Source organism: Mya arenaria, chromosome 1 (genome assembly GCF_026914265.1).
Source record: "Mya arenaria isolate MELC-2E11 chromosome 1, ASM2691426v1".
Classification (NCBI taxonomy): domain Eukaryota; kingdom Metazoa; phylum Mollusca; class Bivalvia; order Myida; family Myidae; genus Mya; species Mya arenaria.
Window position 1 is genome coordinate 29,457,563 of NC_069122.1, and position 144,179 is coordinate 29,601,741.

At 33.7% G+C, this 144,179-nt stretch overlaps 1 protein-coding gene and 1 pseudogene across 1 annotated transcript; both read left to right on the forward strand.

Moving 5' to 3' along the window:
• The first annotated feature begins 13,827 nt into the window (after nt 1-13,827).
• On the forward strand, nt 13,828-41,172 carry LOC128238096 (PDF receptor-like). The gene is made up of 12 exons (XM_052953673.1): nt 13,828-13,983; nt 27,982-28,092; nt 28,770-28,933; nt 31,336-31,439; nt 32,267-32,432; nt 33,094-33,250; nt 34,670-34,730; nt 35,648-35,717; nt 36,161-36,252; nt 36,743-36,920; nt 38,469-38,603; nt 39,078-41,172. Exons 1-12 carry the CDS (start codon nt 13,923-13,925, stop codon nt 39,174-39,176), a joined length of 1,398 nt encoding a protein of 465 aa, XP_052809633.1. The 5' UTR covers nt 13,828-13,922; the 3' UTR covers nt 39,177-41,172.
• Nucleotides 41,173-59,208: 18,036 nt separating this feature from the next.
• On the forward strand, nt 59,209-70,661 carry LOC128226211 (uncharacterized; annotated as a pseudogene).
• The last annotated feature ends 73,518 nt before the right edge of the window (nt 70,662-144,179 follow it).

Genomic DNA, 144,179 nt, shown 5'->3' on the forward strand with positions numbered 1-144,179 from the left:
ATAAGATATACCAAATTCGGCATTGCGTATCTGCTATTACCTTATGAAAGGAATCTAACTAGTTTTGTTCTTTGTTGTGTGAAATATTTATAATCCGATGATTTATCACCTAATGTTCATAACACAATTTCAAATATATATTAATCCCATTTTAGCAATAAGTTACATGGGAAATAACACATGAAAGTAGTCTTCGGAGACTGATAAATTCCAAATAGTATACTGTTAAAAAGATCGCAATGTCTGAAATGTTCAAATTTACTGCCAATGAGAGATTATAATCAAAATGTTGACGCAAACATGCTAGTATAACCTTCCCTACGGTAAAAACTGATGCAATGTCTAGGGAGTTGCTAAGTTGAAACATGTTATTAATTCCCCGCTGGAGAAATTGCAAGGGTAGCAAATTTGTCCTTATTATGTTTTCAAACTTACCCCATACATCAATCTTATTGCTTAAATTTCCCTGTTGATTTCCTTTCTGCTGATGGCGACGTAGACAGTGGTTATCGTTTAAAGATATATTTTACCGATTCGGTAGAGATGCACACAACCAATGTAAAAACAATGGTTTCTATCAGACCGAATAAGAAGATGTCTCTTTCTAACTAATTGTTGAGCAGGCGGGTTTTCATAAAGTTTCTTTGGGAAAATGTTCATCTTAGTTAAAAAATGTTGTTCTCTTTTTAAAAGTTGAATTTAAAGAACATTAACAATGTTTTCAATGTAAACAAAAATTTAAAAAAAAGCAACGAAATAGTCCAAATGATAAATGCATATGAATATATTTCATGGAGAATAAACGGTATGTAAAGTATGTCTTGTTAAAATTCCAAAAAACCACAACTTTTAAGTTAAACAAATACAAAAAGTATTTTGGATCCATTTTTGATTGAAGTAAGTTTAAAAGGCATATCTTGACAACAGCAAGTCTGGGATGATTTGGTATATTTCGAAATCCAAAAACCGTAAACCAAAGATTCTTGTCATAAGGTATAACGCCGTAATAAAGGATACATCTCATGTAAGATTGTAGCTATGATATCTTTATATACGTTTAAATTCTTATTGTAATTCAGTTGAAGTAGCAAAATAAGACATTTCATGGATACAAATCAGGTTAGGCCTGATATTAAGTAATTGCATTTTTTAAGATTATATTTACAACGATCGTCTGGAAACATCATTTGTTTAAGAACAATATCAAACACTTCATTGAAATTGTGCGTAGAATCAAAATTATTTTTGTTTGTCGATTGATCACCGGGAAATATGTGGTTTTTCAGAAAAGAAATAAGCTGAGCTGTCATTTCGTTCACGTTTTATTGGTTCAGCTATCGAAAAAATATTTCGTCTTATATGTGAAGGATATGCTTGTCTCAATAATGAAACATCATGAAAGTTGTAATTACTGCTATGTGACATAGTATGCTCTATTTTGCCGAGAAGCATTAGTAACGCAATTAAAAATGATTTAGTTTAGGCTTCAGTTTACAAATTGTGTTTAATTGGGTATCTGTCAGTTGATTTGGTGTATGTTCATTAAAATGAAGAAAATAACTTTATTTCAATCAAATTTCAAAAATATCTTCGCCTGAAGAGAACCTGTCAACAGGTCTTTTTATAGAATCATGAAATATATATCTTAAACGTATAGAGTATGTAAGTTATTTAATTCCTTCTAAATAATGAATTTGAATATCAAGTCTTAAGAGTGTTAAATAGATCCAATCTGTTGCATTTTTCCTCCATATCCTGCGGTTTTAAACAAATACAAGTAGATTTGTTTTGGAAAACTTAACATTTGATTAACATGATGATAGCATCAACCTGTTTGAATGTTAAGGAAAAACAAACACGTACTACCAGTGCTTCTTAATACCTTCATCGACAACACCAATATAACCTACAAGTATTACTGTTACTCCAATTCTTAAACCAACAAAATGGAGGACAGGGACTTGAGTGATTCTGAGGTATACCATTCTGAAGCGGGGTTTAATCCTAAATCTACCATTTTGGCTTATACCATACTCATTCCTGGTGTAGTTATCAATATGCAACTTTAGTCAATCTTATTGTCATACACAATTGAGTCCCTTCACTGTCAGTTATTTATATCACGCATCTCAATCGTAGAACCAATTAAGACCAATATTGAATAACAACCCCGTCTAAATACTTTGGACGATATTAGGACTCTCAGTCCTTTGATTGTTCGGTCGATAGCTATTTAACTTCACTTTTGACCTATATGTTAAGACAAATGAATAAGATTGAGGTTTTGATTGGTTTAAAGTGAAGTCGATGAGCCTACTGGAAGCACTTATTAAATGAAGTTTTGAAAGGATTGTTTTCTGGATACTGACTTTATTGCTTTCGTTAAAAATAACTGTCTGAGAAAACACATGAAATGTTATATATAAGTGCAAACTATTTAACTGTTTTTAAAACATGATATGTTTTTAGTTAATTATCGTCAATAGAGACTTATAACTCCCTTGTGAGCCTCTCGTCATCTGCAGTTATATGACGTTTGCTTCTAACGGAAGTCTTGTTTACATGTTTAACAAAACATATAACAATGTCATCAATATTATTCAGTGAATCAATGTGTAAACATTAAACCTTTTTGGATCTCAGCAATACAATTGTGATATTTAAATGACACAATCTACACAGTTAAGTTCATACTGCATTCTTACACACTTTTCATCACCCTGTATGAAAGTGTTCGCCGTTTGTTTCTTATTAAAGATATCTCTTGTTTTCTGGTCTGCCACTTCCTATTTTTACAACAACTTCAAGTACATGTGCACTTTGAGGTTTAATCATGGGCTGTATTATCTTGTTTTCTCCTTTTATATTTTTGCGTTCAAGAAAACTGTCAAGTTTGAGGGGAATATTGCCTCTGTCTGACAGTATAAGGCACGCTTACTGGATATCAGGGTGACCTTTTCACCATATAGATTAAGTGGCATGAGAGATGTGTACTGTACGCGAAACAGAAAAAGGCTGCTTGGTGAAGGCGGTGATTGAAAGGCTCCGTCCAATGCAGACATGATCGTCGTTAAAGCGAAATTAAGTAAGGTGTACTAAACTGATTAATAACTTTTAATGCAAATTGCAGCTATTAATAAGGAAAGTTATCAAATTCACCAGTTTTTCAACATGTGTTTCTTTCTTTTTTAATAACAAAGACAAATGCTTCAGAATAATTGTGAATCAAGTAAAGTTTCATGTTTGATTTGATATCGATAAATTATATTAAAACGTAATTAGGTCCGGCGCAGCCGGATTACCGCTTTTATTTAATAATGTGATAAATATTAATAAACATAAATAGGCTAAGTGTTCGAAATTTTACTTTATCAAAATACCCAGTCTCAATCGCTGATTGATCAAAATAAGTGTAAGGCTCATTTAAAAAGAACTGCCATCCCAAGGGACAAACTATTGTTTCGAGCACTAATCATGATTTTTTATCGAAAGCTCTGTCGCGCATCGTTCTTTAAGTTCATATCTTATGAATAATACAACGGAAATTACAAGGACAAACCCAGGAATATTACTTGATTTTTTTGCGGTTATAAACGTTCGACTACTGTACTTGTGTCTGTAGTTTTTCATAAAAATATTGCTATAATTTTCGGGTTTATCAATAAGAATGTCGAGATTGATTCCATTCGTGTTTTACATATGCATGACCTAGTTCTTCCTTCATAGGTCACGAAAGGACGACTGATTCACGCAAAATAATGCAAAATTTATCGAAAACAAATCAAGTGCATATGTTAATATTTTTATATTTAGCAACCGAAAGACAGTGTTCTAACGTCCCTTGACTATTTAGCGAATACCGTCATCTTTTGTATTACATTAACAGAATCGATCATTATTTTAGATTTTGTACATATTTCATTATCTAAAGGTAAAACAAGACAAACAATTTTCGTTTATTATAAGCCGTTTCTAAGCCGAAAGTTTTAAATATAAGAAGGTAAATGCTTAACATTTTCACTCAAAAAATGCAAGGAAAAAATAGGGTCGAATGGGTTACTGGACACAAACATAATTTGTTAACATCTTATTGACCTACTAAAAGCAGAGTAGGTAAATCCCTATGAAATGAACGTCTTAACTGGAGGAACAAATGGAAAATTATTCACCATTGCGCGAAATTCGGCGATCCATTTTTAAATTTATTTAACAAAAATACCATTAGATTTTAGTCGCATTTCTGAAATGTTGGTGACATGAAGCCTATTTTAACCATTTCCGAGGCATTTGCAATGTGCATAATGTCATTTCACATTCAAAAAATCATTATATCATTTGTTTTCTTCTCTTTATTTTATAAGGGAAAATGGTTTTAACCATAAAGATTCTTTACCTCTTAGCCTTCCTTAAAAGCTGAGCCTTATATACACTCAAAAATGAAGGCACTAGTTTAAAAGTCATCGGAAAAAAACACAAAAACGCCATGAACTATTTCACGCAGCCGTCGCCTGATTAACAGTTTGCACCAAGACAGACCCAAGTTCATTTATTTGCAATGAAACCACTCGTCTGTCATATACCGAGAGGAATCCGGTTTTATGGGGATTTAATTTAGCATTAAATAGTAAATCGAACATTTTTGAAGTTGACATTGATATTTTTAAGAAACAAGTGTAGGCAGTGTACTTAATTTGACAGTTCATTTTATTTTATTTTTGTCATTTCACTTGATTATGCATAGTTAGGACTCACGTGATTTTAATGATGCCATTATTGGCAAAAAAATCAGCACTGCATCGTTAGTCAAAGTTCCGTCAAGTTAAATTAAGGCCAATGATTGGATCATTAAAGGGACTGTACACCAGATTGGCACCAAAAAAGTGTTTTTCTGTAACAAATCTCAGGACAATTATCTAATAGAATGTGTTACGCTTTGATATCATAATTGTAAAAAAGTACCAAAATGTAAAAATGTAAAATGTGTCGGAGACCGGGTCCGAACACGTGTCGCCAAATTTGCAGTCCAGCGTCGTATCCACTGAGCTATGACGGATTACTCTGAAAAGGTGACATAATTAAACTATACACCTACCTCGGTAATATCACGTGATAACACCGACTAGCCAATCACGCAAAAGGAATAAATCCTACCTGGTAGACATACCCAGTAATATTTTTTTTAGTGGAAAAATACGAAATAACTGCTAAATCAAAAAAAAAGTAAATTATGTGGTACTTCAGTTAGTAAGTTTCAATGCATTGTACACATCGATGCCAAAGTTATGTCAGTTTTCGACAATTTTCTTTTTTCCCGCTATTTTATCATACGGAGTACAGCCCTTTTAAGTACAAGCACATCTTAAACATTTCACGCGTGAGGAAGTAGAAGAAAAAGCATAATCTTGTATTGGCTCAGAACTATTTTTATATATTTTCCGACAAAAAATATTTAGAGATTAACGCCACTAACTTGTTTGTTTTCATTGGTTTTGACTCGTGCCGACTCATGTGAACCCCTTCAAAGTCAAGTGATTCCTCACCCTGTATGCTAAACAATATGAATATGTGGATGCTATCCCCTTTTGAACGTGGACGTTTGAGGAACTAAATAAGTCCTGGGTTTTTTATTTCAGTAAATGTCTGATACAAATTAATACCATGAATTATTTAGACCAAATGTTTCTAGTGGCGATTTGGGTATCAAAAATATCGCCCAAAGGTCATTCTCCTTCGTTGAAAGCAGTAAAACACAGGTTATATTTCCCCTGAGTTGCACGAAATGTTTGTAAAGAAATGAACCAATTATTTCCGGATCTTAAGGGCCTCATTTACGAATTATACCGACGTCTGGAAACGAGAGCAGCAGACAACTGTATAAAACTTGGATTTGTGGGTCCACGTGCTATCTTTTGGCTAGTTTTTATATTGCAATTATTTTATTTATTAAAAGTAATCCCTGGATGAATATTGACCAGTCAATGAACATTTCTGGATACCTTTGACCAAACCAAAAACTACTCCAGTTTTAAACAATATGCCCTGGTTATTGCTAGGCTAGTTAGCAAATTAAGATAATTTGATTGGTTAGTAGTAATATTAAAATAGAAATCGGTTGTCCGGTTAGCGCAGTGGTTAGCGCACTCGCTTCTCACCAAGGCGACAAGGGTCCGATTCCCGGCCTGGCGCATGTGAGTTTGGTTAGTGGTCACCAAGCCGGACAAGTGGGTTTTCTCCGGGTACTCCGGTTTCCCCCACATCACAAGACCACACTCTCGCGCAACATCGTGCCAACGAGAGTGACTTAGTATAAGCTATCATAGCTTCCTTCACAATCGTTGTAAAATATATAATGGTTAAAGTAAATAGAAATCGACCGATCCATAAACGTTTTGGCTACCTTTAATCAAACCAAAACTTTGTATTTTTTGGCAGGGTTTGTTTATGAATATTCGACTACTGGGTTATTCCCTGTACTTTTCTTTGTATATTTTACGTAAAGATGGTCAATAAGTTTATTTCTGTAGTTTGTAATGATTGTCCTGTCTTTGAAAACCGTAGGAACACAATGTTCAAAATTTGGAGTGAAAAAATTGTAACTTACCTTTTTTTTCTTTTTTTCTTCATTTATCATGCTTGAACCAACGTATGTTTACTATATGTAACCTCATGCTACTGTTGCCACTCCAAAGGGAATATATCTGTAAAAATCCTTAATCTCTATTGACGTAAGTTCCTGTAATCTTAATGATTGAAATTAATAGGAATGTTAATTAGTTATTCAATTGGAATCAGTATAAACCTAGTAATAAAGTTACACATTAAATCACTTTAATCAATATATACTGTTATTACAGTTTTACAAACTACTTTAACTAATTCACTGGCATACATCCCAGGTAGTTTTCGATGGAATTTGGCCGAGGTGTTACCATTGATATGAGGTGGGTAAGAAAATTACAAATATCACAGTCACAAACTTGTGTTGTACTTGAAAGGTTTTTGTATTATCGAATGAAATGAATAGCCTTAAAGTACGTAGTGAACCTTACACATAAAAACGTAGTGAACCTTACACATAAAAACGAGGCAATTGTTGCTGTAAGATTTTTATTTATATTTTCAAACATTCTACAGTCAAAACTCGCTATGTTGAACTCTGTTACTTCGTAGAATTTTTCAAATGTGTTGGGCTCAGTGTGACGAGTTTTGCATTCGGTCCCGAGGTTCCAACAACTTCGACAAAATATTGAATGCCATTCAATCAGTCAGTAAATGTAAATAAATTCATTGAAGATTTGGGGTTTGTCAATGACAATCGAGCTTTTTCCCAAATGTCTGTTCATCAATTGTAACGTTATGAGAACATAATGGTTATTTTTATGAAATAATTAGCTTTAATTAAATGTATATTTGTCGTACATGGTTTCATACTCAACACTTGTTAATTATTGTACGGCATATTTGATTGATATGTTATTGTCCACTTATGCGTATGTCGTTGACAGCTGATCGTGTACAAATGCAGTTATAGTCAAGGCTACTGAGCCTCAAAACAGGCTGAACCCGGACAAAATTGATACAGAAATTAATGTTATGTTTTCTGAAAGTTCAATGTCTGTAGTTTCCATAAAAACAAAGTTCCCGACTGGGAAGCTCTATAATTCAAGATGGCCACCAAGATGGCCGCCATAACTTTTGAAAATACCAGGTATCATGTTATGCATAAGTTGTCATGTTAATTACAAACGCGTGTGGGCGTTTGGTTGTTAAGCTGTCATATTTGCCCTATATGCTTGGTATTTTTTTGGAACATTTCTCTGTGTAAAGGGAGTCCGGTTATGACAAGAAGCTTAGATGGATTCACATGTAATGTATTAAGATTGTTTCTGGGGAGCAGACGAAGTTGCATTGTTCTTTCAAGTTGATCACTGATTATATTATGAAATATACGTTATTTATAGGTTTAAAGAAGCATTTGCAATAGACTTCCTTTAAAGAGACTAGACACTAGATTGCCCGAAAAACAGCAAGTACTATGCCTCGTCAAAACAGGCCTATAATTGTCAATGCAAGCTTGTAGATGGCCGAAAATACATAATTTTATATGATTAATAGAATACACTCAACAAACGTGTTGCTCTCTCATCTGTGTTTCCCCGTTTAAAATAACGCATAATGGTTTCCCATTTAAAAATATATTTGTTTATGAGTACAGATAAATATACCGAAGCTATTTTTAAACTTACTGAGAGTTCGTGATAGATAATTTAAGTCAACTTCGAATTGGAAAAATGCGCAAAAACTGCAAAAGATGGATGTGTCGTAAGCGATGTGATCAGTGGTTAGTGCAAAACGGACGTAATTCTATATAGAAATTGTAGTATTAAAGACTGTTTCGCAGTCAGCCTCCAGTTGTCTTACCACGAATAATATTAAACAAATATTTAATTTCTGAAGTGTTTAATTGAAAAGTAGCAATTTATGTCCGTTAGTATATATTGAAACCATTGTGAAACGTATTAATTTCAAAATTATTAAGATGCGAAACACGAAGATAAAATTTGATAAAGAAATGTCCAATTAACTTGTAACTGAGAAGCCGTTTGCTTCTAGCATTTCGTGAATATGATATTGCGTTATTAAATTGTCAGGCATTTTGTCTTTTACGATGTTCAAAATTGATTCACTAATGGAAACAGATAATTAAAACAAGCAATGAGATTGTTTCGAGAATTAGAAATATGGACGAAGAAGATAAATGTGCATACACATTCAGGATTAATAATACAGGTTTGGTTAACATTATAATTACACCATTAATTGAGATTTGGTTTGTCATGACTCGTTGGGACTACGGCTTGTGTTCTGTCGATATAGAACTTAGATACAAATATTTTAAATAGATACAAGTTTTAAAATTGAAATATTCGTAATTCTTTAACGATTAACCATACATACACTTATGTTAACAATCGGGTGATTTTATTTTAGTTTCATAGAAAATAATACATGCATACATGTTCATACGATTAGGGTTCAATTGCCACTAGACAAGGTGACAAAATTTATTTTATTGAATTCTAATTAATTAGTTTTTGCCTTATCTGCCATACGTATCACAAAAAAGAAGGTTATCACAATCCCTTGCCAATATTCGAGATTTAAATTGCTCACAATGGACAGTCCTTGTTGTTTTAGAGCAGGTTCATTATTGGTAAGTAGTTCAGCGCCGCGGACAACAACCCTGCCGTTAATAACATAAAAAGTGCTGGAGAACTGTGGTGATTGCTATAATTAGAACGCAAGGGAAGATCAAGCCCTCGCTAAGTATTGCAATCCCGTAACGAAGGTATATTTAGATTCAGCATAAATAGGGCTGTCGTTTTCATGTTGATTGTACTGTTGCCTAAATGACAATTCAAATTCAACCTGTTTTATTATTCTGTAGGGATATTGAACGTAATTGTTCGTTTCATTGGGTTTAATGTTGAAGATCATTAGTGAACGAAACACGAATACATGAGTCTTAAATTTCAGCAGAAATACTCGTTTATCCCTTGGCCTTTTACTTTCTATTTTATTTTATTATAGTGGAAATTCGCTATGTCGTACTCTGTTATCTCGATTCTCCGGTAATTTCGAACCTTTCTTTCGAATATTTTGGGTTAAATAATTTAAATACATGTTTTGTATTTCGATTGTATCGACTTTGTCATCTCGAAGTATTTCCAGAGGTCCCAACGAGTTAGACATAGCGATTTTTGATTGTACGTATTTCAAAGCACACCATGTCTTATCCGTCTCTTGTTTATCTAGGTTCCCGTGTCAATTGGTAAGATTCAACGAACAGAAGTTGTATCTAACTGGAATGTCTCTTGGCATGTTTTTCTTATCAAGAAGCATGTCCTCTGTTATCAGAGCAGGGGCTATATTCAATATGTTTTTGTTATTTCTGAGTTTATGAAGGTCTGGCCGCGCCCTTTAATGGTCACGTTTTAACCGCGTCAAATACCCAAATTGTTCAGCTAAAGGGGAAATTTAACTCCAACTGTTGAGGGAATAGTTTCCAAAGGAGTAATTGTTTACCCAAACTGCCGCAAGACCTGCGATGAATGACATCTAGAGAGCTGTCTATATTTAACATAATGTTTTATCGTTATCCGAAAACATGACTCTTAGATGGCATTCAGTCTATTGGTCAGTCCTTTTTACTGTTCAATCAATATATTTTAAGTCTCAGCACTTTAACCTGTTGGCCAATGAACATGATCCTGACAGAAAGAAATTCTTATTTAAAGAAACAAATCGATCGTTATATTTAAGCTGAAAAATTGCTCCATTTTGCGAAGCCATACACTCTATATTCATGCCTTCGCTACATTAAATTAATGATACATTGCTATATCAGAAACCTCATAAGCTTTACATTAAGGAAAAGAGAGCATGGCCCTCGTATGCTTTGTGGATTTGTCGCCTTACACTTTTGAAATAGAAGAAAGGCTTGAGGAATGATAAACACTTCCGCGACCAAACAAAGATACATTATGTACAAATATACATATCCGGTAGTTATCATCGTTCTATTTATAGATTCATAGTCAGAAACAATGGATCAAAATCCACGCAGTGTTACTTCCCTTACAGTACAGTGACCACTGCCAACATGCAAATCACGTGACCATAGATACTTAAAATATTATATCGATGAAGATTTTAAATCATCTTCTGGTAATCGGCGAAAAGCATTGTCCGGAAATAAAGTTTTGAACATGCACAAACGTTCGCATGGACACCAGCGTTCCTCAACGTTACAATTTAAACGTTGGAGACCAATGGAGAACGTTGTACTAAAGTTTGCAAAACGTTTCATTGTTCGGCGGACGTTAGTCAGTCGTTACCCTAGTGTATCTCGGTTGTTGTTTTGTTAATAATCTTTGCTTCGTAGTGAACGAATCACTAGCGACGTGCAAACGACCACCGAACGCAGCGGGTAAATAACGTCAAATGGTGTTAGTCACATGCTCAACACGCTCGTCTAACGTTGATAAATCGTTGCACGCGCCAGTGACACGTCAGCACACGCTAATAGCTTTCAGGTGTGTCTTACTTGCTCGCTGGTACACACTCCTTATTCGTTAGTAACAAGTTAGTCACACGCCAGATGTGTCCTCCTCACCATAGAACGCTCGAAGTTGAACGAGTAAACATTCTAGAACGTTCATAAAACGCTGACCAGAACGTTATGGTGTGACGGGGCCTTTATTCTGAATTACAGATAACACCACACAAGCTTTGTATGCAAACAATTTCCAGACATTTGCACAATTGTCTCATTCAAAGACAAAAAAAGTAAAAGCGGTCAATCTGTGAGAGTGCAGCTTGAACATCTATTCTGTATGACATTCAGAATAACTCTACAATATTGAAAAAAGAAACCCGCTAAATGGCCGTTGATAGTGATGCACTGATTACTGCTTTTGATAAACCAAGACTGCTAGTGTATGGGTTTTAGTGGGCAACATTATTGTTTGTCAAATGAGAAGGCAGAAATTCAATACTTTTATTTGAGAAATCAGCATCAGCCGTTCTTGTTTTTAATCTGGTGAATCGGTATATGTAAACACTGGCTGCCCCAATAAGTGTTGTTCGTTTTTTTAAATAATTTTTAAAATTTAAAAAGGTTTTATTATATTAGTATGTACTTACACAAAATAAATGGTTATGCGACTGTTTGACATTAAACCATTTTTTGTTAGACCATTACAAAAAAAAGAATCAGACTTTAAGAGTATGTAAGAATACAGGTCTTCTTCCTGTAGTTAATTATTTAGGGCTACATGATGGGTTGCTGCTCGCCATTTTGTCATCATCTCCCGACGGTGTCCAAAATGACAAAGTTTCCATGTATTCATGTTTGGTGGCAAACAAAATAAATTTGGACCATTAGATAGTACATCATTCGATGATTAAGTTATATTTGGCACTTAACTAAAGGCTAGAAAACGATTCGAAACCAAATGTGACGTGTCTTACTTATGATCGAGAGTAAAATCATCCATGCTTGCTCATTATATTTGCAATTTTCATGATGTTTAAAACCAGCCAAGTTTGCTGTACACTTACGCAATCAGAAGTTTACTTCATTTGTGTGCTGCGGTAAATAAAATGTTGATATTGGTAAGTAATACAGAAATAATATCCTTCGAAAATTATGGTGCTTTGCTAACTCAACATGTTTACAATTCATACTTTCACCAATGGTTGTTCCCCTTGCATTTTTTTTTACTCTTAGTGTCATTTTCACTTAAACATCAACTTATGCACCAGTCAATTGTAACGCCCCTCCCCCCCAGGTACGGGGAATAGCCGGGACTTTGACTTTCGGTCAAGCCAACCCCGGGTAAAATCCCCACCCTGCGGCGACGAACTGATGTTTAAACCCCGGCCAAATGCCCCCGCACCCCAGAGACTCTATATAAAGCCCAATCTCCGCTAAATTTGGCGTTATGACAAAACCACCGCGGTCACCCGGCCCTGCGGGGGCACCTGGAAAGTAAAAACACGGCCCTTTTCCCCGGCTATCCCCCCGGACCTGGGGGGCGGGGGCGTGGTTACAATTGACTGGTGCATAACCTTTGAACGTTAAAAGATATTCGAAAATGGCGGCGAATAATATTTCTACATGTGCTGTGTTATGCGCGTGTGTTTGTTAACTCGCCTATTATCAACTTTGATACATACGCGCAGTCGGAAATAACTTTATACGACAAAAAGTTGCTTTGAGGTCATTGTTGCATTTTTTCCAATGGGATAGCAGTTTGTTTTTTTTAAATCTGCGGTACACTTAATTGGTAAATCAGTTATTGGTGAATATTTCTTTTTGCCGTGAAAAAAACCCCATAAAGAATGAGGTGTACACAAATTGTAAAGGTGACAAATTCAAACACAACAACTGTTGACAAGTACATTATACAAATCATAATACGTATTATCAAGGGAACTGTTTCATATATACATCAATGCTGACATAACGTTTAAAAATTGCATTATAGTAATATTTAGACAAACACCTTGTTGTATTATAAACGTACCCCACAAATGGGGATTATAATGTAATCATATTGGATATAAATATTTGTCACATTATCATTGATTATGCGACTTTAAAGCTGCACTCTCACAGATTAACCATTGTTTACATTTTTTTCTTGGAAAGAGCAAATTTTTGCGTTAATATCTGTAAACCAATGATATAAGATTGCTGACAAAAACATCGGATCGTAGATTTTCATATTTTCGTTCGAAAAAAAAAATATGGCTTAAACCGTTACTAACGGTTTAAGAAAAATGCATAAAACATCATTTTTCTACTTAAATATAAAAATCTGCGATCATTTTTTTGTCAGCAGTCATATTTAACTGGTTACCATGGAATTTCGCAAAAATTGGCTCGTTCCAAGACAAAAAAATAAAAAAAAGTTGTCAAAACGTTAAATATGTGACAGTTTAAAATGATCGCTGACGTTCGCCTATGAGAAACTAGTTTTAAATGATTAATTTAAAATCATCGTATCATCTGTCACAGCTTAGGCAATTTTGAAAACATTTGTGTGTCAAACCGCACAGTAGGAATATTTCATTTCACAACGCATTCATTATCTGTATTCAATCAGATTTGGTGTAAAATTACTGTATATAAATTAACTTCGTGTCAATGGAAGACAGGAACGAATTCAGTGCTATTTCTTTTGAAGATAAAATTGCATAATTTTCAAGAGCCATTTTAACTTGGTTATAAATATCTGAGAGTAAAACGTTTTTCGCAAAATGAAGGCTGTTAAAATATGGGAATCTTTAAGACTTCGATCTTAACATAAAAGTGTTCAATGTTTTCTTGAAATGGATGCTGTAAATTATAAATAATGGAAAAGGAACAGGAACACAACGAATATTGTCCTTTGGAATATACGTATAACACAACAGGTAGGCGGTAATTGCATCGAAATTAGATATTGCACGAATTTTTAAGACTTAGATCTTAACATAAGGGGGTTCAATGTTTTCTTGAAATGGATGCTGTAAATTATAAATGTTCAATACAATTAATTGTATATTTATATAGACGGTCAAGTCAACAATTCTTCACACCTGTGGCGGATCCGTGGTCTAGTGGTAACACACTTGACTATCAATCCAGGAGTCGCAGGTTCGATTCCCCGTCGCATCACTAAAAATACTAATCATCTTCCGGGAGGGACGTTAAATGGAGGTCCCGGGTGACAGTGCTATGCACTGGTGCACGTTAAAGAACAGGGTAGCTCTAACCAGGGTTACATTCTGTCTGTGCACTATGCTCCAAAAACCTAAAATGACTAACAATCTTAACGGAGCACTCGCCGAATGGGCAAGGCCCGAGCGCGAGTATAAATAAGTTTACACACCCATGCTTCACACCAGAATAAGCCGCTTCAAAGATGACAGGATCGAGACATATAAATATTAGCTTAACAGCTTCCTTCGCAATTCTGTCTATTTGTTTAGGTTAAATGCATATTGTTCACTTTTATGCTTTACTACTATAACTGCCAAAGCTATATTTATTATGCTTAAAATGTGTGTATTTAAACATAAAAGGTGACCATTCAATTGTTTTTATTTACTTACAAAAGGGAAACGCCCAAACGTTTAGACATTAATCTTTTCAAAAATAATGCGTTTATGCTTTGCATAATAGTTTTTTTTTATTATTTTTTGAAAATTGTTTATTGTTTGATCAAAATCAATAAGAATCCGATTCTGTACCAAACCGACCTTTATCAGGGTTTATAATTTGCTGTCATTTATCGAAATGCAATACAAATCGCAAAAACGATAGTTTGTATTCATTTTAGTGATATAAACCAGTAATGTATACAATACAAATGTAATTACTACTGCGTTTTGATCCGAGTATCATATTCGACTCTCCTGGATGTTTTCAGATGTTAATTTCCCTCGGCTAGCGCCTCATAAAATCAAACTGAATACGAAAAGTCCACTCGAGTCGTATACAACCTCCTGGATCAAAACGCAGTACTATTCGCCATTTTATATCACTATTGTAGAACATTTTAAAATATAAGTGGTCAAATGTCGACTTAAAAAAGGCACTTTACTTTGCGGAAGTTACGGAAACTTTCCACACTACGGGAAAATTATATGTAGGGTCGGAGAAGTAAATAGGGTCGGTTGGGTTAGTGTAAACAACATAAATATGCTGAAATGACTTGTAAATGATTTATTTAGTCAAATTTCGAAAATATTGCTTTCGTTTAAATTGGGAACAAAATGGATGTCACAATGACAAAACATCCACAAATGTTCAAACGAGCGCTTTGGTTAATAATTATTGAAAAATCTAAAACTAGTTGCTCTAGTTTGCCTTATAGCGGTATTTAGACGCGATTTAAAATGGAATAATTTTAAGCTTTGGATCCTCTCAATTCTATTTAAATGAGCTGCTGCCAGATACATTTTGGTCTTTGTTCATAAAAGCAGATTCAATAATTCAATTTCAACTTTTTTTGTTAATCTGTTTCCAACATAAAATCGGTGAGCGAGTCCCTTTATTTCCTCATTAGCAAAGTTAAGAGCAATGCAATGTTGAAAACACAGAGTTTAACTGTTGCAGTTGGTAAAAAACGGTTAACGAGGCAAATGTATTAACTAAACCAAATTACTTGAGCTAAAATTAAAATAAAATCTTATAAAATTCTCAAATTTCAAAGTACATTAATTTTTATGTAGGCGATTAATGAATGAGAAATGTCGATGTTTTCCTGGATTAGACACATTCGTTCCATTAGCCCTTCTCAAGGACGTCAATAACTAACACTAACTGTTCTTGAATCCAATTATTCCTTGGGGTGATACGATGTGACAGAGCCGGTTGCTTTGTTTTGTCAACCAAATGTTTCGTCTTTTTTCAGTATTGCCCTGCGTCTGGGATGACACACATCCTCGCTGATTTTTACATTCTCATGAAAGCTATTTCGACCGATCTTTAATTCACTTCCTGACGGTGATAGTTTTCTGAGTCGAGATTGAAGCAATTTTGATAAGTGTCATTCCTCTGACAATGATGTGAAATATGGCGTTAAATGGTTAAAACGACTTACAGTTTAGAGCTTAAAAGTTGTGTAGCAAAACTAAGGTTGGACGTACAATAGGAACAATGACGGAGGAATACGATAAGGAAAGCGACTGTAAGACGATGGTATTTTCTTCGGTCGAGGTTGTGAATTATTCTTTATTCAATGATAGTTATGCAGGTATGTCTGTTTTTGGTATTGATTTGTTAGTTTCATATACAGTCCAAACTCGCTGAGTCCAAATGGTTGGTACCTCGGGAAATACTTATAGATAACGAACATCTGATATAACTGAAATACAAAACATATCTGACTAAATCCAAAATATTCGAAAAAAAATTGATATCACCGAAACATTGAGTAAACAGAGTTCGAATGAGGGATTTTTGACTGTATAGAATAATGCTTTAAAACGGATAGTAACGGAACAGCCTATCAATCAGACTTATACAATCTATGAGCTTGTATGGAGGTAAAATGGTCGCGGTGTAACAGACAATAAACGAGATGTCTACCAATTTAAACGTGTTGGTTGAATGAATAATATTATTAGAAAATATTTAGTAAGGAAATTTGAATCATATTCGTTTTAAATTTCTCACAAATCTTGGTTAATCATGTTTTTGTAACTACTTTACATTTGAAAGGTCACCTTCCAAGCTTTGCTTAAGTTTTCTTATATGTAATCATATAGTTTTACAAATATTCCTTGCTCCATATTTTGTAGATGAAAAATACTGATTAAACTCTTTTATCACACCAAACCGGAACATCTTGGAAAGTAACCTTGTTTGTTTTTTAGTAAATCCTCCAAAATACTATTTCAATGATTGAGATTATCTCTGCGGTTCAAATTAATTTAAGATAGTGAAGAACTGTTAATCTAATGTATACATACGCTCTCGAACTCACGCAAACATATTGAAAAATGACTTTAACTTGGGTAAATCTGGGTTACTGGTCAGGTGCTGTGCCAATGATACGCCCATTTAGAGAATTGTTATTATTCAAAAAATCTAAAAAAATGCTCAAGATTGACAACATAATATATTTTTTTCTATTTTCTATTAAACTGATCAAAGCATATTGCTCTGTACAAATGAGTATTTTACGAGAAATATTTTGCATCTTGTCGAGTGGTAAAAATCGATAATCCCCCTCTGGAAGTAATGTGGCGCATCCTGGTGCAATTTCAATATTGCTAATAAATTGCTCAATTTTCCTATGTTGAAGCTTCATATAAAAAAACGATCAAAATGGAACTGTTAAATAAGGGTTTTACAGGGTGTTCTAAAAATTATAATTGGCGAAAAATACCCCTAACTAATCAAGTCTATAAAATGGAAAATGACTATGTAATTACTAGTAATTAGTGTAATATAGAAACCGTGGTTCTCTTCAGGTCGATGTAAACCAAAGAAAAACATTATAAATTTTTGAACAGCTGATATGGTGATGTACATAAGCTTCGAGCCACTTCATTCCCAGAAAGGGGCATTATGTATATGGGAGAATCATTATAAAGTACCCTATAATATTTTTGTTTGATACAGATATGTTTGAACACATCAAAGTCTCTATTACAATATAAAAACGACACAATCCGATTTATTGATATGTTAGTCAGCGCGGCAAAAAAGGAAAGGGTAAATTAAATACCGTCTTGGTTTTATTTTTATTTTTAGTGCTACTTAAAAATCAAGTTCATTTTCCTTCATTGCATCCTCGGTACCAAGTCTACTCAATTAATGGACAAATTGACCTGCAAAGCCTAGTACTCATAAATGATTTAAAATATAAAATCCAAGCGTAAGGTTGGACCCCTGACACACACCTCAGTCAATACGATCATGGCTAGAAGAAACGGTTGAATAGGAATATGCATCCATAATGAAGTCTCGCTACCCTTTTTTTCCCATAAAGTATCTTCTGTAGAGTATAGGACTACTGGGTTCCCAAAAACATTGTACATAATAAAAAGTCAGGACAACTCCCTGTCATTATATCACAAATTCTTTATTAAGGTAACCAGAAAGTTATCATATGTATCTTCAGAGTTTGATTGGGTTGTGGAAAATATACATCGAATACAGAAAATGGTAATGAACATTCGAAGAGATTCACTGCACAAAGCTTGTAACTTAACACATTCTAATTGATATTGACATTAATTAATGATGGGCTTTATAATTTTTTTGTTATATATCAGATTCATTTTAATGTTATTTGTTTTATAACTTTGATCTGAAAATGCATTTTACTTACATTAGCACTTAGACGGCTTGGATTTGAATGAATACTTATATATATTTGCGCGTAGCTGTCTAGAGGCGAGTACGCGGCTGAATCCACATGACTCTGACAAAAGAAATCAATCAAAGTTGCAGTATGCGTACTTGACTACATGATACTAAAACTGTCCATTTTCCAGGACTAAATAAAGCATCTCAGAATGCACAGAAAGCACCATTGTTTTCAAAAAAATCCGAGGGGGTATGCCCCGAACCCCCTAGCACTGTTGTGAATCCACATGTATAGAGGGCTAGCTACGCCCCTGATATATCATACAGTCGGAAACCGTTGGCTCGATACCCCAGGGACCGGCCAAAGTACTTCCAGTCTTTGTGAATATCGAGCCAAGCGGGAATTCTTACATAAAAGAAGTAAAAAGAATCAGTCCTCAACATCGAACCAAGATCGAACCAACGCGGAAATCGAGCCAAGCGATATCGAGCCAACGGTTTTCGACTGTATATACTTATATAACAGGTATTTCCATATTTGTTCACCTACGCTGACTGATTTATGTTGTGTAAGATAAATAATTTTGAAGAGTAAACACTAAATCTTACAAAGTATTTGAAAGAAAATTTAACAGAACGAGAAATCGTAAATGAATTAAATCTTAATACAGGGGCTATTTTAGGATGTATTTTTTGTGCTTCGGAAAAACACAATTAACCGAATTAAAAAAACGTGATATATCAATTTTCAGAATTCATAGAAGTGAACATCTAGTTCCTACTAATTACGGTTGAACGGAAGCTGAATTTATTTTAGAATACCCTTTTTGCCCTAAATTGTTTCTCAAATCTTACTTTAAAATACAACAAGCGATTTCTATGCTTGCAAGTAAATATAATTCGTGATGAAATTTTTATTATATGCAAGAAAATATAATTTATTAATGATATCAAGGCCCCAGTTTCTGGAAGATTCTCAATTTCCTACACAACTGAGTACACTGTTAAAGGGTTACAATCACAGTAACACTTGTTTGATGCATTTTTAAACGTTTAAATGTTTAATTATTTACTCATTTGACTTTAATAACCAAAACAAACTAAGTTTTATCATTTTTGTACAGTTTAAAAATATTACCGATAATAAATGAGGTTTTCAGTTAATAGCTACATGACCACAAAAATTCCCCCGTTCCATAAAAAGTCAATATATCGCTACTATATTTTTTTTTTCTGTTAAAATATAATAAAAAAAAACATGTTTTGCATCAAGTGTAAACCTATTTACACTTTAATTCAGTGTATTATGTTAATAGTAATGAAATACTGTCTGGTTCTTTCATTATATTATTTCATCTCTTAGTATTTGATGTAAATTGTGAGCCATAACTCCCTTTATACGATCATAAAACATGATAAAAAACGAGACACTTGGGCGAGGATTATTTATAAGTGTGTGCCAAAGTTGAAAACATTATAATAAATCACGAAATTATTTGATTATTTAACCTGTTGTATGATGCATACAAAAAGCGTCCCTGACAAACTCCTCTCCTCGACATACGTCTTCTGGTAACACACTTAACTCTGGGGACTACTATGAGTCTGTTACAGAGATAATGATGTGAAATTAAAACAGGGGAGCCTTAAACTTGCATTTATTGGTAAGTTGTCTTAAGAAATTGAATACATGTTAGGAAAGGTAATAAATTGTGAAACATTGTAAGCTTTATGTACGAGTCCTCGTCATTATTGGAGTTTATGAGATTCATTTCGTTTGCAAAGTGGCGTAACTGCTCTCAGAAGACCATGCCATCAGATAAACCAAGATACTAGCTAAATCTCTTTTCTATGATCAACGCCGGCGGAATAAGTATTGTATGCTCGTTTTATCCATAAGTTAAATGCGGTCGAATTTAGAATCAGAACTATTGTGATGGTTTTTGTATTAACAAAATATGGAATAATTGAAATGTTATTGCATAACATTTCATACATAACATTACATAATATTTATTGTAGTACAAGGCCTCCGACCCAAAATACAAATATCAAACAGTTATATATAATAACAGTGACAAATTTATGTATGTAGTATAAGGCAAAATACTTTTCAATATTGTTTGCAACTGATATAACATTATGCTTATTGTAAGCTGATAGTAATAATTATGTAAATCAATTAACCCTGTGTCAAATAGGTCATTATCCTAATGATATGAGTCTTTATTATGATTGGGAGGGGAAGATTTAGCCCTACTGCTCGTTGAAACTCAATGGTGATGCATATCAGTGTTTGTATTTTCCTTCTTTTTGCATCATAAACTCAGGCAGATGTTTTTGCTTCATGGTTTGCCCCTCTTGCGTTGGGTTCGATTCCGGTAATCTTCACTTTCACGAGACAAAAAATACATTAGCATTTTAAAATCGTCATCATTAATGGAGTTGTTTAAGGAATGGAGTGCTACAATTTTATAGGCTATAATAATGCTTTACAAAGAGCAATATATGCTAGTTAACATCAATATATCTTACAACGGATAATTCAACAACAGGAATTAAAAAAAAAATGGTCATTTTGCCAAGTATTACAAATTACACATTAAAACACTACAATCAATTTATAGTGTTGTTATTATCTTTATTAAACGCACAACTTTTACTAATGTACCAGCATACATCTGAGGTTGTTTTTTATGGAAAATTGCCGAGTTTGATTTCGTTGATTTTAAAACGGTGTATACATACCAAATGCACGTAATGACATCGTGTGTATGCTTTGTTTGTTTCAGCAAAACCACTGTAGGGCTGAGCTATATACCATTTGCATTTACATTCCATTAGCATTATAAATAACAGTTTCTATAGTTTCCCGCACAGTTCATTACTAAAGTAAGAGATGCAGTTAATGATAATGGTCAGTGATATTCTTACTGCGTTTTTAGTAAAAAGAAACTTGACGCTTTGCATTCATATCTCCAACAAAAACATGTTTTGGAGGGTATATAGAGGTGAGTGAGCTCGTCGCTTGGTTGGTCGTTTTTTCAGACGATAACTCATGAAAAAGTCGACGGATATAAATAGTGTTTGGTTCACAAGTTTGATAGCATAAACGTTCAAATTTGTTGCTGATTACCAATGTTGATGCAGTTATGGCCCCTTTTCAACTTAGAATTGCCAAAAAATGGTACCGGGACAATAACACGTGCACGGGTTGACGAATATAAATAATTTTGGTGCATATCTTTAAAACCATAATATACAATTCAAGTTCGACTTTATTTACAAACTACACATTTGTTACGGAGTAAGCGCCCCGGAAATATAGAGTCCGGACAATAACTCATGAACGGATTTAAATAATTTTGGTATACATGTTTTATACATTATTTTTTTTATTGAGTCAATGCCGATAAAAGTTTCGCTTGTACTGACGAGTTTCTGTTTAAATTATACTAAATATTGAAATATATATATAAATAACACTTTCGCCTGGCACTGAAAAATTTCTGTGAACGTGACACTTAAATACGAAGCAGATGGAAAAATGATTGCTTGCGTGACCAAAAATCTGTGTAAGTGACACTAAATATAGAAACAGATAGAATGCCTCGCTTGCATTCACGTTTTTATGAACCAACATTATGCATTTAATTGAAATATCTGGTATATGTTAAGAAGATGTATGCAATTTAAGATTTTATGGTCAAATACAAACTATGAGACGCTATTACATACTTTGAATACGAAGGGAACAGGCAATTCGCATAAAGATTAGTGCAACTAGTGCCAGTTGAAATAACATACTAGATAATTGACGACAGGGGAAAATGAATAAAATTTATTTCAAAATAAAATTTAATTATCTTATACAGTTAAGACTGATGTATTCAACCAATCGAACGGTTTAAGAATAGCTTTCTTAGTATTTAAATGAATATATATATATGATACCACTCCTTACCGTTAGGCCTACATTTGTTGTTGTTTGTAAATGTTTACAAAAAGACATTTTTACGACAAGGATTATGCTCTTAAGGTAACATTTATGGGTTTCTTATAAAATCAGATTCCTAAGCAACTAAAACTAGAATATGATACGATTAAATCAACACAATATTTTCAATGATCCCTGATAGGTGACTTTTTGAAATGATAATTTTTAGAACGGTTCACTTTCAATGAAAACCAAATGGACACTACTAATACTTGGCAAGATATTTGGGTATACATTTTGTAAAGTAGTTTCCACTTCATCATTTGCATATATAATCACATTCTGATATATTGATACATTTAATGACCGCGGACGGTAAGAATGAGATGGTAAGTTTAAATACCTTCTTGAGTTTTCTTTTTATTGATACCTAAAGGGGCACGGAAAAGGGTGATGCATAACACACATTTAGTAGTCGAAAATGCAAAACTAAACCCTGTTTAGAAGCAATTCAAGAGCCAAAACGAGAATGAACTAGAGACAAAAACATATAAACAAGACATACACACACAAATATAAACACCACAAAAAGACAGCACACGCATAAAAAATAGCTTTACCGATAAATAAAGGGATTACCGCATAAGAACGGTCAGTGAAATATGGGTCGAAATCAGAAAGTCTCGCTCCCATTATAGCAGACAAGTACGAGGTCGATGTTAAAGTAATCCTCTTTCTAGAAGGATTGAACTATGGGAACTTTACGTCGAGACATACATAAATACTTCAAAAATAAGAATTCAGCGACATCTGCTTATTTCAGTAGACGAAAATGGTAACTTAACATTTCTTATGTCATTTACAAATGCTGAGTTGTCTGGTCATTGATATTTTTGAGTGATTCCTTTTATAACTATGATCTAAAACGACACTTGCACCAAGAATACTAAAAGGGTTTGAAAAATAAGTATAGCTTCACTAAACCACTCTGTCTGTCTACGATCGCCTACGCCGACATGCCGTAAGCCAAATGATTTCGTATAAACAAAAACAGCATTAAAGCTTAGGAAACGCATTCAGAGTGAGAACAACCTTCAACGGATAACTACCTTAAAGATGCTACATTTAAGGAAAGTAGTTTTAATGCCATTTAGAAATATAAAAATCAGAATACAAAAAAATGGTAAACTAATTTTCAGAATTCAGCAAAGTAGAAGTCTATTCCTAATAAGGTTAAACAAGGAAGTTCATTGATGTTTCTAAAACTGTCGATTTATTTCAGGATAATTGAACATATCCCAACTTAAAACCACACAAGGCAAACTATAAATGCTTAAGTTAAGACAGTATTTAACTTTATAGGTTTTTAACTTTATTCAGGATTTGAAACGGTATTATATGCCCGTTTTTTTAAGAAAATAGTATTGGAGACATATAACATTAGAATATAATATTCTAGGCAGTATCAAAAACTGATTCATTTATTGGAAATACTCTGTTTACCAAAATGTAATAACATTTAAATTTCGAAACTGTTTATGTAGAAATCAGTTCTATAACAAATAAACGTTAGCAAGGAACAACTTTTAAGGTTTTTTTTTTAAGTTCAAGTTTTAAAAGTTTACCTTTGGTATTCCTAATGTAGTTAACCTTCGTTCTTATGTTTTGTTCTGAGCATACCTGAGCAAACGTCTTTGAAGCAATGCCTTCAAACCTCATACACAAAATAAATCTTATTGAGGAGAAGGCATATGCATGAGACTTCCTCTGCCTTTGAACCGAACAAAACTTAAGATTATTTTGCACTTATTTAAACAGGGTATATGGTGGTCTCTGTCCGGTTTTTGTGTAATTTGAGCTTCAAACTTGTCTTCCAATTTTTTGTGTCTGCTGTTTGATATCGCAAATGATACGAATGATTTTTTAAAAATCACTTTTAAATTATACAAATTTTACCAAAATGATCATGCGTCAAATCTGTCTTGTCAAAATACTATGATTCGTGCCCGATCTGAACTTCGGCCTTGAAGCTACTGGCGATTCATGAGTTAACATCTATAACCAGTCATTTATTGTACGAACTATGTTTTTAATATGTTGCGTATACTCATTTCTTATGATATTTCAAAGAAGCGCTTTTGTTTATCCAACCCGCTGAATGTTATACCGTTCTCTTCGCCCCCGGTAAACAATCTAGTCATAACGATTTCTCTGGAGGCTAATTTGCCCCTGTTACATAGTAATGTTACGTCAGAACAATTATCATGTGACATAGACACCAAGGGAGCCTTAAACGAGTATTTATTTCTGAGATTGCCTTAAGTAACTTAGTAAACGTAAGGAAAAAAATCATTGTCTAACCTAGTTAGCTGTAAGGCAATTTCACATCGTTATTAGTATTTATTGGATAGTTATTTCGCAAAGTGGCTGAACTGTTCCTAGAAGACCACGCCATCAGATATACCACGTCTGTAGCTCAATCTGTTTTCCTGTATGTAAAGTTATAATTGTTGTTGTAAAGAAGCTTTGTGCTGTGAGAAATAATTATGGTGTGTGCCGACATGTGTTCAAAAGGATTTTTTTTTCTGCCGATTCTATTGACGGAATGAAGCTGTCAATAAAGTTTTGGATTGCTTGTCTATGGAAATGCTTGTCAAATAATGGAAGTACCTGTCAATGGAAATATCTGTCGATGGAAAAGCCTGTTCACGGAAATGGGCATTGCTTGTTAATAACTTAAAAAGCTGTCATTGGCAATGCATTTCAATAAAAATGCCTACGCGGTGTGCAGAAATACAAAATTATACTGATGGTTTGGCCTTTGTCTTAGCAACACCACTACAAAATACTAGGCTATACATTGCTTTCATGCATATTCCATTAGCATTTTGCCTTCAGACACTACTGTGACATTTCACTAAAAGAAGCTCTAAAATCGAATTACTACGGTAAGAGAAATAGTTCGTGAACAATGATCTAGCATATTCTCCCTTCCTCCGTAGTCAAAAGAAAATCGATGTGCCGATTTACAATTTTTGTTTGTCAACAAAGGACTCCATTAACTATCCAATTCCGCAATAAGAAATTTTCTGCCTTGAATTCGACGGATGAAGTCAAAAGAGGTGTAAATGACACTAAATAAAGAACAAAAAGGAAAGCTTCTCGCTTTCACTCACGAAATACTGTTCCAACAGTGTTCAGTGTCTTGACATACCTCCTCCTGGCAGAAGTATGTTCGGTCTCGTTACGTAGACGTTTGAGCTTTAAAATGTTATTGCATGAGTAACAATAATGCAAAGAAAACTAAATGGAAATTAAGCATAAAAGCCAAATTAAAAATAATGTGATCTTGTTTAATGTCTTAACAATGCGATTTAGTTGGATTTAGAATGGGACTTCGCGAGCAACATGCATAAAGGTTACTGTTTCCAAAAGATATGCGTTACCAATATCAGTTGAAATAAACGCAGGGAAAAGATGTCGGGGGAATACGAAAAGGAAAGTGATTGTGAAAATAAGTTATTTTCTATGGTTGAGACTGTTAAAATTAGCCAAACGAACGATTCAGGAACAGGTTTGTTAAGTTATTATTAAGCTTAGTGAGAATATATTTTGATACGATTCATTTATAATAGTTTTCTGTTTTTAGTGGTTAATATTAACAATAAGCTAAAAAAACATATATATTGTGACACTGATTTTGCTCACAAAATAACTTTCCTTAGCAACTGTAACTAGAAAACGATTCGGTCATATCTACTAAACTGATAAATATATATTTGAATGATCTTTTTGTTGAGATTTTTAAATGTATTTGTTTTTGTTCAGCGTGTAGATGAAGCCGATTCATATCCATATTATTGTCATGGCGCACCCGCGAAAACCTTGACACATTTTCACAAGCTATATGTGGATAAAAGAATCATCATATCAACAGTTTGAATGACGTAGTTAATATTTCTCAGTTGTGAAAATCTATTTTAAAGCTATTAAATAGCTTTTTGGTCAGTTTACGCAAATACTTAGTTATTTAGTCGTTCACTCGTTGAGATGGCGTCTTTTAAATTCATTATAGAACTTCACATATACTTCATCTATGTAGAACAAGTTATGATTGGTAGTCACCCAGGACTTCTCTGGGTAAGATAAACGAAGTAAATGGTTCATGCTTGTTCATTGCTGAAAGTATTTTTTTATATTTAATTTTATCGTCGAAAGCATAATTACAAACATAACATATTCGGTACAAACAATTGTCAGTAAATTAAATTGACGAGTTTATTCATTTATCAATGAATAATGGAATAGAGCTCTACCCGACTGTAGTCCATGCTCAAATACTGGCTATTTCCAATCCTATATAATGCAAACAGTCAAGAACAGATCTGAAGTACTTATTTGTGATAGTTGATATTTATCTAAGGATGTTATCGAACAGGTTCACTCGAATTGTGACATTTGATTGAGATGAAAAATGATAGACCATTTTTCTCTATTAGATGATGTTAGATCATTTCCAATATGGCTTCGGTCTTGTGTTGTGTATCAGGACGCAGGAGAGCGGAAAGAGATATTCGCATCCGTACTAGGCTACTGTATGATACGGATTAATAAAACACTGTGTTAAACGCAAATAATTGTTTCTGTCCTCATCTTTTTAGTGAAAAATTATGTTGTGAAATGTTACTAAATATAGCAGCATAATTACGTTTAATCAAATTTATAGCAGTTCGTTTATCTGCGATGGTTCACAATTACCACATTTTTTCTTCTTGGTAAATTAAATCACGAATATTTTTTGACATTTTTTAATATCGAGATAAGACATAACCATTCGTATTTGTTTGAATGAATTTGTATGGATATAGATACATTGAACGAAAACAAATAGGAAAAAGAGGTTGTTAATTATAATTTGGGTTATCAAACAATACTAAACCCGTCCTGTAAGGGACACTTAAAGAATAATTTCATCAAAAAAGTAGCCAATATATTGTCAATGCTTTTGTTTATAAACTTTTACATTTTGTATCTGAGTGTCGGTGGAAACGTGTGCTTTAAAATCCGGTGAAGTTAAAGGTTATGCTTTTAAGTGATACGACATAATAGCTGATAAAGGAAAACCCATCCTAATGGGCGGTAATTTGTTTCCCTTTAAAACAGGAGTTTCTATTGGAATATATTGTTTCGTTTGCAGCCAGACGATCACATAAATGATACATTTATATGTCAAGTACATCGAATACATCATGATACTTATGTTCAAAGACGGTGTTAAAAAACCCGAATACACTTAGAAAGACACAGTTGACACGTGTAACTGTTGATACGTATAACACCTGTCACATGTTACTGTTGACATGTGTTAATTGCGACATGAGGTATATTATTGCACTGAATGTTTGTCCACGCAAGAAGATGAAACTTTTGGATGCAATCCTTGTTCTAATGTTTACTAGAGTCTTATTCCATTGCAACAATACTATGTCGAAGGGTGCAAAGCCTAAAATGATTTTTACATGTAAAGTTAAAAAAAACAAGATGGAACTGCGACATCGTATTCGATATTGATTTGGTCTATACAGCCCTGCAGCGGGTTACTATCAGCATGATTGGCTTTCTGGCACCGTCGTTCACATACGTCTCTATTATATTATCTATATCTTTTCAGATGGCCTCTACTGCAATGCGACATGGGACACGATATTGTGTTGGCCTGCGGCCCGGGCGGGAGTCACAATTCGCCTTCCATGTCCACCACTCCCGGGCCTCGATCCGGATAGTAAGTCGCGTGCTGTGTTAGATGTGATTTACAATTTGTTCGAAAGTGCTTACAGACACACAGCAATAAATCTTTGAATTAAAAAGAATATCTGTTATAACTATCCATTAATACGTTGGCATCACCTATACATCTATTTTACTATTAAACTTTAAATACGAAGTCCAATCGTGTACGTCAAAATATATATATTTGGCAAGTATAAAGTTATCATCATCTTAAAAAAAATCTTCAACGTACTGCTGTAAAATATTAAAAGAACATATATGGTAACACCAGCCTTTTCAGCTGAAAACAAAACAGTGTGGCGGTGCCCAAAGTGTATTGGAGGTATTATTTTCGTTCAATGATTGAATATAAATCGCTATACATGTGTCTTGCTACAAACCAAATTTCACACAAAGTTGCAACAGCTTATGGAGCCCCACAGAATTATGGCAACTACATCTATCCACGTCTCTTGGCATGCGCAATACTTCCAAATGATGAAACAGTTATACTAATTTAAATCATAATAAACATTTCATTCTGATTTAACGTATTAAATAAACGGCGATTTTGGAATAAAATGCCATTCCATTGGCAAAAACTAATTTTGAACACTAATACAGGTGAACGTAGATGTAACTGATTCGAAAGGATCCTTTGAAATGATAATAATAGTACCACTTTTCCAGAGTTTGGTTATCGGACATGCGGGCCGGAGGGACGATGGGAGGGCAAGTTCCCGGGTGACTACAGCTTGCCCCGGGGATACACGAACTACACAAACTGTTACACGCCTGAAACACTCGACCTCTACAAAAAGTTTTTTCTCAACAAATCACCCGCTCAAAAACAGGTATGTGTGCCCGTTGAATCTTACCTCCTAAATATGAGGGCTCATGATATTAACTAAAGTTTGGAGTCTATATTTGAGACATTAGTGTGCACTACAAACATCTGTTGAGTTTGGTGTTTGTTAAATTTTTAAAGGTTACGAACAATAATTGTTTCAGCTTTTTTAAAATTCCGGGTTTATGTTTAAACTTTTTGCTACTGAGCATGTTTCTGTAGCTTTTTGCATATATATTGCATACAGCATTTCGCACCAGCTGTATAAAAAAACGACATATTATCATTTTCAAATTGATGAAAGTATTCTCCGTAACCAAAATGTGTTTTTAATGAACAATAAGTATCTAATTTAGTCATATTGATCCGCGACAATCTTAGATAGACTGGTCTTGGAGTAAAACTTTTAACATCGAAAAGTTTTCGGCATTTACATCAAAGTTATCAATAAGAAAATTTAATCCTAAATTATTAATTGTAGATTTTATCTTAGTCGCGCGGCAAAGGCCATTTATTTTATTACAATGATCGAGATTATCATTGGAAAGCAATTTTTTTCATAATCTTTAACCTGCATGTGATTGCCTTTGCCTTCCAAATGATGGATAATGGAATTTCTCCGAATTCACCATTACAGCATTGTTAGGGTTTGTTTTTGACAAGAAGTAAATGCTTTAAAAATCGATTTTGCAGTTTATCACCTGCTTTAAAATTATAAACTCCTCAAACGTCTGACCCGTAGACATGAATAGGCACAATCATAATATTGAACAACGATAATTTGGTTTTAATAACTAATTTTACTCGATCGAACAAAGACAGGAGACTATTATAAACCCTAGGCGCTTGATCATGGAACATCTTTACAGCACCACACATAATGCCTGAGTACATGAATACCGTAGTACGAAACAATATCTACAGGTTCCGATAATCGCATTATTTATATGGATATGGAACAAATCGCTTCTAGTCTGTTTCTTTTTCTTTTCAAATATACAAACTTGTTAACATATATTTTCACACCCCATTGGATAGAATAATGATACATGGAGTTAATCTGTGCTTGCAGACTGCATCAGTGTTTAAAAGCGAAATACCATCAGCAAATTCAATCACATATATGGAAGTTCATGGTCTTTATTACAGAGTGAGTTGAAATCAATATTTAAAAAATAATATTAAAAAGGTAAGATTATGGCAACTCCTGTTTCAGACCGACTCTAACAGCAAACCTTTGAAAATATATATTATATCTAGCTTTCTTTATACAGGATAAGATGTTGCAATATATACACTGAATCATAATGATCATTTTACAGCTGATACCTGATTTAATGAATTTAACCCATAATGCATCTCTATTCACTGTGTCAAAAGCTCTTTGTAATCCTCGAATGCGCACAACAAATTGAAACATTCGTCAAGAACTGTTTGACTAAAGTAATGCCCAGTAATTTGCTGGGTTAGACATTACCTAAAGACATTTATTCTAAGTATTATATAAATTTCAGGGAGACGGTATATGAGGATTATTATTCAATTTTAAATTATATTCTGAATACTCATTCAACTCAGTTGAAAGCTTCCTCTATAGTAGATACTGTAGGAATTATGTTACATGGATCTTGAGAACTGTTTCCATTTCAAATTTAAGACAATTTAGGGCCTTCATTACTCTTCCTGTGAACGGAAATCTTTTAATAAGCTCATCTTTCTGTTAGAATTTCTCGTTATTTAAGACTCCTCTTATGACCGTGTCTGAAAGGTAAATCATAAAGCAGACTTATTAACCGAGATTCGTATTAAATTCCTGGAAATGTGTGTAATATGGATTTGAATAAGTCCCTTACACACCATATATTATTGACGTTTGCGGTCCGTTGTTTTTTATCAGCGGCCAAAGCAACACAACTCTTAAATATGCCGTAGAGTTTAATCCTGTGATGCAATCCATAAGTCTAAAACAAAATCATTAATGTATGGGCTCATTCTTTTGATTCTAATCCCATCATTCATCGGTTTATTTATCTTAATGATTCTGGTCTGTCTGTGGTGTTTGTATTTGTGTATGTGGTGTTTATGCATCTGGTTCTTTGTCGTTTGACCTCTTGTCTTTGCCTTAAAACAGGGTTTGCTTTTGAACGTTCGACTTCTCGGCTTGTCCCTATGGTTTTCATTGTATTATTTCAAATATATAGCAATCCGTCTTATACAGACGCTGAAGGGCGTTCTTGATGCTACAAGGACTATGTATATATATATCTATAAATTCAATAGGACCTTTTATCTTTTTTCAGATGATTAAGGATGTTCTATAAGGACTTTTATGCTGTGGTATAATCCACACATATAAAACATTACCATAACGAATTGTTTTTTTAACAAAAGACTCTTCTTCATTTTCAGATGATGAAAGACGTTTTAAATGCTACAAGGACGATGGAAGTCGTCGGATTATGGCTGTCTCTTGTTTCATCCCTTATTTCATTATTCATATTTTGCTACTTTAGGTAAGTGTGCAAACATGCAGATCGTTATGACAGTTTTTACTTTCACCTATATTCATGATGCTACTACATTCAACTATGTATTAAACATACATCATAACAGACTAGTAATTTATTTTATTTAACCTCACGTGACCATACCTCTATAAAATACCTATAGTGATAATTAGTTGTCCCGTTATGTCTACCCTCGCGTGAAGTCCAAAAAAAGATTTCTTGCTTTCCTAAGCGCGTGAGGGCAATTGACTTTTTTAAAGTGTTAGTAGACGCTAAGCGTTTCGCAGTCTTAACGAGTGATAACAATATTTGTGCGATGTACAAATATATATAAGATGCCATGATGGGTCATTGTACATAATGTTAACGCCTCGGTTGACATTATCTTTCTCGGGTTAAACTTACATTCCATCAACCTCCATGGGATCTGATATTTATATAATAGCGATACATGAAATAATTCAGATTTCTATCGCGAATGATGAATATCATTTCTATTAGAATTGTCTATTACAAAATGAGGTTTTTTGATGAATGATTATCATAATGATACACTGTATGTGTTAATGATTGATGATTTATTAGATATTGTTAAATTTAAGTACATCACATAAACCATTAAGTTCTTAAGGTTTTGAGTACAAACATGTACCCAATTAATAAAAGTAACCAGCAGACACGTTCTTGAATATTTTCGATGCTCACCTGTTCTTCAATATTAAAATTTGAATGTTACCATTCCAAATTATTACTTTTGATCCAGAACTTTAGTTAAAAGGCATTTGCCGTTAGAATCATCGCACATTATTGAGACACCTACATCTCTATTTCAGGAGCCTAAGATGTCATCGAACTCGGATACATCGAAATCTTTTTCTGTCCATCATTGTTCAGGTCTTCATACGTCTCATCGTGTACGTGGACCAGTTCGTAGCTCGCATGCAGGGAGGCGAGATTGGCGGCACATCTAGTGGCTCGAGTGGAGCGATTTATGACACGGTATGGTCGTTAACTAATTATTGTGCAAACCTTCAGGAAAATAATATATACATTATACATTCTATTGTTTAGTCGGGTGTTGAAAGGGTTTTAATTTTGATACTGCATTTATTGATGACTGTTGGAATGTTCACTCGTTTAGTATCGTTTGGTAATCAGGGTTACTATTTGAATGGGATTTCTGACCTTTTCTCTGTAGTTTTCATTACATCATTGACTTTACAAGTCCTATCGATGAACTGCAGTTATATGGAAGAATTTGGTCATTCCGAAACATCTCGCACCCAGGATGTTATTACTCGCCACAAACTCTTTTCTACGTGTAACTAGTAGCTTTGTCGATAGGTAAAGACTAAGGCAGACGCCTTTTCGTACCTTTATATAAAATGGCGGGCATTGGTTGTGTTCGACTGTTTTGTACGACTATAAAATACATATATAAAGCTTTAATGAAGCTGTTAGAAAAATGTATTGTTCCAAATCAAGTCGGTAATAAGGCAAGATTCTGTTATATTTTGTAGACCACATCGTGCCTGTCTTCATTGTTACCATTTTGAAACTGCAATACTGAAGCTGATACTCTACTCCCCGAGTGAATACAATACCGACTCCACTACGTGTATGTCGATGGAGAGCATGTAAAGTTTTATCACTATTTCAGCCGGTGCTCTGTGAGATCCTATACTCACTAGTAGAATACACGAAGACTGTCTCTTTCATGTGGATGTTGATTGAAGGCATGTATCTCCACAACCAGATAGCTGTCTCAGTCTTCTCCAAGAAACCAAACTACGTCGTCTTTTATGCAATGGGTTGGGGTATGTGTCACGTTTCGTTTCACTTCTTTCTGTCATGTATTCATTGTTGACCTATATTAGCTATACAGCAACATATGTTTAAATTTAAGTTGATAGCTATAAATTTTGCGTTTGCCCATTGCCACTAAACCGGGTTTATGTTTAAACTTTTTGCTACTGAGCATGTTTCTGTAGCTTTTAGCATAAATATAGTTATTCGAAGATACAGTGGAATTTAATGCAATTTGCTGTGTTTAGTGATGCAGTTTCTTTAACTTCGTTTGTCGTACCTTAAGTTCGTACATTCAGTACGCAGGTATACATTGTTCATTTCCATAAACTACTAAACATATAAAACGTGTATTAAAAGAGTATTAAAGCCAGGTTACATTGCATTATATATAAAAGTATTCATGCAAATGTAAAGACGTAATTTGTGGTTTCATAACTATTACAATCATACATATAAACTACTAAACATATAAAACGTGTATTAAAAGAGTATTAAAGCCAGGTTACATTGCATTATATATAAAAGTATTCAACATTCAAAGCAAAACTTCATTTAGGAATAATGTTAATACATTGTTGTTATAAACAATCAGTTTTTTATATATGCATATACCATTCAAGACGTGGTTTCTTTTTGGGATATTCATTGCTCTGGTTGTTACAAATGATCTATAAAAGTTCAACTCATTACAAAAATGATATTTGATGAAAGAAATTTGTTGTGGTATTGCAATATATCTGCCTTGCTATGTAAACTGATTGTTATTATCAGTTGTCAGTACCTAAAGACTGATTGTAATAGTTATGAAACCACAAATTACGTCTTTACAATATGTGGACTGTCGACGTATATTTTGCCCGCCAATCCAAAATAAGAAGCTTATTAGCCAGACGTTAATAGTTAATAGACATTTTTTTCCATATCATATCTCGCTAAGATGCTCAGTTTGTTTTACAAATCGACATATACGCCGTAGATCCCCGAGAGTATATGTAATTTACTTGCATCTAATGATGTAAGCATCTAATGATGCAATTAGACAGCAAACTCCATACGCCTCTAATTGCGCACGCAACATTGCGTGCTCTGGTAAAGGGGTTTGTAAGTATCGTAGATGGCAGGTCCTAATATACGTATTAGTAATGATTTTTCATGCCACGAGATAATATGTTACTTGTTAATATATTAGATAATTATATTTCATGTAAGTATTTGGATATTTGCATCGTATTTTGGTTATTTTTTTCCAAAAAACGAAGAACACTGAACTTACATTCTTCACGCATCATATCAACACACGTTTTTTTTAACACCCACTGTTTATTGTAAAATTAAATATATACACATTCCTCAACAACAATTTGTTAGGAAAAATAAAACAAAAGTATGTTAATTATTTTAGACGACATTTTGATTATATTTTTCAGGCCTTCCAATCCCAGTAACGGTGGCATGGTGTATAACGCTGGCGTTCACTTATAAAAGAAAGTAAGTGTACGACTTGTTTCATTTTCGACTATTTTTGCTGTTTTGATGTTGTGTTTTCTGTCTTTAGCCATTTAGGAATCCTTTTCACAAATAAGCAATTTCTCTGATCATGATCTGACTCTATGTTAAATTCTAAAACCTGGTGACCCCACATGATGTTGGTATCATTGGAAAGAGTAATGCCTGCTGATCATTTATATGTAAAATAGATAACCCTAACCCTTCGATACGTCAAGAGCATTTTGGTCTTGATGTCAACTGAAATAAGACATGTCTTTACCTGTTTTAAAGTTATTCAAAGTCAGAAAAACTTTTTTATATTATTTTGTTTCATTTTTACATTATATTTCCCAGCAAGTAAGACTTTTACCAAATCATGCGGCCACCAGGTATTCGAAGTTCTCATATTATAATATTTAGGTTTTTGACAGCTTTGATTGTAGTACTTTCTGCATTAGCAGTATCAGGTGGAACGCTGTTTGGAATCAGTTATTGGCATGCTTGGTTGCTAAAATGTACATATACATGTTTATATGCAAAAAATAATATAATTATCAGATTATTGAATAATAAAATGATGTTTTATACGTCATATAAAACTAATGACCCTTTAAGCTTAATACGAGGAAAGTGTTAAGCAGTGTGGTCTTAATATAGGGTATTTTCATTTAACTGATCCAGCCATTATTAAGTGGGTTGAAACAGAACACGCATGGTCATTACTAGTATTTAGACAAAATAACATCAATCTGTTGGACCACATAATTTCAGTCAGTCATAACACTTATAGTAAGAGGATAACAATATATTTGCATGACAGTCCGAATTACGTAGTCGGTTACAATCGACAGAAATCTTTCGTTACATATATTTTTGCCAGATATATAATAAATGTTTTTTCTCTTTCTTGTTTACAGATGCTGGTATGCGTATTATTTTCTCCCTACAATTTGGATTATAGAAGTTCCGAGGATACTAATTATAGCGGTGGGTGTAAAAGGCGCCAAGCAATTTTACTTCCTTATCCTGTCTTAATATATTTCTTAAAAACTCTTCTCCTAGAGGAAGGTTGACACCCTCCTGTCGGCGTATACATTAAGAATGCCATCATCTATTTTTGTAGCGTGTAATTTTATAACATTTATTCTAGTTATCAAACATGCATTGCTGTTATGTATATTCAGTATTTACCAAATATCATATTTGTGTTGAGCAACGATGATATGATGATATCATCAGAAACCTATCTTTATCACGAGGAACCCCAATGTTCAGTATCAATGTGAGCTTTAGATTATGAATTGATGATCGATGGACACACGATTAATCAATCTTGGCAACACTAATCATATCATCTTTGGCATTTAAAGTTTTAATTAAATTGCCTTGTCTATCAGTGTATGAATAATTATGTAATTTCCTATTTGCAGATCAACCTACTGTTTCTATTGAACATCATACGAGTCCTGGTTTTAAAACTGCAAAACAGCCACACAAACGAGGCTCAATATATAAAAGTCAGGTAATGCATCTGCTTTCTTTATTCTCAACGATGATGATTCTACTGACTTGCCCATTTATAAACTAATACCTTTTTATATGCAAGTATGCACTGTTATAGTTCAAAAATACCAAATATGCAATTTCATCAAGGCTACTTCGGTGTGAATCAGTTAGTATTCATAAAGAAACGTATTTTAAGTGGAGTATTACTATTTTTTGCGTTGATCTGAAAGAACATTATCAATAGGTATACACCTATAACATGAAAATCAGCAAGATAGTTGTATATTTGATATATCGATTTAAATTTTATTAAAAAGTAAATGGAATATTATCTTTGTCGAAAGTGTGGATATTAATACTAAGTTGTAGTTTGAAAAATGATGCGTTGTGAATAAGGCACTGCAGTCCTGTCTGTTTAAATGCATTCAAATTGTCTCTTTTCGTCAGGAAAGTGATATAAGCCAAATTGTTCCATCTACCAATACATGGGATCATTTTTTCTTCAGGAAAGCGATCAAAGCCGCCTTGTTCCTTCTACCATTACTGGGTATTACAAATTTCCTCGTAATGATCGAGCCTGACAAGGAACCGGTGAAGTTCGCTATCTGGTCATTCACATCACATTTCCTCACTACTTTCCAAGGGTTCATCATCTCACTTCTTTACTGCTTCTTGAACGGCGAGGTGAGATAGAAGGTCTACCTTAACTTAAATTTTCACTTGAAATTTCGCAGTGTATTTTTTGATTGATTGTTTGGTCCTTCGGGATTATTGAATATGTTTTATTGACTATTAAAATAGCATACGGCGAAATCTTGTGCTATGGTACAATTTAAATTATTACATGATTCGATATATAAATACAGATCTGATATGTTTTGCTCCTTTACATGGATATCAATTTGTCTTCGATTGAACCATTCTCCGGTCAACAGTTCACCTCTCTCGCTCTATAGCGTTATGGGAATATTTTCTTTTGTAAACAGCATAAAAACATTTTATATTGTTTTTCATATTTTGTTCAAATAAATTGAACAACGTATAAAACAGGTTATTCCTTTTTGTTGAGATTAACTCTTAATCAAGTATTATAAAACAGTGGTTTCATGATATTTTGGTAATGGGCAAAACTCTTGTCCCTTTGTGTTTGGGTTGACATTCTGAAATGTTCGGATTACATACCCTTGACCTCGGAACATGAACATTTTTAATCATGTAACTGCTATTCTCAGTTTTGGATTGTGTTTGAGCTTCATTACGCTCGAAAGTGAAGACCGGTGAGAGCTGATATGAATCAAGCTCGAATCTGTTCATGTGTAAATATTGGTCTTGGTGTCAAGACACTATATCCCTAGTGGGACTCGAACACATGCTATTATATGAGAAGCACACCTATACCACTTTACCTCAATACTCTTATTTGAGCATCCCCTTTTTGTAACAGTGTAAAGCTTGTACTTCATAAAAATGGTTGCAATCCTTTTAATTGCTAAATAGGCCTTCTGAAGTCACCTACTCTGGACATGAACAACTGTTTGGAAGCTTGGTCTGATGTAAAATATGCATGCCGCAGCCAGTTAACTTAACTGATGTTCGTGCCTGTACTCCTACAATTTATTTATTATGTCTTACTACAAGGTTCAAGAAACATTCAGACGTCACTTTTGCATGACGGCACCCAGCTCAAATTTGGAAAACTCACGAACGTCCGTCCGTGTGTATCCCCCGCCGAGAATTAACACTGCATTGTTAGCACAGGCGACAGACTCTGTAAGGGATCAGTGTTGAGTCATATGTGCCGCTGTAGATTTGTGTTCGTATGTGGTATTCTGTGAGGTATGTGGTTGCGTGTGCTTTATGTTGCTTACATTGAGGGATTCTATTGTCTGACGTCCTAAACGTCCGCGGTTGTATACTTTCACGTTTGGTTATCCAATCAGAAGACATAAACTATTCAATTCATATATTTTTAGTTCAAATACGAAATTACTTGGACATGACCATTTCCCGAATACGATCTATTTCGTAACTATGTCACAAAAATAAAAATCTAAAGTTATAAAGGACACATAAGAACACGAATCGTCATTACAATATCATCCCTGCGAAGTACACTGATCACAAACCTGTCAGAATTACATAACGTATGTTCATTCGCTTCAGTGATTATCCGTTTGTGTGCTACTATGGCATGCCATGTTTAACTTGTTTCCATTTGTCTGTGTTTCGTAGGTTCAAATCACGCTGAAAAAGCGCTGGGATCGATTTAGGCAGCGTCGAATGGTGCATAATTCTAGCTTTAGGCGCCTGAGCAGATCATTTTCTGTATTTACCTCCCTTACCGAGGTACCTCATTCAGCCAATCAGGTACTGTTTTGTTAGCAGAATAGCCAATCAAATATTGTTTTGTTAACCTTTTAAACACTTGGGTTTTGTTAATTTGTTTTTAATTCAATTAACCACAGTTTTGATTAGTATTAAACTTGTCGGTGTTGCTTTTTTATATTAACTTAAGTTGTGCATTGTTTTATGTTTTGATTTTCACTGAGGTACCTCTGAATACAGCTTATATTTGCATGTGTGGTGCATTTTTGATGTTGTAAAATAAGTGTCTTTCATATTTGTAGACCTAGGCTTTCGTTGGTAAATCATATCAGTGGCATTGTTAAAATTTAAATTAATATTAAAGCAAAAGTTAACATTTTGACCCACAATGATTTGGTATGCTATTTTGATAGCACATTTTACCATATCATTAGCATTGATATTACTAATAAATATTCTAAATACTCTCGTGATGTAAGAAATAGTGCATTCATATCAAATAATGTTATATTTCAGAATCGTGCACAAAGCACAACGTCTAATGCTTCTTCGTTAAATGGTCATGGTGTACCATTGTTAAGAGACATCATGGCGAGGCAAGAATCCGGAGTGTAACCTCAATGGTGAAAGACAATAGTATAACGCTGTCAGACAAATAGAACATTTCGTTTCGAAGAAATGGAAAGGCCAAAATTGATATGATTACTTTCATGTTAGTTGTTGTCAAATGGAACAAAATTGAGAAGGCGCTTTCAAAACATATGTGGATTGTCTTCATACGAGTATTCAATGCCACTATGTTATGGATCTAAATGTTCAACATTTTAGGAGATGGTATCGTGTTAAAGCATAATAGTTTTTACTAGAAAGCCAAGAACTCTTTAAAATAGTAGATATGTATGTGTATTTGAAACTTGTCTCAAAATGCAATGTACAAGCAATGTAAAATTGCATTTTGCTTCTTGATGAACATTGGTAAACAGATTCAATTTAGATTTGAAACGTTTTAAAGGTGTTTTAAATGGCTAGACCGACAATTCTGCTCCGTATTGGCCGAAAATTGGATTTTTTAAAAGGCACAATTCGGAAGACAAATACAGTTATGGGATATGTGTAAGCACAGACGTGAGACATGAGAATCGTATCTTATGGATCATATTGGGTTGATTGAAGTGAATAAATAGTTGTGAAGGAACATAGGGCATTTATTGGAGTAGTGGATTAAGTTTCCATGGAACATGGAAGATATCACATGAGCGGTCGGTCATTCAATACTGAACTGATTAAATTGATCAAAACTAGCCTTGGCGACTGCTTTAATTTATTAGATAAGTTCTTATTGAGTGCCCGCGAATGTAGTATTCTATTTACATGATGAAAACTTAATTTATCATTTACATGTTATACATAAATTTAAATTACGTGTTTATATTTGTTCAAACTTCAGACACATATGTAGTTAACTGAACAATATATATAGGTGACTAAGGGTACCGGTAAGGGATAATTACCTTTGCGCAATTAATTCAGTTACGGCACAATACTAACTCAGAGCCCACGGTCATCTGTTCATTATTATCGAAATAAATTATATAACGTAAAGATTATAGTGGTGTTTTGCTGTGGCTGCAATTAATATTCTATGAGGACTATCAATACACTCTTGGTTGCTCATATCCATATGAACATCCACGTCGTACTACTAGCATGTCATATTCACACCTTACCCTTCATTACGTTTGTTCTAAATTATTATAAAAGGCCGATTCGTTGGGTGGTATTTAATTGTTGTCTATATCTGAGAACGATGAAGCTAATCGGATTGGATGACATATATTGCGGACGTATGCAGTAAATGACGTTAATAGTGTATGTACATAAGATTGGCTTAAGTTGCTTATTGAATACAACCCATGATATCAAGAAAAAAGCAATTTTGCTACAAATTAAGAATGTGCTGTATTGATGAAATGTATATGTTGTGTTTTAATTATCAATTAACTCGATTCAAAATATATATCCCGTCAACATGACGGAACACCTTTATATTGTATACGTTTATTCTTGGTTGTGTTAAGTTTTGTATGCACAGGGCGAGTGTTTGTATAACATTTGTTTTAGTCAAATAAATAGGGCATTATAAAGTTTACATTATATAGACATCTGGAATTTAAACAGCTTACTGTGTTTACTGTGTGCGATTGTTCAATGTGACCAGTGACAAGTTATTTTTGATGAACATGTATAAACAATTATATTTTGTTAAGGAAACTGACCACCCATAAATAGATAGTTTTTTGATAGCTCCATGAACCTTATAAATTGAATATGACCAAATACAGTTTTGTTGACGTTTGAAACGTATTTACCTACTTTTAACTGGTAAGTAAATAAACAAAAGAAAGAGCATCATACATAAAGTTATAATCTAAACATCAACTCAGTTCGAACGTAAATGAAACATTGTGAATTCTTTGAATGCCAAAAACCAACAAGAATTTATTTGTTATATTATTTTTATCAAATTAGTTACAATTCGTGTTCTGCACGCAACCTTTTTATTAAAACCAATATAATATTGGGTAAATGGGCGTCTAAAAATTGATATATTCGTGGCTGGGATACTTTGAAAGTGAAAACGGCTATTGTGTCGTTTTTTTTAGTTTATCAATCTTTTTTTATTCTTTAAATGTCTTTCATTTGCTAATGATTCATTTGTTGATGAATAAATTCACACAAAAAGTGTTGCTTAATTGCTTATATATTAGTTACTATACATATACATATATATGGGGGTTGTTCAAGAAGTTCGTAGACTTCCTTCATGATTTTTAAATTATATGACCTTTTTGTACATGTAGTACAGCCATGACCCCATGATATTCAATACTGTTATCGAACTATACTAAGAGATTTAAGCTTAAACGGTTTAAAGAATCTTGAGCCGTGAACCTCGTGCCTTAACAAGAATGTTTATCTTCTTAGCTTTTCTCTGTTCATGCTATCATATACATCAGGGGCCATATTCATAAAGCAACCAAGTAAAGGGAGTAATTTAGTCAAAAGTGCCTTAGTAATATGCCATACAATCCTTATTATCAAATACTGATGTAAAGTTTTGGTGTTTGTGAGTGGCTTTGAAAACTGATTGTATGTGTTTTGGTTTACAATGGGAAGCCCAAAAGCTAAATTCAAACTTTTTGTTTAATGCTATTTAGATAAATTTAGAATGGGAATTCGCGAGCAATTTAAATAAAAATAAATATTACCACAAGATAATTTTTAACAGTATCAGTTAAAATACACACAGGGCAAGGATGTCGGAGAAATACGAAATGTTTTGTGTAACTATAAGATACGTGTTACCAGTGTCAGTTATAAAATAAAAAACAAGGAAAAATAGTCGGAGGAATACGGAAAGGAAAGTGATTTTGAAAATAAATTATTTTCTAGGGTTGAAACTGTTAATTTTAGCCAAACGAACGATTAAGGAACAGGCTTATGAATAATCAACTTGTTGACATGTTTTATAATGCATATTTAGGTTCAGTGTGTATATATAGCCGTTTCGTATCCATATTATCGTTATGGCGCACACGTGATAATATTCACATGTTTTTCCAAAGCGATTAGTTGATACAGTCTATTTACGCTAGTATCGTTGAATCGAATGTTGTAAAATATTTCCAGGTAGATAAATAACTATTACTCGAAGCTAAAAGGTTTTTGCAAAGTTTACGGAATACATTACGGATTTTGCTATTAAAACTCTCAAACTAGCTTGTGACAGTCTCATCGCATCAAACAAGAGTTCCTGTGCTTCGTTGTTTTTGTCGTTCTCATGTTGAGATCTCATAAACATTGAACTGTCATCTTGTCCTTGAGAAACAGTTGCAATCGGAACTCACCTGGGCCTCGTTTCAAGAAAGACAATAAGGCTGAAGATCCTAAATCTCCATGCGTAATCGCGTTTTGGGCGTAAATTTCATTTCAATGAAATTTTTGTCCGATTATTTATCGTATATAGTATGCCCAAAGCTTTACGTGTGCCCCAGAAAACTCTTAAAAAGCGTCTAAATAAGGTTTACTACTAAGATATTCTGTTTTCAGCATGGCTCTGTGTTCATGTTTGTTATGTTAAGTACATTTCTATACGTATTGCCATTTCATTGTAATTCAATATAGACCTAACGTTCAGTAAGTTATGATACAATATACTTGTGAAACTTTTATCGTGGCGGGGCGCGTTCATGAGGACTCAATCCATTTGTATAACGTAGGGCTGGGGCCGACGAAAGCACAATTTAAAACATGAATATTCGGTACAAACCTCTCTCAGTAAATTCGATTGACGGACTCATTTGTGTAATAATAAATAATGAAAGAGGGCTCTACACAGCTGTGGTAAAACTTTAAAACACCGTATTAGGCCTTGTTTCAAAAACTCGACTAGACAACCACCCATGTGGCAATTCCTAAGATATATACAAATAGCTCGCGAGTGAAGAAATAACTACCCAACAACTGAAACTATTGCCTGTCCTATACAATGCATACATTTAAGATTCCAAAGCAAGTCCTCCACTTATCATATTTGTGATCGTTCGCGTTAATCTTAGGAAGGATATCGAACTATTAAATACCATTTGATTAAAAAGTATAATGAGAAACCTTTGTCTCAGTTAGAGGATTTACAACGCGGGCTTCGTTCTCGTTCTAAGTACCTTAACGCATGCAATGAGAATGGATGCACTCGTACGTATCAATCGACTATTATAGTATTTATCATAGCCCATACCAGTAAAATATTTGTGATTAAATTTAACGTCAGATTAAAACACACACACACACGCAGGCACGCACGCACGGACGCACACACACACACACATACACACACTTAAATTTGAGAGAGAGACGAATTACTTCTTTTGCGTAATACTGCGGGAAGAGATATGCGCATGTGTACTGACTTCTTTGTGATAGTCTCAATTTGATTGTTCATTGGCATTAACTATACTTTTATTAAAAGCAACATTGTCAACGTCCCCTCCAACCGATTTGACAGATATTCTATATTAAAGATCATTAATTGACGTATTCAATTATTCCGCATGACCATGGCATGAATATCCATAGTGTGACCTTCGAACGCACGTCTTTTGAAGACGTTAAATTTGTTTTGATGAAACCTCAGCAAATGTTAAAACATTTAAGCAACAAGAGGCACAAGATAAAAAGACAAAAGACATTGAACGGGAGACACAATATTTATGCGAAAAACTACAGAAACAAGCTCAGTAGCAAGTTTAAACATAAACCCGCTTTAATGGCACTGGCAAACCCTATAAACAACACAAACAGGCTAACGATGCATCAAAATAGCTTCCTTCTAATGAAATATTAAGATAAATAATTATAAATCAAATGAGTTTTACACGTTTAGTGCGATATTCATCGCACGTTTAGCAACCAAGGCATTCTTTTATATTGTAGCGGATATCAAACGTGTGCATGTATTAATACTAATTAAATTGAGCTCTTTCGTTAAAAAACAAACAAACATTTAATACTAATTATTTGAGATCAGGTCTGGACCGGCATTTTTTTTCAATGGACGCTGATGTCATACAACTGCTTTTTTTATTAAAATACAAGATAATCCGAACCGATCGAACTACGCACAGGCAAAGAGAAAAATCAGTACCTGTATATGGAGTATTCCGTATTGTAAAAAAAGGTCAACATAATCATCCACCTGGAAATGTAAGAATGGCTTAAATAGAATTATACTCTTGCTTTAACTAAAACTCCGCGTGTCGGATGTGTCGCCTGACTTATTATTTACTGTCGACATTATAGCTGTTAGATTGGCATATTATTCATTTATAGACAATGATGTTGCCATTTAACTTTTAAGTGTAGGTGGCATTTGAACTAAAGGTAACAATGTTAAGCCTAACAAAAAATAACAACGAACATTAGTAAAGGGCAATCACTCTAAAAATATGGAAGCAAGAGTTACGGTTTTTATGCACTACACTTGCCCTTAATGAGATATATCTACCTATTAAGTTTCAGGTTGATACCTCTTATAGTTTACGATATATGCCCCTGACAAAATTTAAGCTTGAAAAGTAACAAAGGGCAATAACTCTAAACATATAGATGCAAGAGTTACGGTTCTTGTGTACTGCACTTGCCCTACATGAGATCTATGCAGCTATTAAGTTTCAAGTTGATACTTCTTATATTCTTCAAGATTTGCCACGGACAAAACTTTAAGCATGAAAGTTAAAAAGTGCAATTACTCTCAAACTAAGAAAGGAAAAGTTACTATTCTTGTGCATTGCACATGCCCTCAATGAGATCTATCTACATATGAAATTTCAAGTTGATACCACTAATAGTTTACGAGATATGCCCCGGACAAGTGAAAACGGGACCCGACCGCCGCTGACAAAAGTAACCCCTATATGTCGCCTAGTCAGGCGACACAAAAAGTAGAGTGGGGTTACACAGGAATTACGCACATCGTCACGTCCACCGTCGGTTGGTTGGTCCGTTTGTCCCGTTTTTGTCCAGTCCATATCTTTCTCAGTTATGGTCGGATTATAAAACTATTCGGCAGAAAGGCCTGCCATAGCATGAGGATGTGTCATGCACAAAGCCGCAGTCCCTACCTTAAAACTCAAGGTCTCAACAACCTTCTGAACTAGTATGTTTTGCTATATAATTCTAACTGACAATAGGTTATGTCTGATCCATATCTTCGTCATATAATGTTTGGATTTTAAAATTATTTGGCCCAACTGACCACCATAGCATGAGGATGTGTCGAGCACAAGACCCATGTCCATACCTTCAAGGTCAAGGTCACAGCATGCTTATGAACTAGGTATGTTTGATACACAAGTTTTATTGAATAACAGATAATAGTTCGTGTCCGATCCGTATCTTTCTCATTCATGGTCGGATTTTACTTTATTTGGCAAAAGTTACAACCATAGCATGAGAACATGTTTCGCACAAGACTCGTGTCTCTAACTTCGAGGTTCAAGGTCACAGCAATCTTATGAACATAGTATGTTTTGCCATATAAACCTTATTTATGAAAGTTTGTGTCACATTACAGTACCAATATTTTACATTTAGTGAAACATGTTCCACTTGATTTCTTTAGTTGTACTACCCGGGTAGTATTACCGACACTTAGGCGTGCGAGGTATTAATCTCATTCTGTCATAGCTCTAGTTGGAAGTGTTTTAATGCATAACTGAAAAATCTCTAAAATAACCTCCTTTCATTCTTTTTATTCATTGATAGTTGCTATTGATTTTAAGGTAAGTAGGGCCAAAGTCATGGTTGCAGTAACCTTGAACACAAAAACCGTGTCCGTTTTATACCAAGAGTATGCTTGGGTATATGGACCTCCAGCTGTTGAATGTTGGTCATGACATGTAGAGTCTTATCGAATTTCAGAGTAGTAGATCAAAGGTCAAGGTCACCAGAATGACCAAAGTCAGTGTAATCTTTATTAATAGGTATTTAATTGACTAAACGTTTTGCTTGACAGATACAAGAAATTGACATTGTCATACTACACTAAACATATTGGTTGCCGCTTCAATTGGCCTTTAAGCAGATATGTGCATCCTAACCTTATAGGATGCATACACCTTTTACAGAAAAAAAACCTCATCAACATTTAGAACTGGGGAATAACTAAACCTATTATTCTCTAATTTGTAAGAAAGATGGTAATAACCTTAAATTTCCCCTCAAATAGTTGGCCCTTTAATATTTTTACATATAGTGAAAACCACGACTAGGGACAAGGGCACGACCAGCATCGCATCCTTCTCTGTGTCTCAGACCAACGGGCTCCAATTGCCTAAATTTAAGGGAGTTGTGGCCTCTATAGGTGCTAGAAAAGACTCCGAGACTAGAATACAGCAGGAGTCTAGCGTGCGTCCCTCGGCTGTAGTAAAATCCTGGTCCTATCGTTTGATATTAACAATCCCAAGGCACAATTTAATTGTTCACAGAGGCAGAAATATGAACACATTCCTGGTCATAGATACTCAAGAGGTTTTCTTGATCAAACAGGTAATAAGTTTTGTATTATCTACAGATAACGCTTGCCTGAAGAACTCGTTTAATCTCGCCAGTACAGACGCAATGGTGTGGAGGTCAGGGCCGACCTATAAGGACATTCAGAGTGACGCTTACTGCCACAATATTATCAAAAATTGCAAAGTTTCAGCCTGTAGACACAGTGTTCAGTTCGTTCCGGCCTTTCTAAAGATAATAAGAATAATTTTAACAATGGTGTACACAGGGATTAGGAGTGTAGCTCTCCAGTGACAAAAGGCATATTGGTGAATGTCTCAGAGCGGTTGAAGGCGTGCTTGAAAAGAAAAATATAAAAATACAATGAGAAGAGTCTTTATATCCGAGTTTGAACTGTTATATAGCGTGTTGTCAGGAACAGTAAATATATATATATGTTTTTGTTTTCGGAAATAAATAGCAATAGCATTTCGAGTAAACTCTATAGAATAATGACATATTACCATTGTTTAAGTTTATTCTAGCTGACTTATAAGAGGTCGTGGCTTGCATGGGTCAGTTGAATATCAATTAAATAACATTCAACCATTGAGCATCTAGGGGTCATTATATAGCACTAATTGACGTGGGATGTTTTACATACACATTGACAGTTTGAATTTAATAGTTGTGCTAAAAGAGGAAGTTTGTATATCATTTTGTATAAAGTGCCTGTAAAATACATGAAGTTTAAATAAGTCAAACATTTTTTATCGCCGGATAAAATATAAAATATTCATTCTGGCTTTCTTCTATTCGTTACAAAATATTAAGTAAGTATTATTATATATTTTTAAGAATCGATTTCTGAAAAATCAGCTCTATTTTAGGTAAGCCAATTCATTATTTTAATTCTAGTCAGCTTTTTGTTTTTATAGTCCATTATGATGTTGAGTCAAGATGATTTCAATATACTCAATATGTGTTGATTTTAACATAAACAAAATTAATCAATTCCCTATACCATTTGTTAAATTGTTACCTACTTATATTATTATTATTATTATTACTGGATAAATTACCCGTTTACAGGGATTCATTCATGTTTTGTAGGATATTATTCACCAAACACATCTTTTTTGAGAAATGTCATAAATTGCTCATAACGGAAATGATAAAACGTCATTACACGTTCATATAAGAGCTCTATTCTTAACAGATATTGAAATCCTCTTTGATCCGCTGGCGCGTGCACGTCGCGAAAAGGGCACGGGACTACCTAGGATGACAACTTTCATTTATAGTCTGAAAAATGATAGATAAATTTCCTCTTTCGGCTTCAAAATGTCTTTTAGACACACCGAGGATGTGACGGGGTCAATCAATAATGTAACAATAATAAGGTGCGGGCAGACCATTACAAACTCAAAGGAAGGAAGGAGATATTGACAAAGAGTGCGTGTACATGTAATTATGTCTTTTTTCCATGGACATTTCATTTATTCAAACAGTAAGTACAAAGTATATACATATCAAGCAAAGTAGCATTTATACGTAAACATTTGCTATTTATTGTAGTTCTACTTTCTGAGTAATAAGGAAACCTAATTGGGTATATTTTATAGTCATTTAAAACCTAATTCTAAGGTAATAATGGAATGGTCCGATTTATAACAAATATCAGTTTCACATTTCCTTAAAAGATTTATCAAATTATTTGAAATAAAAAACAGGTCAAGTCTTCCCTGCTGAAAAGGGTTTAATCTTCTCCAAGTGTAAGTTTTTGTATCTCCATGCAGTTCTGTATAAGTTTTTATCAGAAATCATTTTAAGCAACCTTTTTATAGCTTGAACATTATGATTAATTGTTTTATAATTATTATAGCCTAATTACATACTTATCTATATTAATAAGTGTGTCTTTTTTGTCGAAAATCATACTGAAAAAATCTGGACACTCCATGTTTGGTGATTAGATATTTGCTAACAAAAAATATATATCATTATACAGTAATTGCAAGCATAAGAAAATTCCATTAATGTCTTATGATACATTTTTAATTTTAACATTCAAATTGTTTCTGAGTAGAATGTATTTATGTTTTTGTATTTGCTGTTAAGATTAGAAGGAATATACTCATAGTAATGGACGTGTCGTCATTGTTTTGAAAAATCAATTGAAAACTAATTAACACCAGAATATAAAACCAAACCAAACCAGACTGATTATATAGACAAGCAGCATTTATGTTATGCCATACATTTATATCATTTACGACACAGCTTTGCAAATAATGACTGTAAAATACTACCTTGGAGTTCTAGTGGCTCTCTTCCCGTTCCGTTACAACCAAATTCCTGGCATGGCTTAATGAATGGACATTCCATACAGACTTGCTCATAGAATTCTTGTCACAGAAAGGCATATATAAACTGGCTACCTTCGTGTCAATGTTTGGGTTGCATTATTGTTTAAATATTGAAAATAATTCAAGACCAGAGAGTGCGTTGACATTTTTTGTTATTTATTCCTTCCTTCCCCTTAATCTTTTTTTAGTAATAGAACAGAATAGAATATGTTTATTTACTAGAAGATCATAGACCCATATGGCCGAATATCATACAAAAAATGGCGAATAGTACAAAACATGTGTAAATATTCATACATATATATGCACTTCCGTGCACTACAAACAACATATAATATACCAACACTTACAATAATCAAAATTTCAAGAGTACAATGAACGGAAATCCACAGACTTCCCCAGCATAATTTAAAATAGGCGCAACAAGTTTGTCAAGTAAATCAAGTCTATGTTTAACTGATACGCTAGTAAATTTATCAAGATATTTATTCATTTGAAATATAGCTTTAAGTGTTTGACTAGCTAATGTTGTTTGAGCATCAGAAAACGATGCCAGTGTACGGAAACTTGTTTGTAATTTATATTTCAACATTGTTGTAATAAAACTTCATATCCCTCCAAAATCGTCAACATTTATTAAATAACAATGTTTAGTTTTGTTAGTATTTACTACGACCTATTACAATATTCAAACAAATCATCTAAGCTTAATTGTAGTTCATTTTCAGAATTTGCCAATATTACTAAATCATTAGCATATAAAATAAGAAATATTTTAAACATATCAACTTCTATGCCATCAAAGCCTTTGTTTATAAAACATCTTCTTAATCATTTAAAAACATGGAAAAAAGGAAGGGCGACAAATTCACCCTGTCGTACACCTACCATACAGTCAAACACGTCGCAAACATTCTCTCTAACAATAAAATAAAAAGCTTTTGTGCAAGTTATAAAAGCACAATATAAACGTTTACCTTGGTTTAACATATCATTGATAATACCATGTAAGACAAACATGTTAGTTGCTTTAGTCTTGCAAGTCTTGATGCATGAGCAAAGTGATCCGTAATAAAAAAAAATGGGGTCGGGTGACCATCCTCGGCGTATTAGGGGTGTAATTCAGTAGTCGGGGTCATTGCTGTGCGTAATCTTTTCACGGCACTGTCTGCGTTGCTTTAGAGTGCAAATCTGGCTGCCTGAGCAATATAATCCGGAATAAAACATTGGGGGTCGGGTGACCATCCTCAGCGTATTAGGGGTGTAATTCAATATTCGTGGTCATTGCTTCGATTTACCTGTTCATGGAACTGTCCGCGTTGTTTTAGATTGTACGTTTTGTACAAAAATGAAATAATTACGTTACAAGTCTAAGATGTTTTTTTTGTTTCTTTTTGCAACAATACCAGAGATATTAATATATGTTCATTACATATACATACATACACACAAAGAAGAATCGTCGTATATATGGTACAATATTGGAAATTACAAGAACAAGCAAAGAAGCTCAACTTTTTAGGCTGAAATAGTCTCACGACATTAAATAGACATTGTGAAACCATAGGAACCGAACGCTTAATAGAAATGGTGAGTCAATTATACAGAACTGAAACACACATAAATGAACACAATGAAACTACGCATTAAGTTCTTCGTTGAAACAGCGTATTGCAATGAATATTGAATTTAATTGTGGTACGTTTATTAACCGCAAGATAGCAATGTACAGGTATAAAGCATTTAACACGAGCGGAATTGACGTCTAAGGCACCACGAACAGCATCCGAAGGCGTTTAGTCATTTAGTTTAAACACTATACATTTTACAACGATTGTGAAGAGTTATGATAACATATACAAAGTCACTCTCGTTGGCACGATATTGCGCGAGAGTATGGTCTTATCGTTTGGGGCAAACCGGAGTACCCGGAGAAAACCAACTTGTCCGGCCTGGTAACCACTAACCAACCTTAAGTCATTTGAAGGTTGCACTACTAGACATCAAATCTCTTAACACCACGAAACAGGAATCTAGTTTTGATTGAAACTGTTAATTGACAGTAACCATTTGTGCAAGTTCTGTCAACAGCCACACAGCATCGTCTTATTAAAGCCGCTATCTATTTATTCAAGACCAGATAGACAGATTTAATGACCCAGAAGGACCAGTCAATAATTAACTACGGTGTAGACTTGGCTTTTTACACTTTTACACCATCCATCATTTTGATACAAAGATGTGTTTGTGCATTTTAGTTATTAATATCGAAAATGTTTCTATGTTTATTTTGTATTAATTTACCATTATTTTTATTTATTTATTTTTTTTGGAAAAACATCATAAGGACGCTACCATTATCATATGGCATATTACAGGGAGGTAATGAAACATAATTGTGCTATGATTATATGGTAATTTCATAAATGTGTCGCTTAAAGAACTTACTGTCTATATAAAATATATGTGAAAACTTATGGAACAGTAAAGGTCTGTACTGATAACTAAATTGATTTACTAAATATAACATCTATTTTAGCCACACCAATTTTATTATTTGTTCACCGGATTTGACTCATATATACTGTGGAAAGTGACGAAACAAATATTCCCCAAAAAAACATGTTACATCAAATTAAGCAAAAACTGGCTTTGATATGTCTCTAACTACTTTCGGAAAAAAATGACTACCTCGTTTGGTATTTCTTAAACTTACCCTTATATGGAGGAATAAAGTGTTCATGATTATGATCGTAAAATAGCTCTAAAGAAAATTGTGTTTCGCCTTCACCCGCTCAAGATTTGGGAAACTTTTAATTTTTCATTTTTTTCCGCTCGCCCCAATTTTTCTAAGCTAGTATCTGTCGAACAGATTTATGTTTGATTTGTTGTGGCCTAATAGTATTTATATGAAAACCTACAGAAACAAGTGAAGTAGTCGAAAGTTTAAACACAAACCTCGTTTAATGACACAGGGTCAACGCAAAAGATATAGAACACACACAAAAAACAATCAAAAACGAGACACATAAAACAACAGCAAAACACTCAACAAACAACACAGTACATATATCCTATATAAAAAAACTAGGGGTGTTTGTCAAGGATTGTTTGGTACCGGTCTGGAGAGGTCAGTAAAATGTTAATTTACTGGGTTTTTAACATATTTGTATGCACAACCTCACTTTTATCCATACAATCCCGAATAAAGTAAAATAAACTATTTCACGACATTTGAAATGCATTGCAAAATCAGTTGAACCAAACGTTATCCACGTTCAAAGTAAAGTAATTTATTAAAATCCACAGCAAATGCAAACATTAGCAGAAGAAAAAATTCACTCTTCCGTTTGAAAGGAGAAGCGTTGGACTTATTATAGGTTTCTGAAACGTCTGTAAATAGCTTGATAACAAGTCTGTTGCAAATTGTGTCAATTGACAATTATAGTTCCCATGACACATCCTCCTTTAATAAATGGATCAGGCGTCGGTGTCACTCTATCTGATTCCTCATGCGTCTAGTTTTAGACATTTGTGTCTGAGAAGTGTGCCGGAGGCAATATTATGTCGCGCAACTGGATTTTTTGTTTAAATCAGTGGGCACTTGAAGGTGTTTTTCTCAACAAATATCGATGATGAAGCATTACATGCCTTAAGTTCTTGTCATGCACTTGAAATACGATGATCCGCAGTCGTTGCTCTATTTTATTTCTCCGTTTTTTTGGGGATAAAAAAGACGTGTTGACTTTTAAGTCGCTGTCAATTAAAAGCTTATAAATTTTGCTAAAACTAAAATGCCGTTGATGGTGCTAGCATGAAACTTAATTTTTTAAGCAATTTACCTTGAACGTAGACGAACGAGCGTTTGAATTCGATTTCGGTGCTCCCTCAACAGTTGATATCATTTAAAGTGACAGAACGCTGTATAGTTTGCTAAATCAATTCAAAAGACTCAAGGGCTAGACCAGTTAGACCAAATTAGTCCCGTCCTGTGTTTTTTACCTGATTTTTTCCTTTGTCCGCAGAGGTTTTTCTGGCTAACTTAAACAAAAAGGATACTGTGCCTTCGCCAGTGTCATTAAAATACATGTTTATTTTTCAGTAGTTTAAATATTTCATAAGTATCATGAAAGGTCCGTTGTAATAAGTTCATTTTCCCTCCCACTAGCCTAAGAAGCGGACCGCAAAGAAATGAAAAGGTGAAGAACACTATGTTCCAAATATTGTCACATAAACAATTTTCAGTCAGCGTAAATGGGAGTTTGCATGGTAAGTTGATTTTTGTAATGAGAGCAAAATAATATATTTGAACAGGGTCAAAAGGGCAAATGTTCATACCTGCGAATTTTATCAAATGTATATAAGGAAGCATTTAAATTGCTACTTATTTATTTTAGTTCTTTGTTCACCAATATATTGTAAGAGTAAGTTCATTTTTTTTTTAATTTGTAAACTTTGTAATGGAGCAACGATGGAAACGTGTGACCGAACGTCGGAGGTGATTTAGTTTTTACTTAGCTTTCATACACATTTTGTAGAACAATCAATGACAAAGAACAATTCATCCTGATAAATGGTGAGTTTATAAAACAAAAACAAAAAAAACAGTAGTTAGCTGCATGACGATAAAAAAAATGTTTTCTTTCATTATATTCAGCCAAACATAAATTATGTATGTGTTATCCTTATATAACATAAAACAACGACTGTAGTCTATACCGGGCAAGTATATTTATCGAGTGAAAAAGAACGGGAAATTCCCTGTGGATTTATTTTAATTACACACATTCAAAGATACTGACTTCATGCATCGATCACTTTCACGAATATAAATGTCTTTTGAAACAGCAGATCTACACCGACCATGTTTTTTAATTATTCTATCTGGTACACCCATTTCTGATGCTGTGGTCGCACCTACCGACCTGAACGAATGGGGACCATATTTAGAACTATTTAATTCTTAACTTTTAAGATTTTTAACAAAAATTTCTCTTGCTCTGGTGTATGACATGTGCTTTCCTTTTCTTTTTCTTAATGTGCTCCCGCTTTCTTAGAATGATATACATTTCTAAACAAACATCGTCTGAATTTTCAGAATGTTCAGACAAATTCATATACATTCGTAAACATTTTACTGGACAAACATCATTATTTGTTTTTGCAATTACAACAACATCTCCCTTTTTATATTGATCGGTTTTCGATTGTCTTAACAAAACTTCTATACAGTCCTCTTTAAACACTACATCAGAACATCTTAAAGAAACTACCTCGCTAAATCTACGAAACCCTGAAAAATTAAAAACAGATGTGGTTAGAAAACGTTTGATTAACAAACATAAGTCGTTTCCGAAAACTTTAACAATATTAACAATGCCGTTTTTTTCTGATTGGTTCTTTTGAAATGTGTTTTTTACCAACCGATCCCAAAATCCCTTCTTTTACATTCTTTACTAAAGAAGAAAAACATGGGTCTGCAAATCAGCTCATTTTATGAGCGTAAGAAATGCTACACACAACAGCATTTAATTTTGATTCCGAACAAATATTGTTTTCCATATATGAAGAATACAAAGCAACGGTGTAAACTGTGCTTTGAACAGCTTTAACGTCATATTTTTTACACCATTTACAAAACAGCTTAAAATAAGTTTCATAAATTTTGATAGTATTTGCAGATTTAGATTTTTTACCCAACTTCCTAATATTTTCGTGTGAAGATTTTAAATCCGGACGAACTGTGAACGACTCAATGTTCTTCCAAATGCCAATTATGAAAACGTCTGATAAAATGAATAAAATAAGGAAACATAAAAACATACTTTTTGAAATAAATCATTTCACGAAATATATAATTTAATTCCGCCAAAACAGACAATTTTTAAATAATTTTCGTAATATATATCCAATATATTCCTACATCACAATGCATTTTAAATATTAAATAACAAACACAAGTATAATTAAAACATTTAAGTTACCACTCTTCCAAAATAAAACCATCTCGATTTTTGCCACCGTTCAAAACCGTCTCAATCCGAGACACCAACAATCATTCCAGGCAAGACCGTCTCGAACAGAAACGCCGCTCAATTCGAGCAAAACAGTCTGAAACAGAGACACCTCTCATTAAGCGCAAAACCGTCTCAATCCGAGACACCGCTCATTCAGAGCAAAACCGTCTCAATCCGAGACACCGCTCATTCTTAGCAAAACCGTCTCAATCCGAGACACCGCTCATTTTGAGCAAAACCGTCTCAATCCGAGACACCGCTCATACTGAGCAAAACCATCTTAATCCGAGACACCCCTCATTCAGAGCGAAAACCCTTACAATCCGAGACACCGCTCTTTCTAAGCAAAACCGTTTAAATCCGAGACACCTCTAATTAACAACCCGAAATGATACAAAACTTAACTCTAATTACACATCTCTCTAATAAAAGGAAAAGCATATCACAAAAAATAAAATAAAAAAGTTCAGAACTCAACCATTAGCTACAAATCTCACCGCTATAACTTTATTAGAAAACCGTCTGGACTGAAAATACACTTCTTGTTACCATTATTAGTAAATATGTTCTGCCCTTTTCTAAATTCAAAAATGTCATAAACGTAATCTTTCTCAGCGTAATTGGCATTGAACAACATTGGCCAAAACGCCAAGCTGGGCCACCGAGAAACAATAAGTGTTGCAGTTGCATTGCAATGCAGAACGCGCAAAATTGTCTTAGAAACCAGACATATTGGCGGGACACGCCAATTGTTACTATTTCCCCAATTCTGAGTAAAACAGTCAGCTGCTTCCGAATCGTAGTACATAAACAATGAATTGTATAGCTTAGTTTTTCTATTTTTATACGTTGCAAAGCGATCTACATAATGCTGACCTCAATGCTACGTAATAAAAAAAAACATCTGTTACTTCCCACTCGTCAGTATTTGAAAACTTATGTCGTCTGCAACTTCATTTAATTCCCTAGGAATCCACTGAATACGCAAATCAATCCTAAACCTCAGGCAAAGGTCAAATATAATCAACGATTTTTGCTGTTACTCTACTTTGTACTACCACTCTGAACAATATGTAAACCATTTTACAGTTTTACCATTTAACAAATCTCCATAAACTTGTAAAGCAAGTTTCACCGCCCTTAATTCTCTATAAGTAGAACTTTTAACTGCTTCCTCTTCGGATCACATAGAACGAAAAAACGCTGTTTTTGCAATTAGCTACAAAGGCCCCGGCTCCCATATTGGATGCGTCGGAATAGACTCAAACTTCGACTGGGGAATAGGGTGATACCAATCTAACATTAGATTTTTATAAATTCACGAGCCAAAATTCCAATTCTTAAATAGACGGATGTCCTTCGGTAGTCTTAAAGCAAACGTCCCAAGAACTGCGACTCTATCAAAATGTACGAAAATCTAGTCATTAACCTTACAATGTTTCCCAAAATAGGTTTCATAGAAATGTATTTACCCACACAATTTGCTAAACACCTCGCTCTTACTGTTCCATAATTTTACAAGACATGATCAATGTTGCCTAAGCAATATAACACTCTTCTATCCGGAATGCTAATACAAAATAGTGTACTATTCCAAAGAATGCCTATCCATTCAATGTGTTGCACTGGAATCATAACTGACTTTTCAATATTAATGACAAACCCAGCCTTAATTGAACAAAAAGAGAATCTGTCAACGTACTTGCTAAGGATGTGTTTGTGCCCCACCCGTCGTCTAGGAACATAACAATCTTAATTCCATTTATTCTCCAGTATATAGCATTTTTCTTAGAACTTTACTAAATATGAAGGGGGCTGTATTGCAGCAGAAAGCTAACACAGTAAAACAATAGTATTTCCCCTTTACAAAGAATCTTGAGAAAGTTTGATGCGCAGCAAAACTTCAATGTGGTGATAACCTTGACTAAGATCAAATTTAATACAGTATGAATATTTCGCAAAATATTCCAACCCGGTTTATCCAATCTCCAAAGGTAAAACGTTCTTTCCACAAACACTTGTTTATCTTTCTTAGATCCAAAATCAATCGTTTTTTGCATTGCTTATTAATAGCGACGCTCAATGGATTTAATGTATTGGGAACAAAAGGGGTCTCAACAATACAATGTTTTTGTAGCAACTCATTTACGGCCGTATCAACAAAATCTATATTTTCCAAAACGGACCTATTATTTTTCGAAAATGAAGGTTCTGGAACATCAACAAATGGTAGTTTGTAACCGTTATTAAGGACATCGACAATATCACCATTTGCGTCTATTTGCGCCAAAAAGTCTATGTGAGATCTTAGTGTACCCTTAACATCTTTAGTGTCTCTAGAACAATCTGGTGTAAAACTGTGCTCCGCGTACTCAAAGAAGTCTTTATCTAATAAACAGTGAAATGAGTACTTATCATTTATATTCTGGCTTGACTCCTGTCGTTGCTGCTGAGGTTCCTGACTTGTCGTCATAGTAGTCATTTGCCCTCCGGTTGACGCCCTCGTTGGCACGGTTATTCCTCCGGAAGAGCCCTCGCTCTTATAACAAAATAGTGTGTAACAAAGACATAGCATTACTTCATTCAAACAGTTTTAGAAGAGAAACATTAAAATATCGAGAATGGGTGAATAATGCAATGTATATTCATGAAATTATCTAAAAGAACTTTTTTATAAGTGTGGTCTGCTGCAGGATGGCAAACTTTAAAATTGTTTACACTGGACGACACACTATAATTGGGTCTTTTAGATTTTGATGACAAGTTGATATTGGGCAGTCTATGATTGACACTATGTCAAATGCAACAACTGTCACATCAACAGCGACATCACCTGCAGCAACAGTCACTCTGACAGTCACTGATTTAACGAGCTGCATATCTCGGTCCAATTGCCCCTAAAAGGTTTAGGTCAAAAGATGACGATGCCGAGGAAAACCACAAATCAGCAGCAAATTAATCACTCATGGGGTGTGAATATCTTTCAAGTTGAATAAATGAATGTTATTTTTAAAGCCCTTATTTAATGGATAATGTTATTTTAAATTCTGTCCATACAAGGGAAAGTTACAGCCCGGACACCACAACCTATACTCTATGTCCTTACATGCAGCATTCCATTGTGAATGAACACCTAAGTGTGACCTTGACCTTAGAGGTAGGGACACCGTTCTTGCACCCGACACGTCGTCTTGGTATTCCGAACACATGTGGCAAGTTATTTAAAAATCTGTCCATACAAGGGAAAGTTACAGCCCGGACACCACAATCTATACTCTATGTCATTATATGCAGCATTCCATTGTGAATAAACACCTAAGTGTGACCTTGACCTAAGAGGTAGGGACACGGTTCTTGCACGCGACAAGTCGTCTTGGTATGTCGTACACATGTGGCAAGATATTTTAAATTCTGTCCATACAAGGGAAAGTTACAGCCCGGACACGACAACCTATATTCTATGTCCTTATATGCAGCATTCCATTGTGAATAAACACCTAAGTGTGACCTTGACCTTAGAGGTTGGGACATGGGTCTTGCACGTGACACGTCGTCTTGGTATGTCGAACACATGTGGCAAGTTATTTAAAAATCTGTCCATACAAGGGAAAGTTACAGCCCGGACACGACAACCTATTCTCTATATCATTAAATGCAGCATTCCATTGTGAATAAACACCTAAGTGTGACCTTGACCTTAGAGGTAGGGACACGGTTCTTGCACGCGACACGTCGTCTCGGTATGCCGAACACATATGGCAAGTTATTTTAAAATCTGTATATACAAGGGAAAGTTACAGCCCGGACACGACAACCTATATGCTATGTCCTTATATGCAGCATTCCATTGTGAATAAACTCCTAAGTGTGACCTTGACCTAAGAGGTAGGGACACGGGTCTTGCACCCGACACGTCGTCTTGGTATGCCGAACACATGTGGCAAGTTATTTTAAAATCTGTCCATACAAGGGAAAGTTACAGCCCGAACACGAGTTATTGAGCCGGACACACGGACGGACGGTGCGATTTTAATATGCCCACCTTCGGGGGCATAAAAATGAGATACTCCAAAAGAACTGGCTGCCCAGGAGGGGCATGATGTTGACCATGGACTGGGGTTTGTTGATCTTCTTGCACTCCCTCCAACATGTGTGAAGTAGGAGGCAACCTTCAGTGCCATGAAGCTCATCAAGACAAAACGAAGGGGTAGAATGTCTGAGGAAACTCTCATCAGGCTGATATTGGTCAAAATTGTGACGACAACATTCAAGGACTTTGATCATGAGCCTGCTATCAAAAAATCGAAAACAGGAGTGTGCCCCAAGTCAGCTACAAGAATGTGGTCCAATGTGTTAGTTTAACAGGATTCAGAATGTTTAAAAAATGATTGTTCTTTAAAAGAACTAATAAATGAATTCTTTACCGTGAACAATACTTTCCGCCAAACTACTTTTTGAATTAGTGAGCGAGAAAGAATGATTCCTTTTATAAAAGAGGACTTAAAAGCACCTCCGAGTTAAGATTACTTGTGGTCAGTTTAATTTGTTATTTTTAAAACAATAGGGCTAAGATGGCCCTGACATACGTGAAGAAAAACACTGCTTACTAACATTTGTTTTGAAGTTCGCCCACCTGACATAAGAAAGTCAAAAGCGGCGCTTACTATATTTGATATTGTCAAAGATTTTGCATAACTTAGGGACCAGTTATGCACCAGTAAATTGTAACCACGACTCCCCCTCCCAGGTCAGGGGAATAGCGGGGACTTCGACTTTCGGTCCAGCCAAGCCCGGATAAAATCCCCGCCTTGCGGGGACGAACTGCTGGTAAAATCCCGCCAAATGCCCACGCACCCCAGGTAAGGCCAAAACACGGCCCATTTCCCCAGACCTGGGGGGGGGGCGTGGTTACAATTGACTGGTGCATTAACAAATCTCTGACGAATGCTATCAATATTTGCCAAAAAAATATGCGATAGGCAATGCGTTTAATGTATTTAAACGGCCATTTATACTATTATTGTTATACTATTAGTGTTCTCTTAATGGTCATTCAAAGAAGCTTCATGCAGAGTTTCAATAAATTTGTCTGAAAAATATTCAGAGAAGTATTTTTAAATCAAAACAGAAAGTCGGTCATTTAGAAATTGTTTCTCAATCGAGGCATCTAGAGGTATTATTTTATTTGTTCAATATAATTATATGATGTACATTATCTATCTGCACAGTCTATGCAAGTATTGAAATACTTATCAAAAACCTTCAGAAGTATTATGCCAAGGTTACTCCAAGATATATTTTTCTCGTGTTCCTTCTACTAAGTGGTGACGTGCACCCGCACCCTGGACCTATTGAACAGGACAAGTATGCTGATAGCTCAAAATCCTCACCATATATGAAGAAAGGGAGACAACCTAGAGTTCCTTGTTCAGTTTGTGGAAAAGGTGTAACTGCCCGTAGTCAAGCTGTGAACTGTGATTTTTTGTGAAACCCGTACACATATAAGATGCTCTGGTTATATTGGTGATTCTTACTACTCAAACGTATGCAAATCCAATGGATCTTACTATTTCACTTGTCGGATATGTACTTAAATTATTACCTTTTCATCTTTGTGATGACTTACACGATATTCATGATAGAATTCTGCCAGATTTACATGACAATAGAGAGTTTTACTGAATCGTGTAGTAATTTTAACTGCTTTGAACTTAAAGGACTTCATTTTATTCATTTCAACATACGATTACTATTATCAAAGTTGCCAGAAGTGAGACATATAATATCAAAGTACAGATTTGCAGCCATAGCTTTTTCAGAGACCTGGCTGAACAATTCAGTTATGGACTCGGAAATTAGAATTCAAGGATACAATGTGATCAGAAAGGACCGGAACAGACAATGTGGTGGAGCATGCTTATACGTTAATGAAGATCTGGCATTCACCGAAAGACGGGACCTAGAAACGGACAATCTTGAAGCAGTTTGATATTTTATTACCAAAAACCAAACCTATTTTAACAGACCACATAAACAAACAGATTTTGTTGATATTTTTGAAAATGTATGGTTAGATCTGACACAGAATGGTACATCCTAGGTGATTTTAATATTTGTATTTTTTTGCAAAGAAATCAGCTCTTTTTAAAAGGTTTGAACATGTTCCAAATATTTTAAAGCTAAAACATATCATAAATGACCCTACCAGAATCTCGGAGTCCTCATCTTCTGTGTTAGATCACATTTTATGTGGCCATCAAGACAAGATTGTTCAGTCTGGTATTCTTCCGATAGGTCTCAGTGATCATTTGCCTGTATTTTGTACGCGTAAAACAAAGAAAGGGACGTTTAATATGCATAAGAATGTTGTTATAAGATCTTTGAAACATTACAGTGTAGATAATTTTATTCATAACCTTAAACTTTGCGATTGGTCAAACATGTTTATCGCAAAAAATATAGAAGATTCATGGCTATCTTTTAAAGAAACATTTCTGCCAGTTTTGAACATTGTTGCTCCTGTTAAGGAAGTCAGACTGAAAAAAGAAGTGAACCATGGCTTGATTCTAACATTCTGGAACTCATCAGTCAAAGAGATGCTTTTTATTTCAAATTCAAAAAAAAATACAAACAGAAGGAGATGTTAGATAAATATCGTTTATACAGAAACCTTGTTCAGAAAGAAGTCATTAAGACCAAATCAGAGTATGTGACAAACAAGCTGGAAGAAAATAAAAATGATCCAAAAAAGCCGTGGTCAGATTTAAAAAAATCTTGGATATAGTGGTAAAAGTAAATCTTCTCCACATACTGTTTTGAACATTGATGATGAAAATTGTTTTGAACCATGTAAGATTGCAAATCATTTTAATACTTTTTTACTACCGTAGCCTCAACTTTAGTAAAAAAAACTATCTTTGCCCTCCAATTTGTTTAACTATGAGTCTGACTGTTTTAAACGAATTTATAAAGATAGAAATCCTGACTCTGTTAAATTTAAACTTCACACTGTTAGTGAAGAATACATTTACAAGAAACTATGTAAACTAAATTGTTCAAACAGCACAGGGTTAGATAACATTCCTGCAATATTTTTAAAAGATGTTGCACCATTTTTAAAGATACCAGTAACATTTCTGATAAACAGCTCTATCACAAGTAACATTGTACCATCTGAACTCAAAAATGCTCAAGTTAAACCAAGAAAAACAGATCTGATGTTTCAAACTATCGACCTGTAAGTATACTATGTATAGTTTCAAAAATCTTAGAAAGAGTTGTATACAACCAACTAGAATCTTTTCTTGTTAAACAGGGATTATAATACGAACTTCAGAGTGGTTTTAGATGTAACTATTCAACTGACTCCTAATTCATTTGACTGACCATATAAAACCACAAAATTCCAAAGGGGTATATACAGGGATGATTATGTTGGATCTCCAAAAGGCGTTTGATACTGTAGATCATACAGTTCTATGTCAGAATTTAAAAGAAATTGGTGTGGATTCAATTGAGTGGTTTCAATCATATTTATCTGGACGTAAACAAGTTGTCAATGTAAATAATACTACGTCTGAATTCATGAACATCTCTTGTGGCGTTCCCCAAGGAAGCATACTTGGACTGTTGCTGTTTTTATGCTATGTCAATAATATGAGTATAAGCATAAGTTTAAAATGTAAATTACTATTATATGCAGATGATAGTGCTATCCTTTTCTCACACAAAGATCCTTCTGTTATTAGTAATGTAGTCGGCAAGAATCTTGAAAACTGTAGTAAGTGGTTAGTTGACAACAAACTGTCTTTGCATCTTGGAAAAACAGAATGTATTTTATTTGGGTCTAAAAGGAAACTAACAAAATTTGATACTTTCAATGTAAACTGCAATGGTCATATAGTAAAACCTAAAACATCTGTTAAATATCTTGGAAGTATAGTGGACAATGATATCAGTGCTGCATCTATTGTTAACAATATTGTCAGTTAAGTTAATTCTAGGTTATTTTTTTTATGTAGACGAAGTCGACTTTTAGATATGAATCTAAGAAAAATGTTATGTAACTCCTTAATACAATGTCATTTTGACTATGCATCGACATCTTGGTATCTAAACAATTCAAGTATAGATTAAAGGTCACTCAGAACAAAGTTGTCAGATTCATTTATGGCTATGATTATAGAACTTCCCTGAAAGCCTCAGCTTTCAGTGATCTTGGGTGGCTTGATATAGAAAATAGGATAAAGCAACTCAGACTTAACCATGTACATAAAATCTTTAATAGAAAATGCCCATCATATTTACATGAACATTTTACTTTAGTCTCATCCACACATTCTTACAACAGTTGACATAGTGCTGGAAATTTTAAAGTGCCGCAGGCTGACAGTTATATATTAAATACTTTCTTTTATCAAGCAATCCAGGACTGGAACAGTCTTCCACTAAAGTTAAAAGAATTGAACAATAAGAATACTTTTAAAAAAGAAATGAAATCACATCTCATTGCTGTTATGAAGTGTGCAGAATTAGAAGATTTTTTATAAATTGTTATTCATTTAAGCTTGCACATCAGTTCTAAGATTTTTGTCATATTATGCTAAAGTGTCATATAGTTTTTACAGTCGGCTGCATTACATTTTATAAATGTAAAATAATTACGATCTAAAAAAAATAATCATTCTTTAACTAGTCAGAGTACATGTATGTTATATTTTGTATAATAAAACCTAATTTAAACAGCTTACAACTGAGATCTTGGCAAATAATTATATTTGTCATAAGGACCTCATTGGAAATAAGTTGAATAACTTTAATGGGTTATCCGGTGTTATATATTTGTCACATTGAATTAAATCTTTATTAACGCACGTACATGTATCCAACGCATTCTAATGTTGTTGTGATTTAGCAAAAGATATCAACCCTTATACGTTGTTAACCAGTCTGTGATATAACTTTATGAAATATTTGGTTTGTTACTATCACACATATATATGCACGAATAAATATATCTATATATAGTTTGTTGGTATTTTGGCGGGACATTACGTAACGCGATGTATTGGCGTTACGCGCGAAATGTATTTATATTTAGATGAAGTTACTTCCTCCGGGTTGTTATTGTATGTATCACTTTAGTAAAGGAAACGAACCTACACGACCTGTTTAATCAGGATCATCTCAAACATAGTTAAAGGGAGATGCTCGTGTAACAACATCAGGGAAGTCACTCTTGCAGTGTCTTTTTTATCTAGTGCGAGTTAGTCTTGTCTTATTGTTATTTGTATTGTTTCTAGCAGGTAGACCGGTCTGTAATTTGGGTAAGGCAAAGTGAACAACTTACTAGTATAAAGTTTCCGTGAGCAGCTTGATTCGTACCTGAAAGTTGAATCAGAAGCATACACCTTTTTCCTTAATATAATTCAGATACATGAACCTTTTTCGGCTTCCGTGGTTTTCAGTGCAGCTAAGATTATAATTACTCACTCTTTTTCTCCAGTGGATATAGCACGCTGTGATTTTGATAGAACATAACAGAACATTTATTTCCAAGAAGGTCATAGACCCATCTGGCAAAACATGTACATATACAATGGCGACAAAAGCTGTCATAACACAATAATCACAATTTATTAAAAAGAATGATATAAATAAATTATGATAATAAATACATAATCATGCAGATATAGAGATGTGCACTAATAGTTAATATTTATCTTTGTCTTCATAAGAGCATTTGATTCAGTTACTGTGTACTTCTTAACAAAAAGATGACAATTACAACAAACCTATACACATTACATGGAGTATAAAACGTAGTGTCTCTTAATTCAAATGCTTTAAAATATACAGACAATTTTCAAAATAGCTTCATTATCGATATTAAAAAGTTCCATTAATTTATGCATACTGGGACGTTGTTTATAATACCTAGGTAAGTATCTAACTCTTGAGTTAAATATACAACGTGCACTCTAAAACAAAATGATACTAGTCTTCTAATAAATTACAAAAGGTACATATTCGTTCGTTTGATGGTTTTGATTGCGGTCTATTCCATTTACATGTTTCAATGCTTAATCTGTGTGAGGATAGCCGCAATTTAGACATAGGCTTACAAAACTTTGTAATCTTTATTATTTTGAGGTATGACTGAAGTCTAAAACTTGATACATTAATATAAAATATAGCTCTACTCGATGCATTAAGTCTACCATGCCAATCCTGGATGAAATTTTCTTTCAGTCGCTGTTTCACTAATGACAAAAATAATTCAACATTACCTATTTCTTGATAAAACCATGCATCAAATAAACCTAAACTACAAAGAAGGTCTTTAGTAATTGAACACAAATTCGGCTTGTTTGCACGTCGTTCAATGTCATTTTTAAGGATAACATAAACCTTTTTATGTACTTGTTATTATCTGAATATAATAGCTTTACCCAGTATTGAATTATATTCATATATATAATTGTTTTAAAACTTAACCTTCCTAATTCTCCGTAAATTAAGTCATTTTGTGTTGTCTTTTTGACACCAACTAGACGTTTGCAGAATTATAGATAAACTCAACTGCATTACCTTGAACAAAACCCCAAATTTCTCCTGCATAAATTTAATTTGGAGCAATAAGTTTGTCGAATAAATCAAGTCTATGCTTTAATAAAAGACAAGTGAACTCATAAAGATATTTATTCATTTGAAAAAATGGCTTTAGGCGCTTGGCCTGCTAGTGTAGTTATATTGATTTGCTATCTGTTCATTTTTGCATTTTCATTCCGATCATATACATAATTGTTTTTCAGTTTTATTTAGTCGGCCAATTGGTTTCAAAAAAAATGTTATGAAATATTCAAATTAATTTGTAAGCTTGGATAACGCGGACAGACTGATAAAAAAGACAAAAATAACTGTAAGTAATATGCGTAGCGTACTTCAGGTTAAAACCATTAAGTGCTATTGCGTTTGTTAAAAAATGTACGAGCTGGAAAGGGGATAAATAAATAAATAAATCTCAAACCGTTCGATTCGTTTTCGCACAAGTACGAACTCTAAACACGTAGGTGCTTTGTCTTTTTTGACTCATGATGCTAAAAAAGGTTTCAGACTAAGTGTCATAAAAAATGCAGCTATTTGGCGTCAATTGACGGTCTTAAAGATAACTACAAATCCAGCCGATAGTCCCTCAACCGAACTCCCAACGCTCGACAACTGGTAACTTGTTGCCGAGTCGAGTTTTAAAGATGCGCTCTCACAGGTGATCGTCACATTGCCTGGATACAGTAATACATTTATTTTTTTTTAATATTTATTTTTTTATTTTTTATTTTAATTATTATTTATTTTGGTCAAAATATTGAATATATGTCATTTAAAAAAATATTCCACAATTTTCATGAAAGAAAAATAGTATTATATATAAATAAATATAAGGTGAACATGTGCAAAAATTAATCAATTCCAAACGGACCTAATCAATACAGCATAGTTCCTAAAATAATTGAGATAATCCAATAATGTTTACTGTTCTGATAAGGTAAGATTCCCATTTACAAGAAAAATAATAATAATAAAAATAAATATATTAAAAATGATATTTTTTTAAACGACATGTTTTCACTATATTGACCGAAATAAATAATAATAATAATAATAATAATAATAATAATAATAAAATATATTAAAAATATTTTTTGTTTCAAAAATTCACCCATCTTTTAATATTTTTGCGCTTTCTGCTATTAAATACACGGTTACAATCTTGTTATCAGTAATTAATATTTTCCATAAATGCATTTATTAGTAAGCAGTTAAAGATTTATCAGTCAAAATTGAGGTTTGTTATACATGTGTATGTATCGATTTTGAATAAGAGTGTCACTTTAAACGCAATCTTGAGTCATAATGTGTTTAGTGGTCGTGTAATGCCAGTAATATATCTTTCTCATGAAACGAAGTGGTCGGTGAATCTCAAATTAAGATATGAAGTAATGTGATATTATATGGCAATCTTCCCGTCAAACTCATCGTCTGCAGACGACTAGAAACCGAAAAAATATGTGTACTTCTCTAACAAGGAAATCTAGAGCGAAGAACTGGCCGGAGAAAAATGTGTTGTTGCTTTGTGAGATAATGAGTGGTGCTTCCAAAATTGAGGATCACAACATCTACCAATATTTAAATACAAAATTTGCAAGTGGCAAGTAAGATTTGACATTCATCGTTCAAAAAGTATTTTTGATAGGAATTTCCGATTTAGTTTTTTATATTATTATATTAGATTGTTCGTCGTGACTCAATTAACGTTTGCATCAATACCGTTGGTCTCAGTTGTACTCGAATGGAAACAACAATAGTGGCAGTGCATATGTCCGTTTGCAGTTATCCTTTCCACGAGTGTATTCGGTCGATTTGCACATACACAAATAAAAAGCAAAACTTTGGATCTGGTAAGCATATGTGCTACAAGTTTACCCCAACGACTTAAGCTTCAAGCATGTGGACAGTGCTTTAAAACAGCAATATTGTCTAGTCTATTGTCTAGGGATTGAAAATCGGACCAAAGTCATAATCGATCATCGAAGATAAACAAATAAATAAACCTTCAAAAAATATATATATATGAACCAAGATAGAATAGCTTTAATGCAAAACAATACCCACAATAGAGCCATATATCTGACGATCGTGTATGGCTTGGGAGTTTTTGTGTTATGATTCAAGTGGCAACAAAGATGCTTTCGGGATTTGTGAGAAATCTTCACCCTAGCTTCATGCAAACGCAGTATGTACGGACAAAGTTAATAAGCCCGCTACCGTTAACAAGCTGGCTAATTAAGTCTGGTCTTAAATGTTACCAACATCTTGATTATTGGAACAAGAACTTCTCTATCTAGTGTTAAAACTTGCATAGAAAACAACCATTCTAAAACATTTAGTTGCTTTATGATTTATTTCCTTGTTATTTATACTGACATAGTGAAAGACACTTTAAGGAATGAGAGATCATATCAACAATCAAATAATTCACAAAAACAAATCATCACCGTGGTCTTCAAAAGCGTGTATCTGAAGAATATATCAAAAGTGCATTATACATCAGAGATACTGAAAAAGAAGATTTATATGTGAGTGGTCTAGTTTATAAGTGTACTCCTCTAACTAAAGAGGTTGTTTGTTTGATCCCAACAGGGGTACTATCTCATGGCGGCTCAAAAAGGTAACTAGTATTAATGTTTGTTTTTTTCGGGAGCGGACTCGAGGGTGACAAATAGAAGCCAAAACCCATCTTAATAATATCCACATAATACATTTTAAGCAACAGATTATTTAGAGAACACTTCGAATAACACAAATAATGTTTTGCTATATAATCATTCCAAAAACTGATTTGTTTTGAAATATTTCAAGCATACACAGTCAAGTTTTTACCTGTAAATCTGTAGAACAGGCTCCTACAAGGGACTTCATTTGGTCTGTCAACTTGCCCCACAATTATCACTGGTTATAATAGTGTGACAAATATCACTTATCGACCAAATTTTCGATTAAAGAATTTAACCCATGGCTATTCATCGACCTGAAACAAAAGAGGAACTGGTTTCAGAATCAATTTGAGCAGTCATTAACTGAGAGTCAGGCCCGGTAAGTTCGCACTGGTAAGGAGACAGAACCTACATAATATTTAAAGGATAAACTATAAGATACCATAGTTGTTAATTTGGTGGAAAACCTAAAACACTTTAAAAACCGGTTATTTGAATGCATTCTTTATTTCTTTGTCTATCAGCGGGTTTACCAGTGCTGACCTCAATTTATTCACAAACTTTCTTACAATCTGAGCTTGGAAAGGAATAATCATTTATAAATATTATTTGGTGAAAGCACCGAACACGTTGCAAGCGGTTGCTTTTTTTTAGGATTTCGAATATTGTTATACATGTATGAACAAAACAGTTATTGTACCAATAAAAAATAACACGAAAATAACTAATGCTCAAAAACTGATGTCCGATGTGTGTATAAACACAATATTACACAGAGCAAAAAAACAAAACAAAAAAAGCAAGTAGCAAATGATGTGCAAAAGTCTATTCATCAACATTAAATTTCATTTACATACAACCACCGACAGCAAATGGTTTCATGACCAACCAATACATAATCTCCGGTACAATTATAGCTAAATAAGACTAATTGAATATTATTATAATAAAACAAAACAAAAATGCATTATTTCCAAAATATATTTTAACATATAAAATTAACATTAATTTTCAAAACCTTCATAACTCTATACCTTGGCTGGTTCTCACAGGCACATGAAATACTTGCTGATGGATCTATCTCAGAGCTCTTGTTTATTCCAGATTGATCAACCTCTTCCAGGTCGGGCTTCACTGGTGAATCTGCTAAACTGTATTATGTGGAGAACAACATTCAAGTGTGGTTATCTGGTAAAAGTAACATTTCTAGCTTGGTAACATGTATCAGAAAAAAGGACCTTGGCTGTTCCTTACAGGCAAACGAAAGAATTGCTGATGGATCTGCCTCCGAGCTGTTGTGCAATACAGCTGGATCAACCTCTTCCAGGTCCGACTTAAATGGGGTATCTGCTGAACTGTCAGAGATGTAAAATGTGGAGAACAAACATTCAAGTGTGGTTATTTGGTAAAAGTAACATATCTATAAATGAAATGGATAAAACTGTGATCCAAATAAATAAAGATAATGCATAAAACAGTCAAGTTTTTTTGTCAAATTCAGTTTTCAAGTTCAAAAACAAATTAAAACACAAAATGAGCACAAAACAATGATCTTTAACCTTAACATGTTATGTTTTTCAAACAAAAATCACTTTCTGTTCAACAGTATTACTGAAGAAATTGGAAAAATGAAAGAAACTAAAGACACTCCAGGATTTAAAAAAAACAACATGTGAGCAAAATGTACTGATAAGGGAATTTGGAGTTCATCAGCTTCATAGAATAGGACCAAAAGTAGAGCGAAGGAGGAAGGATGAAGACAACGTAAGAACAAAGATGCGATGTCTAGCAAGACTCTTTTTAAAAATGAATGAAAAGGAAGAACATGATCAACCCTTAACCTATTATATTCGTGCTAGTAAATTTGGAACTGTTGTGAAAGCTGTACAGGAGCCCTTTCGTGAAACAGGTTCAGCACAAATGGCAGTAACTTTAGGACATTATCTAAAGCAGTCTAGCCTTTTGAAGGCTAGCTTAGCACTTCAAAATGCAGAATACAGAAACAAGACCGATGCTTATGAATTCAGTGAAATGTATTTAGCACAATGGAATGCCAAGGTAGCATGTGTTGCCAATAGAAGTAAAAGGCTAAAGGCATTGAATAAAAGAAGTAAATTGCCAATGACGGAGGATTTGTTTCCCTTAAGGACTTCCTGTCTAGTGAAATAGAATCAAAGATGTTAGACATGAGTCCCTCCTGTGGAGATTATACCTACTTGACACACTGTTTAATAGTCTGACTTGTATTATTTAACAAACGACGAATTGCTGAAGTCCACGAACTCAAGAGTTGATGATTTCAACAACAGAATCAAAGGGGATGAGTTGGACACTAACACGGAAATATAAGATTCTCTGCCCGCCAATGAAAAAGCCATGATAAGGAGGTAATGATTTAGACACTTTTAGTTTGTTTTTTAAAGTTTAAACAAACAAAGACATAAACGAACTTGTTGACTTGGATACTGAAAGTAGTTATTCTGTTTGACAGACTGACATGTATCTCAGAGTCTATTAACTATTTATGATGAATGTTGAAAAGTGGTTAAGTTTTGTACAGTAAGCTGTCAAATATTTCCGGCAATGGACAGGGCAGCACAGCGTGACGCCATGGCAAAACCAACTAGACAAATGGGTGTAATTTGATTCATTCTCCTTACAACTGGTGACCGCTGTATATGGGAAAATGCTCTGTAAAAACCTGTGAACTAGGATTTAAGTTCAACACAAATCTCATTTATTTCTTTTGTGTGACATGCAATTTAAGACCATTTCATGTATGGTAAAGCACAATGAGAGGAAGTACAGTGGGCAAGAACCATAATTCTATTTTAGCTCATTACATATTTATTGCCCTTGGTTACTTTTTCTTCCGGAGCACGACTTGAAAACTACATAATGGAATTTGATAAACCTTCAACATTTGCTAGCAGTACGTGCACAAGCTGGGATATTGCCTACAAACAAATATCTGTTTGCAAGAACAGGACCAACACCTCAAGATGGTTGTGAATCATTGAGGGTTATCACTGAAGCCTGCTCAGGTCTTAAGTTTCCAGAACGCATAAGGTCCGGAAAACTCAGAAAATACCTCGCAACAACTACTCAGATGAATAAATCTTTACTTAACAGGGCTGTCTTTCTAGTAATTTCGGCCCCAATCACCTTAAAAACTAAATGTTTTCCCCAATTGTGTCAACTTAGGTTGTCCTGTTAATGAACACAAATAATGATCAAAATCGACAAATGATAGCCAACATATATGCATTTTTCATCTGCTATATCATATGTAATGTGGTTGTTAGTGTCTATATGATGCAGCATTTCAGTTACAATTTATTCTATTTAAGACCTAAGAAGTATTAGTATTTATGCGAAATTACCTCGTTATGGCAAAATTCCCCTTTTGAAGGGCCCCGGCCACATTGCCCTTGACCTGAGAGATAGCCCTGCTTGTATTTCATTAAAGACATGAAATCATAAAACTCAAAATGCTATTTTATTGCTTAAATTGATTGTTTGGTTGGGTTCTAAATATTCACCTTTGCATGATTTAGTTTCAAAACCAGTTACTGTTCTATAACCAAAAAATACCTAAACCTATAGGCAGAGGTTTTTAAACTTTGAAGGAACATTGGTCATGCGTATCAGTTTCCCCTTAGGATGTAAAGGTCATTTGATCAGAGGGCAAGATTACCATTAATTTAAGCACAAAATGTTTTTGTTAAATAAAGCAGGGCTCGACACTTGCGGTAGACCGACTGTTGGGGACGTTTAAATGTAGTTTCAGTATAGGTTGGCTCGCAAAAAAACACATTTACAAATAAGCGTAATAACATGACCTGAAATCAATTGAGATTATTATTAAACAATAAAGGAACCGGATTTTCCGTAAGGTTTTTCAAGTATATCTCACCTTTACTGATATTTAATACTGTTACAATTGATTTACATGTAATGGATATGACTGGGGATGAACTGAAAATGGTTGCCGACCACATGGATCATTCTGTGACAATCCATACCAAAATCTACAGATTACAGTCATCAGTTCTTGAGCGAACAAAGGTGGCAAGACTTCTGAATGCCTTGGAAGAAGGTCACCTTCAAAACTTTAAAGGTCGAGACAAAGCTTCAGTTAGTGTTAATGGTAAGGGTTTAAATAGATTATTTTTGGCCAAACTTTATATTTACAGTACAAAGTCCTTTTTGATCCTGTTATATAAAATTCTTCAGTTCTCTACTATAAAACAAGTCATGCTTTATTATAGCCCCAGATAGTAATATCTTGCGTCTGCGTTGTCGCTTTGTTCATAAACTTGAACCTTGCGTCATAATTCCCAAACTGTTCAAGATATTCAAATGAAACTTGGTACACATGTTGCCAGAGACAATATGCACATGTATACAATTGTTATGCTCCATTTTCGACTTAGATAAATTATTATTAAAATATATTAAAATAACACCTGCTTTGCAATTACTTTCTTTTGCAATTATACAATTATTTTGTAATATAGACAACAAAAGTTTGGTGAGGACTGGGGAAACTGTAGACCACTTCATATTCTACTGTAAAAAGTATGACAAAACTAGAAGCGGACTGGAAGAAAGAACACTTCAGATACTTAACAGACAGTGCATACCTCATATAGCTACATTTTATGGGGGAAACTGTAGACCACTTCATATTCTACTGTAAAGAGTATGGCAAAACTAGAAGCGGACTGGAAGAAAGAACACTTCAGATACTTAACAGACATTGCATACCTCATATAGCTACATTTTATGGGGGAAACTGTAGACCACTTCATATTCTACTGTAAAGAGTATGACAAAACTAGAAGCGGACTGGAAGAAAGAACACTTCAGATACTTAACAGACATTGCATACCTCATACAGTTATTACATTGGGGTTGCTAGCGGGCGAAATGGAAGTAACAAGCATATAAGTACATAGAATAATGCACATAGACAACATCAGGAAAATTATTTGATAAAGTACATCAAGACCATAGGCGACGACAACGCCGTAATTTGATAAACAACAACTACTTAGTATGCATCACAACTTTTATCATGTATCAGAAAAAAGGACCTTGGCTGTTCCTTACAGGCAAACGAAAGAATTGCTGATGGATCTGCCTCCGAGCTGTTGTGCAATACAGCTGGATCAACCTCTTCCAGGTCCGACTTAAATGGGGTATCTTCTGAACTGTCAGAGATGTAAAATATGGAGAACAAACATTCAAGTGTGGTTATCTGGTAAAAGTAACATATCTATAAATGAAATGGATAAAACTGTGATCCAAATAAATAAAGAAAATGCATAAAACAGTCAAGTTTGTTTGTCAAATTCAGTTTTCAAGTTCAAAAACAGATTAAACCACAAAATGAGCACAAAACAATGATCTTTAACCTTAACATGTTATGTTTTTCAAACAAAAATCACTTTCTGTTTAACAGTATTACTGAAGAAATCGGAAAAATGAAAGAAACTAAAGACAATCCAGGATTTAAAAACAACAACATGTGAGCAAGATGTACTGATAAGGGAATTTGGAGTTCATCAGCTTCATAGAATAGATCCAATAGTAGAGCAAAGGAGGAAGGATGAAGACAACGTAAGAGCAAAGATGGGATGTCTAGCAAGACTGCTTTTACAAATGAATGGAAAGGAAGTATTTGGTCAACCCTTAACCTATTATATTCGTGCTAGTAAATTTGGAACTGTTGTGAAAGCTGTACAGGAGCTCTTTCGAGAAACAGGTTCAGCACAAATGGCAGTAACTTAAGGACATTATCTTAAGCAGTCTAGCCTTTTGAAGGCTAGCTTAGCACTTCAAAATGCAGAAACCAGAAACAAGACCGATGCTTATGAATTCAGTGAATTTTGAATATGTGTTATTCATTTTTTATATTAGTTATAACATAATTATGCAGACATTCATTGCGCGTGTGGACTGGCCGTACAGCATAATTGTCTACATAATTAATGAAAACAAGTGTTATGCCCTTTGATAGTGCGCCTACATGTCAAAATTTTAACCCTGACTGACCATCGTTTAATATCTAATTCAAGAGTGACACTTAATCTGTTCTGTAACTTAATCAAACATGCAGATTATTTATTCAGTGATATATTACTGTATATCTGTTGGGTGCTTTTTAAATAATGTTTGTTTTATATTCCATAACAAAGTGTGTCAAATCATTATACAAATTAAAATTTAAACTCTGAAAAATTATCATATGTAAGTATCCACCACATAAGGTTTTGTTTATTTTCAGTCTAACCATGGCCGAATCTTCCTCAGTATCACACACAACACCTTTAATGGAAAAAATCACAAGTTATTTATTCACAAAACAACCCATTGAAGTAATCCACAGATACACAAATTTAATTATTTTATCAGACAGCAAAGGCCGCTATTTAAAAAATGAACTTCATAACATTTCACATTTGATTGACACACATAATGTTTTTTTTTTTGGTTTTCAAGTGGTAGGAATACATCTTCAGGTGTCGATTTTTTACAGAATAAAATTTCAAAACGTGATCCATTAATTTTTCCAACACATGGCCGAAGTATTGTCCTCTTTTGGCATGGCACGTGTGATGTTACGCAAATGGCAAGGCCGGAAAAAACATTAACACCAAAATACAGTTCAAATGCGGAGTATATGGCGTATCTAGTACCCCAACTGCAAAGTCTGGTTTCTATACACCAGGGCCAGCCTTTTGATATTGGGGTACTAGAAACGCCACACACCTTCATGAGTGTTTGAAATGAAAATCACGGTGGCACTGCAAAGTCTGATGAAGACATTCGCATCCAAAATCAAATAACTGAAGCAAATGATTTCATCAGAGACAGCATAAACACGACATTGAGTTACAGATCGCCAAAGTTCAATTGCGACTTGCTGATATTTCGTAAAAAGAAGGCACGAAGGTCTACATCTGTGTCCTCGTCACTGTATACTGACGGAATTCACCCAAGACCAGAACTTTGCAGGAAGTGGCTGTATCAAATTATATTGTCAGTCGTTGACGCATCAACCAACAAAGTAAATGTGTCTAACTGATTTTTTATTGCATGTATGTCACATCATGCAAAGTTTTGGTTTTGTATGATCGATGTACATAAATGTTAAAAGGGCTATACACCGTATGCTGAAATATAGGAGAAAAAAAGAAATAATGTCAAAAATTGACATCTTTGGTATCGATATGAACAATGCATTGAAACTAACTAACTTTTTGTTTATTTTTCGCTTGTTTATTTTTCGGAGCGTTTTCGTATTTTTCCATTATATAAGATAACTAGGCATGTATATCTAGTAGAATTCCTTCATATGGATAATTGGCTAGTTGATGTTATCACGTGATATTACCAAGTTAGGTACCTATCTAAGATTATACAATCATATAGGTTTAAACCCGTAGCACAGTGGATATAGCAACTGCAATTATGGGGACCCCGGTACGAACCCGGTCTCCGACTCGATTTTTGTTAAATTTTGGTATTATTTTACAATATTGATATCAAAGAGTAAAACATTTTATTAAATAATTGTCCTGAGATTCGTTACTTTAAAAACTTTTTTGTGTCAGTCTGGTGTATAGTCCCTTTAATGAGCCTTGTCAACTTCTCGTTTGTTCTTTTTATGGTTAAACCATAAAACTTGCATTTTCTGATATTGAGCTATCCACTGTTCATTTCGTTTAAAAGTGTAAAGGTTAGTCGCAATATCTAAAACAAAAACAGCTTTGCAAACAGTATTAAATACAATATATTCAGTTCTTGAGAATTTAACTTATGAAAATACACCTTGTATTTAGAGCCTTGTTTTTGCTAATTTCCTTTTTTCTGGAGAACTATCAATGACCTTTTCAAGTTCCTTTTTTTTTCATTAAATGTTACCGTAGTACTGAATAAATCTGAAGTATGTACATGTTGCAATTGAATTTTTCTGGTTATCAGTGCGCGTGTGGACTGCCCGTACAGCGTTATAATTATTCCGAATTCGATACATATAGTATACTTCTATCATTCGTCAGTTTATCAAGTACCATCTATTTCATACATTTCATACATATATTCTGCCGTACTATACCTTGGCCTTTTCGTATTTTATTCAACTGTTTTCAACACCAATTCTGCCGTACTATACCTTGGCCTTTTCGTATTTTATTCAACTGTTTTCAACACCAATTCTGCCGTACTATACCTTGGCCTTTTCGTATTTTATTCAACTGTTTTCAACACCAATTCTGCCGTACTATACCTTGGCCTTTTCGTATTTTATTCAACTGTTTTCAATATAACGATTGCATTACTTTTGTTTTTATTATGACTTTTATAAGAAGTCCGGCTTTGCAGTGCCATTCGCGATGTAAAAAATGAATGTGGTACTTAATAAATCTGTAGTATGTTCATGTTGCATTTGAAGGTTTCAAGTTATCAGTGCGCGTGTGGACTGGCCGTACAGCCTGATAACTATTCCAAATACGATACATATACTTCTGATTATTCGTCAGTTTATTAAGTACCATCTATTTCATACATTTCATACACCAATTCTGCCGTACTATACCTTGGCCTTTTCGTATTTTATTCAACTGTTTTCAACACCAATTCTGCCGTACTATACCTTGGCCTTTTCGTATTTTATTCAACTGTTTTCAATATGACGGTAGGATAACTTTTGTTAACTAAAATTGTGGGGTTTTATTATGATCTTTATAATAAGTCCGGCTTTGCCATTTGTGATAGAAACATATTTAAGTGGTACTTAATAAATCTGTAGTATGTTCATGTTACATTTGAACTTTTCAAGTTATCAGTGCGCGTGTGGACTGGACGTACAGCCTGATAACTATTCCAAATACGATACATATACTTCTGATCATTCGTCAGTTTATCAAGTACCATCTATTTCATTCATTTCATACACATATTCTGCCGTACTATACCTCTGCCTGTAAGTATTTGATAATGTATATTTTCTGTATAGTTATACAGCGTCACTTGACGCCATCGTTGCCATGTGGCAATTGTAGTCATATAGAAATACATTTTATTGTAAGTCAGTCTGTTAGTGATTTAAAAGTTTTTAACAGTTAAGTTACTATTCTGTATCTAAGGTATTATATCTATGATATAAGTATATATGTATATACGAATACTACGTTTTGGAATAATTTCATGTTTGAAATTGTTTTAACTGAAGGCGCGTGTGTTTTTTTAGCTCTACTGGCCAGAGGCCAGAAGAGGTTATTCGATGGCAATGTGTACGTAGTATGTGCGTCCGTGCGTCTGAAAACAATTCCTTGTTTACACGATACAGCCTTCAGTTTTATTTGTATCTTGATGAAACTTGTACAGTATCTACATATCCATTACAGCTCGGCTCCTTTCGAAAACCAGATAGATCTGCCCAGGCCTGCCTAGATTATGGGCCTTGAAATGATTACATTATGGGCCTTGATAGTATAAAAAATGCTATTGTGTAAAAGTGCCTGCGAACATGATAAAGTCTTTGTGTTGATTGTAACTCGATGAAACTTGTACTATATTCAAAAATTCATAAGATTGGTTCTTTTCGAAAACAGTGATGTTGACCATACAAACCCAGCCAGTAGAGCATAGGCCCTTTTGGGCCTCTTGTTTTATATTTCATTTACAAATTACAGTTTCAGGCCATTTTTATAATATAGTAGATCTATGTATTACATCATATTACATTTTCTTAGTAGTGTTCAGTGTTGGTTTGGGCTGGCATTACAGCCTGATTATTTTTAGAAATTCCTGAATGTAATCAGTAAATCTAAATACCAACGCTTAGTTTACCAATGTTAATGTAGCAGTGATGATATATTTTTGATAGTGTAAACAATTGCGAACATTTGTTTATGGGTTTAAGAACAACAACAACGCAAACTAGTTTTCTATAATGTAAGCACTTTTTTCATTATTCATTATTTATCACATTAATATAGTATACAATGCATATAAGTCTGTTAAACAAATTCTGAGTGAAACTTGCAAGCCACATTTAATTTAACATAAGTTACGACATTGAATCGTATTCCTACAATTTCTCAGCCAAATTCTCATATCTTAAGCACATTTACTGAAATTATTTATCACAAAAATCTTAAGCACATTTACTGAAATTATTTATCACAAAACTAGGAACAGTTTCATTTCATACATTCTTATCAACATACAACACCATTGAATAGCCTAAAACACAAATGTAATAAATGATAACATGTCGCTGGTGGATGTCAACATTGATATGGGCTGCTGCATGGAAGTGGGAAACAAGGTAAACTATTTTATCACAGTTATTTTGTTCGTCTATTTTTTCATTATTTAGAACTAGCCGAAATGAACATGATAGAAATGATTTAACATTTTTACTGAACATGGACATAAATGGTGGTCTATATCATTTAGTCTTCATCATTTGGTCATTTTGTCCACGAATGTTAAATCTAAATTATTAAAAGAAACATATTTAAAAACTACACTGCATCACAAATTAAACTTTGTACACTATATTGAGGTAAAAGATGGATATATATAAAGATGTTAACATATGAGTGGTATCTTTTGACAGCCCCTTCTCCCAAGTAGATAGTTATGAAAAATATGAATGCATGCAGCTTGGATATTGCAGATTTCACCGGCTGTACGGCCAGTGCACACGAGCACGGGTCCATCTGCTCACCAGGACAGCATAAACAAAGTAAGCTCATGTTTGCCGTTACAAAATACTGATATTGTTCATTGCTTGCATTAATGCATACTGCCCATTGCTCTGAATATGATTAAAATTATTGATGTGTTACTTATTAGTATAATATATTTTAGGCAATTGCAGATTTCACCGGCTGTACGGCCAGTCCACACGCCCACGGATCTATCCACAAGAAGCTTAGGTAATATTAAAATCATATAAATAGCAAGGCAAAACAAACAGTTCCACATGTATAAAATGGATGTCCACGCGAACAAGTATAAGTATTAACTGGAATGCTACTTTGTTTTCTTTATGTTTGAAAGGTATTCGTTATAGTGGAGAGAGGTTGTCTTGTACTGTTTGTTTTTTTCTTGTGTTGCAAAGGTCGACTGACATGAAATTTAAATGGATCGCAGCCTCTTGGTGTAGCATTTGCTGATTTAGACACTGAGTGTTGTCCAAGTATAACTGTATTTATGTTTTGCAAGAATTGGTAAAAAGTTGGATTTGTGTTGTTTCCGTTGCAAATTCCACGTTGTTGGCAAAATATATTCTCGATCACATCACTGTTGATTCTTGAAGGGATAATGGTGTTTTTGTCATTTATAAGAAAATTATTGCAAAGTTCTGTAAAACCGATTATACATGAATTGAGATCTTCTCTTGTTTGTATTTTTTTGTCTTTTTCAGCGGATGAAGATAAAGATTGAGACACTTGATGCTCCCAACTGTGAAACCAGTCAAGCGCTTTATTCAAATTTACGAGGCGATCGTCTGCCGTACTCACTATTGGTCGTGGATCCCTAAAAATACTTATGATTGTACTTGTTGCCGTTAATAATTCTATTGTAACATTAAGATAATCGCCATTTTCACCAAGTGACTTTTGAAAGCATTCCATTAAATATAACATATCTCTATCGAGAACGTCTTTAGCCAAAGCATTTCTCATTTTTGATTCTTGTGTAAGATATAAATGATCATCTTTAAGTTTTCTATGGATAGGAAAAGTATTTGTATCTCTATCCCATTTATATGCATTTATCCAATATTCCCAATATATAGGGTTGTTCATTTGTAATTTTCGGACGCATTTTGGACCTTCTCCACTCTTTAAGATGTTATTTCTAACTCGTTTAATGACATGAGAATAATCCATTAAAAAGTTATCTTTGGATCCAGGGGTGAATATATATTTACTGTAGAATATTTCTCAGTAAGTGGTGAGGAGTCTTTAAAAAACAGTTTTATAAAATCTCTATTGGTTTGTGCTCCATCCATCGAAACAAATGTAACTGTGAAATCATACGCGTTTAAATATTGCACAGATTTCCAAAACAGAAAGTAAAGATCGGACGCCTTTGTATTAGTAACAGGGAAACATGCAAATGGGAAACGAAATCCATTGAAACCTAAAAATAGAAATTGGAGAACATGTGTTGCGAGCTTTTTTTCTTTGTTTCCTGATGTAAGGATATTAAGATTTTGACATTCTTCGCCCATATCAACAAAACCAATCAGTCGAACTCCGTCAGCTTCTTTAACAAATGTTAAATCTTCTTGAATAGACATTTCATCAATAACAATTCCTCCTGAGTAATTTTCATCGAAAGATTTTATTTTTTTGGCTTCTTCTTTCATCCATAGAAACATATCTTTATTGAAACCAGCAGACTGTTTAATAGAATTTTTGTATAATTTCAATGTATTTCCTGATGGTAAAAGAAATATATTTTGTTCCCGTAATTCTGTATATGCTTTTTTGCTTTTACACCAAAGTGAAAGTAAAATTCTCAATGTTGATTTATCCCATCTTCGACCTCTAGGGTCTTTAGACATGTTTTGTTCTTGTTCCATTATTTTCTGTAGTTGAGTACCAGTTGTGTTTGGAAGAACAGTTTTTAATATAGCTGTCATATCTTCATGTTGGTCTGGAACTAATATAATGGTAGAAGAGGACTGATCTGTATCGTTATTTACGTTATTGTCAGATTGAGAAGGGTGTTGCTCAGTTGTATCTGAATTTTGTGGAACGTTTTGTTTGTTTGCATTAAATGTATTAAGTTTTGTTTTTTTAGTCATTTCTTCATTTTCATCATTAAAATTTGCCATTGCTCTTTTCAAAGAAAATTCCATGTCATTTACAAAACGAATATTATTCTGACAACGGTTGCATGTATTTGTAATATTAGTGACGGGCACAACTCGAAGACAGGTACTTGTTCTATATGTTTTTATTTTGTCTTCTCCGATGAATTCTGTTATGACAAAATTTTGGTTTTCAAGAACAGCATTATCTTTATTTTTTCCTAAACATATCCTAAATTTCGAAATAATGTCACAAATGTCATGAATAGATTTTCGTGAGAAACTATACATAGAATTTACATGGTATTCTTTAAGATCAACCTGATTATTCCCTACAAAAAAATCCCATTTACCATTTGAATGAAATACTATTTTCTTTATTAACTGATTTCCATTGACTGCTCCGGCAAACATACAAAAATCAATGTGATCTGAACTATCATGACATACGAAAAAGGGAGAAGGGACTAGTCGTAAAATTCTCAAACCCATTAACAGTTTTCGAAGAAATACCAATATTTGCATACAAACATACTTGCTTCTTCAGTTCCACAGACCATCGTTTTTCAAAACCGGAATTAAACAGATGGCCAACAAACTTGCCTACAACGGATTTCGAGAGGCGCCCACCGCAATCCTTATATTGTCCGTACAATGTCTGGAATGTCATGGATTCCCCAGGCCTTGACTCGAAATTCTCCCTCAACCTGCACAGGAAATATATTAAGAATAACAAATAAACAAGGTAATTCACATGATAAACATCGTACTGTTTCATATTCAAATACATCAATTAACATCGAGTCAATTGAAAATCATATCTAATATTTAAGGAAACGTTTAATACAAATACATACCATGATAAACAGTACTCTGCCCCTGTCATGACTCGGTATCACCAAATAGTTTATTCGAAATAACTATTTAAAAACGACGAACATTTGTGATTTTCAAATTTCAAATAAAACCCACCAAAAAACTATGACGTCAGAGGTTGTGTTACACTGATTAATTGCCGAAACTGCTCACTTAGACTTATATAGCTTTTTGCATAAAATATATATATTTATAGCTGGAAGGCTAATTACGGGTAACATGTGCAGCGAATGGTCAACCGTCTTCCCTTTTACACAGTTTACACTTGACTACAGCTCGTTTAAATTGTTATATCTTATGAATTAAAACCCAGATGTTAAAATGAAAAATGTTGAACGTTTTAAATTGAAGAAAAATTGCAATTGTTATATTGCGTGTACCTTTTGATCGGGGTGGTGAATATGGCAAATCGGGGTTGCCGTAATACCTGTGTCCCCCGACTTCATTTGTGGATAAAACTTCAAGAAAATATCATTTTAAAAGGAAATGACAGCTAAAGTATGCTTAAATACGACGGGGCGGACGTTTTTTGGTTCAACTGAATTATTCATGAAGCAGACGTGGTAGCCGAATTCGGGGAAGAAGTAATAGTGTAATGTAACCAAACCTGCATGTGTTTTTTTTTTTTAATTTACCCATTATCTCGCGAGTAAAGGCTGTTTTGTTCGTTTATTAATGAAAGGTAATTGATGAAATATTAGTAAGGTTGATTGTATTATTAAATACAATATTAAAAAAAAATTAGACTGGTTTATTTGCAAAACAGAACGCACGTCTGTGTTGAGATATTTTTGCGATATTTTCAGAAACTTTATCAAATTTCTCCAACTAGATGCATGTTCAGGTGAGAATATTGGTTGCAATTGAAAGATTGAAGTTTTATCTGCATGTTGGCTGCATGTTTTTGTTGCAACTTTTCGTTTGGGTGCCTTTGTAGGCATGTTGTTCTTAGCTGTCACATTTCGATGAAATTGGAGTTGTTTCACTTTAGTCTATTTAGACAAATCGAGATTTTCTGACTTTGTAAAAGTGCCGTAATTCATAGTTATTTATGCTAGATAGTTGGTATGAGTGACCCCTTTGATGAATCTGAAGAAATATATATATATTTTAGGTAAAATTTCACTAAATTTTTTTACAGGTCAAAATTCAGCACATTCCCTTCAAGTCACTGTGGTACGCGCCATGTACACGACATATGGTTATTAGATAACATTAATAATATTTAAACAATTAATACCAAAAATCATTAAAAAATCCATGAAAATATGCAAAAAAAACATCAAATATCCGAAACCATTTGTACATATGGCTGATATGCAGTTAACATATTTTTGAAACCTAAAACTATTCGAAAAAGTGAGGGCACATATTTTAAAAATAATAAAAATGCCGATAATATTCAGATGTAATAAAATAATAAAATTATGTTGTATTTAAAAAGTACTAAGTGCCATGCAATGAATAGTTAAAAATCAAACATTTTATCGAAAAGTGTCAATGGGACATGCAAATTTTGTCCAAAAAGGGACAGGTACCGAATTTTGAAGTTATTTTTATTCAACAATGGTAATCTTTTTGATAAATAAAAAATAAATAAACCAACATTCTATACAAAAGATAACAATAACATTTTTAATCAGCTTTCCTGGTATTTACTACTTACACCGCAATTTTGATTTGGTTTACGTATACTCAAGACATTTGAAATGCGCGACGGGCACCGGGGTTAGCTGATGGATAAAAGAAAAAGAGGGTACCAGTCTATCAATACAAAGCATTGAAAGGTATAAATCATATGAAAGCGTCGATATTTTGTCAATTTCCGCGAGACCGTTGTATATCATTAAATCGATTACTTTCATTTTTATATACAAAACTTGAATACGTCATTCATTTTGGTAGGCTTGCTGTCATTTCTATGTTGTTATATTGACATAATCCAACAAATACAAAGGCTGCTGTAGGACTATTTCTCACGTTCCAGAATATTGAAAGTGCTCAGACCTGGTACTACTTTGATTATTCAAATTTGCATTCGAAACACCTCGGCCACGTTGAAATTCGCTGACGGACAGCCAATCAAAATACAGCGTATGGATACATTACGTCAGTGACTCCCTGTATTCGGCCTGGAGATGCAGAAGATCGTTTGCACCACTATGAACTATGGCACAAGTGCCCTAGTCCAAAAACCAGTGAACCGACCATTGCGAAAGCTCCAAGAGTGATACCTAAAGCAAAGTTTGTTTCTGTACTAGAATCACTTGTACGCAGTGCCACTCCAAGAAAACAATCATTACTCAGGCCTATGCCATAAATAAAAAAATGTTGGTTTGCGGTGCTCCGACCGACTCACCTAAATTATCCCCGACCCGATCTTTTTTGATCGCTACCGCTGCCGATTATTTTTTTATTTGATCTCATTTCGTTTCATTGGGCCAATTTTATCTTTGAGCCAATTTCGCGTTGGGTCCTTTTCGCTTACATTTGGGAATTCTCGGCTTTTTTCGTTACGCATACAAAATCAAAATGGCAGCCTCTGTTAAGGAGGATATTACATTTTCGGTAAGTGTGAATATTGTAAGCAATGGTGAAGAAAAGGTGACTTATGTCATTAAAAATGCCATACGAAAATTCAGAATAACAGACACATGGTTTGATGTATTTGACACTACGACAAAGAAGATCGATGTTGATGAAAATGTTGTAGAATACTTCGAAAAAAATGCCAAAGTCTTAAATCATCGAAACCAAGTTATTGTCAGTTTTTAACGCAGACCCATATGACATGATAAAGATACTAACATACTTTGACAGTTCCTTATAATATGTTACAATACATGTGAAGAATGATGTCCTGGTAGAAGCTGACCAAGGATCATTCCTGGTAGAAGCTGACCAAGGTGAACCTATGTTGTGAAAGAAAGAAGCCACCGATGTTACAGTTGGATAAACCACGCTTCACTGGTATTTTTTTTTATTTTATAAATTTGGTAGGGCTCACATCTGACAGAGCATTATTGAAACATGTTTTAGTCCGACAAGTATGGTTGATTTGTTTTAACATTCAAAGCACTGTGTCATCTGAAGGTCATCAGTACATTATGCAATTGATGGTGCATGTACAGCTTTGGTCATTAGAGCCTTATACATATTTTATGTTTCGAAACATATTTACTTTTTCAAGTCTGCATTTTCTCCGCTTTAAAACCCTAAAGCTGGATCTGTGCCAAAAGTCAGAAATATAAATGTCTAAAAGGTTAAGAATTAATTCAAAAAATAGATTTATTTCTGTGCATATATGTCATGTAAACAGGTCTACAAACATTCAATGATACGTGGCAAGATTTCTACATGTTTAGTTGTATAGAAATAAATAAATTAATTAAATATCACATATCTCATAGAAGTCACAGCTAAATCTTTTCTAATAATCACAAGTTTGCTTTATCACAGAAAATAACTAATCTATATTTATATTGCAATAGTATTAATGAAAATTTAAATGTTAAAAATGCATTGTAATATTTCAGGAGACTGCATGCAAAGTGTGGTTTTTGTACGCCTGCAGTTATGCTGCCAGTCACCAGTGTAGGTTCCGTATTACTCTTCAGTGCATTTTGCAGGCCTAAAGGTACTCTGCAGCTACTGCGCGGAACTTGGGCAGACCGGGATGTTGATGCTCTACAGACCCACCGTGTTGTACTGCCAATCTGCAAACCTTGCAAGGACTCTGGGAGACCATTATTAAAATACTTCCTAGAAAGAATTAGTGTACACATGTATCTGAAAATAAATAAAATGGTTCTGTCGTTGAATTCTCAGTGATGTTATCTAAAACATGCATGCCCCTTACATCAGACTGAGGGTCATAGAGATTTGCCTTTGTCGTCTGTAAAAAAAAATATTTAAAGAAAAATCCCTACCTTCCTACCCCCCCCCCCCCCCAACAAATAGTGGGTAGGAGCACCGCAAACAAACATTTTTTTATTGATGGCCCTAGCATCTCCTTTGCCACACATAGTGATCGCAACTGCCCGATATTTTTCCCTGACTTTGACCTTGGACCCACAATTACCTGCAATCAGTGATAGCGCTCTCAGTTTCAATTTGGCATTTGTACAAACTTCGCACAGACAGCCCAACCTCTGTCGGTTTTTGGTTGTTTCAACATTTTTGAGACGATTTCTATTGAATGTTGCCAATGACACACTGCTTTCAGGATGAATACTTTTAAAGTTTTTGAAAGTATCTTCAAATGGCTGGTCTAGTATGCGTCTCTCAGTCAGATCTTTCTTCAACCTTTTCGCTGTAGGAAGGTTTGTTGATACATATTTTTGTGTGAAGAATTTCCATTGTGTGAAGTACTTTGCTTGCTTATAGAAGACTTGTGCACCCCTTAAGAACGTTGATAATTGTGAGTTTAGTCTATATTTCTTTAGAAAGCCAATTTAAGCTAGGATTTTCTATAAGCACCTCTTTAATAACAGAAGAAGATACCTTAAGAAACTTTAATTTCTTCTGAGACCTTGGCGTATGAAGCAAAACGTTTTAAATTTTAATAAAACCGTCTAACCAGCTTTCAAACAATTTTGTATTTTATCATGTGATGTTTTCTTATTGTAGATCGAAGCGACTCCTGCAGATATGGAAGCTATGCCAGCTGTTGGTTTATGGGTCCAGTACTTCCAGAAAGTTAGGGCTGCTCTTTGGTCTCTGGAGGAAAAAAACATTTTTTCTAGATCTTCAAAATGTCTCAAGACTTTTAAAAACACCCTCGATTACTGCAGCAGGAACAAGATTTTACTATAAACTCAAACTTTGATAATGCAAATGGTTTAAACCAGCAATTTAAACTGTTGACAAAACAAAGTATGACAATTCAGTTTTTAAATTGACCTATCATGCCTATGTCAGATTCGTGTAAAATAAAGTTTCAACACTTGTTAAATATTGTTGGCTATATATTTCTTGTTAATCTTAGTATTATAACCTCTAAGACACACCTGTCTATGTTGTCACTATGTTTTTGACACATATACATGTTGTTGCCCAATTTCTTGGGTATGAACCAGGCCTTAAAATAGTGTTTTGCCTGTGTGGGCCTCGGAACTCGCCACCATGTTCTACCACTTGTATAACTGGGATTAAACAAAAAGTTGATTTTATGAAAATGATGAAATAAAACAATAAAGAACAAAACATAACTAGGAACAATAAAAATGGTATAAAAGGGGCTTTTCATTTTAGTAAACACTACTAATTTACCTGAGAATGATTCCGAGGAAATGTAGTGAATCTTGGAAATCAGTACTAAGCAATTATGGCTGAAGTTTTAAATGAAATAAGTTTAATATCAATTGAAGATGTTCAATTTACATACTAATTAATAGTCAATGTCAACAAAACATCCGTCACTTTTTGTTAATTGCCAAACATTAAACTTCCTTTGTCAAACATAACTAAGTCTTCCAAACTCTTTAGACAAACTGTTGCATCTAATAGGTGATACTTTATACTGGTAATTCAATGTAATGAATTTGATACTTACATTTTTATGGTATTCTAGTTAAAAAAAAATGCCACAACAGAAATATAAAACCAAGAAAAGATGGAGACAAAAAAGTAACGACCGTCACTTAAAAAGAATAATGATTCTGAGACTAGAGAAATAATTCTTGCATTTTATTTTTCATTCCAAATAAAAGGATTCATAAAATGGCTATGGAATCAAGTTTTACATGGATAAAATATAATAAGGGTTAAGCTTAATTATAGCAAAAAAAAGTCAAAATAACTCCCATCGCATTTGGTGGTTTTATTTCAGTAGCAAAAAAATGCCTTTGGTCAAATACCAACATGAGATACTTGTTTATTTAATTCAAGTGGAATTATAGCAAATTTAAGAATTTGTAAATTGTGACGGACGTTATTCTTTCCATCTATCTGAAAATGACCCATATCAATATTTACAAACGATATTTTACAGGCGAAATTTTACTGTCCGAATATTCGACTTCGAGAAAATCAACAAATTCAACTATTTTCTCACTTTATTAGGCGCTTGTCCTAATGCTAGCGTGAGTAAATGTTAACGTTATATCGAATGACAGAATAAGCTGAACATGGAATAAGTAATAATCTAAAGTATTTACCACTTTCTTTTCCATTGTAATGTCAATCGTGAGGTAGCCCGCCATAAAAACTATCGTTGCCCGGATGTAAACCCTGTGTAGGTGTAAATTATTCACGAAAGGAAAAGGTGCTATTGTCATGCTAAACAGAACCGATTTTGCTTAAACGTTCACAAACGTTTAGTGCTAAAAAACTTAATGATCGGGAATGACCGATTTCTTGTTACGTGCAATACTTGTTTTATCCGACAAGTAGTCGTTGTTTAGAATTACGTCATCAAGGTATGTTTAGGCTAAAAACAACTAGCAGTGTATCATGTCTGCTAATGTTACACAACCATGGGGAGACAGATTACTGTAACGTTATCACCATGCGCAATCACCGAATATTTTTGTATATTACGAAAACTGCAATAATTTTAAATTTATAATTGTTTTAATTTACCTTTCATGCAGTCATTATTAAAACAAAACGAGCATTCAAACTTGCCAGATGTTACTGAAAAGCATTCTCAAAAAAGTGGTATGTATATTGGTAGCGGGAAATTTTTCTGTCTTCTCTGTTCAAAATATTAGCATATTTTAACTTTATTATAATTTATTATTTTATTTTATTAAACACATTATCTACATTATTTACATACAAATCACTTCTTAGTGTTCTTTATGGGAAAGGAAAGGCAATTGCTAAACTAATAAAGTCAACATGCAATAGAAACAAATGTAAGCAAATGGACCACATAACTGCCTGTTTTGTGAAATCTGCCATATGCAATTTAAAACATGAGAATCATCATGATCACCATAAATCACCATAATTGGTTCATCAGAATGTCAGCGCTGTTTCAAAGTTGCTCGAATTTCGGTAAGTATGTATTTCGAATATTTGAATAAAATACAGTCAATTTGTCTAAGACATATTTAAAATTTTGACACCGCATATCATATCAGAAATTAGTATATACTCCATCATAAATCCACACGCAATAGATATGGCAGAATACCGTAGTCCGTATTCAGTTTCGTGCAATATGGCCGTATTCCACTCCAGTGACGGCATAGACAAGTGCGTGAACTACATTCATTACTAGGTCATGGATCTATTTATTAAAAATGAAAAAAAACAAAAACAAGTAAACATGTATAGTGGGTGGTAGATAAATAAAACAACCAGATAAAAATATTGTAGATGTGATTTATGTCTAAAAATGTCATAAAATTAATAGCTTAGCATTTAATACTAACTACGATTAAAATAATTAGCAAAACAATTTTAAAAAGCGATTTATATCAGTACTGTACAGTTCATCTGCTTAGACTGCTGTCAAGTTTGTTTACACTTTGATAAGCAGTATTTAGTAAAGGATTTCGTTTATTCTGCATTCAATATGGATGGAGACTTTGATTTACTAGATAAGGTCAATGAATTTCTGTTTTTCTTTGGGGGGCTACCGACTGATTCCGAAGAAAAAGGTGAAATTGTAAACAAACTAAACTGTGCTCAAGTGCCCCACCCATCTGGCTATGCCGAGACTCCTCAAAACGGCACCAATTGTGGTTCTAAGCAACCAATTTTCATCAGTGTTGATACAAATGATACGGAAAACTTATTTTAAGACATGAGGAATCAGAACAAAGTGAAGAAAACTAACAGCAATTCGGCAATTCCAAAGACCTGAATAAAATATTGAAAAATTGTACTAGTCCATTATTTGTTTTAAGTAGTGAAAACTATGTCAAATCAGTATTTCAATTTCATGTATTGTTTTATTAAAATGATTCAAACGCCGCGAGCTCCGCGAAGCTAGTCCATTTTCGCAGTTGATCAAGGGCATAACTCAATAAATAGTTTAGCCAGAGTGATTGAACTTGCCCATTGTCACTGTAAACATGTGTACGAAGTTTCATATTGATATGAAGGGTTTCCAAATGATAATAGTAAAATTACAGACTCAATAAACATGACCACACATATAACAACAAAACAAATAATTTTGTGTTTTTTTAAAAGAAGAGAAGTGTTGAATGTTTTTTACAGGGCAAATAATTGTAGAACAGATAAATGAAGAACATATTAATGTAGATCAGTGAATATTCTTGGATCTTGTTTGCGTTACACGTGATAAATATATATTTTAATCAAAATATAGCATGAAAAAACTGACAATGTGCAAAATGAAAACTAGTTTTGACCAAATTTTGAATACCATAACTTTTATATTACATTTAGGAGCCAGTTGTTCAAAACTCTCGTTAAATCATTTAAGCTTACGCTGACGTGTTAGCGATTACCGTTAGCGTTAACGTTTGCTAACGACACCAGCGTTATCCTGTTGATCAAAAATATATCGGCGTAAGCGTTTAATAAGCTAACACTGATGTAACTCTTGCGTGTTGGCGTTAGCAACAACGTTAACCAAAATTCCTGTGGGTAATCCCAAAAAAAAATTAAGCTACCTGTTGTCTGCTACTTTTCAAGAATGAGTATATAGAATCTGTCCCTGAAAGCAAAAAAAGAAATGAAAACTTGAAATTTTAACACAGAGTTTTTGAAAATATGAATCCAAGTATCTTAATAGCAGCAATGCAGAAAAGAAGAATATATGAGAAACAATAGCAGATGATGTTCTTCGGTGGCCCTGAGGAGTGGCAGGGAGTGTAACTTTCATACAGTAGCAAACAACAGGATGTCTATTTCAAATTGCACATGTAGGGTAGGAGGTGGATCTCCTGCTAAAAGCCCTTCCATTATCTCTAAAATGATCATTGAGAGTGCCGCTTCAACAACGAATCATAGGGGCATTGAAAGTGGAGCGGCGACTCAACTGGGTAAGACAATGAAATTATATTTTTATTTAGCCTGCAAAATCGCATAAGGCGGAATGAATGAACTGCAAATGATATTGTTTTTGGGATTGTCTGCTGAGAAAATCCCACAAGCTAAATATATATTTCCATTCTTAAAATAGATTTCGTGGATGGAAACATGTCGAAACCGAAGTATCTTAAAATGGTTCTTTTTATTGAAAGAGAAGCGACATAATGCATCGAAAATGTTACTACAGTGACGGTTTAAAGGAAACAAAATAAAAATCTACCTGTAAAGTCCGATTAAGTACTGAATTTGTTTGTAGTCCATAATGGTATCTTCCACGTGATCAATTACTGTCAGGAACTACTTCCGGTTTGTCTCTGTATTTCCAGTTTTATATCGTACCAGGCCCTCCGCCTACTAGTATTAACAATTTCATTATCGTACATGTATAGTAGTTGGTATACGATTTATATAATAATAATACGTTTATGAGAATGCATACTATTGCATACCAAGTGCAATACAATAGAAGAATTAGATTAAACGCTTCCCTTATCCATTATAAAAAAAAATTTCAGACTCGCTGCTGCATGAGTATCCTGTTGGAGACACCACAATAATACATCCAGCAAATGATGATATTGCCGTGTCTAAACAAAGTGTAAGTGCTTTATTAGAGAATTGAATTGTTAGTAATTTCTATAAACTGAGTCTCGGCATTGTGCAATAAGCATAATATTATATACTGAATATGAAGAGGGCCTATTTACCGAGTTAAATAAATATATTTAAATTTTCATTCCTTTCCCATTTCTTCAGGATGCAGCTGTAGCATCTGAATGCAGCATTCCTGTTGAGAAATCGAAAGTATTTCTACATATATGTACAAAAGACAAGGCATTTCTCTATTAAGTATAATATATTAAGACAAATAAATAACAATAACAGAATACAAACAAATATTAATCATAATAACATAAAAATAAACAATTACATAAAAATGAAAAAAAAGAGAAAAAATACCATTTAATACAATTTTCAATAATTAGGAATTCCATAATAAATGTCATTAAAACAATTACCCCCAACACACACATTGCTAACATTTACTTCCAAAAGTAGGAACACACAAAACCCGAAGTGATACCTAAGCCTTTAAAATGTGTTATGAGCAAATAACTTACTACTTTCAGAAGGCGTGTCATGAGCGTGTCCCAAAACCTGGTGCCCTGTATACAACAATTCAGCATCGCATTTTTCCTGTGCATATTTGTGACTCGTCGTTTTTGTCACAGCAATCAACTACCACTACAATTCCATATGGAATTTTGGATGATGAAATTACGTAATAACTTGTAGTGGTAGATGAACTGTTTTTTTAGCATTGTTCACAATCTCATGAAGCTCACGAAATATATTCATGAGTAAATAATGTAATTGTTGGAGAATTTGATGTAGACTCAGAACAGAATACTGAAATTCAAGGACAGTAAAACCATGTTGTTGCAAGCTCCTATATGGCCGCCTCGGTTGTAAAATTAGCTCACACAATTTAGGTGACTTTAGGTACTCATGCCTTGAAACAAACAACCAGTGGGCTTGATTTAATAATTAAGCATTAGCTTGTGCATTTTGTTCATAGAACATTCTCAGACTTAAGTAAATAAAGGGATGGTTATAATTTGTGTTTGTAGGGATACCTTTGCCTATGCACATGGTTTGCACAGAAACACAATTGATGAAATCGCACGTTATCTATCAGATAAAGGCTTAGACTCTAGAACGCATGGAAATTCCTGTAGATTGTCGAAGCATGCTTTGACGATACATGATGTTGAAAATATCAGAAAGTTTCTATTCTAACTACGGCATACAAAATGGTGTAAGTTTGCCAGGGCGGCCACCCACGATACAAGCAGTTCAATAACTTGGTATTGCTTCCATTTTACAAGACAAAGGCAGATAAACATGTTTTATATAATAAAGCTTCTTATGATGCACATTAGTGGGAAGTTGTCATGCGGAATTTCGCAACATATGGATCCAGCAATGCCCAAACATACTGAAGCCATCAGCTAATCCCTGTGCACAATATCAAAGATATACACATGAAATTGCAAATAGTGCAAGGTTGACAGAAGAGGACAAACTGTCAAACTTAGTGAAATGTGCATCTTCAACATGTGACAACTGGGAGAGACTATTAACATGTGACAACTGGGAGAGACTATTATCATCAGCAATGCGATATTACCAAAGTTAACTTTTGAAACCCTCCCAGTACCAAACAAGATACATGTATAGAACTTTTAAAGATCCTCAACTATGAGTTCTGATTTCTCAGAAAATATTTGTCTTGCTCATAACAAATAATTTCCAAAATGAATAACATTATCACCTAAAATATTGACGAAAACATCCAAGTAATATTATATGATAATCAAACTCGTATAAGAAACAGGTCTGAACATGATATTCTGTGCAAATGTCTTCTTTCCTGATAATTTATTCAAACTTATTATTAAATATATAAAAATATGATAAGTTACTGTACCGTTACAAATATTACTTCAATGGAAGTTTTAATTACCTCTGTCTCATACTTATTTGAATAAAAAAAACACAAGAAATATCGTAGAAAAGACAGATTCCCATTACAAGAGGTTATCACCATTTCATGCTTAAACAAATTACAGGTATATGTATAGATCAAGGCCATCATTGCAGGGTTTCAAAGGTATACCATTTACAAGATATTTTAAACACTATTTATGAAAATTATCATCACAAGTCTCTCGAGGTTGTTACTGTGTATGCATAGTGTGATAAAGAGATATTATTGGATATTAGTAAGTAGATAATTTAAGTTGAACTCATGTTCAAATTTTATACTCTTAGGTCAAGCCTTTGCTGTACATGGAACTCCAATCCATTACAGCCTTGACTACGCCCAGCAGGTCTTCTACTCACACTATGCACCGCAAGTGGGCCCAATATTTTTCAAAACGGCTAAAAAGTGCGGCTGCCATGGGGTTTGCTTCTGGTTAACTTTATAAAATTGAAAGGTAAATGTATAAAACACGTTGTTTCTTTTTTTTCAGGGTCACATATCTTTCTTTTCAGGGTCACATATATTTGATCTCCTCTATGTAGGATTTAGCTGTGATGTGGGAAAGGGGGCAAAAACTTTGGTATTTGTGCTGCACCACCATTTCCAACACATTTCCCATGGAGAAGAATCTGCATGGCTACACATGGATAACTGTGTTGGACAAAATAAGAACAATGCAGTCATTTGGTATGATTGATATAAGAAGTGTTCCAAGTACATCTCTTGTACACTGCATATTGAAATAGATTAACAGAACAGTATAACATTTATTTTTTGCTTGTTATGTCAGTACCCTGTAATCAGATATCTCAAAATCTTCATTAATCTTATAAATTAGTTCTGGCTTAATTATGTTCTTCTCTATATAAAATGGATGAAAGACAGTCAGTTCAATGAATTATATGTAATATATGTTTAAGGTATGGTGTCTGGCAAATTGTAACATTTTGTTATATTATACCATTTGTATGCGATGATTAATTTTGAAATTAAAGCTAATGTTGCGATGTTCGCAATGTATTCCAAATACCAGGTATTTTACATCAACATTTTTTGCAGGATTTCAGAAGACAACCCCTTCAGTGTGTTTGTGTGAGATTTGAGAGAGCATGCCAAGAACGCCAAGGACAGTGATATCTAGGTTAAAGTTGGCAAGCGCACAACTATGGCCCTACTCCGAAATTACCCTAAGCGCATCCTACTGAAAGGATTCGACACTAAATGGCTTTGGTACTTGATTGACAAGTGACTTGTAGTACCCCCTTCGTAAGGGAGGCCACAATATAATTATTTATACATGCAAACAGTTGAAGCCTTAAACTACTTCAATTGAACACACTATTAACATTGTATGTTAAAATTATAACATGTCAGAACAATATTGCATTTTTGGTTAACAGTGTATTGCATACTGTACAGCATTTGTGTTTATTTAAATTATGTGTCCTTCAATGACCATTTGATATATTTTCTCTCAAACGACCCCGTATGACATTATTTTATGCTTATGTGTAAACAGTTTACTATTTTTACTTACCAGCTATATGCGTCGATATCGTGGTATGCATGTCTATCATATGGTTAAGATACTTTGCAGAATTTCATTTATTTGGCTGAAACAACTCTATGCATAATATTGTGCATTTTTCTATTCAAATTTACTTTCAATTTCCTGTATATCACAGTCTCCGGTTGGAAGTGTGCTTTTACCGAAAATGGGGCGCCCTGTTTTGACACAGGCCAGAAAACGACCCGGCCCTATTTCGGCCAAAATTAAACGAGTGTGTGGCCAAATCCCTGGAAATTGTTCATAGATGGCAATACTGCTATGACTTGCATAGGGACTGGCCATGTGTGGCGCTCAGTTCAAAATTATTCCAAAAAACTTAAAGATGTACGGAAAAAAAAACGTAATACTTCTGTGTTAAAAATATAACTTTAGATAGCAATATACGGAATAAAGGAGAAATCCCTAATGACGCAATAAAATAACTTATCTTATAAAGATATAATTCATACAGTGATACAGTAAATGTTATTTATGTGAAAATGACATTTGTTTGGAAGCTTTCGTGTACACGCCATAATTCTTGCTATTTTATAGGAGTTAATATTGAAGATCACCTGAAATGCTAGTATATTTCAAGATAGTCTAACAAGAACTGTGAATGTATTAGTCATTATCAGCTAAGTACGGACGCCTGCCATTGATGCATTGCATGATATGAATTTGTTATATCAATTAGTTCAACATTGTTCATGGCTGTTCTTAGAAATAAGTCGTTAAAGGTTATGGACCTTTAAATTTTATTTAACCAATCCTATGCGAGATCGTAACTTGCTTTCGAAGATTTAATCGCGTTTGACGGTCACACGCACGAATGAACCCATATTAAACGCCAGCACAAGTCACTTGTTCTCCAATCACAAAGCGCTGGAGAGTAGACCACGGTACTACAGAGAAATGCACCCAGCTTGACCATACGCTGAAAGAATACACAATATCTACTTTTCATAAGGCTGTGCCAGATATTGTTATCACCCTTGGCCGATTTAACCGCTTAGCAAACAGCCACACACGTATTCTGGAACGAAATCTTGAGCTTTTGAACAAGTCAACTTCGGCGATGCTCCAGGTGCGCGATGACGTCACCAGGATCGAGCAAAAGGTGTCCACAATTGCGCGAAGGAATGACAACAACAACTCTATGCCGACCCGTAACGTCAGAAGCGTGATGACCAAACCGGTAAAGAAATGACATATAAGTTATAAATGCTGAGTGAATAAGATGAACTAGTACGCTGTTAAATGTTCAAATTATGTCCTCCTTAAAATTAAAATTTATTTACTCAGCATTGGCACCGGAGCTGCCAAGTTAGTGTAGGAGGGTAATGAAACGACCCGTATGACACAATTGTATGCTTGTGTGTATTGTTTACTATTTGTACTTACCATCTTTAGGCGTCCGTACCTTGGTGTACTTGTCTATGATTAAGATGCTTTCTTGTGCATTTTTCTGTTCACATTCATTTCCAATTACCTGTATATTTTGCGATACGATATTTTGGTCTGACAGTGATGCCTTGAATTCACGTTGACTATAGAAATTTATTCCAAAATCCAAATCTACTTACTTAGATATGTCACAGTATGTTAAGTAATCTAAAGGTGAAAGAAGTAGTAATCCTGTGAGAACCTTCTTGCACTTGTTTTGGCATTAAAATACACTTTCCTGCAGTGAAACCAAATCGTCTTAAGCCATTTCTATCTGCGGTTTTACGTAATTTCCAGCATTTGCATTTGTCATGCCTAGAAATCTAGTAAATTTGGTAAGTGGTAAAACACTTATTTGAATTTTACATTTGTTTCTAGGATTTTTTTTTGTATACGTTGTGTTACATATTATCCAATATGGTTACCGCTTTTTTGCAGCGGGATTTGCCGTTTTCTGACCGCCGGCCAAGAGTTAGGTCGAAACCTGGCCGTTTTTTAGCCGAAAACAGGCCGCTCTGTTTTGACACCGGCTAGTAAACGTCCAGCCCAGAATCGGCCAAATCCCTTGAGATTGCTGCGAGATTGCATTCTTGCTTTGCCTTTCAAAGGGTGAGCCCATGGTCATATTGTCTACCTTTAACTTTCAGTTTGCAAATTATTATTTCCCCGTCAGAATTTATGTTAAAAACTCCCTCTCACAGATTGACAGTTTTAAGTTGTTGTTTTTTGTCTCCGAATAAGCTGGTTTTCTCATGCCTTCAACTCAGTAACATAGAATAACTCACAACATAACAATCTCAATTGTTTGGAAAACCGCCAACAATTTCGTTTTTCTTCAACCGTTAGTAGCGCGTTTAGCCATAAAACATCCATTTACGAACTAAATACGAAAACATAAGCGATTTGATCTTTTGTCAGTGGTCTTATCACACTGGTTTCCAGACATTTTCACAAAATTAGCTCCAAGACAATAACAATATTTGAAAAAATAGGTCAAAATGGTAAATTTTTGCGAGTGCATCTTTAATAATATGCCAATTAAATTATGTTTTACCAAGAAGCTGAAACAATTAAGACATACTACTGGAAATCGCAGTTGATTACTTTGGCAGCCTTTTTTTCTAACCCTTTCAGCCGTGAGATGTCTCGCTTATCCCTCACTACTTTAAACTACCATCGATCTACTTTAAAAGGAATTAAAGTGATGTCCCAAACTTATTTCGTTAAAAACACAGATTCCGATGATAAGAAATTACCTACGTTTTTTCGGAGTTTGAGTATTAAAATACCCATTTTGTTGGTGGAAATGTATTAACGTTGTACATTATTTGAAACGTTATTACATTCTGAGAATAATGCACGTTATTTGGAGACAATGGTAAACAAATCAGTTAACCGCGAGCTTTACGAAAACACAATCGTCCGTGCGAGGGTCTAGACTAAAATGTCAACCCTCAATGAGAATATTAGTATTTTTTTGGAACTTTTTTGGTTTATATATAGGGTTTTGTTATAGATGATGATAATTTGGTCCTAGAAAATGATTGACTTTATAGAGGTGGTGTGGTCATAGGTTGGGTCATGTCAACGCAACTATTGCCTGTGATTCGTTCAACCAAGCGGCTGGATTTTACCTCATTAATTATTCATGAATACGAGATTCGTACAGCCGATTTGCCCGAGGTATCCCTTAGGTTATGAATATGCTGGGGTGCCGAGGATAACATGTAGTATGCATGTTTTTTTATCACATATTTAGCTCTTCAAACAGATACACGACAATGTTAACAATGACAAAAACTTAAAAGATCGAGCCTTTTTCATTATCTTACGTATTAAATACATCAAACAGTCAGCCGTTATCTACGTTAATAACGCCATCTATATCCTGGTATATGTTACTGTAAAAAGGATGTTTAGACAAGCATTTTCAGTGAAAAGATATCCCCCGCCAACGATGGCTTGTTTGTGCTTGATGGCTTGTTTGTGCTTACAGGCATCATCGCAGTATGTTGGTTCATATTTAGTTTCAAGAATTTCTACCAAATAGTTACTGAGAAATGGCTGTAAATGAGAGTTTTTCATAACATCAAGGACAATAACTCCAAGTACAATTGACCAATCCAAAAGAAAAATGAACAGGCATCATCCCAGTATAGTAATTCATATTTATTTTAAGTTTCATGAAATTCTGCCAGCTAGTGACTGAGAAATGGCTGTGAATGTGCATTTTTCAAAAAATCAAGGGCAATAACTCGTATAGAAATTACACAATCCAAAATATAAATAAACAGGCATCATCGCAGTATGTTGGTTCATATTTATTTCATGTTTCAAGAATTTCTACCAACTAGTTACTGAGAAATGGCTGTAAATGAGTTTTTCAAAAAAAAACAAGGGCAATAACTCCAAGTACAATTGACCAATCCAAAAAAAATGAACAGGCATCATCCCAGTATAGAAATTCATATTTATTTTATGTTTCATGAAATTCTGCCAGCTAGTGACTGAGAAATGGCTGTGAATGTATATTTTTCAAAAAATCAAGGGCAATAACTCATATAGAAATTACACAATCCAAAATATAAATAAACAGGCATCATCGCAGTATGTTGGTTCATATTTATTTCAAGTTTCAAGAATTTCTACCAACTAGTTACTGAGAAATGGCTGTAAATGAGTTTTTCAAAAAATCAAGGGCAATAACTCCAAGTTCAATTGACCAATCCAAAAAAATGAACAGGCATCATTCCAGTATTGTAATTCATATTTATTTTATGTTTCATGAAATTCTGCCGGCTAGTGACTGAGAATTGGCTGTGAATGTGCATTTTTCAAAAAATCAAGGGCAATAACTCTCAAGGACAATTGACCAATCAATTTTTTTTTGGACGGGCATCATTCCAGTATAGTGGTTCATATTTCTTTTAAGTTTCATGAAATTCTACCGGCTAGTTACTGAGAAAACGCAGGTGACGGACGGACGGACGAACGGAAGGAAGGAAGGAAGGACGGACGGACGGACGGACGGAAGGACGGACGGACAACGCCACTTCTATATCCCCCTCCCTATTTCATAGGCGGGGGATAATAACTTAAATGCTGAAAACGTTCTCTTACGGAGGATTCAAACTAGTTTGTGTACACAACCTCATTCTTGTCCCAACAATCCGAAATAGAGAAAAAACGTAAATGGTATGTCTTATCAAAGTATGCATTAACTTGAGGAAACTTAATAATACAACAAATGATAATTAACTATTAGGTAAATCCCAAGAGCTTCTATGATTAGGTATCCCATAAAAAAAAACACAGTCTGCCTTAGCAAATAAAAGGTTTAAAACTGTGTGATCAAAGAGTTTCATAATGAAAAACATCATTGAACTAAAACTGGGATTAAACGGAAAAAAAAACATTATTCAAATCAAACGTATATTTTTTTAAAGATAGAATCTTACTTCTAAATAACATAGATCACATTTCATAGTATTGTTTCTGCCTTTTGAGACTAAAGTAGATCACAGTAAATCTTTTAGCATTCACGAATCATTTAATATTTTTGCGATTTCTGCTAATAAATACACAGTATCTTGTAATATATTTATATTTTCCATAAATGCATTATCTAGTAAGTAGTTGAAGGTTTATTTATGTTTGTTAAACATGTGTTTGTATTGATTTTGAATAAGCGTATCTCTTAAATCTTCTTTCAAATGATTACCTAAGTTGAATTTTTAAACAAAGAAACGTCACACGCTGCTACATTCCTAGAAAACCAAAAATGGTTTTAAAGATAACAGGAATCTTTTTTTTTTAAATTAAATCAATGGACATGAAGGTATTATACACCAGATAAGCACCAAAAGTTTTTTTCTGAAACGAATCTCAGGACAACTATTTAATAAAATGTTTTATTCTTCGATATCATAATTGTAAAAAAATAGACTAGCCAATCACGCTTAAAGCTGCACTCTCACAGATTTACCATTTTGACAACTTTTTTATTTATTGTCTTAGAAAGAGCAAATGTTTGCGTAAATATCTGTTAACCAATTATGAAAGATTGCTCACAAAAGAACAGATCGCAGATTTGATTATTTCTGTTCGAAAAATAATGTTGTATGGCTTAAACCGGTACTAACGGTTCAGGAAAAATGTATAAAACATTTATTTTTTATCTTAAATATAAAAATCTGCAATTTAATTTTTTGTCAGCAGTCTTATATCACTGGTTTCTATGGATTTTCACAAAAATTGGCTCGTTCCAAGACAAAAAATAAAAAAGTTGTCAAAACGGTTAATATGTGAGAGTGCAGCTTTAAGGAATGAATTCTACTAGGTAGACTTACCTAGTAATCTTTCGAATTTTCTTTACAAATAACCATATTAAAAAGTCGGGATAAGCAATAGTGATAGCAATCAGCGATTTAAGACTACCACATATTTCAGTTGTTGATATAATTATATTATGACCATTACGAATTTAGAGAAAGTTTTCCTTATAAATTTATGATAACTGAAACCCTGTTTCAGAAGTTTTTCCGTCATAAGTTATGCTGCGAGAGCTGTTTTTTTACATAAAAAATATGTACATATTCTAGCGAATCGTATTAACTGCAATAAAAATACCATATGATGGTGAACTAGGAACATCTCTGTCTGAATAAGAGTAATGAATTATTTTGAAATTTAAATCCTCACGTTTATAATAAAGATTGCTATTCAATTTATCTCCCCTCACTTCGAGTTGCAGATCTAAATAGGATGCTTTTAGATTAGATTTTTTAAGTTGCGATTGTGAAGGGTATATCGAGTAAATATTATCTGTAAAGACCGGATTATCCAAACTTAGATTTCGTAAATATATCTAAAAGTATTATTGAATTTATCAACCAGGGTAAGATCTGCAGACTCAGATATTTTCAACATATATTTACTTATCATTACATTATAAAAAGAGGTCAGTAAGTAAAGGTGAATAGTTAGCACCCGTTAGGATGCCTATTGTTTGTTCATATTAACTCTGGGCGAAAATAAAAAAAATGAAGCCTTGGCGTGAAAAAGGTGAAAGTTGTATACTACATGCAAGGAGTAAGTTATACATTGTATAAGATAGCAAGAAGGTTCTAGTTTCATATATCAAAAGGGCAAGTGGATTCAAAAACAAGAAAATATTGCAAACCTATTATTTTTGAAAAAATATATTGAACTTTTGGTAAAATGAAAACCATACTTTGTTACATTTTGTTTTCTTAAATAACAGATTAAAAGCCATTTTAGCTCAATCGTATTATAAATATTATGTATAAACAACATTTTAACAGTAAACAGTCAACGTACTAAAGCAAAAAAAGTGTCAAAATCCAAGTTTTAGTACCTTAAAGGATCAGTTTTTTATAGTTCTACCACTTGAAGTTTGATTAGATCAGTTACAGTGTCATTTCTAGTGGTAAATTATTACATTTTCAAAACCTCACGTATGTATGAATGAAATGTGCCAAGTTTCATAACACTATATCAACATGTGTCAAAGAATTTTCCAGTTCACCATTATAATAACTGAAAAGCCATTCTGTAGGACAACTGCTCCTTAATATTAAATGTTGCATGCACCTTGATAACATTTCATGTATATATTTTTTGGTTCTGACACCTGTTAATTAAACATGTCAAAAGTCATGTACACTTGGGACAACATATTATTTGCAGGAAAAACCTCTTTGGTATAACTCTGTCAAATCTGTGTTAGGATTGATTTGCAGGATCCCCCTCTTAGAAAGAATGTGCAAATAAATATAACTTCACGTGAACAAGAACAAAAAAAAAAAGATCAATTTTGCTATAGTGTACACTTGGGACATTTTTGTACATATTGTTCCATATAACAAATAATGTGCCGTTCAGAATGGAATTAGGCGAAACAATAGCGAAAAAAAAAACAACCAAAAAACATATCACTACTTAATGAAGAAACAAGACCATCTAATTAATAATACTTTCCAATGCTGCAAGAAGAAAAGTATAATTGGACGTTTTCGGAGCAAACTAAAACTTGACACCTTAAATTTTCTAAGAAGCCATGTAGATTAGCTATTCATTAATATTTTCTAAACTTTTGTTAATATTTTTTATGATCATTCAACGCAACTTAAAACTCAAAATTAGAACCGATAGGAATGTTAATATTTTTTATCGAGTAGGCTAGGAACGTAAGTTATAGAAGTTTGTAACTCATCAATGGTTGTATTTACATAATATTAACGCCAAATTATAATAGAGGTAATGGGTTGGGGGCTAATGGATTGTTGTTAAGAAACTCTATTTTCTTATCTATTAGGGAATATATGTTATTCATCCACGACATTAAGGCCTTTAGTTCAACCCTTTCTCTATTGCATCAGCTTTTACAATATTTAGATGATGTGTCTTGACAAAACCATTTACATTGGGAAGGTCTATAAACTTATTACTATAAGAAAGTTTAATACAATATCTTTTGCGTGTTTCCACATTATCAATAGTAGGATGAAACTAATGTTTTGTATAATCATAAATAATACAAGCGCATTCATATCCTTATTCAGTTAACGTGAAAAACAAACGGAAAGGGAACATTAAGTAGAAAGAAGTCGATGTTTACAATTCTGTAGCAGAATATTATTACACTGTTCGATATCAATTGTTCTACGTTGTTCCCGTTGGATGTTTTCATTAATATACTCTTACCGTGTGATCTTGTCTTACGCTTTATATCGTTAAAAATGAAATCATATCAATATTATTACATTTTGATATATTACCTATATTTAATTCGTTACCATTGTGTCCAAGCCACGAGTGCGAAACAGTGGCTCCAGCTCCACCCAGAAAAGGAGTATAAACATGCTTATTCCGGTAATCAGGCGGTCATTTTTATTCCCGACAAAATAAAAGCACTCGATAATACTGGCTTTATCTTAAATGTAAGCTTCTTGAGTGAAATTCAGCTGAAAATTGGTGAAAATGTTCTACTTTCGTTTGTAAACATTGATGTGTTTGATGGGAGAATCGGTTTTATAACTCCATAAACAATATGTTTACAAAATGACCCAAATATGTGTGAAGATTAAACATATTTATATGGCAGTGCATTCCCCGATTTCTCAAATAAGCCCTCATAATTGTAATATTAGATAAAATAACGAGTCATACTTACGTTTTACGATGATATCCGTTCTTTTGCTCTAGCTCGGAAGTGTCATTGGCTCCTTTTTATACAGAGCACCTAAAAGAGCTGGAGCCACTTTTTTCGCATCCGTGCAAGCGGATATGGAGATTGCAAGCGTTTAATCCAATCAAATTCTGCCTTACATTTTACTAGCTCGAAGATCGCTATTAACTCTTAAATCGCTTTTTTCACCTCGTAAATCACTTTAATTTCTCAAAAACACTTTTCTGACTCGATCCTCACAACTGAACCAATAAATAAAGCTGAGAGTTGATACATTTAACTAATGCATCTCTTTATTTCCATATTATTTGGAGCATTTACAGAGTTGCATTTGTTTGTTTTTCTGTAAGTAAATAGAAACTGCTTATTTCATTTTTTTGTATTAAATGATGTATTTTCTGCTTTCAGAGACCCTCTTCTAGAACATTTTAATTTCCGTAACGATATCAGAATTGCACCAGTTTTTATTTCTCACACCTGAAATATTTTTAATAATCAACCTATGGATTTTTTAGTATCATCTTGCTTCCCTAGCAACCTCCTCTTCCCATAACACTCATTAACATTTCCTGATACTCCGGTGTACTATTGTTTAAACCTTGACATGTACTTAACCCTGGAACGACTTGGTTTAAGACAAAACTGCTGCTACAGAAGAAGAAAAAAATCACCATTTGATCATGTTAATTTATTTCACTCTAATCGCAAGCCATGTATAATTCAATGTATAATTCATGAAAAATAACCATTTGTTCCCACCTGATACAGTTCTATTGAGGAAAACTTTCTCAAAATTTGTTAATGGTCATTAGTATAGTATAACTAAGTGCTATAGTAGTCTTAAGTTGCTGATTGCTAACAATATTGCTAATCCCGATTTTTATGGTGATTTTTTAAATAAAAAAATCAGAAGTAAAATGTTTCCTGCAGCTAGTTGGGCAGATTGACTCAATGAATTGCTGGGATCTTATTTATAATGGCATTTCTTTGAAGAGACTTCTGGTTTTTGAGTATGAATATAAAAAAAACTGTTTAGTTGAATATGGCGTCCGTTTATAACTTCAGTCGTTATATATAATTTTGAAAATAATTGCAGATTCGTGTTATCTTTAAAACCGTTTTTTATTCGTTTGGCTCGCTCGGAATGTTTCAGCATGTGAGGTGACCTTTTTGCAAAATTGTACTTAGGGTTATCAATTATAAGATGACTTAAACAAATATTTATTGTGTTTTTATTTTAAATAATGTTTTCTTTGTTTCTTGATTTAGTGCAATGATGCTTTTCATGATGAGACTTTTGTCCCATAGTTTCAGATGTTTTATTTGCTTAGGCAGACTGTGTGGGATTTTTATTGTTTTAAACAATAACTGCATCATATCTTTGAAAAGTGTTTGCATTAGGTACTCTCAATGGTATTCCTTCGTCTGCAGATAGAGTCGGTATTCCTAATCATAGAAGTACTTGGGGTTTACCTCTTAGTTTAGTATTACTTGTTTCCTCAAGTCAATGAATACTTTTGATAAGATTTACCAAAAAGTTTTTCATTTATTTGGGATTGTTGGGATAAGAGAAATGTTGTGCTTACTAACGAGGTTAAACCCCCAGTAAATTTTAATTTTACTGATCGTTCCAATGCGGAACATAAAAATCCGCGGAACATAAAAATCCTTGATAGACTTGTTTTTCTTTTATATACATTTTAGATGTAATGTGTTTGTGAAGTTTTGTGCTTTTGTTAGATGTTTCAGGTTTGTTTATGTGTTTTATGTCTTTGGCGATGACCCTGTGCCATTAAACGGGGTTATGTTTAAGCTTACGACTGCTGTGCTTGTTTCTGCAGTTTTTATATAAATATAATTGCTATATGATATTTAATTTTCCAATTTAAATGAAGGAAAACAAAGTCTATTTTAACATTACACAATATTGCTTCTTTCGTAGAATATATTCCTACCAAAGCAGTTATAATCGGTAATAATCGAACAATAAATGTAAACTCATTTCTCTCATAGAAACATTTAATTATTGGCGACTTTAATTTAAAACAGTTTAATTAAAAACAGTATTGTTTTAAATAAGGTTAATAACTGCTTATGGTTATACATTAAGAAACACAACGTAATATTATGAAGAAACTATTGCAAAGTACAGAGAACAATTTCAACTGTAAAAACGAAGGTGGGGCACTTAAAGCGGCATAGACTGCCCTTCGTTTCATTTTGGTGTAGTAAAAGAAAAGTTATCTTTGATTTAAATCTTTATTTTAAGCAAAATATTGCCTTCCGACGTAGCATGTATGACGTTATGTATCTGGTGGTATACACACACTGGGTTATATGCGAATAAATTACAAATATGAACTGTAATGCCAGACTTTGTACTAATATCTATGATGATAGTCAAATTTAATACGCCATGCTAATACATAGTTGCTTGTCCGTCACAGTTTAATTTATGAAAAATAACCATTTGTTCCCATCTGGTACAGTCATATTATTGCTTATCAATGTATGTTAATGTTCCAATTTAAATGAAAGAAAACACATTTTATTTTCATTGCTGTAATAGAAACATTGGATGAACCGCGACTTTAATTTAAAAGAACTTAATTAAAAACAGTATTGTTTTAAATGAGGGTAATAATTGCTTATGGTTATACATTGAGACACATAATGCAATATTATAAAGAAACTATTGCCAATTACAGAGAACAGTTATGAACATGTATACATGTGAAAGCAAGAAACATTACCCCAATGAGCTACATGTACATGTAATTTCTGACATCAATAACATAATAATGAGCTGGTTTCCTGGGTAGAAACCAATATCATGTACGTTTGAGGGAACATGAGAATGTACCAATTATAAGTTGAGTTAGAGGCAGACACAAAACCGGTCTCAACCTTTTTGCCAAAAAAAAACTTTTTTTTTTTCTTTTTTTTTTTTCTTTTTTTTTTTTGGGGGGGGGGGTCCCCTACCAGTATCTGTTAAGGACTAATAAATCAAATACAAGGAAACATCGTTTATTCACCATGTTGATCAATTTCAATTTATTAAGAATGTACTTTAAGATTGAGTGCAGAAAACTGAGGTGATGAGCGTTATTTTCTGTTTTAAAAAATGCCTTGTTCAGTATTAGCATTGCATTGCCTCATTGCAACCTGACATTTCAGGTTGACTTTCATTCATAGTTTGCTTGTTAACGGAGTTGAATGCACAAAATGTTACAATTTCAATTTGTTTACGATTTGCGATTTTAAATACGCCGCCACGGAGTACTTTTTTCAATGACCAATCAGATCAAATATAACAAACTGAGCGAAAAACAACAACAAACCGGAAGTCAAGGGTGACAGAAAAATGGGAATAAAGTTAAAAAAAATCGTATGACCGGCGAATTTCTTCGCGGGTTAAGGTTGAGTATTTTGAAGATGGATATCATGTCCTTAAATTGCGATGACTGTCAATCTGCAGAAGTTCTTTTGAACTGAGTAATAAGATTATAATGTGACCCGGGTAGAGAAACGTTCAATACAATGTTAGTATAATAAACAGTACAAAGTGCATATTTAAAAAAAATCGATATTTTTTCACATATTCGGTATAATAATTTTTAGTGAGGAATTATAAGATTTTTTTGATTTTTAAAAAAAAATGTTTGAGTTTGAAAATCCGGTGCCAGTGGAACTACTGAAAGAAGTAAAATACAAGCAGTTGTCGATCAAAATGCGTAACGCCCACTACATTGGGAAACATAACAAACCGTTTACAGACTTTTCCCCATTGTGTTCGTTGGACCGCATGAAAGGGCTGGATGTTGGAGCAGCATACACAAATGATAACAGTTGTGCTCTCCTCATACAGTCAATTGCAGCCGTGACCAGAAGGACTGTGTGAGACGACCTCCGAGAATCGAAATTTTTCTCGTTCACTATTGATGGCAGTGCAGATTTCACGGGTAAAACCCTTATATCCATGCTTTTTAATCATAGTGAAAGAACAGATAGTGGCGATATTTTTAGCAGATTGCATGTTGGAAAACATAATTAATTATATCATGTATATGCTAACGGAAATGAAACATAGCTTGCAATTCTGTAATTTGTTTCAAAACAAAGATTGAATGTAAGCTTTATAAATATATGTGAATTTAATATATTTTACAGGTGACGACTATGAATCCATATACATCCGTACATGCTCATATGGAAATGTGAGGGACCTACCTTAACATTGTAGTTGCTGAGTCTGAATGTTCGGCTGATATTCATCAGCATATTCAAGATGTATTTACTTCACTCAACCTTAGTGAAGTATTTTCGGAGAAGTTGGTGGGCTTTTGTTCTGACGGCGCCTCAAATATGCAGGGTATTCGCTCATCAACATAACATTACAAGTTAACTATTCCAAAAGATTATGTTTTTGTGGTAGAAAATTAATCATTTTATATAACAAAAAATAGTATTGAAATGTACAACAGGCACTTAACTATGCCTGTAAAGTTTATCATAATAACTATCTGCAAATGCATGATACTGTAATCGGTAATATCCCCTAATTGTGGTATTTTGTGGTAAGTTTGAATGCATGTACTTTATTGTACATGTAGCATATATAATAAAAATAATGTTTAGTATTGATATTCCAGGAATTAAATCTGGCCTTTCCGCTCTACTTATAAAGACACACCCTAACATAGTTATTATCCACTATCTGGCCCACAGAATGGAGTTGGCTTTTAAAGACACGGTGATAAAGGTTCCATTATACAACAGGCTGATGACACTACTTCTGGGTTTGTACTACCTGTACAGGAAAAGCCCTAAATTAAAACAAGGATTAAAGAGGTAGTGAAACCGCTCTTGCCTTTATCTTTTTATAGTTTTAAACTTTAATTTACTTATACTCAACCAGATGTGTCAGTGTAAGTATGTGCTTTAATAGAATAAACATATTCATTATTTAGTCATAAATTACATTTATTTATTCTTATACTAAACAAGTTCAATCTTGACTAACAGGTCATTTGAGGCGCTTGATATCAGGAAGGTCATGCCCACACGAGTTAGAGGAACACGCTGGGTTCCACACATCAAGCTGGCCATTGCCAATTTCACAAAGGGCTACAAAGCCATCAGGAGCCACCTGGAGACCGCATCACATGCCAACCCAAAAGCAGAGAATCAGTCAGTTTCAACAAACTAATATATATACATACAAAATAAAATGGGTATAACTGTAAAACAAATAATACTGCTACATAACAAGATAAAGCATTTAAATATGTTAGTTAAAAAAGATACTGAGGGAGAAAAGCTGATAATAGGTAAGACATCACAGTATCTAATCATTATTATTTTATCACAGATTGCTTTTGTTTCAGGAAATCATTCTTTTATTATCCAGACCCAGTCTGAACCTCCAGAAGGAGGGATTGTCATTAGCAGATGCAAGCATCCACCTTGAAGCAACAAAATCTGTCCTGCAGGCTTATGCTCGAGGTCAAAGGTAATAAAAATGATAATAAAAGCAATACCTTGTATGAATACGACAAGTTTAATCGTTAAAAAAGCCACAAATGTAATGATAAATTTAAGCAACAATGAAGCCATAACAGAAGTGTTAAAGGGACAGTTCCAAGGGCTAAATGTCACTTCGTGGCCAGAGAAGTCAAGGTTGCATCAAAAAACTTGCAGAAACTATTCTGCAACATCTTGATCAAAGATTCCCAATGACTGAAATCATTCAGTCGACAAGCATTGCGAACTTGGACAATGATGATAACATGAAAGGTTATTCAGTTGAATGCAGTTTGGGCATTAACTGTTCCTTTTACTGTTATTTTTGCTGTTTCTTATCACATTTTTCTTGCAGGAAACAGACATACACTTATGCACAATTGTTTTTGTTTGTAACATTTCATTGCAGGTGTTTTGCCAAGCAGAAGTTCTGTTTTAGTTTGAGTTAACATTATCTCTATTATAAATAATAGCAATATACTATAACAAATTGTACATATTTCCATCTGTCTTGGTTTCGTCATCATTTCAAATGTAGTAGTGTACAGTTGTATTGCGACAATGTTAAAGGCATTAATAATTATAATTAAATGATGAAATTATCTATCAAATACGTAAATCCTTTTAAAAAAAGTTAAGTACACCTTGAATGCTTTCAGATTATGGGAATGCAGAGGTGAAATCAGTCCTTGCACTCTTCAAGCCACAACTCAGAAAAGCTGGCATTGATGACGATGAAGGCCAGGTACTGGAAGAATGGCAGTGTATGAAGACAATGGTTTTGAAAAAGTAAGCAAAATTATATCCCTTTGATACCAAACATAATGTAAAGAGTATTATGAAGTGTAGTTTTTTGAACATTTTTCTATATTATTATTATATTATTATTATTATTATCTTTTGTTATTATCTACTCAGGTTTCCTGATAAGCTGAAAGACAAGAGTTTACGTTGGCCACAAGTTTTACGAGCTCTTGGAAATGACCAAGGCCAAATCAGCTTAGTCATGGATCTGTTGCAAACCTTCCCACCAACATCTGTCAGAAATGAATGTTCTTTCTCGATCATAAAGCTTGTCAAATCTAGAAGGAGGGCAAGGATGAACCCAGGCACCCTGAATGATTTGATAGCATTGAGCATGTCATCACCTTCAATTGAGATTTTGATCCACGCGAAGCCATGGAACATTTCTTGGTAAACACTAAAATTAGACTTTAGGATGAACAAACCGGAATTCTTACACTTTTGCTTGATATATATATATATACCAAATTTAAAGAAAAGCTTATACAATTTAGGGAAAGCTTTACGAAGATAAGAGAGATGATGATGAGGAAGATGAAGATGATTGCGATTTTTACGAGGACGACAACTTCCACATGTTGGATGTATTCTTGCGAGAATAGTGGATATAGAGACAATAAAAATGACAAAATATTGCAAGATGTTTTCTTTCTGGTGTTTTTTGCACATCTCAGGGTTTAAGATTTTCGGGCTTGTTCATTTTCATCCGGGCTTGTTCAAATATCAAGATTACAAGCCCGAAGGGCTTGCTGCTCAAAATCCTCATTTCGATGACAGTAAAAATAGTTTTCAAAATAATGAAATTTTGTTCAGAAACTTATAAAAATAAGAGTACACTTGATTACAATACAACAAAAACAAGCTTAGTATATTTTCAGGTGATGTGTAAACAAATTTAAAGTCCCCAATTTATTAATACTTTTTCATCATCACGATATTTTCCAACCTTCGTAGCACTAACCCCAGCGGCAGACAATCATTCGCACTGTTCATGATACTTGAAGAGTGGACACACAACAAGCACTTGACACTTCTCAACTTCACCTTTTAAATTAATCCAACATGGCTGGTATGCATGGTAGCAAATTTTTTACCACCGCCCGTCTTTTTACAGAGACACACATACACTCCTTTCAATAAGTGTGTTTATGCTTGATCTTGAAACGGTTTAAGTTTTTGATTCCAAATTTATTTATAATTTCCTCGTCTACTTGCATGAAGGCTGCCATATTTAATGTCCTGCCTAAAACGATTGAAAAGCCTCGATCTCATAGGATCATGGAGAACCGAGATTTCACGCGTAACTTAATGGTCATTTCTGTACCGCTTGAGTTGTCACTCGACCAATCAAGCGGGTGGATTTAACCTTATTAATTTTTCATGAGTACGAGATTTTTACAGCCGATTTGCACAGGGTATCACAAAGATTATGTTTAGTTTCATAGTTTATTCACAAATACATCGAGGCAAAAAATCCCATTAGTATACAGAGTTTTTACAATGGCACACATATAGTGATCAAGATACAAGTATACCTATACATATCTACATACTTACTTACATACATACAAACATACTTACATTCATACACTTAGACAAATAATATGTATATGAAATTTCATTACTTACATATGAACATCACAATCATATAAAAAAAGAAAGGCAAAGGTTATTGTGTACATAACGTGACGATTCTTTTAATGGAGTCAGTTTACCCATAGTACATTTTATATGTTTCCCTTATTTGCATAGCATTATACATGTATACTGCAAGATTTCTATTAAATTTAATATTAACATTTTGTGACTTCATTAATTTGGGTACATTTGGTCCTGTATAAAAGTATTTCTTAAGTTTTACTTCTTAATTCTGTATACAATGGACATTCTAAAATAAAATGAAATTCATCCTCTAAGATATTACACGCAATACATTTTCTTTCACAATGTGGTTTGTGCCACTTCCCGGATTCTACCTCTAGTCTATGCGCCAATACTTTTCTATACTTAGTTCAGCAAAAAGTATGTATATTTTTGCTCGAGTGGATTCGTATAACTACGTTAACCAATTTTGAATAAAAACATCAGTAACTTGTTGTTTAAATGATAATATAAATTGATTGAAATCACCTACGGCTTGTGCAACCCAAACATGATAAAACCCCAATGACTGAAGAAGACGCTTTACTAAGTAAGCCCACGAACTAAAATTAGGGAAATCATCTAAATCACTATACATTTTATTATATAATTATTTAACATATTTAATATTCTCCATGACAACAATCTTCAGCCAATTTCGTATCACATTTGTACAACGTTTGGTTAACAATGTTCTTCTTGTGCTTTTACTCCTAATAAATCTTTACAAAAATTTAAATGCACTCTTTTTAACTGTTAACTATTATGTAATCCCCACACTTCTGAACCATAGCTTAAGATCGGAGAAATTAACTTGTTAAACATATCTGAACTATGATTTATTGACAAAGAGGTGAATTTATTTAAACAATTCTTATGTTTAATCATTGCTTTAAGACCTTGTCCTGATAGTGTTTCAAAAGTGTTTGTAAAATACCCACCTGTGGTGAAAACAATACCTAGATATGTAAATTTAGAAACAGTTTCTAATTCCAAACCATTAAATAAAAATCTTAAATTCTTCCTCAATCTTCCACTTTTTTTAAAAAACCATAATTTTCGTTTTAGCTGAATTTACAATTAACTTCCATCTACTGCAATATTATTCTAACAGTATTAATCCTTTTTGTAGGCCTGTTTCTGTTTCCAATATACAACATTATCATCAGCATACAACAAAAATAATTTAAGAATTTCCACATCGACCCCCTTATGAACAACCAAGTACTCTTCATTGTCATTTAAGTACATCGAAAATAGAACTTGGGATGATGATTCGCCTTGACGTACACGAAAAAAACAATCAAAGGCTTCACCTAGTGTATTATCACACTTAACTCTCGATTCTACATTATTATACATAGATCTTAGACATCTGGTGTGCCGAGGATTACATGAAAATATGCATTTTTTCTTTGTCATATAGGTAGCTCTTTGTCATACAAATACGCGACTATGGTAACAAAAACAATAACTACTAATTTCCATCCATTAAGTATTTAAAACAACAGTCAGTCACCATGTACGTTAATAACACTATCAGGATACTGCTAAAATCTACTATAGAAAGGATCTTTTAAATTTACTTTACTGCCAAAATAGATCCCGTTTTGAATAAATTTACTTATAGTTATAACAAAATGTATTTACTAATTTCTATCAAATATTAACTTTGCGATCAGCGACAGGCTCTGTCGGAACAAGAATATCATAGAACTGGAACACCTTCTACAAAAGTTCAGCTCTTTATATATTTAAGTGACACTTTTATTCAAAATCAATGCATACAAATGTATAAACAAAAATCAACTTTGACTGTTAAACCTTTAACAACTTCATAAATAGTGCATTTATGGAATATTATTTACTGATAACAATATTGTAACTATGTATTTAATAGCAGAAAACACAAAAACTATTAAATAATTGGTGAATGCTTAAAAGATTTACTGTGGTCTTTCAAGGTAGAAATACCGTGTTTTATGCTTATTTCTTTCAAATCAAACTCGGTATCATTCATCAGAACCATTTTTTTTCGACATTTATTTATCCTGTTTGGGGGTAAGAGTGCATATTTAAGAAGTAGACGACTGCATCGACATATGACTGACAGGTCGTCGACTTGAGATCTAATTTAGGGATTGTGATTGATTGCCTTTAACCGAATCGACAATAAACTTGGCGGCTAATTAATAAATACTATGATTACTATCATAGTTATTACGACTATAGCAAATTAATATTTGTTAAAATACTGTATAAACAATCACCTTACATTTGAAATTCACAGCAAAAGTGGCCTTAAAGTAGGAAGTAACTCAGCTGTCAAAATTCTCGGAAAGCAATATGGTCGACTGATTGGTACAGTTTGTTTCCTGTAACAAAAATAGATAAACTCCTAGAGGCTTACGACTAAAATTGTGAAACCATGGTTTTTAAAAGTTATATAAATCTTTCGTTTTACAATAGCGAGGTTATTGAATAATATGTATTGAATTTTAAAATAGTGAAACAACAGGGCTAATATGAGGTATTTACCCAGTGAGATTGTTTTTGTATACTAAAAGAATGCCATTTTATAATGGTCAGATACCCCATGCTGTTTATCAACCCATCAAAATGTAGGTAAGAGATATAACTTTCGGTTATTTATATCTGCACCATGTCATTTGTATCACTAAATGAATGTCACTGTACTGCGTGTCATCAATATATTATAGACCTTTTAATCCTAGAAGTGTTTCAGTAGCTGTGATACCAATTATGTCTAGGTTTAGTAAACCTGATCCTCAATTCCTAAGACAAAGGTGCTAGCTTTGCGTTCATCGTTTGAGGTGGAAGAAGACTGTGGCGACAAATACTGTTAGGTCACACCATATGTTATTTTCCTGTAGGGAAAATTGCATTCACCTCATGTTTATTTCGCGTATGTCTTGTTCTTTTCAGTTTATTCAAAATCGCATAAGAAACTAGCAAAGCCCTAACATCGAGAGAGAGAGAGCAGAATTTCACATGTTTAGATCTTCATTCACGTTTAAATTGACAGGGATACAATTAAAACAAATGCAATTTTCATCATTTTATTCTATTAAATTTTCAAATGCAATGTATGCTATTTATTAAATAAATCGCTAAAGCACTGGGTTTTTTGGTTTAAACAGTCTAAAAAAATCCGATGTGAATACATATTTAATGTCGTGTGTCTGTGGGATTTCAAATCAAACAGTTTGATACGTTTATTGCTCGAATTCTGTATCTCAATGCCCAAAAATAATGACAACCACAAGTCGGCGCCCACTTGTATATGTATATAGGTCTTTTTATCACAGTTAATTAAATCGTAATAGAAATGCGCGAAAAACGCGAGTGAGGTTGTTTTTCGTAACTAATATAAGTATAGTCACTACAGAAATATAATCTTCCCTAAACAGCTAAGCATTAATTTCATCCTTTCCTTGCATTTTACTCTTTATAATATGTTTATTTAATGTTTAGTATATATTATTATAATCAAATTCTAAATGTCGCAAGCCTTGTGTTTCTTAGTGATATTTAAAAAAATTCGATCCCAAAATCAAGATGGCAGCGCCTTATAAACCCAGCTATCCGACCGTGGTCGTTTACCCAAATCTGGTTTTAACTGAGTAGATTCTACCCAGAAAAGACAACCAAGAATCGGTCTGAGGTTCCCGCCAATTTACTACCCTACCATGGTCGCTACCCGAATTCGGTCGCTACCATACTGGTCGATGACGTCATCGTCATTGCATACCAGATTCGGCCGCCATGTTAGTATTTGGGATTCGAGACGTGTAGAAAAAGGAATTTATGTATTCGATAATAATTAAACCTACGTTTTAATATTGCCTAATCATGAATGAATCAACATCGATAGTTTATGTATGGCATTCACAAACACTGGCTAAACCACAATTGAAGACAAACAACGTGCAAGACTATTTAGTTTCTTAAAATCGGATAGCATGTTCAGAATTAACACTTTCGCAAACTCTATTATGCTAGCTTAAAGAAATTAAACGTGTAACAGCGGTTGGAATATGTGTTCAGGAGTTTCATAATATTATGTGATATATCAGTTATTTGGAAAAATGACAATCAAAAAAATAATAGCTATCGGAGCGTAAGTCATGATTTCATAACAATATAACAAAGGTATGCTTAGACATGTGTCATGTTGGGGTGGTGCCCCACAATACATTCATGAACTCGAAACTGTCATTTTATAACTCAAAACACACTTCCTAGCTCGAAAATCACTATTGTCTTTAAATCGCCTTTTTAGCACGTAAATCTCTTTCAGTTCTCAAAAACACTTTTCTTACCCGAAACTCACTACTGAACCAATAAATAAATCTTAAAACTGATATATCTAATGCATCATTATTTGCACATGAAGAGGAAGCATATACAGAGTTGCATTTGATTTCTTTTTCAGAGACTGCTCAATTCATTTTTTAAAAGTATTTTATGCACTCAGAGATGCCTCTTCAAAAACTTATTTGATTTCCGTAACATTATTAGAATTGAAATAGATTAATTTATTTTGAAATGTTTTAATCCACTTCCCAAAACTGAAATCTTTTAAAAAAGCAACCTATTGATTTCTTATTATCATCTTGGTTCCCTAGCAATCATCCCTTCCCCTGACTAAATCGACATTTGCCTGCTTCATATGAGGTATCTGATACCTTAGCAATCAGGGGCTTCCGTAGTAGTCATCTCTTGTCTGAGCAACTAATGCCTTCCTTGGCATCCAATGACTTCCTTGGCAACTTATTGATACCTTGGTACAATTGCTTTACCCCCCCCCCCCTCTCCCCCTTAGTTTATCCTGATACTCTGGTGTACGTTTGTTTAAATCTTGACATGTACTTAACCATGGAACCACTTGGTTTAAGACAAAACAGAAGAAAAAAAATATATATATATTTTTACCATTTTATCATGTTAATTTATTTCACTCTAATCGCAAGCCATGAATAATTCAATATATAATTCATGAAAAATAACTATTTGTTCCCACCTGATACAGTCCTTCTGATACAGTCCTTTAGAAATCATTGACTGAGGAAAACTTTCTCAAAATTTGTTAATGGTCATTTTTATATTATAACTATATGTTATAGTAGTCTTAAATTGCTGATTGCCAACAATATCGCTAATCACGATTGTTATGGTGATTTTCAAAGAAAATACTTAGAATTAAACTGTTTCCTGCAGCTAGTTGGTCAGATAGAATCAACGAATTGCTGGGATCTTATTTATAGTGGCATTTCTTTGAAGAGAACTTGATATCTGATTTTTTGAGGATGAATATAAAAAACTACTTATGCACAAGTCAATTGTAACCACGGCCCCCAGGTCCGGGGGTATACCTGGGATAGCCGGGGAAATGGGCCTTGTTTTACCTTCCAGGTGGCCCCGCAGTGCCGTGTGAATGCGCTGGTTTTGTCTTCCCGCCAAATATAGCTTTGAATGGGCTTTACCTGGAGTCTCTTGGGTGCGGGGGTTTCACGAGCAGTTCGTCCCCGCAAAGCGGGGACTTTGCCTGGGCCTGGCTGTACGGAAAGTAAAAGTCCCCGCTATTTCCCGGACAAGGGGGGCCGTGGTTTCAATTGACTGGTGCATTAGTTGAATGTGGCGTCGTTTCAAAACTGAGCGTTCAGTCCTTTGATATAACCGTTTTTATTCGTTTGGCTCGCTTGTAATGTTTCAGCGTGCGAGGTCACCTTTTTGCAAACTTTTACTTAGTGTTATCATTTGGAGGAAGATTTAAGCAAATGTATGTTGTTTTTATTTTTTAAATAATGTTTTCTGTGTTTGTTCCTAGTACAACGATGCTTTTCTTGATGAGACTATAATTATATAGTTTTAAACGTTTTATTTCCTAAGGCGACTCTCACTGTGGGGGAATGGACACCAGATATAGCTCAAAAAGTAATAAATCGATAAGCGTTTGATTTTGACACATGGAAAGTTTTCTATCATTTTTTTGTATTTTATGGTTATATATTTATCAAAATCGAAGAGTTTCGAATAACTTGATCATGTACAATATACGACTATGATGGAAATGTCTCGTCTTTTGTATAATAGCCCACTTCTCGCCGAAAGTTGCATGATCGCTCACAAATGTTCATTTATGTGGTACGATTTCAAACATAAATCAACAAATTGAAAATCAAATTAAAAACTGAATCGAGCGATTTCTTCGTAATAACATTGTCTAGTAATGTGTAAGATATCAATACGATATTTTTTGTTGTTACGGAGATATTCGTACCTTTTGGTGCCCTGGTGGTTTACTGGGGATAGATGAAGCAAATAAATAACTGCACAGGGGATAGCTATTTAGTGGACTGGGGATAGTAACGATGCATTTAGAATAAAGAGACTGTGATAATGATTACGGCCATTTACCTATACGCGAGCTCGAGGGAAATTGTTCGATGTTGTTAAAATCGAGGGATGAGAGCAAACAAATGTTGCTGTTTTTTTTGTATCTGTATGCACTTAAAACTGTTTCATTCATACATATTAGTTAACCATGATGTGTTTTTCACAAGCATCAACGTTCGAGTCGCAAATATCTAAATATTTAAAATACGCCAGTAATCCGATTTATTAAGGAACACAAAAAATATGGCCGTAGAATTTATGTGGTGTTTGCTCTTCTTATATATATAGTATTGCTTTGTAAATCAAGTAGGTACGTTTTTGCACACAGAATGTCATCAGTAGGGAATGAGATATAATGATCAAATTTGGAACACGTGAAGCTTTTTTCTAAGCTTGGGTCGATGTTGCTATAACTTAGAACAGAATAATGGTCCCTGCTCGTTCACTTCAGTGAGAAAGTATGTATTGTGACCAACCCTGATAATTAAGCAGCTTGCATATATACGTTCATTTAGGAGAGCATGAATCAAACTCATTGTTAACTAAAGTTTGCTCAATAATTTCTTATCAAATTGTACTCCCACTTTTTGCAGATTATTTGAAAGTTGGAAACAGACATACAATTATTGTATATTAACAGTGTTACCTTCAATTTTTGTCCCATTTTACATGTTATCACCAGCCTGAGGACACATTTCTCAAATTTCAGTACATAATACGGCTATCCCCAGTACAGTACTGTGAATATTTCTAAGGGCATATCTTTAACAGTTTAAAAGTTACATTGCCAGTTCTTACAATAAAAAATAGTTGAGCTTATGCTTGTGAAATCCTTCGATTCAGATTTTTTATTTATTCGATATATTTCCTAAAATAACAATACTTGTCGAAATTCTGTAAGTTTCGAGGTGATCATCTCAGATTTGAAGAAACATTTTCCGTGGTCTGCTAAATGGTAAGCACTTAAAAGTATACCATAGGCCAAATTTAGCATTCAGCTATTAGTTCAAACACTTGTTTCATTTGTGGATACGGTATATATGCGTTAACACAGCAAGATCTTAACTCTGCTAAAGAAAAACAACTGCATAATTGTCTGTTAACTTATCACTTTTTGAGCTATATACGGTGTCCGTTCCCAAACAATGACTCTATTGGAATTTTATTTTTTCAAACAATAACTGCATCATTTTTTTGAAAATTGTTTTCATTACGTACTCTGAATTGCATGCCTTCGTCTGCCGATTGAGTCGGGATTCCTAATCATAGAAGTACTTGGGGTTTACCTCTTAGTTTATACTTACTTGTATCCGCATACTTTTGATAAGATTTAAAATGAACGTTTTTCTTTCATATTGGATTGTTGGGATAAGAGAAACGTTGTGCGCACTAACGAGGTTAACCTCCCAGTACATTTTTTATTTTATTGATCGTTCCAAGGTGGAAAATAACAATCCTTGATAGACATAGCTTGTTTTTTTCTGTTATATACAATTATATGTAATGTGTTGTTTGTGGAGTTTTGTGCTCTTGTTCCATGTTTCTGGTTTGTTTTTGTGGTTCTATGTCTTTTGCAATGACTCTGTGCCATTAAACGAGTTTATGTTTAAACTTAGGACTACTGTAATTGTTTCGGTAGTTTTCGTATAAATATAAATGCTTATCAAGTTATATGATATTTAATTTTCCGATTTAAATGAAAGAAATCACAGTTTATTATATGATATTAACACAAAATTGCTTATTTCGTAGAAGATATTCTTATCGAAGCAGTTATATGTTATAATCGTAACAATTAATATAAATGCATTGCTGTAATAAAAGCATTTGATGAATCGAGACTTTAATTTAAAACAATTTAATTAAAAACAGTATTGTTTTAAATGAGGATAATAATTGTTTATGGTTATACATTGAGACACATAATGTAATATTATTAAGAAACTATTGCCAATAACAGAGACAAAATTCATTAAAAGTAACATATGTGACAGATAATATTTGAGATATTAGAACTTTGTTAGAAAGCTTTTGTAAAACATAAATTGTGATACTAATGCTGTTATGAAATTAAATGATACAGCTGGAATCAGAAAGAAATAATACGACCATCAGCAGCAACATGCATCGAGCTATGAACCATTTGGTAACAACACTAGTGCGTTGCGAACTTATGTTTAATGAAATATATTAATAGTTAACTTATTAGGTTTATCAAATATCAATTTGCGTAAGACAAAAGAACAACACGCAGCTGCCAGAACTCGTCCGATGTTCTTAGTAGACCGAGAGGCAACACTAAAAAAGTATTTACCTGAACTAAACGGCGCAAGTAAACCAATTTAAACCTTCGCTGCGTCTCTTGTTTGTTTTGTTTGGCTTTGTTTCTTGTGCCTTTAAACAGGATATTAGTTATTGTTTAGGCAACCTGGCTTGTCCCAGTAGTTACCATTGTTTTATTCTTACACAAATGCGCATACCATGTCAAACGTAATTTTCTTTAACGGTTTTAAACAGAACAGAATATTTATTAGACTTAAGCATAACAAGCTTTTTGTCATAATAACACATATACATACAAAAAACACATATATATATATATATATATATATATATATATATATATATATATATATATATATATATATATAGCATGCAACAAGTTTAACACATAGCATATTATACGATAAATTAATTTGATTTTAATGTTTCTGGGATATAAAACGTGAAAATTAATTTTTATTGTATCATATATTTTTAATTGAATATTACATACAATCGGACATTATTTAAGATTGATCAAACAGTAATCATGTATTGGTTATGTATATAACCACATATGGCTGCGTATAATGAGTAATAAAAATGCATTAGATTACATCGTAAGGACAAGGAAAAATGATGTAATCATGTACAAAATTAACAAAACAGGGAAAATACAACCAACACAATATGAGTTTATACCCTATCCAAATAAGATAGGAAAAACAACCATGACACATAAATTATATCAACGAATCACGAAGTTTGAACGCCTAATCACAATACATTGCTAATTTTCTAATGAGTATTTTATAACTACTTTGCATCAATAAAATATATTTCATCAAACTAATGTAAGTACAAAACTTAGGAATATACTGGCGTCTAAGGTCGGCATACACAGGGCATTTAAGAACAAAATGGAATTCGTCCTCAATATCATTTACAATACACAATGTATATTTTCTTTCATGTCTAGGAATTTTATTATGTCGACATATCTCTATATTTAATTTATGCGAAGACAAACGTAATTTAGCCAGAACATTTCTATATTTTGTATTTTCTACCAGACTGTGATACGCTGATTGTTCAAAACTAGTTTTAATTTCACGGAATACATCTAGTGCAGAGGATAAATCTAACCCAGATCTCCAATTACTGATATAAATATCTCGAAGTCTACTCCGAAGAACAGGAACAAAACATTCAATTTTCACAGAACCAGGATAAAGCCATACTTCATTGAGACCAGATGATTGAAGGATCTCACGAACTCATGACACCCAGTTCTTGGTGGACACGTTGTTATCTACATTATAAATTTGATCAAGTAATATAGCATTTAAAATATAGTTTTCTTGCTTTACTGAGTGGAGCTTTAAAACGGATTTCACCATTCTAATATGGCGTTCAATGTACAATGGGAATCTACCCAACTCTCCATACCAGGCCAAAGTGTTAGTGTATTGTTTAACATTTAAAACTCATTTACAATATTCATTATGCACTCTCTCTGAGACTTACGCATTCATAAAACCCCACACTTCAGAGCCGTAGTTTAAAACAGATAAAACATAGGAGTCGAAGAGATTAAACATGATATAAATTGGAACTTTAATATTACAAACCAGCCCCATAAGTGAGTGCAGTGATCTCAACCCCCTTTCCTGCAAGGGTTTTTGCAGCTTGAATAAATGAACCGCCACTGGTTAATATAACACCTAGATAATTAAAAGAACCAACAATTTCTACTTCCTGATTATTATAAAACCATTTATCATTATTACCCAACCTACCACCTTTCTTAAACACCATGACCTTAGTTTTATCAATGGTTACCGTGAGGTTCCATTTACGAAAATATGAATATAAACTATTTAAAGAGTTCTGCAAACCATCCTTTGTCTCTGAAACAATAACAGCATAGTCTGCAAATAACAGTAGATATATTTAAAGGTATGGTCAATATTTAATTGTTTTCATGTTGTTGTGACTGTTTATTAACCAAACATATTTCCATCCAGGCACTAGTAATAATCCATTGTATGAAAGGTATACTTTCCTGACAATGGAATGATAGTGTTATCCACGCGTTTAAAATCAAGCCTTCAGCTATTACATTTAATGTTAATTTAACACGTTTAAAATGTATATTAAATTTCTTCCAAATAATTTTCTTTCGAACTGTGTCCCGGATGTATATTTAGGATACAATGTATTAAAATGGTGTAATTTTGCAATTTAGTGTAAATCAGAAGGATTTAAATAAACACCAAGGTGTTGGTCATACAGAATGCCTCAAAAACTCCCAAAATTCTGAAAAAAAGCTATGGTCGGGCTATGTCCCCTGATTGTTTGTTATAGTCGTTCAAATCAATTACCTAGGCAATACAACAAAACCGTATGAAAGTATGCTACAAATCAATGGAAACACGTCCATGTGCAACGAGACCCATTGGTCAGGACCATTATTTCAATATAGAAAACTCCAGGGACGAGCCGAGTAGTCGAACAGTCGAAAATAAACCCAGTTTTGGCACACTGTAGGGCCCAACGACAATGAACTATATACACAAACACAACGAACAACATATTCATCAAAAAAAGCTTTACCGAAAATGATAAAACCATAAAGTGTGTCTAGACCATAAACGAAACTACAAATTGTGTCTAGACCAAAAACTCAACTATAATTTGTGTCTACACCATAACCTAAACCATAAATTGTGTCATGACCATACACTTAACCATAATTTGTGACAAGACCATAAACTACATCATAAAATGTATATAGACCAGAAATGAACCAAAAAGTGTGTCTAGGCCATAAACCGACCCATAAAATGTGTCTAGACTATAAACTGAATCATTAATTGATTGGGTAATATTTTTTCATGAAGAGTAAATCGGTTTTAATGCATTGTTTAGTATTTGAATTAAAAAAATCTTTAAAAACCTCGTGCATGCACGGCCATACAGTGTATACGTGGAGCTTCTCCTTTGCCCAACGACAATGTACAACAATAGCCAAAAAATTGGTTTTAACTCTTGATCAACCGGAAAACGAAACAGACAATATCTCTGCAATGTTTGGTTTTTTCTTGCGGTTCTATGGGAAGTGATTGATCAAATCAATAGAACGGCCTCTGGTATATCAATTCATATCCGCCTTTTTATACTGAAATACAGTCAAACCTCGCTATGTCGACGTCGGATAAGTCGACTTTCCGGTTATGTCGACTTTTTTTTCCGGTCCCGAATTTATTCCTTCTTATTTTATATAAAATAAACCTGTTTGTGTCGATTTTTTTATCTCGACTTTTTCGCTAAGTCGACCTCGTTTTTTAGTCCCAGTGGTCGAATTTCACACATTTCCTATGTTCTTTATGTCGAACTGTAGATCGAGACGTAGGTGTGAAAATATTCATGACGGTTTGCGGCATGTCGCAAAATACCGTGCGTGTCAATATAACAAACTGTCATAATTGGGGGATACAAAAATATTATTGGTAAGTGCGAATAATTAAAGTTGTTTGTTTATGTATTTAATTAAAGAGACATTTATAGCTCAAGCTCTTTGGTATTGTATAATAAATGAACATTTTATTGATTAGACATCAATCCCGAATGGAAACAGAAATAATAACTACACAATGTCAAATCTTAGTTCCACTGCTCTGGTCGACCAATTCAGAGAAAGACCTGGTATAAAATCTTACAATGTACAAATGTATGCAATTGTGGTTTTGTATGTGTTTTGTGTGATCCATAAACGTAAAAGAAATAAATTAACACAAATAATTCTTCTTTTGTTTCACTTCATTTTTTAATAATAAGTTTGCTGTTTTCACGACGAAAATATTTAACAAGACCGTTCAATTGTGGATGTAAACATCGTAGAATCCAACGTGTTGGGATTGGTGATATTTTTTTGTAATTAGGATGAGTCGACTTTTCGTTATCTCGACTTTTTTCACTAGGTCCCGAAAAAGTCGACATAACGAGGTTCGACTGTATTCAAAATTGTATGATCGTGTGCCGTGCCAAAGTATTGCAAGGCGAAAAAATATTTGAAGTATTGGAGTCATCGGGCCGATTGTATGAATCGTTGTTAACTTTGAGAGGTGAAATATGTGATGAATTGCTTATATATTTGAAAAGAACAAAGAACAGCTGAAATATCGTTAGATATACTGCATATTTCAAATGTATCACTTAGACTTACAAAGCAGTTACGATGTGAAGGTCAACTTTTATGTTAACAACGTTAACTTTAACAAAACTTTTAACAATGAGCCCTGATTTAAAGTTTTGCTGAATTTCAACTGCAAAAGTTTTCCTCTATCATTCACCTGGTTGCAATACATTTCTGACTATATATTGGGTAAAACCACGTGGAACATAAGTATGCGGTCCAATAAAGTGATAACGGAGTATAAAAGGAAAGTACCGAAGTATAGCTGATCGCTAGAACAAGGGTTATACAGTGGTGCTCAGACAAGATGAAAAAAGCGATAGACAGTAAAATAGTTTGCTTCATTTATTTTGTAATTTAAAAACAACAGCGCATAAGCATTAGAGGCGGAACTTCTAAAATGTTTCTTTTAAAGATAATCGTTTTATTCTTTACGACACTCTGCATCATAAAGCCGAACATCGCAGATGGTTTCACAGAGGAGGAAACATTGTCATTCTTGCGTGGGGAAGAAGGACAATACATTTGTCCCGGCACCAGCTTCTGTCAAACCAACCAATCGGGAATGGGACAGCCTCAAAATAAATGCTGCAAAGGTACACTTATATATTTGCGTTTTCTTTAATTGTACGAAACATTGAAAGTCTGCAACAATATGTTAAACAGAGCCTTATATTTAGAAGTAAATTAGTACGTTATACGTTAGAAATCAATGACGTTTGTATTGTCCAAAAGTAAATATATTGTATACCACAGAAATACCTATAACTGTACAGCCTAACACCGTTGACTCGAACGCTAGTGACAGGTGAAAATACCTCGAGCGTCGGAAAATTCGTGCCAAGCGGGAATGCTTTATAGAAACTGGTTTAAAGGTATGGGCCCTTAACATCCAGTTCGAGCCATCGAGGAATCAGAGCCATGCGAGTTCGAACAAACGGGGTTCTACTGTTTACTGAATCAGAAATTCATAAATAACATTTTGTCTCTGATGCACACCACATTATAGGCATTTATATAAAATCGATCTAGCAATGCTTCGAAATGATGATAGCAAGGGCGCGTAAGTGCAAAATAAAATGCACGCTTCATACGATAGTAAATATATGTAAGTAAAGGACACGCTTTGCTATTTAGCCAGTGTGTATGTGTAAGGTAAAAGGCACATTTGTTCCTAAGACAGTACGTGTATTTGTTTTGTAAAGGAACCCATTGTACGGTAAACAATACTTGTATGTGTTATGTAAAAGGACCCTTCGTTCCTAAGACAGGTCTATAACAATTAGGGCAGCATATCAAAATGCGGTGCACTGTAGCAATCACCCTGTCTATCAGTTCGTCCGTTCGTCCATCTGCCTGTCAGTCTTTCTGTAGTGTTTTTTTTTCTTTATTTTTTTTTCTAAATAACTTTCAAACCATTTACGATAAAATAAAAAGACCAACTTCCAAAACTTAAAATTTGCTCACAGTAAAAATACACCCTTTTATGGCAATGTATGTAAATCCAATTTGTTAACATTCCCCAATAACACCCACTTTGATATAAGTTATATTTTTAAATCTTACTTTCGCTTGGTCCATATTGCAATGTGAAATTATACACAATGCAAAAACATTCGTTTTATAATCTTACTTCTAAATGTATATAATTGGAACTCATCAACCCACCTTCATTATTTTTAACATATGGTTAGTTTGAAGCAAATAAGAACTTTGAATTTAACATACTACAAATCAAAATATTTCCAAGAAAATAATTACGACCTAAGAGCAACATCTTAACTCCATGACCAATATCTGCATAGTTATCCCGGTTGACTCTTCACTTGTCAAAGATGCTATCGATTTTGGCATTTTTCACATTCTGTGATAGCAAACTTCCTGAGTGCAGATTGCCTCATTTATCGTTTCCTTTTATAATGATTCAAAAAGTACAAATGGATGTTAGTTTACTGTTTTCTGGTGTGATTTTTTAATTGTTATTATGATGTTGACAAACTCTTTCACGAACATATCACAGATCAGACGGCATTTTAAATTTATTGTCATGTATGCATTAACAAAATATGGAGTTACTTGAGAAAACTGTAACATGCATCATATTTGGATGAAAATATTTAAATATAATTATTTAATGTTAAAACGAGAAAATATGCATTTTTTTCTTTGAATTCGAAAAAAAACCGATTGGTTTGGACGCTTATTGATCAAGTCGAATCAATTCCAGTGTGTATATACTGTTTCATTATCATATTCGTCTTAAATTTGATGAAATGTGTTGTTTGTCGTTTGGACCAAAAATGTTAACAATTATCTACATGTAAAGCGAAAGCGGAACCTAATATGTGTTTCATACATGTATATATTCCAGGCGGTTGGGCAGAATTAGGCGTCTATATGTCAATATTAACCTTCGCTTAGTCTTTTGTCAAAAGAAAAACTTACAATAACAACGTTTATGGCGTCGATGTTTATTTCAATATTTGCTCTCGTTCGATTAGTGCGACCAATTTAATCAATGCTATATGACGTCACTATTATCGGCTATTCGTTCTTAAACACTCGTATATGATTTTTCTTAAACAATACGTACTCAGCTGCAGAAGATACTACCTCAACTGAGCACAAAGTTCTCAGCGTGAGCTGTTGCGATAGGGTGATTGTCCGTCCGTCCGTCGGCCGTCGTCATCATGTTCCTTCAAACTACTTCTCCCTAATCAATGGGACAATTTCAATCAAACTTCAAAGGCATATATATTTGTTGTACTCTTCGCAGTTTCTTAAATATAAGTGGTTCCATGCAGAACTCTAATTACAATGTTAACTGAGAGGAAAAACTTTGGAAATCTTCTCGTAAGAAACCGCTAGCCCGACTTCAAATTAATATCAAAGGAATATTCCTTTCGCGAAACTGTATCATGTTCCTTCACACCGAGTTGATTCGTAAAAGATATGGCGGTCAGGGGGCGGGGCTTCTTTTTTCACTATATGTCGATATGAAAATCTTTGAATACTTCTCTTCAGAATTCACTGGGCCGATTTTAAAATTATTGCACATAATTTTTTGTTTGATGAATCTGTATCAAATTCCTTCACCCCATGTTGATTCGTTAAAAAAAACATGACCGCCAGCGGATGGGGATACTTTTCACTATATGTCTAAATGGAAAAGGTTGAATATCTTCTCATGATAATTCACTAGCCCGATTTGAAAGTAGTTTCACCGAAATGTGGCCATATATCACATCCCTTCACCCTTTTGTGTTTCATAGAAAAAACCTGGCCGCCAGGGGCAGGATAGTTTTAATTATTTGTCTATATGGTAAACTTTGAAAATCTTTAGCCTCAAAAACCATTGGCCCGATTTCAAAAAACAAATTCAAAGAAATGTTCTCATTTTTCTTTTCATTATTACTTTTTTAATCTTTTTTTATTATCATAATATCATTTCTATAATTATTGTATTGTTTAACAATCATTGATCAAACCTCAAGAACTTATTCACAGTAATAATGTGACAAGTTACATAACTCCACTTTAATGTTGTACGTGTTATGGTCCTTTGTATATTTTTAAACAGTCATAGTTTGTATGTTTTTATTTTTTCATACGCCCGTTTACGAGAGACATTCCCCTTAAATTATAGAAATGTCTAGTGAACCATGGAAGTCTTACTCAGATGAGCGATAAAGAGGGCAATCGCTCTTGTCTTTGAATTTTAATGGATACTTACTATAAATGTAAACATAAAAATCACGATCCATGGAATTTGCTCCTGCGTTCATACAGCACGATGCACAAAACGTATGAGCAATCCTTCAATGAATATAAATCAACGCTCAGTTTGATAGTAAACAAAGATCAGGGCAGCTTAATTGGCAGTAGTCATAAAAAGAAATCATTCGTACGGCTTCGCCAGACTTTAACGACCAATGTTCATTTAAATCCTCCATAAAAATAATAAACATTGCCTGTTCTACTTTTCATGGCTGGTCCTAGATTGTAGCTGTAGCGAGGATTGTGAGGTGAACAATACCTGCTGTTTCCGGGAGTGGATAGGAGCAGAGTACGAAACGTGCGTCGAGACGGCGCTACTCGAAACCTTCACCCTCACCCCGGCGTATTACATGGTGACGAAATGCAGCTTGGGCAACGACAACACAACAAACGATGGAGAACATATAGATTGTTCAGAATTTCATGAAAGTTCTCCATGGGGGTCTCTGAATCCCGTGTATTCCGAGCAAACGAATATCATATATTTAAATTTATTGTGCGCCAAGTGTAATGGGCTCAGGACAATAGAGCAGCTGCACTCGTTCAATCTAAAAGTTGACTGTTATTTTCCTGAAAGGTTAGAATTTGCCTTGCTCGTGAGTGAATTAGTTTCCTTCATAAAATATCGAAGCTCTACGTGTACCATAACAGTTAACGGCCCTGAAGTAATTCGGAGCAGAATTTCAAGTAAGCTTTGTCTTGAGCATAAAAACATCTCTGAAACATGCTCTCCATACAAGACACCTTTAGCACCCATACTAGCATCGACAAATATGACTTATGATGTTGCGGATAAGTTATGCAAAAGTAATTACTTTTCGCCTTTTATAGACCCCCAGTCCAGAATTTATAAAAATGTTTTTTGTTTTTTATGTGCGGGCAGTTTTTGGATCGGTCACGCACAATGCTCTTCGCTCCAAGACTTATTTCAAAAATCATCTTTGTTCAGCTTCTCCGTCTTTCTGTCTCTCGCGGAGGTTGCACAGTTGCAGACAAATGCATCTTCTGAAGATACATTTAGGATTGCGTGCCTAGTCGAGAACAATATAAAGGTAAACCTTTTAAGAACAGATTGTTTTCAGTTTCAAGTTCCTTATTTTGATTAATGATTGGACAAAAGTATCATTGAGTACTTGTAAACAAGTTAAAGATTATTTATCAATCGACCAACTGATTCGTGTATGTTTATGTTGTTACATTGTGTTTTATGGTGTAAGTCTTTGACGTTCTCATATTCGGCTGTTTTTACGTAACCAATATTGTTGACATATAGTGTGACAGCTGTGAGGTTGAGATCTTATAAAGGGACTTAAACCTCAGTGAACCTCATTTTCAATAACATTTCCTAGCAGTACTCGCATATATATTAAAAAATACGTCTATTCAATGGGTGCCTTTTGCTTTCTGACGATGTCTGTTTCTCGCTGGGTGTTTGTAAGGCCTTGACTATTTTGCCTTTAAACAAGAGTATCGTTAACTTGGTGGCTCATGCTCTCCATTGTAGTATAATAAATGTTCATTGTATATATGAATCTCACTACTTGTTTTGTTTCGAATGAAGTATTTTATTTTTTTTCAGAATGATTCCGATTGCAAACATGTGTTTTGTCCCATGGGAAGAGTTTATACGGCACACTCCAGATGTGTATTCATCTCGAAGTATTTTTCCCTACCACGACTTTCCATTTTTGTCAAAATTACTTTGAAGAGTCCTTTGGTCAGGCCTTATGATAACAATAGCATTAGCTATATATCGAAAACACCAAAACTACAAGAAAAACCATTTAACGTTTGGAAAGTTAAAGAGACGTTTTATAGCATTAAGCAAACATCCCACGACGTTGTGGAAATCAAATATTTAGCACTTTTAATGGAATACGAAACGACGGGTCTAATGCATGATCATATCATTTACGAAATAGAATACTTTTTATCAAAAGATGTTAATATTGTGGTAGACAAAACCAAATTATTGGGTTCCGTTGAAATTTTCCCAATCAGTTTTGAACAGTTTACTTCCGAGTTCGATCGCGATTTTTGGAAGAAACTCAATCATCAGAACGTGTTATCACGTGGGCAGTTTGCTTTAGCTGAATATCATTTTTGCGACCTGATTCAGTTTTGTGACCACGAAATCAGCAAGAAGTATACACGCGGTTACCCTACAATTGTCATCGAGCAAACTGGAATGATCGTTCAAGATTACCAATATGAGTATGTCTATGTTGGGGATACTAGATGTGTAAGGGTTTGCATTCATCATACACGCTACCACATACAAGCGAATGGCAGTTCACACGAGATTCTGATGAATTTACAATTCATAAGCTTATGGCATGTGATTTTTCGAATATTGCATGTAATTGTCTCGTTTTGAATGCACTGTTACGTTTATAAATAATATTTCAGGTTATTTGATAATTGATCAAGACTTTCTAGTTCCTTTATAGTGTTTTACTACACAATACTGTTATTATGTCTAAAACGGCATCCTATTTTTCTGTTATATTAATATGTATATGGCAAGTACATCGATACATAATGGTGCCATTGTCTATACCAGTCTGAATTTATTAAGAAAAAATATAACAGTACGAACTGTTTGTTTAAAACTGGTGTTTTATTGTTTATTTAATATTTACACGCAGTTCAATGCCTTGGTGTGAGGTAATGGTCATGCTAATTAGTTTCAGCTCCCAGAAGACTCGAATTCAAGTAAACTCTTGTTTCGCTGACCGTTCCAATGCGTTAATCCCATCATTACCATCATATTTTGATAAAATTAACCTTTTGCGTTTTATCTTTATTTAAGATTGTTGGGATAAGAGTACGGTTTGTGCACTTAAACTGGTTTAAACTCCCAGTAAATGTACATTTTACTGACCGTTCCAAGGCGGTTAACATACCTAGTTTTTTATATATAGTATGTATTCACTGTGCTGCTTGTGGAGTTTTGTGCTGTTCTTCCATGTTTCTTGTTTGTGATTTTATGTTCTATGGCGTTTACCCAGTGCCATTCAACCGGGTTTATGTTTAAACTTTTTGCTACTGAGCTTGTTTCTGTAGCTTTTCGCATAAATATTGATCGTAACATAAATATTGTACCTCTAAACAGGGTTTATTTTTTACTACTGGGCTTGTCCCTGTATATTTTGTTGTATATTTGAGTGTCATAGTGTCAATTTCTTGATAGTCAAAGCGTATGTGGTATTTTTAGGAATCTGTTTGTCAAAGGAACTTAATACATAAGTCCATTCATAGTCGGATATATGTAAACGGACACGCTTTTCTCAATAAGTAATGAAACGTTTAGACCTAAACAGAACATTTAACTCGTTAAAATCTTTTATTGTGGCAACGATCTGTTTTTTTTAATTCTGTTGATTTCACTTAAATAAAAATCATCAAACAGCTAAACGGCAGAAATTTGCAAATAAAAGTTAAAAATGATTTTCGGTAAAGGAGTGTAGATTTTGTCTCATTTTCAATTATTACTAGCAAGAGAACTCATATGTACGATGCCCTTTAATTTAAGACGAAATACTGTAAAAATCCCTGGTCATTTATATCATTGGCATTGGTAGAAACTATTGTGGATATTACATTTGAAACTATATTAATGCTCATACATTTTACTTGTTTTATGTTATAAAATGTTCATTAAAATATTTATATAGTTTTTAAGTTTTTATATTGTAATTGTTAATATTTCAATGAAAAAAAAACATTTGATCGCTAACCTTATTTCGGTAAATGTTTTTTTATTAAATTACAGATAAAATGATAGTACACTTTTTAACTTCAGAAAATAACTTCAGTCGACCGGGGCAAAGGTGATAAAATTGTAATCCTGAATGTTAGCCATACATCCCGTCTGTTCGTGATATATTGTTTGAATTAAAAAGAGGAAGCGAAACATTATTTGGACGGTTATGTAAGCATTAGGACTTTCTTCTCTAAGCTTTGAGTTGTAATCGCCAAATTTTCATATACGTACACGTTGTGTTAAGAAAGCTTTAATCTTTAATACATAGGTAATCTGTCCGCTTTTTCTCACTAAGTTCAGAAATATAACATACAAAAAATAGTATATATTACTGTTGACTTTTAATCATATATCTGCCCTGTTGCATGTATGGGCTAACAGGAAGAAAGATGTTTGTATTATATTGAATGTATGATAATGAGCAATGAAAAGTTACACGCATTTCAAGTTAAGAACATTGAATAAAAACGAAATAAATCACCATATAAACACACATTAGATATATAGTATATATTTAAACAAACAGTGTGATTTTGAGATATGATATATATTACAATCAAGTTGTTGGGCGGTATATACATACTGTATATACTTCTAAGAAGAGTATATCAGAAACTAATCATGACAATACTATATATTTACATTCAGAACAAAAGAGTACAGAAATGATAAATTGAAGTCAAAGAATGTGATTCATGGATGTTATATCGGAGTCCGGGATTGGAGAATTTTTATATATATATATATATATATATATATATATATATATATATATATATATATATATATATATATATATATATATATATATATATATTATTGTTTTGTTCGTATAACTATAGTAAAATAAATGATATGTAAACTGTATTATTGGCAAAAGGCCAAATAAGTGCCCTTAGTAATTAAACTTGACATTGCAATGCAATATATATAATTTAGTCTGAACAATGACAGAATATACATCATGTATAAGAGAATATCTGTTTTAGATCTTTTTATATCCGTTGCTATATAGTTAACATATCATTATGTTTAGTTTTTGCTGCTTGATTTTAAACTTTAGCTTAAACTTAAACATGTTTTATTGTATTTGTATGTTTTAAATGAATAAAATGAAAACGAGATTGCGTTTCATGTACATGGTACATGTCAATAGTTCAAAGGCTAAGGTCACACTTGAGGGTCAAACTCTTTGAAGTATTGACCTTAAACTTCATATAAAGGTAGATTTTATTGGGAAGAAGTGCAATCGATAAGAACCATAACTGGGTCTGCAGTATATTGTGAGTACATATGTAGTTGCCTTTTTCATACTAAACTTCTATCTGTGACATAACTCGAAAAGTCACCGAGGTATTGACTTCTAACTTCATAAATAGATATATCATTTATAAAGAAAGTGTATTGCATGGGACCAACATTTTGGCTGCATTATTTTTGAGTTATTGCCCTTTATTGTTTCAACTTCTTTTTTTACTGGAGCATAACTTTGCAAATATTTAATAAAAATTGGCTTCAGACTTTCATTCAATGAAAGTCATTGAGGAAAATATACATGCTGTTGAGGAGGAACGCAGAGCACAAGACCCATAACTCTGTGGTCTAATTGATATATGAATATCATATTATATAAAGCACGTTGTCCAATAATGAATTACTATCTTTTGTCGAAAGGAAAGGTGGATACTGTTCTCAATTCGACGAGAGAAACTGCTCTTGTATTTTGTTTGTTGGGGCGGTAGTTATTTATTTTTGGGGATTTCTTCATCACTTGGCATACGTGTACAACGTAAGAAAAAGGCTTGTTGCTGACTACATTCATTTAGGGTTAAATGTCTTTGATTTAAAAAATGAACACTGTTGACATCATTTTTGGGCTAAATCGATATATGAATATTATATTATTAAATCAAGCCTACTTTTTATTATGTTCAAAGATATGCCGAAGTTAATGGGCGTGTTTATTGTTTTGTGGAGGCAATGATCATGTCATATTGTCATTCAGTCCGAGGTTTTCTCCTTGAACATTTAACTTGACAAGTTAATATGAGCTTCATTCAATTTCCACATGAGTTTTACAGACACAATTGTGACGTCGTCAGAGACAATGAGTCATGTTGAGGTAATCAAGTTCCCGAGATAAAGCGAGATTAAACAAACAACGCGTTTGTAGAGCAATTATAGTTTTGATATTCAATTATTTTGGCATTTTTTTCACACCATTAAAACAAAAAACAGTATGTACACTTTCAAAAGGCATACAACTCGGATAATAAGTTGATTAATGGCGAAAAGAATCATGCTGTCGGACCACACATCGTCCTTGATCTAAAGATGTCGCTCTCCACCATTTTGATGTCGAAATCAAGACCAAGATATGACGGTTTCGTCGTTTTATTTATACGGCATTAATATGTGTTCTGATCAATTACATTGAACCATGTTTATGGACGGTGATGTATGTAAAGAGTTAATAAAAATTGATAGACTATGTGCATGAAGATTTGTGTCAAGATGATTCGGATGCAAGTGATATTGAATTTAATATGTCTGATTCAAAAAAATGATTCTAGCCATGAAAGTTTTTCAGTAAATAACGTATCAAATAATGATATATATGATTCAGAGTTTGTTCAGTGTTAAAATATTTTGCGCATGGTATAAAACCTTCTGCAGTGGATCTAAAACAGAAAAAGAAAATTGACGATTTCTTTGGTCAGACCCGTTAGTGTACAAAACTTTATGGCAAAACATGCAGTCAAGTTATCGATGGTCATGACATAACAGTGCTACGAATGTCTTCGGCCAGTCTGCAGCAGATGGGCTTCATCTTGTTATCTTGTCTGCCACGTTGTGCCACAAAAAATGTGACCAACTTACAAACATTATTTAACATAAACTGGAGGAGGGGTTAGGCCCAGTCAAGGGTTTAACATGAAGTGTCTTGAAGATTGCCGCGTATTCTGTTTTGCACACAACAATAGTAAGGAGAAACTGAAAAGAATTGGTTGCTCTCTTGACAATGATGGTTTGATTGCTATAACCCATGTTGCTATATCCCATGGTTATACTTAAAAAACTACCTCATAATGCAATCATATATGAAGAAAGAGATACCATTAGAATATTTCTCATCTGCTAGGCAACTAATTCCGTTCCTGGAATGCTTCCAAACCACCGCAAAAGTAGTTTTGTTGTTGCCATCTGAGTCACAAGCAGACACTCATGTTGAGTATGAAAAAATAAAGTATTTAAGAAATGTTTTTCCTAATACCTTTACAAGAATATGGCGTGAGTTGTGCCCAAATATAGTCTGAACAGTCCAAAAAACAGACAGGTGTAATCGATGCCAAACTTAATCTTGAAAATTTCAAAAAGCGATGCCCTTTCTGAGGATGATGAAATGTCACTTCCTGATGAATATGAAACACGTGTAGTGCAATCATGAAAGTGCAAAATATCAGAGGGAGAGGGAGCAAAATAGAATGCATTACCACGTTGGAGAACCCATGTGACCTTTGGTAAGGTGAAACATGTTAACAAAAGTTCTCGATTCATGTTGGTTTTTTAAGGATGACGTTCTTAATCCGGGGAGGATTTGTGTCATTTATGCGTAAGAACGATGACTCAAAAGTTACTTGAAGTGAACATATTGAATATGTGATTAAGTTAATCAGTTTGTATCAACATTTGATTTTAGTGTTTTTATTTATAATAATTAGCAGGCTGGATATTGTTTTCATAATTAGAATGTCATTCTGCACCAATGAAAAGTAACAGGTGAGTTACTATTTTGTTAATTTCAAGCACAAGCTGCTAGTGATGGTGGTGAGTGATGATGATGACGAAAAAATGATAAAAGAAATATGAATACTCTACAGAGAAACAGGTTCTTTACCTTGGTGATGAGGGTTTCCCCTCAGGCAAAGGAGCAAACAGTCGTCAGCTACCTCCACCATTACCTTGAAGTTTACGGCCTGGGTAAGGAACGTGCACAGATCCGCTTTAAAAATGGCCAAGGACAGAACAAAGATAATGCCGTTTTTGATAATGTTATGTGGAGAACAGGTGATGGTTGTTGTGTTTTATAATAATATGATTTATGATGTAAAGTATTATGGTATTGTTTTACTATTTGTCGCTTCAGGTTCTAAGTAACACTATATCAGTAGAGCAGATGTTAAGCTTTAAACACTTTTTACTTTTTGAAGTTTAAAATTCAACAAGACATATATATATTATTAAGTGTTTTGAAAGAGAGAGAGAGAGAGCTCTAAATAACATTAAAACATGCATACATGGACAAAAACAATTGTAGGATGGCGTAAGAAAAGTATTTACTGATGCTAGCCGGCCATACCAAAGTCCATGTGACTTGCGGATACCGGAACATCCCATGAGTGATGGTCCTCTTTGAAGGGACCCAGATAGGAATTAAGACTGAGGATGAGTACTTGTATGACACCGAAAACAGTACCTTTACATTAATGTCCTGATGGTTGTGGGGGATGATGAAAAAATCAGACTAGGTCTAAGTATATATTGACATATAAACAAACTCACAGTTCATTACAAAGAGAACGCCAAAGACAGTAATTGCACAATGTTCACATTTTTGTTCTAACGGTATTCGAAAAAAGTATGAGGTCACCCATAAAGTACTATCTTTAAATAGTTGACTTACAGTGGGTGTTCTATTTTATCAATTGTACATGTTATATTTTAAAGCGAAGTATTCTCTTTGAACTGTGTTTAGACGTTGAATATAAGAATGCAAAGTAAATGGTTGTATTGACATTAGTGTTTGAAAATCGGACTCCATTTGCTATCGATAATTGAATCTAATCGGACGAAGTATTTTTATTTACTATCGGACAATAATCGAAAGTTCATTTATGAATACATTTTTATACATAGTATATTCATGATCATTTATATGGTTTAAACTAAAATCAGTACGTGTGAATCTATAGTCATGCTTTTTGCAACAGTAAGTAAATATCCATAACCTTTTTCTGTCTTTCATGGCTTCACGAAAGAAACATAACAACAAAACACATACCTAATAATTGCACATAAAACGATGCACACCTCATCAAGTAAGTTATCTTAGCATTTTATCCATGTGAAAGCATATTAAATATTTGTTAACCAGCTTAACATTCAATAGCCTGTAATATTGAAGATTGCATTAAATATCTTAATTTCATAAAACTATCACCAAAAAAGTATTGGTAAAAAACAAACGATACCTAAAAATGTTTCAAAAACAGTATGCATCAAGCCGGGATCCACGGTATTGCAGGTAAGACCTGACGCACTACAACATAAAGACGGATTATTGAGGTTTTATGAAATTTTATGAAATATATAAACAATTAAAAACAATTTGTAATTTTGGGAGAGTTTGTTAGTTTTTAAGCAAAAGTGTTTACATTCACCGCTTTTGTGTAAGAGAGTGACCTCAACGAGAGTTTACCGGGAAAAAATGACATTTACTCTTTTTTTACCGCATAACAAAAAATACGTAGTTACCTGAAGTAACATTAGCGAAATTGAATTTGGACGACCACTATCGATTGTCGCCGACATACCATTGTCAGCGACGATTTATGGATTGTACTCGATAATCGTTTTATCACTTATTAGCGTCATCTGAAGTCCAAGCAATTGTCTCAGATATAAATCATCAAAAATTTGGGCAGCAATATCACCATTAATTTTCAATAATAAGAGCAATCAGTTGCAATATACACTATTTTATGGGAGCCATAGGCTTGATTTTAAGGTATTAGCCATGTAATAAAACTCGGGTAACATCGACATATATCGCCACTCGCCGTAACAGACCGCGACGAACATCGGGCGAATTCTGCCTGTACCGGATGTTGCTTTTTTTTAGAAACAGAAGGTATTTGCCCGCTATTCATAGGTCAATAACGGAATTTCTACATCGTAGTATTTGGAAACTCCTCGATGTTTTTAACATGAAAATACGTTTAAAATAAATAAACACTAAAAGTGCACGCTGACAGTTGATTACGAAACATCTAACAATTTGAGTCATTACAGTAAAACATGGATTATAAGTGAATTATACGCGACAGAGACCTGTCAACAATCAGCATAAAACTGGGATATTCAGATATTCGTATCAAAGGGCTATGAATGTAAGTATCCTTGAGCAGTTTTGTACGTTGATGTGTTCAAAAATGTCTGTTTTTTAATTTATTTTTGAAATTCTTAAATCATTTTTATTAGCTAAAGCGTGTTCATATTTTTACATGTACTTATGTACATGCTACATATTTTTATATGTACTTATGTACATTATTTATGTGTATGATATGAGTATGTAATCTTTAATTTGATTGTCTTATCTTAGAAAAAATATTAGACTTAAATTTGTGTTTTTTAAAAATGATGTGTTTTGGTACGTAACCTATTTCTAACATAACATAATACATGTACATACCCGTTATTTGTTTACAATATGCATATTTTCAAAATTAACCTGTAAGAAAAAGTTGTACATGGTTTGGGGCTTGAAGCCACGACTGCTTGGACACTAGCGACATTCATTTGCTTGGTGTAGGTCTTGTTAAAACCACAGACTGTTGTGAATCATTATCAACCATATGCACAACAACTACACATTTGTGTCTACCAACCCTTACTCTTGGCTAAAACGGATATTAGTGCAGAATGTATAATACTTGTGCATTTGTATTTTACGGTGGTAGTTTCTGCTGGTTGATAATCAGAAGTCTAATTTCTCTCAGGCAGGAAAATGACTGAATATTACAGTCACCAACACTGGGTTATGAAGAATTCCAGCCTGCATTATATACTAGGTTGGATTCTTGAGACAGATTTGACAGCCATGTCTATCCACAAGGCAGTCACATCTGATAGAGATGATGTGAGTATTTCATATAAAACATATTTGACTTGGTTTTCGTTTTTACAAACACACTGTATTCAATAACCCAGTGGTGGTGGTGGTGGTGGTGGTGGTGGTGGAGATGATGATGGTGATGATGATGATGATGATGATGATGATGATGATGAATTTTATTGATGAATTTAATAATGTTCTTTATATATTATACATGTATGTATCAGCTTGTTGTTGTTGTTGTTTTTTCAAAATAATGTCGAGAAATATTAAACTGTCTATATATTATTTTGTATATGTATGGCAGTTTAATAATCTATACTAATTAGTTAAAAAGGCTTTAAAGTACAACTAAATTCCTTTACAGCACTAAACACTCTAGATGGGTTAAGTACCTGGGCCCCGTTTTACTAACAGTTCGTAAGTTGTGCGTAAGTTTTTACGTACATTTTCAACTTACGTAAATAATACGAATTGCGTACGTGCGTTTTACTAAAATTTCGTAAGTGTAAATATTTGCGTAGGAGTAAATAATGCTTTCCGATTGGAGGTAGAATTTTCTCTTGGCGCGCCCCTGTCAAAAAGATAAACAATTTCGACGCGGCAAAAGTTTTAAAAGAAAGAAAATTGGTCCAGGGCAGAGCATGAAGTGCTGAGGAATTCTTCCTTGATGAAAGCCATGCCATTGACAGCAAGTCCAACCATTACTCATGTCGATGAAGAAAAATCGTGGAAGATGAATGAAGAGCGGTGCGGTAATTTTTTTAAAATATTGTTTTGGAACTTTGACCATGACGGATGACGACAAAAATCAGATACTATGTTACAGTTTTATTCTGATTTTTTGATATAGGTATTTTTGTTTTCTGTTTTATTCAAATAGTGTAACGATTTGTTTCACAAAGGTATTCATATATGTTAATTTGTAAGTTACACATGTATTTGTAGTGTCAGCCGTTCGGGCACACACTTTTTCTTTCACAATTTATTGTTTGTATGTTTTGATCATAGCCCCCGCCCGTCCCTGATATCCTCTAAGAAGCTTTAATAATACAATTTGAAGAAAAAATAGTTTACTTTCAGACTGAATGCCCAGGGTGTCTGCATTAGAACTCTCGACAAGTTTAATAAGAAATTAACCAACATCAAGATGGAGTGAAGAGGAGGCGTCAGATGTCAGCGCTGACAGGTGGTGTGACTCCTCCAAAGTTAGATGAGCAGGAGGAGAAGGTAAATTATTACTTATTTGTAACTTATCTTTCATCTTTAAATATTTCAGGAATCGTACAATTATAGTTAAAATCACGTTAAAATTATTGTTTTGTTAATACATATTTAAAGCTGCACTCTCACAGATTGAGTGTTTTGACAACTTTTTTTTATTTTTTTGTCTTGAAATGTGCCAATATTTGCGAAAATCCTTAGAAACCAGTTATATAAGACAGCTGACAACATATTAAATCGCAGATTTTTATAATTAAGTTCCAAAATTGATGTTTTATGCATTTTTCATTAACCGTTAGTAACGGTCTAAGCCATAAAATATTAATTTTCGGAAAAATGAAAATCTACGATCTGATTTTTTGTCAGCAATCTTATATCATTGGTTTACATATATCTATGCAAAAAGTTGCTCTTTCCAAGACAAAAAATAAAAAAGTTGTAAAAATGGTAAATCTGTAAGAGTGCAGCTTTAAAATTTCATTACAAGATGTTTTTTTGTAAATTTGGTAAAATTGTTTTACAGATGATTCAGCTGATTGGTGATTAAGCCAGTTTTTTTTTCTGGGGTTAACACCTTTGCTTAAAATAGTAAGATTTTTTAACTGCCTCAAATGAATATCATGGATGTATCTGTCAATAATTTTTGATTATAGTTGTTATTAAATTTGAATAAAAATGAGTATATGGGTCATTCTATAATTTTTTTAAAACACGTGTCCCTGCTATAAAATTTGATACTTTTGTGTAATAAAAAATCTTTTGTGTTATTTTGCACGTTTTCATACTTATACATATGTCTGAGAAATGAATAAAACCAAAAAATAACGTAAGAAATAAACATGGATGTCTTCATGAATACATTACCTACCGAGTTGACAGCTAAAGCAAATGTCCCCCGATGTGGATATGATATTCCAAACAAGAAGATATATACCAAGATCGAGTATTTTGTTTCTAAAAATGTTTTTAGCGAACCAGAATAACATAATACTGAAAAAGAGAAGACAAAAAGATGATAAAATGCAAAAGGTTTGAAAAAAATCCATTGCGTTTGGTTGTCCCCTGTTTCTATCATTTCCGTAAGAATAATTAATAAAAGGCGGGAAAATTTATAACCCATGCTCACGCAAGTACTCGATCATACAAAATGCTTGTGGCGCGAAATATTTAAACGTGAGCTGCATTTTGAGATTAACTGTCATGGCCAATGCAGAACTCTCCGTTAAAGGTAAGCTTTCTTTGAGTATACTTTGTTTCTTTCAGTTCCGTACGCTGTTTATATCTATAATGTTTTTGAATAATTTTAAACACCTACGAGTATGAGTTTGTTTATGTGTATCTAATCAATATTATAAGAGAAATCTAGACTGTTTTTGTTTTGTTTGCTCAGTAAAAGGGAAGTAACTAAATTATTATCACCTCCGTAATCTTCATTTCCGTAACGCAGAATATCGTTACGGAGCTGAGAACATCGTTACGGAGATGAGAACATCATTACGGGGATGTTAATTCAACAAGCCCTTACGAGTTGACAATTGATTTTGACAAAATAGAAGCTAAATATTATTTTAAACTTGAACTGATTATAAACAATAAAACGATCTGAGTATATATGATTGGTAAAAGTATTAGGATATAAAACCTACCCGCAACAAACATGTACTATGAGTGGCATCCATACATAGATAGACTATATTAGATCTTATGAATATATTAATAGATCTAAAAAAGTACTTTTAAAATAACAACAATAATAATATTAGCTCTATAACCAATTGGCAAAAAGTTGTAATATCAATTTAAGATGACATTACAACAAAACATGAGTGTCGGCCCAGATCTTTCAAAGATTTGAATGTCAAACTCAAGAAAAAGATTACCATCTTCCAAATAATAATTATAATAATAATAATAATAACTATAAAACTATTATTTAAATCTATATTAACGAATGTAAAAAATAATGCAGACCTTATAACAACAACAATAATAATACTTGTAATTACAGCATAATAATAATAATAATAATAATAATAATAATAATAATAATAATAATAATAACAATAATAATAATAATTATAATAATAATAATAACAATAATAATAATAATATAATTATATTAACATTTAAAATTATTTTAATTGTAGAGAGGCGCTTAGAAATTGATCAATTAGATCACCTCCTTGGGACGTGGCAAAGAAGACTAAGTTCGTTACTTGTACCAAAGCCAAGACACGAATGCACTGTTGAATGGGCCGAATCTGTGGTTGAATTGATCGAAAGAATATCCTTTCTTAAAGATCTGATTGTCCTCAGAACAAAGCAGTATCGGCGATGGCAAGAAAAAAGGGAAAGTCAAAAATGAGTAATGCAGAGAGAGTAGCTAGGTGGAGACAGCGACAGAGAGAAGATCCGAGTAAACATGAGGCATACAAGAGAAAAGAAAGAGAAAGATATTAGCAAAAGGAGAAGAGAGGAGTTGTGAAGCCAATAGCAGAATTGTCTAAAAGGGACCAAAGATCTAAACGAAAACAATTGAGACAAAGCTCAAATAAGTATTACATCAGAATACAAAGGATACTTACAGCAATAGAAAACACAGAAACACCACCCCATTCCCCAGAAAATAATCAAGTACAGGCGGCCAGACGAATGGGTAGAAAAAGGTTCGCAGAGACCGATCTAAAGCATATAGAGAAATCTTTAAACTTAGAATCGCTCTGAAGAAAGAAGAAAGATTGAAAGAAAAGTACAAGAAAAGATTCCAAAGGCAAAAGAATAGTAAAGAAGATCAGAGACAGAAAGAAGAAGAGGCTGTAATCAAAGGTCATAATATAAGAAAAGCAGTATTGCTGTATTCAGTTATAGTCAATCGTTTGAGGAAAAGGTACAAAATGACTAAGACACATACAGAAAAGAGAAATATAGCAAGTCTTGTTTGTGCTACTGGCCTCATAAGGAGGTACAGATTAGCTGATTATGCAAGAAAAATGATTGGCGTTACAACACACCAAATGAAAAGAAAACCAAGAAGACAACAGATCCACATTAAAGCAACTAGGGTTAGAAAAGCTGTATATTCGTTCTTTGAAAGAGATGACAACTCCAGGATCAAAGCAGACAAAAAGGCAACAATTACAAGAAAGGGAGAAAAGAAACAAATAAGACTCTTGAATGATGATATTAAGAATTTGCACAGCAAGTACAACTCATAAATGGGAAATAGGCACATATCATACAGTTTATTCTGTAAACCTCGCCCCTTTTGGATCAAACCACCGACCTCAAGAGACAGAGATACATGCCAATGCAAGCTTCATGAAAACCTGACATACAAGCTAGAAACTGCCCATTCAAATAAACTTATTAACTCTAAACACATAAATGACATCGTCAAGACAGTTACTTGCAATAAAAGTCTAGACAACAAAAACTGCATGTACAGGTCATGCCTAATTTGCAAGAATAAAACAGTTCCAATAGATACAAATGTAGATTTGGGCAAACAAGTACAATGGAAAATGTGGAAAAACAGACGTGTAGCAACACATGTAAGAGTGGTGAGGGAAACAGAGTGTGGTTCACTTGAAACGTTAGTTACTGACATTGAAAAGGAGGTTGAACGAGCAGCAAGGCATATTTACAACATTCGCCACCAGTACCATTCCATCACATCGCTGAAAGAGAATATGGCTACAAATGAACTTCTAATCCACATGGACTTCAGTGAAAACTATAATTGTAAGCTTGATTCCGAAATTCAAAGCATGCATTTTGGAGCGTCACAAAGGCAAGTCAGTGTCCACACTGGTATAATCTACTCCAAAGAAAAGATTTATCCATTTGCAACTGTGTCTGATTGTCTTATGCATAGCCCAGCCGGTATTTAGGGCCACCTTCAGCCA

Excerpts from the sequence above, each read along its gene's own strand:
- LOC128238096 (XM_052953673.1), top strand. The coding sequence starts at position 13,923 with ATGGAAAAGGAACAGGAACACAACGAATATTGTCCTTTGGAATATACG. Across the intron at positions 13,984-27,981 it reads ATATACGTATAACACAACAG|ATGGCCTCTACTGCAATGCG; the intron begins GTAGGCGGTAAT and ends ATATCTTTTCAG. Across the intron at positions 32,433-33,093 it reads GTGGAGCGATTTATGACACG|CCGGTGCTCTGTGAGATCCT; the intron begins GTATGGTCGTTA and ends TCACTATTTCAG.